Source organism: Aquarana catesbeiana, linkage group LG09 (genome assembly GCF_042186555.1).
Source record: "Aquarana catesbeiana isolate 2022-GZ linkage group LG09, ASM4218655v1, whole genome shotgun sequence".
In the NCBI taxonomy this organism is placed as follows: domain Eukaryota; kingdom Metazoa; phylum Chordata; class Amphibia; order Anura; family Ranidae; genus Aquarana; species Aquarana catesbeiana.
Genome location: NC_133332.1, coordinates 227,194,645 through 227,327,807, shown reverse-complemented (window position 1 = coordinate 227,327,807; position 133,163 = coordinate 227,194,645). Strand labels below are relative to the sequence as shown.

General features: G+C 43.7%; 2 protein-coding genes and 1 long non-coding RNA gene across 3 annotated transcripts; 1 reads left to right on the top strand and 2 right to left on the bottom strand.

Moving 5' to 3' along the window:
• Positions 1-18,286: 18,286 nt before the first annotated feature.
• Positions 18,287-20,242, bottom strand: LOC141107286 (traB domain-containing protein-like). Its single transcript, XM_073597979.1, is given in 1 exon segment — positions 18,287-20,242. A coding segment is annotated over 1 exon segment (1,086 nt). The 5' UTR covers positions 20,214-20,242; the 3' UTR covers positions 18,287-19,127.
• Positions 20,243-41,331: 21,089 nt separating this feature from the next.
• LOC141108349 (properdin-like) lies at positions 41,332-111,634 on the bottom strand. The gene is made up of 10 exons (XM_073599885.1): positions 111,424-111,634; positions 89,234-89,384; positions 85,962-86,116; positions 81,107-81,277; positions 80,096-80,293; positions 72,795-72,968; positions 67,875-68,066; positions 54,439-54,553; positions 50,347-50,486; positions 41,332-41,676 (listed from the first exon to the last, which is right to left on the bottom strand). The coding sequence occupies exons 1-9, from the start codon at positions 111,488-111,490 to the stop codon at positions 50,348-50,350; spliced, it is 1,362 nt and encodes a 453-aa protein (XP_073455986.1). The 5' UTR covers positions 111,491-111,634; the 3' UTR covers positions 41,332-41,676; position 50,347.
• On the top strand, positions 62,327-63,776 carry LOC141108350 (uncharacterized). Its single transcript, XR_012236054.1, has 3 exons — positions 62,327-62,482; positions 63,388-63,469; positions 63,590-63,776. It is a non-coding gene; the product is annotated as an uncharacterized lncRNA (long non-coding RNA).
• Positions 111,635-133,163: the final 21,529 nt, after the last annotated feature.

Here is a 133,163-nt window from a genome sequence, read left to right as displayed (position 1 = left end):
TTTGAACAGGAGTCCGGTGGTTTGACAAGGACGTGCGACAGCTGATGAGAAAGGCTGTTCCACAAGGGTCCTATCTCTTATGCCGCGTACACACGGTCGGACTTTTCGTCTACAAAAGTCCGACAGCCTGTCCGACAGACTTCCGGCGGACTTTCGGCGGACTTGCAGCAGACTTTCTAACGAACGGACTTGCCTACACACGACCACACAAAAGTCCGACGGATTCGTACGTGATTTTTTTTTTTTTTTTTTTTTTTTTATTTCCACTTCAGCGAAAATTTTCCGAGAGACATTATTTCAACTTTATGTGTCAAACTTTATCTCTTCTCCTTTTTCACATCATTGTGGATTGTTTCCGTCACATCTTTATTATTTTTCCCTTCTAGGATATTCTTAAATATTTTTAAAAACCGGCGACAAACCGCCTTCTATAATTATAAACCCTATTATTATCTTATTCTCTCTCAGTTCCTCTTATTTCCCCCCACCCCCCCTCCCCCTCCCCTGTGTCTGGTCCGTTCCTTTATGTTATTTATTTATCCACTTGGCTCTGCACCTGTTCTTTCTTTTATCCTATCTAAATAAATATCCGAGACTTTGTAGTTTTTCCAACTTTCCCATCTACTATTATCCCCTTTCTCTCCTCCTTCCATTTTGTAGTGATAATCTATTTCCTTTAGCCAGTTTCTAATGTCTGGTTTTCCACTTTTTAGCCAATTCTTGGGAATTAAGGCCTTGGCCGCATTCAGGAGGTTAGGTATTATTGATTTTCTATATTGTTTCTTAGGTTTATTGTAGATATGGAAGAGGCATGTCCAAATATTTTGTTCTATTTCTTCTCCAGTTATTTCCTTTATGTTGTTTAACACTTCCTTCCAGTACTCCATTATTATTGGGCATTCCCACCATATGTGTATGATCGTTGCTATTTGGCCACATTTTCTCCAACACAAGGAGGTTCTATCTTGATGGAATCTGTGTATTCTTACTGGGGTCATATACCATCTTGATACTAGTTTATAATTCATTTCTATGGTCTTCATGTCCCAAGCCTTATTATATCCCATTTCTATCATTTTTTCCACTTTTTGGTTATCTATTTTTAAATTCATTTCTTTTTCCCATTGATTTATATATTCTGGTCTTTCTTGTGCTTCCAAATCTGTCAGTATACTATAAATTTTTGATGTTCCGTTTTTTAATGGTGTTTCATTGCTACATAGCTTTTCCAGTGCAGTTAATTTTGTTTCATCTCTCAGTGGGTGTGGTATTGTGCTTACTAGGTGCCTTATTTGAATATAATTCCATTCATTCATCTTCCATCCATTCCTTTCCTCTATTTCTACTCGTGTTCTTATTTTGCCATTTCTAGTGATATCTTTCAGTCGTGGGTTACCTATTCCTTGGATTTCAAATATTTCCCTCCCAGGGGTGAAGAGATTCGATCCTGTGAGTGCTAATAGTGGTGAATTATATTTCCATTCATTCTTTAAGTGAATGGTGTCCCAAATTTTAAATACATTTTTTGTTATTTCGTGCGTGTCGGTGTCCAATATTCTATATTTCCGTGGAATCCAAATATTCTTATGTAGTGTGGCTCCACTTATTGTGTTTTCCATTTCCACCCATTTTTTTTCATTTTTCTCATTTGTCCACTCTAACATTCGTGTTAAAACTATGGCTTTATAGTACCTACTTATATCTGGGACGGCAAGACCCCCATGCTCCTTTTTCCTTGTGATCAGCGTGTATTTAATTCTTGGTTTTTTATTAAGCCATATGTATTTTAGCATGATTGTTTTAATTATTTTAAAAAAACTCTGCGGGATTTTTACTGGTAACATCTGTAATCTGTAATTTATTTTAGGTAATATCGTCATCTTAAACATATTTATTCTTCCAATCCATGAAAGTGGCTGTATTCTTAACTTTTTCATTTCTTCTTTGACCTCATTGATCAGTGGAATAAAGTTTGCCTGATAAATTTTTTCGACTCTAGGAGTTATTTTAATTCCAAGGTAATTGAGTTCTTTTACCCAAGTGAATGGGAATTCTTTTTGTAAAAACTGAACTTCCTTTTCCTCTAGACCTATGTTTAATATTTCCGTTTTTATTGGATTAATTTTGAAGTTTGACAGTTCTCCGTATTTTTTAATTTCTTTCAGTATGTTTGGGAGTGACACTCTTGGGTTGGATACGTACATCAAGATGTCGTCCGCGTAGGCAGCGATCTTATGCTCTTTTCCTCCTAGTTTCGCTCCTTCTACCTCTTTGTTATTGCGGAGTGTTGCTAATAGTGGTTCTAAGGCCAATACATATAATAGTGGAGACAGTGGACAGCCTTGCCGTGTTCCATTCTGCATCTTAATTTTTGGAGAGAGTCTACCGTTTACTTTTACGACTGCTGTCGGGCCATTATACAAATTTGTTATCCACTTCATCATTTTTGTCCCAATACCCAAGTGCCGCAATGTATCCATCATGAAACCCCAGTCTACCCTGTCAAATGCTTTTTCTGCATCCAATGACAGGAATAGAACTGGGGTCTCATTCTGCACCTTCTTGTGCAACATCAATAATGATTTTAGGCTGTTGTCCCGCCCCTCTCTCCCCGGGACAAAACCAGTTTGGTCCGGGTTGATCCACAGTGGGATTAGTTTTTTTATCCTAGTGGCCAGGATCTTGGAGTACAGCTTCGTATCAGCGTTCAATAGGGCTATTGGCCTGTAGCTTGAGCAGTTAACTTTGTCTTTCCCTTCTTTTGGTAGTATTGTAATATGAGCTAATAACGATTCACTTCTTATTTCTTCATCTTCCCCTAAGGAATTCATATATTCTAATAGTTTTGGAGTCAGCTGTTCTTCAAATTTTTTATAGTATTTGACCGTAAACCCGTCTGGTCCTGGGCTTTTTCCTACGGGAGTTTCCTTTAATGCCAGTTTTACCTCTTCATGCGTAATATTTTTTTCCAATTCTTCTAGTTGGTCTATTTTTAGTTTTGGTAAGTTTGCTTTTTTTAAATATTCTTGTATCTTCTTTGTTCTTGTATTCGCTTCTTTCCAACTTTCCTGTCCTTTTATTGCATAAAGGGAGCTGAAGTATTTTTGAAATGTTATCGTTATATCTGTGGTTTTATTTACCACTTCTCCTTTTTCATTTTTGATCTTCTCAATGTAATTCAAAGACTTCTTTTTTTTTACCAGATTTGCTAGGTATTTTCCTGGTTTATTACCCCATTTATATTTTTCTTGTACTACTCTGTTGTAGTCCTTCCTTTCTTCTTGTTCCATCCAGTCTTTTAATTGCTCTCTCTTTTGAGATAGTAGGCCGAAGATTTTGTTGTTTACTTGATTTTTGTGTTTTCGTTCCAATTCATAAATTTCTTTAATTATTTGTTGCATGTTTGTTTTCCTTTCCTGTTTTTTTCTTGCCCCTATAGCTATTAACTTGCCCCTAATAACAGATTTATGCGCCTCCCATATTGTTGCTTTCGATACTTCTGGTGTATCGTTTTCTTCAAAATATCTTTTAATTTCTTCTATGATGCTTATTTCGGTCTCACTGTCTTCTAATAAAGTTTCGTTGATTCTCCATGGACCCCTTTCAAGGACTTCTCCTTTTATTTTCATTCTCAAGATTACTGGGCTGTGATCTGAGGCGGTTATTATGCCTATTTTTGTTTCTTCTATTTCTTCCAAGTTTCTATGTTCGACCATGATGTAATCCAATCTGGAGTAAATTTTGTGTACTGTTGAGTAGAATGTGTAGTCCTTTGTGCTGGGGTGCTGAATTCTCCAAGGGTCTATTAGTTGCTGTTCATATAATGTTCTTTTTAATTTCTTTAGTTGATTTACCTCTTTGTCCCTTACTCTTGAGGTACTGTCCATTTTATTATCCATGCTGAAGTTGAAGTCTCCAGCTAGTATTAATTTTCCTTGCTTGAATTCCATTAGTATTTTAATTATATCTATCAAATATTTTTTAGGGTTCTTATTAGGACAGTAGACATTGGCCAATGTATATTTTACCCCATGTATAGTTCCTGTAATAAAAAGATATCGACCCTCCGGGTCTATTTTCCTTTGATCTATTAGAAAACGTACATTTTTCCCTATACCGATGGCTACTCCTTTGGCCCTTCTTATTGGCGAGTCTCCTTGATACCATGTTGGTATGTTTCTTGAATAAATTTTGGCACTTGAGTTTTGGGTTATATGCGTCTCCTGTAGGAAAATTATTTCTGCTTTACTTTTTTCTAGTTCTCGGAGGATGATGTTTCTCTTCCCTGGGGAATTTAGTCCTCGGACATTGTAAGAGATTATTTTTATGCTGTTTACGTTTTCCATTCTTGTGCCTTTTCTTCCCCGCCCGTCCTCCGGCCCTCCCCCCCACGCGGTCCCCCTAGGAGACCGGATGGAGGGGACACCCAGCGGACGCACGGGGTCTCCTCATCTCTTGTCTCAGAATAGGTGTGCCTATGTAACCACTCATGTGACTCAGACCTCTCCCTCCCCACCCTCCCTCCCCCTCCCCTCCCTCCTCCCACCCTCCCCCTCCCTTTTTTCTGATATGGGTTTTTTACCCCCATATTCTCTAGAGCTGAGAGCATTTTACTTTGTTTTGTGGGGCACGCTCTGCCCCCTCTGCTCTATTTATTGTGAGGCGGAGCTCTGTAAGACACCCTATTACCCCCCTGCCTAAGCACTAATAGGGCGACCCCCTGTCCACTCCGTGAGTCCCTGTCTCCCTCTCCCTGCGTTTTTGTTGTGTTTTACCAATCCTTTCACTTTCCTTTTTTTTCCCATCCCATCAACCCCAGCCCCCCCCCCCTTTCCACTCTAAGGCCCCTTGCACCGTTGTGTGGTATTTTCTCAGATATTAATTTCCTCGAGAGTCCACATCTTGATGTCTGATCCTTGAATTTACTTGCCACTGTAGGTCATCTCTTGCCGTTATTCGCTCCTGACTATTTGCGTATTTTTCCAGTTCTGGGGAGGGGATTTCTAGTTTGTTGCAAAAGTCCGGAATCTCCTCCACATGTCTTAGCCTCGCACTTATTCCGTTTTTCCTTGCTATTAGACATGCTGGAAAACCCCAGTTGTATTGAATTTCTTGCTCCCGGAGGATTTCTAATAATGGCTTTAGTATCCGTCGTCTTTTCAACGTTTCTTGAGATAAGTCTTGAAATATTTGTAATTTACCTCCCGCAAACTCTATTTGTGTTTTCCTCTTTAGGTTTATCCAGATCTGTTTTTTTTCTTCCCATTTTTCAAAGCGTACGATTACATCTCTAGGTGTTTCCCTTGCAAACCTTTGAGGTTTTTTTACTCGAAAGACACTTTCTATTCCTATTGTGTTAGTTGTTTCCTTTCCCAAGATTTGGTTGAAGAGATTGTTCATTTTTTCTATTAGATTTTCTGCTTGTTCTGTTTCCGGTAACCCACGTATTCTCAAGTTTTTCTTTTTATCTCTATTTTCTTGCTCTTCTATTTTATATGATTGTTCCTGTTGTTCCCGTTTTAATTTCTTTATTTCATCTTCTAGTTCCTTTATGTTTTTTTGATGTAGGTCTACTTTGATCTCTACTTCTTCCACTCTGTTTAACATATATCCCATATCTTTATGGAGTGTTGACATCTCTGCTTTTAGGGAATTCTCTAGTGCCGCAAACATTTTTTCCATATCCTGTTTTGTTGGCAACTGTGGCCCTTGTTGTCCTTCCTCCTTTCCTCTGTCTTCCTCTCCCATTTCTGGCTCCATTCTGGGTTCTGAGAGGTGGCTGGTTTCTGTTTGTACTTTATACTGGCCTTTTTTATCCTTGTTGTCCTTCTCTTTTGTATCTATTTGTCTGCCCTTTGAACCCACTTGTTTCTCTCCTTCTCCGATTCCTTGCTGTATATACCTGTTCATAGGGCCTGGACTTGGGCCTAGGCTGGTCCTAGGTGATTTCGGTATTGCTCCCGCACTTCTTGTTGTTTTCCCCTTCATGTTTGTTTCTATGGCTGGATTTATAAGATCTTCAAAGCTGCCTTCCAGAATACCCCTTGATTGGGATCTCTTAATGATGAAAAAATCTCCCAGCCTTTTTAAATTGACTTATTTTTACTAATATTTCTTTTATTCCGTTCTCATACCCGGCATCCTCCCCACAATCCAATAATAGAAATAAATTAATGAGATATGAGTGGTCCCCGTTTTCCAGAAGTTATGTTACTACCTTAAGTACATTAAGCATTCCTTAGTGCTGTTCAATTGTTTAAGCGTTCTTAAGCTGGAAAAAAAAAAAAAAAAAAAAAAAAAAAAAAAAAAAAAAAAGGCTCAAAAACGCTCAAAAACGCTATTGCAAAAATGCTGAAAAAAAGCTGGAAAAAGTTAAAAAAAAAAAAAAAAAGTCACTGCAAAGACACCGGCGTCTTCACAGCGCTTTTCCAGCAGCCCGTGTGCATGGGGGCCCAGGTGCTCAGCAAAATAATTCAAATGTTTTAGCGATATAATGCAATCTAATTCAAGTATTCAGCAAGATGGTTTATATATTCAGCAGTATAGTTCCAGTATAAGCTTATATGTTCCACATTTTGTTACTATGGAATTTCTTCTTATTCTATAGTTTGTACTATCAAGCCTATAATTAGTACCCTTTGCAAAAAAAAAAAAAAAAAAAAATTCACAAGAAAGGGAGATACTGCAGCAGCAGCAGCAGCAGCAGCAGGCAGGTGGGGGCTGGGAGACAACTCTTCCGTTGGCTTGTCTTTCTTTCACCTTCTCCTTCTCTTCTCCCCTGTTCCCCCCCCTGTTTTTATTGTTTTTCTTAGCTCACTTGATTCTACTTTTTCAGCTCTTTCGCCTTTTCCCCTGCTTGTTCACTTCAAGACAATTGCAATAGAAGAGCCAAAAGAGGAGGAAAAAACAAAAACAAAAAAAAAAACGCTCAAAGACGCTATTGCAAAAACGCTGAAAAAAAAAAAAAAAGTCACTGCAAAGACACTAGCGTTTTCACAACGTTCTCCCAACAGCCCATGTGCATGAGGGCCCAGGTGCTCATAAAAATAATTCAAATGTTTTAGCGGTATAATGCAATCTAATTCAAGTATTCAGCAAGATGATTTATATATTCAGCAGTATAGTTCCAGTATGAGCTTATATGTTCCACATTTTGTTACTATGAAATTTCTTCTTATTCTATAGTTTATACTATCGAGCCTATAGTTAATACCATTTGCAAAAAACAAAAATAAAAAAAGACCAAAAAAAAAAAAAAAAAAAAAAAAAAAAAAAAAAAAAAAAAAAAGGATCACAAGAAAGGGAGCTACTGCAGCAGCAGCAGCAAGCAGGTGGGGGCTGGGAGACAACTCTTCCGTTGGCTTGTCTCTCATTCACCTTCTCCTTCTCCCCTGTTCCCCCCCCTGTTTTTATTGTTTTTCTTAGCTCACTTGATTCTACTTTTTCAGCTCTTTCGCCTTCATTTACTTTCGCTTTTTATTCCATTTTATTTCGTTTTATTTCAATATGTTCTTTCCCTTTCCCTTTCTTTTGCTCTATTACTTTTCCTTTGCCTTTTCACTTCAAGACAATTGCAATAGAAAAAAAGCCAAAAAAAAAAAAAAATACGGTACTTATCTTTTAGTTGTTGTTGAAGTTGGGACAAAAAGGGACGCTCACTACAGCTTGTTGCAGTCAGACGCAGGTACAAACTTCCTCTGGCTTACTCCACAAGACAGCTCAGTGAGTGATGAGCAGGGGGGGCGGGGAGGGAAGCTACCTACACCTTCTCATCAGGCCGATCATTCCTCTCAGCTGCAGGGAGAGGGTTCTCAGGATCCTCACGCCGTGCACAGAGCCATTACCAGGCTCCTCCCTCCACGGATTCGTACGTGATGACGTACACCGGACTAAAATAAGGAAGTTCATAGCCAGTAGCCAATAGCTGCCCTAGCATGGGTTTTTGTCCGTCGGACTAGCACACAGACGAGCGGATTTCGGGTCCGTCGTAGTTACGACGTAAAGATTTGAAGCATGTTTCAAATCTAAAGTCTGTCGGATTTGAGGCTGAAAAAGTCTGCTGAAAGTCCGGAGAAGCCCACACACGAACGGATTACCAGCCAGCTTTAGTCCGTCGGCGTCCGTTGGACTTTTGTAGACGAAAAGTCCGACCGTGTGTACGCGGCATTAGACTTAAAATACGAGTATGATGAAGATTGCACATATGTTCTCTTGGAATGGCGGGAGAGTATTTCAGCTGAGTTTCAGAGGAGTGTTGTAAGTCTGGCAGAAGGCCTTGATGGTCAAATGATCCCGTTGCAGTCAACAGGTGATCTTGAGGAAGTTGCAATTCTTCTCAGGCAGTGTTCCCACCCCAAGCCGGGAGGAAGAAATTGACAGTTGGATGGATCAAGCCATGCAGGCATTAGAGGATTGGAATGTGTCCGAAGCAGTGAAGAGACAAGGGATCAGTGAAAGCCTCCGGTGTCCAGCAGTTGATGTTATTTGAAGTCTAAAGAGGGGAAAACCAGACTGTGTGGCTATGGACTACATTGAGGCTTTGTGTGCAGTCTACTGAAGAGTGGAGAAACTACCAGACTTAATATATAAATTTGAACATACTCATCAGTGTCGAGGAGAGAGGTTGCTGGACTATGTTGTCCAAGTGGATCGAATCCTGCATAAAATTATCCTGAAAAAGGGGAATGATCCTCAGGAAGCGGACAAAGCCAGACTGGAAAGAATCCTGCAAGGGGCTAGGCCCAACCATCCAATTGTGCTTCGACTGCTAGTGAAAGGAACACAAGAGGCTCCAATTTACCCAGAGTTGATGAAATTGGTTAGAGAAGAAGAAGCTTTGTTGGATGAGAAAAATCAAGAGTCACCGGTTGTGACGAAGACCCCTCAGAAGGCAGAGAAAGTTGCAGCTCAGTCAGCGCAAGTGGATATCAGTGTGCCGAAAAGTGATGAGGAGTCAGAGTGGGGGGGTGCCATAAGTGTCCTGTGGCACAATCTACACCCAAAGTTACGCCAGTTAATTCACCAGACACTGGGGCCCAAGCTCAAGAGCAGGTGCAACAAGTTTTGATGCATATTATGGAGGCTCAAACCAAAGCACAGGCAGAAAGGACCAGTATCCGGAAGTGTTTCAAGTGTGGGGAACCAGGACACTTCAAGGCGCAGTGCCCGCAGAAGGAAGGAAATGCTGAACTGCTGGCAGAACTCATGAAAGTGTTACAAAATTTGTTCCTAGATCAGAAGGCAGGAAACTTTCAGGGGTCTCAGTGAAGGAACCAGCTTGAAACCCCGACAAGAATCAGAGCTCCAAGATTGGAAAGAGGAGGAAGGCCAAGAAGAGACCCCAGAAGAAAGGCCTGGCGTCGTCATTCTTGCTACCTTTGCAGTCAAGTAACCCATCACTGGGATCAGGGACCGGGCACAGAGGGCCAATATCTTATCACTACCTAGGGCCACCGTTAGGACCTCTCAGAGTACACAAAAGAGAGATTGCAGACCCAACCCTACTAGAAACAACCTAGAGAGCTTCCCAGAGAGATTAGTGGGGCCATCCCCAATTGTGTCTGTACAAGTGGAGGGTATTTAGACCAGGGCCTTGCTGGACACTGGGGCTCAAGTCACGCTCTTATATTGAGACTTTTATTGACAAGTACCACTCTCCAGCCACCCCCTCTGTGTACTATGGATAAATACATGCATTGCATTAATCTATCCACAGCCGCTGTAGCCACCCCCTATTCGGGCATCCGCCCCCTTTTCGGGCGCCAGGCACCTGAATTACAGTGGTGGGAGGGTTTTTTAAATCACCTGATTAGAGCCATAGGCTCTAATAGGCTTCATAAAAGATGCACTGCGAGCACAAATCATTGCGCTCGCAGTGCACCCAGGTATGTTAGCAAAGCAAATGGATATTTGCTTTGCTAACACAGAACCGCCTCTCAGCCAATCAGGAGGCGCTGGTGCATCTGATTAGCTGAAGGCAGAGGTGATCCCATTGGCCACCTAGCAAAACAGGAAGAAGACACATACGGGGGACACAGCATCCATCGCCGCGCTACACGCCCCACAGCTCACCGCTTGACCCACTGCCTGACCCACCATCACGATGGGGTAAGTACTGGGTAGTAGACAGCATGCAGGTGGGGGGGCACAGTGGCTTCATATTATGGGCACAAAGGCTGCAATTGATGGAGCAGAGTTGGCTGCATTTGCGGGGCAGAGTGGCTGCATATTATGGGCACAAAGGCTGCAATTGATGGAGCACAGTTGGCTGCATTTGCGAGGCAGAGTGGCTGCATTTGATGAGCACAGAGGCTCCATATGATGGGCACAGAGGCTGCATATGATGGGCACAATTTGCGGGGCAGAGTGGCTGCATATTATGGGCACAAAGGCTGCAATTGATGGAGCACAGTTGGCTGCATTTGCGAGGCAGAGTGGCTGCATTTGATGAGCACAGAGGCTCCATATGATGGGCACAGAGGCTGCATATGATGGGCACAATTTGCTGCATTTGCTGGGCACAGAGCCTGCATATGATGGGCACAGTAGGCTGCATTTGCTGGGCAAAGAGTCTGCATATGATGGGCACAGTTGGCTGCATTTGCTGGGCATAGAGTCTGCATATGATGGGCACAGTTGGCTGCATATGATGGGCACAGTTGGCTGCATATGATGGGCATGGTTGGCTGCATATTATGGGCACAGTTGGCTACATATGATGGGCACAGGTGGCTGCATATGATGGGCAGAGTGGGTGCATATGATGGTCACAGTTGGCTGCATATGATGGGCACAGTGGTTGCATATGATGGGCAGAGTGGCTGCTTATGATGGGCAGAGTGGCTGCATTTGCTGGGCACAGTTGGCTGCATATGATGGCCACAGCTGGCTGCATTTGATGGCACAGTGGCTGCATATGATGGGCATAGCTGCTGCATATGATGGGTACAATGTTTATATTTGATGGCACAGTGGCTGCATATGATGGGCACAGTGGCTGCATATGATGGGCACAGTGAGGCTGCAATTGATTAATTTTGTTTCAGTATTTTTCAGAATTTTTCAGTTCATTTGAAAATTTAAACACCAGCCACCACTCATTTACTCTCAGTTAGAGCTTTGTAGTGAGTTTTACTCATCCGAGAAGGTAACTGTAATGCCCTGTACACACGGTCGGACTTTCCGACGGAGTATGTGCGATCAGAGCTTGTTGTCGGAAATTCTGACCGTGTGTGGGCTCCATCTGACTTTTTCCATCGAAATTTCGGACACACAAAGTTTGAGAGCAGGCTATAAAATTTTCCGACAACAAAATCCGATCCTTTAAATTCCGATCGCGTGTAGACAAACCCGACGGATAAAGTGCCACGCATGCTCAGAATAAATTAAGAGACGAAAGCTTTTGGCTATTGCCCTGTTTATAGTCCCGACATACGTGTTTTACGTCACCGCGTTCAGAACGATCGGATTTTCCGACAACTTTGTGTGACCGTGTGTATGCAAGACAAGTTTGAGCCAACATTGCAAAAAACCGTTGCAAAAAAACAATGTATTTTGTTGTCGGAATGTCCGATCAATGTCCGATCGTGTGTCCAGGGCATTATAGTTATAAACCTGTTTTGGGGGAAATAAAACAAGGAAGATGCATTTTTCTCTGTGTAGGAAAAATCGATAAATTAATCTAGTCTTTAGAAATGTAACGCTTCGGCTTACCAGACTGAATTTTCCACATTTTGAAGTGAACTTTTTGACCTGGTTCATAATTCTATTTCTAAACTCAGGAATAAAGCTAATGCTTTGTTGAGTTTTTACTTCTACTTCATTTCCTTTTTTGTTAGGTTTACCTTTGTTCTTTTTATTTTATTGATGTTCTATATATTTCTGTTCAAGTGTGTAACCCTCTCAGAGAAGAAATGGTTGGGGATATCTGAGAACAATATTTGAAATACATCTTGTGATCTTAATAAAAGTATTGCTTGTGTTCTCTAGAAGATATATTGCATTTCTTCCATATTTCGATGTATATTTTTTATTAGATTTATATGTCCTGTGATATATTTGTAATTTGTTCTAAATAAAAGAAAACAATGTAACAAAAAAGGTCATATTAAAAATACTATAATTATTAATAAACACAGTAGAATAATGGTACTAGTAAACAATCAAAACATATACCCAAACATGACGATATTAGCTTTTTATAGTTGCAGGAATTTTTGTGGGGTTTTTATGGGGGTTTTAAAGCAGATGTATCAATAAAAATGAATATGCTATTAGACGTGAATTCATCTTAATAAGCCTCATAGCATAAACAATAAGTACTCATGCAGATGACGTATACAAACAAAGAATATAAACCAATTAATACCAACCATTGACTGATCCACCCTCAGCACTGGGTGGCAATAGCCCAATCAGAAAGGCAAAAATAAATGAGGGGTGGGAAGTTGATATTCCAGCTGCAGGAAAATTATGTTACAAAAGAGAGATATAAAAGAGAATATAATTTTCAGGAAAAAAATATTTTCCCAGAGGATGAAAGATGGGACCTTATGGACTACAGCAACTTTCTTTTTTTCCTATTCCCCCTCCCCCCCTAAAGGCAAACAGACTGTTCACTTTGCAAGGGGATTATCCCCAGAACTTAGTGAATGAGGTGAAGCTCTGCTGACTTTCATCATCCAATCACGTACAAGGAAAAATACTGTTTTTTTTTTTTCCTTGCATTTGTTTGGGTATTTTTTGTCTAGCAGCCTCCTAGCACAGGTGGCTAGGCAAATTGAACTTTGGCTCATTTTGCAATCAGGGGAGCAGTGATTGTTTGGTCTGGCCTGTTTAGGGTCTCACAGGCAGGGAGGTTGATTGCTTCCCCCTGCCTCTGGAATATGCTTCAAGAGCTTAGGGTGGGAGATTAAAATTGACCCACCTGAATATTTATTGAGTTATGGCCAATCCCTGGAGGGGAAGTGTTCAGAAGGGGGTTGAAGTGTAGATGAATAGTCTGAAACATTGCAGAGCGGGGTTCCTTCTGCTGAGGAGGGTCCCAGAGGTGCAGTGGTAGCTGCTGCAAGGCAGCCCATGGACTGGGCAAGCTGCTCTAGGAAGCCTTTAGAGGCGCCAGGATCAAGGGCTCAAATAGACTTTACTCAGAGCCGAACAGAGAACCATAGCACAGTCTAGTGAGGTACCATCTTGCTCACTAGGTTGTGGCCAGAGGTGTCTGGAAAGAGGCAGCTGTTCTGGGGACTTGTGAGTGGTGACCTTAAGTTGATCCCTGAGATTGTGTTCTGAACGCTGCACTGTGTACCGACAGCTACGCAGTTGTGCAGACTAACCAGACACCCAAAAGTTTGCCCCATGGTCTTCAGCTGTGGGGTCTTGGACTGTTCCCAGTAGCTACCACTGATACTACTATTGCTACTACTAGAAGAGGCTGTCCTCTAACTATTACCTACTACTGAATATTTTGAAGTATGCCATGCCCCCACCCCCTCTCCTGTTAAAAGTTCCTTCAAGCAATAAACCTTAAAAAGACATCCCGTAGACTGTTTATTGGAGTTAGTGTGACTGGACTATTGCTTGCGTGGACAGGCAGTTTCTGCACTTAGCGGGGAGGAACCAGTTAATTCAGCAACCCTTGCGGGGGTAGCTCTACATTTACAAAGTGAATTTTCACCACATTCACTAAGCTATGGGAAATTTTCCTTGCTAAGTGAACAGCATATTTGCTTTCAGTAGATCAACTCCCATGTGTGTGTATGCGGGAGGGAGAGGAGAAGAAGCCAGCTTTCGGCTGCTGCAGAGAGAGCTATACAGGGGATCCGGTCAAGTAAGAGATGCAGCTGCAAGGACACAATAGGATACTTTAGGATGGAGAGTAATGGAAAGGTCCAGTAAATATGTCACATTTACCAGCCTCTTCCCTTCCTGAATGAACACAATGAGTGATCGGTGCTGATCACTCATTGAGTTCATTCATAACTGAAGCACAGTAAACTGTGTTTAATTGAGGGGGGAGGGGGGCTGTCAGTTTGGCTGTATGGGGCCCCTTTGTTTCTAACAGCAGCCCTATGCTTAACATTTCCTGCCCGGGGCCCCATACAGGAGGATCGGTGGTACCCCCTTATCTATGGCCCTGGTTAAGCACATAGAGAGATGTCACCACCCCAAGCCTCACTAAAATCCTTTGCATCTGGAACACCAGGTGCTAACCAAAGGGAGCCCAACCAAGCTCCACAAACTCAGCAGGACAGCCATAAGGGAGGGGTGGACCTAGGCGAGGCTGCAATGTGTTTGTCTGGTTTGAATAAAATTGGATGTAATCTGACTTCGTCATTTGCAACTTCCTGTTTTTTGTGTTAACGTGCATGGTTAATATTTATTTTTATTTATTTCAGGTACTTATATAGCGCCGTCAATTTACGCAGCGCTTTACATATACATTATACATTCACATCAGTCCCTACACCCTCAAGGAGCTTACAATCTAAGGTCCCTAACTCACATTCATACATACTAGGGACAATTTAGACAGGATCCAATTAACCTACCAGCATGTCTTTGGAATGTGGGAGGAAACCGGAGTACCCGGAGGAAACCCACGCAGACACAGGGAGAACATGCAAACTCCAGGCAGGTAGTGTCGTGGTCAGGATTCGAACCAGCGACCCTTCTTACTGCTAGGTGAGAGTGCTACCCACTACACCACTGTGCCGCCCAAATACACCACGACAATGTGGATGCAGCCTTAAAGCTAATCTCCAGGCTAAACCCATTGTTTAAATACAAGAGCCATGTGTATTCTTGAGTCTTGGTGTACTTTGCGTATTTCTTCCACATTTGGGTATCAATGCAGCATGAAACAACCCTGTGCAGGAACTTCCTGTAATAAAGACCGGCCACTGCTGTTCTCTTTCTTGGTGTAAGGTGACTGGTCTTGTATCCGCCCCCTCTGAAATTTTCTGCAGGCATCCTGTAGTGGGAGGACTTGCAGGGTCCTATCCTTATGGTGCTAGTTTATATAGTTGTGATATATACTGTACATGCCAGTGTGTACAATCCCAATGAAAGCAATGGGTTGCATTCAGACCAGTAAATAAAAATCACCAAAATGCTTTAAAATGGGGTGTTATTGGCACCTGTGTGCAAGAGCCCTTAGGGCTGGTTCACACCTGAATCACACAGGAACATGATTCCTATGTGACTCAGTGTGGTGGGATTTTCAGCCCATTCATTTGGATTGGCTAAAATAGTACTGGATCACACAAAAAGTCATGCATGCGCTACTTTTCACAAACGCATTGCATCAAACTGCATGGTACTGCAGTGCCATGCGATCCGGGGCAAGCAAACGCACTGCATTTGCGTTCTGCTTTTGCGTTCTGCATTTTAAGGTGTCATTAAGAATATATTGCCACCTGCAGCAGATCGCACACCAGTGTATTGTGAATGCGGTGCAGTAGACGAGCATGGAACGCACTTCTCCCACACAGGGTTCTGTTGTGAACTGGCTTTTAAAGTTCATAACAGAGGCACTCTAATCAGCTGTAGTTGGATTTTCAGCAGATTCAACTAATGCTGGCCATACATGGTTAAAAAATTGCTTGGAAAAAGTGTTTGATACGCACGATCGTTTGACTTTTGGAATATAAGTGGGCTAATTTTGAATATTGAAATGCAACGTTTTATGGCAAAAAAAACATCATGTTGGATTCTTCGAGCCTAAACGATTGATTTTCTAAACATTAGTAGTGGAAGCGATTAAAAGTTTAAAAAAATCGACAGAGCATACACGCATTAAAATGTAACCCCAAATTGTGTAATCGATCGAAGAAAAATGTACCGTTTATGTTGTTATCGATCCATGATATGTCAATAATTAGGCAACATATATGGATACAATGACAGTGCTATCACAGGCACGTTTGACTTTCTAACCGTGTATGGCCAGCATTATACTGTGCTCTCTTCCAGCAGAGACCTGTCAGTCTTCCAGCCTTATAATGTAAACACAGAGCACCTGCTCCCCCCTTCTAGCACCTGTGTTAAAGTGGAACTCCGAAAAAAAAGTTTTTTTTTTTTTTCTGTTCGGAACCCTCCTGTAGAAAAAAAAAATCCCAATTACTTCCCTACCTTCTCCACTGTCTAGCACTGTCCGCGATTTCTTCCTCAGTCCAGCGTCGGATGTCCTCTTCAGGGCAAAATTAAATTTTATTATGTATATGTTTACTGTGAGCCCAACTTGTTGTTTGGACGTCTCCGAGGGGGCATGCCATTACATGCTAGATACACAGTACTAAAGGTCTGAGAGGCACTCACATGTCAGTACGTGAGCGCTGAAGGGTGCCCCCGTGGCTGCTGGAAGGAGAAGAGGAGACTCTTGTGACATCATCAGACAGGTTTGAGGACTGTAGCGAAAAAGGTATGCAATATTTTTTAGAAAATTGGAGGAGGGGACTGAGGGATTTATAACAATTCTGAAGTTCCACTTTAACACTTTAGAAAGCTGGGAGACTGCCAACTCACTTCTACCTGCTGATAAAAGGACCAGATCCTGACCACAGCACCTCTGTTATGACTTTTGAGAATGAACTGCTCCACAGAGTTTGCAGATACAAAGGTCAATCAGGGATTATTTTAAAGCTAAAGTTTAGTCAAAAAAATTTTTTTTCGCTATAGCCAACTTAATTGACCTGTAATGAAGTATTCCCCACATTGTAAAGGCTGCTGTTTCATATATATATATCTTCTCTGTAGAGTGCCCAGTCCCCTTCCTGACTCTGAACTTCCAATACAGTGGGAAGTAATAGCTTGGGGTCTTCCGGCTGAGCTGCATTCAAGACATTCCAGTTGAGAACCCTACCTCTTCCTCTAATCTCTGATAGGGGAAAAGAACACTGACATTCCATGTAAACATACCACCCAACTTTTTGAAGAAATAGAATACTGGATAGCCGCACTCCAAAAAAGTTCACCTTTATTAAAAAATGGATATCAAAGCATCACAGGGCAAGCCGTCCTCGCCAGGAGAAGGCAGTGATTATTGCTAGCGGCTTTAGCAGCCACTAGCAATAATTGCAGGTAAAACCCAGCATGCTGGTTGTACACAAGTTGATCGAGTGATCAGCCTACACATACATGGTTCGAATCTTGGCCGGTTCAGCAGGAACCACCCAAGATGCGAACCGGTATGTGTATGGCTTGCCTTAAACTTTTTTTTTTTTTTTTTTTTTCCTTTTCTTCCTTTCCCTTTCCAGGATAATGGCATTTTAATGGGATTTATTCTTGCACACACTTTCAGCAAAGTCCACATATGTTAAATTCTACTGTTACTCTTGGGAAGGGATCCAAGCAAGTATAGAGGGTAACTCTGCTATGCTATTGACATTCAGAGCATTTACAATTTCTATGAACTACAGGTTGGCTTCATTTACAAAGTTAGGTTAGGAACCTTGTGCAAAAGTTTGAAGAACCCAAATCAAGAATAAAAAATTAGATTGTAAAATAAAAAAAAAAAAAAAAAAAATGAACACACCAAAGTACCTATATCATTCAGCAAATGGGCTTACTCAAGCAGCCACCAAAAAGAATACAATAACCCACTGCTATCATGCATGTACCTCTATTTAAAAGAGGTAATCATAGACTTAAAAAAAGATAAGATATGCAGTTGAAAAAACTAAAAGTAAATAAAACGTATTAATGTGCTATAGTAGTGCTGCTCTGTGTTTGTGCGTTGTAGATAGATTTTGCCTAACTTCAATTCTACCATAGACTGTCTATTAAAAAAAAAAAGTGATTTGGTAGTGCATGTGTCCTACTGATTTAGCTAAAGTGTAAGTTTTAAAGGACATCTATATTAAAGCAAAAAGAGCAATCAAATGTACATCAGACCTGTTTTTATCCAAACCGGTGCTCCTCTACAAGAGTAAGTGTGCCTTCATGTTAAACTATCAACTACTCAAAAATAATTTAGTTTAAGCTGTATGTGTCCACTAATAGAGACATACTTGTGTTCAAATAAAGTATTAATAGCAGGACAGAAGAGCCTTATTTCCTCTAAACCAATAAGGTGGTGCAAAATATTCATCATACAAAGTTGTGTGTGCTGGGTAAAGTACAGAAGGCAAAAGAAAATACATGGAAAAAAAAATAATCTAAAAACAAGGGTGTTACAGCAAATGGGTTAGGAAGGTGAATGTGACAAAGTGATAAGCTGTGATTTCATATACAAACCAAAAACATAATGCACATTGAAATGCCAGGATTCTATAACAGTGAGAACTACTGTTTATTTATTATACGTCTTCTTTTTAGTTTGTGTACATCAGATGGCAGCTACTGCAGGTTCTGAAGAAACCATACTCTGCCTGTGACAATAGGGGTTTCCAATGAACACAGGCTATTCCAGTAGAGTGGATAATGTAACTATAGAAGCCATTGTAAAATATTGTGGGGAAGGAGATGCCTCAATGTAAATCATTCACTAAAGGTAACCCATGACAAAATGTGTAACTCGTGACAAAACCTAAGTTTTTAATAGGGTTGGAAAGGGTTTGGACCTCTCTCCTGCCCCTTTTTTTTTTTTTTTAAATTGTGTGTGCCTGTTGGAGAGATTTCACCTCACCTTTCTATCTTGATGGCCAACATCAGTAGGGCAGGAAGTGAAGGACGTGTGATAAATAATGACCGCATCTAACCCTTCCCTACTTTATCTAAAACTTAAGAATGCCTGGCGTTACCATTTAACAAAAGCCACAGTACTTGAAATGGACTATATGTATGAGAAATACCTGGATGCATGATTTGACTGCTGGCTGTTTATTCAGTCTGTACACCTTGTGTTGCCTGTATCCAGGTTTAAGAATGAACATTTATCAAAGTGTCTAAGAGAAATGTCTGTTGCCTACACCGACCAATCTGATTACTCCAGTTCAGCTTAGAAAATTCTATTAGGGACACACTTCTTCAGACACTTGGATAAATGAGATTTAGAAAAGTCAGCAGTTTACAAGAGCCACTTCAAACAGGTATTTCACAGACAGGTTCTAGACAGCCACATGTGACCAGTAATGAATAAAGTTATAGTTAACAAATAGCTCTGTAGTATATAAATAAGATGGTTCAATTTACAAATCCCACATTCTCATTTGGTTCAGTCTTTGAAGGCAATACTCTGTGGCTGGCACTGAAAGGATAAATCGGATAGTTCTTCTACTTACACAAAAACCACCATAACTTACTAGTCCAAAAAATGTTACTTTTGCAGCTAAAGTAATAATTCTACTCAGTTTTGAAGGAGGAGGCACACTCATGATTTCTTGAATATTTACATCAGTACTCCAGTTCTTCTCTATACCAGGTACATGACCCATCCCAACCACTTCAACAACAATAGTTGGTATGCTTTTTTGAGGCTCATTCTCAGAGGCACGAGGTAGTTCTGTTTTTTTAGCTGCTTGCTTCAGCATGTAGGTTAGATAAATATCTCTCTCCGAGACTATGGTGCGATGGAGGTCAGGAAATTCACCAATCATTTCTGCCATCATCTGTTCTAATAAATCCTTCTGCTTACATTTCTTCACATCATCTTCACTTATTGGGTCAGACAAGGAGCACAGGCCCCAGGCAAGCTTCACCTTTTGCCAGAATGAAAGTGCAGCAATCGCTCTCTTGAATGTTACAGGAATAGGTCTATCTCCAAGGTGAAATTTGCAAAAAGGCACTTTGCTGGCCTCTTTGAAGGCCTCTCTGAACTCACCACCTGGGGCCATTCCCAGTTGTTCTGTGATGTGTGCAGACACTTTTAATAAGAGAATTTGCATGAGACCGGACATAACTCCATTCTGTTTAATAGCTTGGTGAAGCTTCTCAAAATTAATTTCTTTGGCTTCTTTCAATCATGTCTCTTCATCCATCTTCAGCATAGATACTCTATATTGGCACAGCTCAACCACAACCACATCAGGCTGTAATTCCTGAATGGTCTTTACCACATCTTGCTTGCTGCTGTCACTAAAGTGAGCAGTGCCTACAATGTACACTTTACTTCCATCCTCTGTGCCAAGTTCTGTCACAGTTTCTGGAAGTGATGGACATTTCTGTCTTTTCTTCATTTTCATCTCCCACAGAATCCTAAAAGCATCAGCATCCGAGATGTGTGGGGATTCAGAAGAATCAGCCAGTCCATCCTCTGATGCACCAGATTCTGCCATTGGTTGTGTACCAACCTCCTGTGGTCAGCCTTCCTGCATTATAGAATTAGTTCCAGGAGAAAAAACTGTACGTAGAGGCACAGGGGGGATGGTGTCTTGCCGAGAAAGTTCCCTCGGCGGATAAGTTCTCCCCCCTGTACTGCGCTGGCGCAGCGCCTGCGAAGTACGGACTACTGTCAGCCGCCGGAGATAGCCGAAGCTCAAGCGCTTCAATCAGCTGTACATGGCGCCTGCGCCCTAGGTCCAGGTTCCTTCCCCAACATCCAAGTAGACCTAGAGGGGGAATCTAAAAGAGCCGAGCGAAGCGAGGCCGTGCCCTAAGGGTGGCGGGCAAAGCGAGCAGGCGCCGTGTACAGCTGATTTTCAGCTATTCCGCTTCGGCTATTTCCGCCGGATCCTACTGCGCAGGCGCAGCGCCTGCGCAGTAGAGGGGGGAACTTAGCCGCCGAGCGGAACTTTCTCGGCAGAACAACAGGAAGATTTGGGACTGCCAGCTACCCTCTTCCGCTATGAGTGTGGGCGAGCTGGGAGCAGGCACTCAGCTGAAACTAGAGCACGGTACAACATGCTGCACTAGTCATCTGTCCGAAGGGAAGCCAGCAGCTCTCTGGGCCTTGCCTTAAACTTTTGTTTTTTAAGATTTTCTAAATGTTTGCAAGGTCAGAGACAAGAAAAGATTCTCTACACCAGATAACTGGCTGTGATACACAGTTTATGACCCTCTGTAAGGAAATCCAACAAGCAGATAAACCTTTTCAAGCAATACCAATTTTTTTAACTTTCGGATATTCTATTTGTGGCTTGTTACATGTATGACATAAAATGTAATACAATTCATACTACATTAACGGCTCTTCCCTTAGAAGGAAGTGAGAAAATTATATTCCCCCGTATTTAGAGATTTTCGTAGATCCACTATATATACAGTATATAGTGGATTTAGAAGTTGTGTAAATATTAAGTTAGGTACTTGTGCATTTTGTACTATAACACACTGCTGCCATCTAGTGTTTATAATACAGAATGCAACACAGAGGTCCGTTCTGCAAGAAAGTTCTCCATTAAAAAAGACCGCTACAAATACAGAACCACAGCTATCAACAGTCTGGGGAGCCCAAGAGAGAAACTTCAGGTATCAAAATTACAGGGCAAAAGATACAGCTTTATACATTCAATAATCCTATATGTAAATACAGATTGGCAGAGGATGTAATTCTATGCATGCTCTTCAGGTGCACAAAGGGAAAACTACAAAACATAAATGTTTAAGAGTTGAGAGTTTATTTAGAAACAGCTGTAATGCTCAAAGAACAAAATCCCATGACTGTTTTAAAGTTGCAACATTAAAAACAAATATCTGAGCATGTGCCATGGAGACATCACTACTGTATGGTTATATTAGTGTTTGAAAACAATGCAATGATTTCCATGATGAACATAATACAAAACATGCAATTAAAGTCTTAAGCCAAGACTGGAAATAATAGGGAATGGTTAAAAACCCTTTCTTTTTTTTTTTACATTTTTGTCCTACTGAGATTTTCCTACCCTGCTAACAAAACAGAAAATATAAGGAGATTTCTGCAAAGTGAAGGAAATGTCTTATGTCATAACACCTGAAGACATCAGATGAAGGCTGACGAAATGGCGTTATTTCCGGTCAGCTGGAACGCAGGTGGAGCTCTAACTGGAGATTCCTATACAATACGTGCTGATCCTTGTCTTCTTTGCTGTAAGTGCAATACAACCTTATTTTTAACCCTTTGCTGACCAGCGCACAAAAATATACATTGGCACAACTGGGCAAATGGGCGTACAGGTATGTCCCCTTTAAATCTCGGCATTGTGGGCGCGCGCGCGCCCGCCATGTACTCCGTCAGTGTGCCCGTGGGACCCGTGGACTCAATGTTTGCCAGGGGCCCGCGATCGTGTCACGGAGCCGCAGAAGATGTAAACAAGGCATTTCCCTGTTCTGCCTAGTGACATGACAGAGAGCTACTGCTCCCTGTCATCAGGAGCAGTGATCTCTGTCATGTTCTAGTGAGATAATCCCCCCTACAGTTAAAATCACTCCCTAGGACACATTTAAGCCCTTGATCGCCCCCTAGTGTTTAACCCCTTCCCAGCCAGTGTCATTTACACAGTAATCAGTGCATTTTTATGGCACTGATCGCTGTATAAATGACAATGGTCCCAAAATAGTATCAAAAGTGTCTGATGTGTCCACCATAATTTTGCAGTCATGATAAAAATCGCAGATCGCTGCCATTACTAATAAAAAAAATAAATAAATAAAAATGCCATAAATCTATCCCCTATTTTGTAGACTCTATAACTTGCGCAAACCAATCAATAAATGCTTATTGCGATTTTTTTTACCAAAAATATGTAGAAGAATACATATTGGCCTTTTTTATATATTTTTTGAGGATATTTATTATAGTAAAAAGTAAAAAATATTGCTTTTTCAAAATTGTCGCTCTTTTTTTGTTTATAGCGCAAAAAATAAAAACCGCAGAGGTGATCAAATACCACCAAAAGAAAGCTCTATTTGTGGGAAAAAAATGTTTGGGTGCAACATCGCATGACCACGCAATTGTCAGTTAAAGCAACGCAGTTTTGTATCGCAAAAAGTGCTCTGGTCAGGAAGGGGGTAAATCCTTCTGGGGCTGAATTGGTTAAATAAATGATTTGAATTACTGCACCATGAGAGTGTTCCTTCCTCTCCCTCTCTATATGACAAAACTGGAGCTTTGAATATGCTATCTATATAAATATTAAATGGATGACAGCTGTGGTTTGGATTCATTCCTGTGACCTCATGTATGACATCTTGGATTTTCCCATATGCCTAATTTGAGTCTGGTGAGTCCAATGTGTGCATGCATGCGGGTGGAGAGGATCCTTTTCGATACTTACTGAGGACGTTGTTCGCGTGTGGGATTTATACATGGACTTAGATACAATTTATCTCATAATAGTTAAAAAGGTACATTTACTTACATAAGTTCATACATAATAACATCAATAGCAAAAGCAGAAGAAAGGGGGACTGAGGGGTTTGGCTGTAATTGAGCAAGTATGCTTCTAAAAGAGAGACAGCTAATGCCGCGTACACATGACCGGACTTTCTGGCAGACGGTCTTCCCAACTGACTTCCGGCGGACTTACGACGGACTTTCCGAATGAACGGACTTGCCTACACAGGATCGGACTTTCTGGCAGACTAGGTCCCCGGTCTTCCCGACTGACTTTTGACGGAGTTACGGCGGACTTCCGAATGAACGGACTCGCCCACACATGGACTAAAGTCATTTTGAATGTGTAGAGGTATGACAGGACTAGAAAAGGAAGTCAATCTCGCCGCTTTAATCGGCGAGATTAATACCTTGTGATCCCCGTCGCGGTGCATACCAGGCCCTCAGGTCTGGTATGGATTTTAAGGGGAACCCCCTACGCCAAAAAAAACAGTGTGGGGGTCCCCCCAAAATCCATACCAGACCCTTATCCGAGCACGCAGCCCGGCCAGTCAGGAAAGGGGGTGGGGACGAGCGAGCGCCCCCCCCCTCCTGAACCGTACCAGGCTGCATGCCCTCAACATGGGGGGGTGGGTGCTTTGGGGAAGGGGGGCACCCTGCGGCCCCCCCACCCCAAAGCACCTTGTCCCCATGTTAATGAGGACAAGGGCCTCTTCCCGACAACCCTGGCCGTTGGTTGTTGGGGTCTGCGGGCGGGGGGCTTATCAGAATCCTGGAGCCCCCTTTAATAAGGGGACCCCCAGATCCTGGCCCCAACGCCCTATGTGAATGAGTACGGGGTACATCGTACCCCTACCCATTCACCTGGGGAAAAAAGTGTCAATAAAAAACACACTACACAGGTTTTTAAAGTAGTTTATTAGACAGCTCCAGGGGTCTTCTTCCGTCTTCGGGGGGTCTCTTCTGACTTCTCTGCTCTCTCCGGCTTCTTCTTCCAGTGTCCGGTTCTTCTCCCGCTCTCCGGCCTCTTCTCCACTCTCCAGTTCTTCTCCCGTTCTCTGGTTCTTCTGCCGGGCTCCTCTGCTATCTTCTGCTCTTTTGCCGCTCTCTTGCTAGCGGTGGCCCGGTCTTCTCCGCAGTCTTCTTCCCTCTTCTCTTCTTCCGATGTTGACACATACTTTAAAAACCTGTGTAGTGTGTTTTTTATTGACACTTTTTTCCCCAGGTGAATGGGTAGGGGTACTATGTACCCCATACTCATTCACATAGGGCAGGGGGACCGGGATCTGGGGGCCCCCTTATTAAAGGGGGCTCCTGGATTCCGATAAGCCCCCCCGCCCGCAGACCCCGACAACCAATGGCCAGGGTTGTCGGGAAGAGGCCCCTGTCCTCATCAACATGGGGACAAGGTGCTTTGGGGTGGGGGGGGCCGCAGGGCGCCCCCCTTCCCCAAAGCACCCACCCCCCCCATGTTGAGGGCATGCAGCCTGGTACGGTTCGGGGGGGGGCACTCACTCATCCCCACCCCCTTTCCTGATCGGCCGGGCTGTGTGCTCGGATAAGGGTCTGGTATGGATTCTGGGGGGGACCCCCATGCTGTTTAAAAACGGCATGGGGGTTCCCCTTAAAATCCATACCAGACGACATTGTCGCCTCTTTCTCGTGCTCGCTGCAATAGGAAAATGTGTTTTTCCTATTGCAGCGAGCGTGAGATTATACCCTGTCGCCGAGAACCAGCGCAATAGGATCGCGCTGGAAAAATTCTCGCGGGCAGGTGCTGTTGCTGCCCTTGCGTCGTATTTGGTCCGTCGGACCAGCATACAGAGGAACGGGCTTCCTGATAGGAACTGGGTCCGGCGGAGTTCCGGCGGAAAGATTTGAAACATGTTTCAAATCTAAAGTCCGGCGGATTTTCGACCGAAAAGGTAGGTTGGAAGTCAGAAGAAGCCCACACATGGTCGGATTGTCCGACGGATTCGGTCCGTCGGACCAGTCCGTTTGAAAAGTCTGCTCGTGTGTACAGGGCATTAGAGTCATGTAGGTCTACTGTCCTCCATAAATGAGACATCTAGGAGTCAAAGGATTGGTTTACCAAATATTGAAATTTGGCTTGCCAATATCAACAACCTATAACAAAAGACTCACTTTTGTAAAGTTAAATGCACATATAAACACCTGTGTGCATTTCAACTCTCATTCAGAGGGAAGGAAACAGTCCAAGAACTTGTTTTTACTGTTTTTTTGGGGAAAACAACTTGGATAGGGTATGAGATTTATGGGATGCCTAATTTGACTTGAAGAACAATGATGAGGACAACTTTATTCTCTATGTAATCCAGAAAAATTAACACTTGACTGTATTCCCTCCAGAGCAGCAACAGTCTCTATGACCTTGGCAAAGAAATCCCCTTTATGGGAGCTCTGTGTCCCAAAATTAGAATTTTAGCGAAATCTCCACTTGCTGGAGCTCTATATCCCTTTTTCTTGAAAATACCAGCTCACCTGGCTGCTTAGTGAAATGTCCCAGGACAGGGGATTGGATCACAGCTTGTTAGCACAGTCCCAAAAAAGCTTGCTAATACATCCAGCGACTTTAACCCTTTTTGGCCCTGGGGATGTAGAGGTGCTAACACCCTGGAAATTCTGCTGCCTCAGAAAAGACGACTGTTCAGGCCTCCTGCTGTACAGGTCCTTCTTTGCAAGCCAGGGTGTCTTCCAGCTGAGATCATGGTATAGTAGAGACCCGACAAAGTGATAAGGGCCACAAGTACTAAGATGTTGGCGGAATTCAGTCCCTTAAGACATATAGAAACCTAAAAAGAATTTTGCCCATGGGACTTAAATGAGAACCGAAAACCCATTTAATAAATTTTCCTGAAATTCACAAAATCCGAAAATCTGATAATTCAAAGATTTGGAAATTCGGAAATTGGAAAATTCGAAAGAGCGAAAATCCGAAAATAAGAACGAAAATCCGAAAATTAGAAAACCCGAAAACTAGAAAATCTTTAATAATAACTAACTAACTAATAATAACTATTACTAACTATTAAGTTATAGGTATTGGAATTTCCTTTCAAATTTGGCTGAAAGTAAGGAATACGAATTTATCTGAAGTTACGAATTATCCGAAAGAACGAATGCCGCATCTAAACAAATGTAACGTAATTAATCAATAATAAATAATAATAATAAAAACTTTTTATTATTATTATTTATTATTATCAATTCGTTACGTTCCATTCTTTTAGATGCAGCATTCGTTATTTTGGATAACTCATAACTTCGAATAAATTCGTATTCATTACGTTCACTAACAGCCAAATTTGAAAGGATATTCCAATAACTAAAATTTAATAGTTAGTTATTATTAGTTAGTTCGTTATTATTTCAGAGTTTTGAATTTCGTATTAATGAATTTTTGGATTTTCTTTCTTATTTTCGAATTTCTGAATTTCCAAATTTTCGGCTTTTCTCATTTTTGGATTTAGGAATTTTAAAAATTGCAGAATTTTCGAATTTCTGAATCTTCAAATTTCCGAATTTATTCGAAATAACAAATTTGGATCATAAAGAATGACCCAAATAATGGAAAAAAGAAAAGAATGAAGCCAAAACAAACTAATCCTCAGGTATGCAGATCAGGACCTCCTGGCCTCCTCCCACTAGCTTCTAGAAACTTCTCTAAGCTTCCAGAACTAGGGGGAGGTGCCAGAGTCCTGCCCTGTAGAGGCCTCCAGCTGACCTACAGCATACCATAAGTCCCGACGTCTCTGCAAATAAAGGCTAAGTCCCGGAGCAGAACCCAGTAACGGAACAAGTTCTGGCACATGTTACATAGTTACATAGTTGGTGAGGTTGAAAAAAGACACAAGTCCATCAAGTCCAACCTATGTGTGTGATTGTATATCAGTATTACATTGTATATCCCTTTATGATGCGGTCGTTTAGGTGCTTATCTAATAGTTTCTTGAAACTATCAATGCCCCCCGCTGAGACCACCGCCTGTGGAAGGGAATTCCACATCCTTGCCGCTTTTACAGTAAAGAACCCTCTACGTAGTTTAAGGTTAAACCTCTTTTCTTCTAATTTTAGTGAGTGGCCACGAGTCTTGTTAAACTCCCTTCTGCGAAAAGTTTTATCCCTATTGTGGGGTCACCAGTATGGTATTTGTATATTGAAATCATATCCTCTTATCATTTTATCTCTGGAGTTGATCCCCTTTTTAATGCATGTCAATATTCTGTTTGCTTTGTTAGCAGCAGCCTGGCATTACATGCCATTGCTGAGCCTATCATCTACTAGGACCCCCAGGTCTTTTTCCATCCTAGATTCCCCCAGAGGTTCTCCCCCAGTGTATAGATTGCATTCATATTTTTGCCACCCAAATGCATTATTTTACATTTTTCTACATTGAACCTCATTTGCCATGTAGTTACCCACCCCATTAATTTGTTCAGGTCTTTTTGCAAGGTTTCCACATCCTGCGGAGAAGTTATTGCCCTGCTTAGCTTAGTATCGCCCGCAAATACAAAGATTGAACTGTTTACCCCATCCTGCAGGTCGTTTATGAACAAATTAAATAGGATTGGTCCCAGCACAGTACCCTGGGGGACCCCACTACCCACCCCTGACCATTCCGAGTACTCCCCATTTATCACCACCCTCTGAAGTCGCCCTTGTAGCCAGTTTTCAGTCCATGATGTACTCACCCCCTATGATCCATGCCAATGGACCTTATTTTGTACAGTAAATGTTTATGGGGAACTGTGCCAAATGCTTTTGCAAAATCCAGATACACCACGTCTATGGGCCTTCCTTTATCTAAATGGCAACTCACCTCCTCATAGAAGGTTAATAGATTGGTTTGGCAAGAATGATTCTTCATGAATCCATGCTGATTACTGCTAATGATACCGTTCTCATTACTAAAATCTCGTATATAGTCCCTTATCATCCCCTCCAAGAGCTTGCATACTATTAATGTTAGGCTAACTGGTCTGTAATTCCCAGGGGTGTATTTTGGGCCCTTTTTAAATATTTTAAATTGGTGCTACATTGACTTTTCTCCAATCAGCTGATTCCATTCCAGTCAGTGAATCCAGGGACTAGCTCAGCAGGAGTGCACAAGCCGCCTGCACCAGTAAAATCTGCTCGCAGCTTGTGCTGTATGTCTGGGGTCCCGCATGGCAGCACATCTCTATTAGCACCATCTCTCACGGCCACTTGCCTCTTGCACACTGCAGAGCGGCTGAACCCGCCTCCTCCTTCTCCAGGTCTGTGATGTCTTCCTGTACCCAGACAGGTGGAGGAGGAAGGAGGAGGGACAGGGCTCTGCATATGCCACGCTGATCTGAGGTCTGTGATAATCATTCTGCTTGTACTGATAGGCTGCACTGGTGGCCATTGATCAAGAGTCACTGATGAGGCTGTACTGATATGCGGAATTGATGGGCAATGATATGTGGCACTAATGGGCACTGATAGCTGGCATTGATGAGGAGGCACTGATTGGGGGCACTGATTGGGAGCACTGATGGGCATTGATGAGGCGGCACTGGTAGGCACTGATAAAGAGGCACTGATGAGGCTGCGCTGATATGTGGCATTAATGTGCACAAACAAGGTCCATAAAGACATGGATTAGTGAGTTTGGGGTGGAGGAACTTGACTGGCCTGCACAGAGTCCTGACCTCAACCTGATAGAACACCTTTGGGATGAATTAGAGCGGAGGCTGCAAGCCAGGCCTTCTCGTCCACATCAGTCCCTGACCTCATAAATGCGCTTCTGGGAGAATGGTCAAACATTCCCATAGACACACTCCTAAACCTTGTGGACAGCCTTCCCAGAAGAGTTGAAGCTGTTATAGCTGTAAAGGGTGGGCCAAATCAGTATTGAACCCTACGGACTAAGACTGGGATGCCGTTAAAGTTCATGTGTGTGTAAAGGCAGGTGTCACAATACTTTTGGTAGTATATATATATATATATATATATATATATATATATATATATATATATATATATATATATATATATATACACTGTATATAAACCAACCAAACAAGGACCTACCTAGACAAACTGTATGTTCAGTTAGCTAGGCCTACACGTTACTAAGTGTAGCGCTACCCCTGTAAGGGCTGCTGGTGAATGTGGTCATCTCTCACCTAGCACAGCCAGGCACACTAATTTTTAGTCACTCAGAGACAAGAAGCAGCCCTTGGAGCTTTGTTTGTTTTGGTTTATTAAGGGAATTGAACTTGGATGGAGAAGGGTGCATATGGGATGCTCATTTGATTAATAAAACTCTGTAGGGGCTTGAAATATATACACTCCAGTATATTCATTCTCTCCTCTTCTACTTCCAGCACACACTTGCATGCAGACTATCACTCCCAGTACCAGCTAGCACAGGTTTCAGACTCAGCACAATCTCAGCTGGGTCTGGCTGAATGCCCCTTGCAGGCATGAACCGTGGGCCCTTATGGTGTAGAAAAAATGGAAGTCTTGGTGCTAGCTGTCCTATATGTGGCTACTGCTCCCAGTACCACCTCTTCATGCACTGCCAGCTCTCCTGGCTGCAGCTGCACCTTTTCACTGCCAATGCCACCACAGTCCTCCTGGCTCTGCACCCATCCCAGACTGCTCCATCCCAGTCCTCTTAGGCGTGCCTCCCAGTCCCCCGACTGTGTGTCACTCACAAGCCCTCCTGGCTGTTCCTGTTCCTCCTGGAGACTTGCCTGGCAGTGTTCTCCCGCTGTCCTCTCCTTGCTCCAAGTGCCTCCTGGACAGGACACCTCCATGAGTTTTAAGAAGGTCCCGTCCACACCGAGCCCAGGCCCAAAGTCACTTCTCCCTAGACTGGGGAGCTACCTCAAAGGCCACGACAGCCTAACCCTCCATCTCCAGTTCCACCCAAACTCTCTTTCCCAGCTGGGCTGACCCAGAATATTTGAGGGGGCCTTCTCCCTGCCAACCCAAGTTGGGGATTGGTCAGGGCCCTCAGAATACTCCAGGCAGCTCCAACTTACTTCCCCTCCCATTTTTCTAGAAGGTTCCAGTACATTCTAGAAATAGGGAGGAGGTCTCAGTGATGCTGCCTATGAGTCATCCAGCTCTACCTGGATATCTGCCTAACCCAGAAAAACACAGACAGGCTTGGGCTGCAAGCCAAGTCTGCACAAATTTACCTACTCTAAACCAGTTTTTCTCAACCTTTTTTTCAGTCAAGGTACTCTTTACAAATTATGGACAATCTCGAGGCACCTTTTAAAAATTATGGACAGCCTCAAGACACCCCATTCTAAAATGTAAAAACTAGTCTTATAGTTTTAGATAATGTAACAAGATCCACACAAGTGGGACACCCAACGTTAAAGGTGAATTATTCGTCCAAGGCAAATACACTTTCGCAAACTGGTTCTGACTGGTATTCCAACATTTTTCTTCTCCATCACTCAGTTAATGTGACCCCAAAGCTGATGGAGAAGGGCAGGGATGGGTCAAACAAGGATGCTATGCAGGGGACTGACATCCTCCATATCAACTGATGGTGCCATTGGTCGTTAGGATGCCGGCAGCTAGAAGGTTGTAATGGTTCACAATAAAAACCTGTAGCTTTGTGTAACTAAAAGGCAGCCTTCATCCATACGTCAGCTTATATAAAAATTTTGGGCAATTTTTAGGCATTTTGCCAAGGCACCCCTGAATAAAACTCAAGGCACCCTGGTTGAAAAAGGCTGCTCTAAACACACACAAAAAAACATTCTACACTTCTATCACTAGAGAGTGCTACATAAGCTTTTGATAGATCAGACTTCAATGTGTGGCCAGCGTAATATCTCTTCTACATAGATTTATAAAAGAAATATAAGATTTCTTAAAGGTTGTTAGCCCTGAGTAAAAAGATGAAGTAGGAATGTGCTCTTTTAAAAACTCATGTTAAAAATCTCTCTCTCTTTCTAATATTTGATAATGTTTATGTTCTTCATTGGTCTCCCCTTATTGTGCTATGAAGTTGATATAGTGTGCTCCTATATATTACAATTTGCTACCATATTAAAGTGGAACTAAACCCATGGATTTAACTGTTTCCCAAACGACAAGGCATGCTGTGATTGAGAACTGTTACAGTTGCTTGTGCTCCCTGTCAGTCACGCCATTAAATGGCTGGTGTCATAACTGATTACAACAGCGACCGCAGATCAAACGCAGATGACAGCTTCCTTGGCTGTAAAGGATAGGAGGGCTTAGTTCCGCTTTAAGGCTTAGCTGAAATGCAATAATGCTGCAATATGTTTTAAATAGCTTTAAACTTTTGTCAGTACAGTAAATACAAAGAAACTCTGTCATCTTAAAAAAACAAAAACTGTTCCTATTCAGAATGAAGCCACCAACAAAATCATCATTCAACACAGATACAGGTATGTTAGACACCCAGTTCCCTGATGACTACTGTGGTGACATCCATCAACCCCTATAGGATACAGTATTGACAATGGAGCCTTCAAACAGTACAACAGCACATGGCAAGGGCACAGGCATTCAACACAGAACTCAGTATCAGAAGTAAGTATTACCAGTCTTTTTTTGAAGGTTATTTTGTATTTTGTTTTTAGACAGATAGAGCTTAGAGCTTTCTTTTGGTGGTAGTTAATCACCACTGGGTTTTTTTTATTTTTTTCTAAAAAAAAAATGACCTAAAAAAAAAAAAAAAAAAAAAAACCCTTGCTTTTCGGTTCTGTTTTACAATTTTGCAAATAAGTAATTTTTCTTCTTCACTGATGTGCCCCGATGAGGCTGCACTGATTGGCACTGATAGGCTGCATTGCTGGGCATTGATGAGGCTGCATTGATGGGCATTGATGAGTCTGCACTGATGAGGCTGCCTTGATGGGCACAGATGAGGCTGGACTGATGAGGTGGCACTGATGGCCACTGATAAGCTGCACTGGTGAGGCTGCACTGATAAGGTGGCACTGATGGGCACTAATAAGGCTACACTAATAGGGCTGCACTGAGAATCAGGGAACTGATGATCAGTACCCTGATTATCAGTGTAAATGTCTTCTGTAACTGGAAAGCCGGTTATCGGCTTTCCTGTTCTCAGGCACTGACAGACTCACTATTCCTCCAAGTGACACCAATGATGGGGTACTATTCCTCCCACTGACACCAATGATGGGGCACTATTCCTCCCACTGACACCAATGATAAGGCATTATTCCTATCATGAATACCGTTATTGTGCACAATTACTCCTCCTACTGACCACCCTTTAAGTCTGAAGGACAGTAAACTGGCCCTTTGTTTAAAAAGTTTGGAGACCCCTGCTATAGCAGATTGTTGGCTGGGTGGGAAGGTGTGAAGAATGCTTGTTAGGTTTTCTAATCATTAGTGGGGGTCAAACTGACATTCATTTTTGACTGCAGTGATGAGCAAATTCGAAGAAGCAGGATGGAAATATATACTCGAACGAACAAATTTCTATTAGTGAATGTGGTTTTCATTCAGGAAATGATGTTCATTCCAAAGATGATTGTTTGTAGCAAATTACATTTTGAATGATATTAATCAAATCAACAAATGTTCCAAATTTAGGACTGATGTTTGCGCTAATATTCGTAAGAACGTTTGTTGAAAAATCTACTATGGCCAGCCTAACTTGTACTAGAGCTGTGCCAGATGTGCAGAATGTATCGAATTTTTTTTACAATGATTCCAAAAACACTCTACTGAGAAAATACCAAATCAAATCTTTATTTGAAGGACCCAAGTGCGGCACGCGTACATAAAGCAGGTATATGCTGACATGGATTTTACATTCATGGCATAAAACAAGTAAAAATTCGCGCTGAACTGAAAAAAGCAAGCGGCCAGCAAAGTTCGTAGATAACAAACAAAAAGTCACATGCATAAAAATTATTGCGGCGCTGAAAAGTTCAAAAATGAAATTGAAGAGTGGGAGGAATCCAATCACCAAATATATTGTGCAGATGTAGAAAGATTCACTCGTCACCACGTGGTAATGTAGTCTGCTTACCAGAAGGTGTTAAGGATTAGGCATAGATGATAAATTCTCAATAGCATCCAGCAAATCCAGCCCACTGGAACCCCTCATCAGACCACAACATCCGTGGGATTTCCTTCACATATAAACATCTCCCAATGGTCACTTCAGAATTAGGCATTCAGGCATGTAGTCATCATATATCCGAGAAAAGAAAATGAAGGACCCATAGTGAAGCCCGTAATGATAGATAAAAAAACTTTTATTATAGTAACTTACAGTTGAAGCTTAAAACAGCATGCATCAATGATAGGAACAAACGGCTGCAGCAATCAGCGTACGGATGTCAACCTGCCTGACATGTTTCATCGTAACAGATGTCTTCAGAGGCATGGCTACAGCTACAACCGCACGCTATATATATGGTATGGTTAGTGGGTGGATCAGAGGGGATATAATCAAACTCATCACTAACAGCTGGGTAGGATGTGTGTCTTGTGCAGAGTGCCCTGGTGCTAACAGGATAAACCTGGTTAGCAACTGATGACAGCACACGGCCAATCAGAAAAAACAGAGGATAGGAAGAAAAAGAGGATGGCAACAGATGACTCAGTGCCACCTCATTGGTTAACCTATCTCTCAGTGAACAGAAAAAATTGAAAAATGCCAGATAAGCATGAACAGGTGACGAGGAAGAGCGCCGGCTGTGCGGTCCGGCTCAGGGACATGAAAAAGGCTAAAAATGTATTTTTGATTGATCAGACAAAAACCTGATATCATATAACTCAATATACACAATAAAAAATGGAAGAGAATTAACACCCGCACAGATAAGCTATGGGATTAACGCCTGTCATGCAGTATAGATCAAAGGCATAGAATAAAACGCTAGACTTTGTATAACAAATCAGTGCCTGCATGGGATAAAAACACTAACCTATGTATAACAAACCAGCGACTCACATGCAACTAAGCAATAGACATTGTGAATGCGATTAATCGCACACACTTCAATAAACATACATGCATGCAATATACATCAATATATGTGTTAAAATCAATACAGATGATTGTAAACATCATTTAAAAATATTGTTTTTAAAAAATATTGTTTTAAAAAACTGACCTAGACCCAAGATTTGCAAATAAAGGAGAAAAAACAAAAAATAAATAGAATGAATAAAAGAGTGTATTGATGCTAACTGTTATTAATGAAGCTATTAACATCCCACTCTACGTTTAACCCATATGGCGTATAGCATTTGAGGGTGTGTATCCATCGCGTTTCCAACCTCGAGATTTCTCTCTTGGTGTAACTACCTCTCCAATGGGGTGTGAAACGATCAATGGCGGTAATCAGAGTCCCTACTGGATTTCTGTTATGACATTCTAAATAGTGACGTGAGACCGTGTGCTTAGGAAAACCTTTCTTTATGTTTTTTATATGTTCCTTTATTCGCACATTCATGGCTCTCATAGTGCGGCCTACATACTGTAGACCGCATGGACAAGTCAATAAGTACACAACATTTTTTGAGGTGCAGGTGATGAAAGTATCTATATCATAGACCTTTGTGGTGGAGTTAGATTTAAATTGACAAGTTTTCCTATTTTTATCGCCATTTATGCGACACACTTTACATTTGCGACATGGGAAAAAACCTTTTGAGTTCTGAAAAAAGGAGACCCTATTGGGGGCATCAAGAACATTAGGGGCAACCTGCAGCCTTAGGGGGGGTACTCCCCTATAGATAACTTGTGGGCGTTCAGGTAAGGATGGGCCCAACACTTTATCGTTTTTTAACACGGCCCAATGTTTTCTAAGAATTTTCTTTATATCATAATGTTGTCGAGAGTAGGTGGTCACTAAAGAAAACTCATGAATATTATTATTCTTAGTGGTTCTATCTGTGCCCTTTATCATATTGGCCCTATCCAAGCCAGCAACCTCATTTATGGTTTTGTCCAAGTCTGCACCAGAGTACCCCTTCTCCACAAATTTGGTTTTTAAGTCAGAGGCCTGCATCAAAAAGTCATGTTTAAAGGTACAATTACGCCTTAGGCGAATAAACTGGCTTTTAGGAACCGCTTTTAACCAGGAGGGATGGTGACAACTCCCCTGACTAATATAGCCATTACGATCTGTCTCCTTGAAAAAAGTGGTGGTTGTAAATTTATTGTCACAGATCCGTATATTCAAATCCAAAAAATGGATAGCAACCTTGCTCATTTCAAATTGCAGAGAGATACCAAGGGTGTTCTGATTCAGCTCCTGCATGTAATTGGTCAATGATGTTTCATCTCCATCCCATAGGAGGAGGATGTCGTCTATATACCTGCCCCAGTACACCAATTCTGGCCGTCTGTCAGCATAGACGACATCCTCCTCCCACTTGGCCATGAACAGATTAGCCATACTGGGCGCAAATTTTGCGCCCATGGCTACACCTCTGGTTTGGAGGTAGCAAGAACCCCCAAACCAGAAGTAGTTATGCATCATGGCAAACCTTAGCAGGAGTAAGATGAACTCCCTCTGTGGGGGGGCCAGTTGGTCATCTCTACCAAGGAAGGTCTCAACTGCATGCATACCATCTGAGTGGGATATGATGGTATACAAAGAGGACACATCGGCAGTAGCCATGATGTAACCCTCCTTCCACACCAAGGTATCCAGTATCTGTAAGACCTGGGAAGAGTCCCTCAAAAAAGAAGGGGTCTGGGATACCAGGGGTTGTAAAAATCCATCTATATATTTCCCAATACGGGAAGTGACTGAATCTAGCCCGCTGATAATGGGCCTCCCAGGTGGGTTAACTAAACTTTTGTGAATTTTTGGTAAGAAGTAAATTACCGGAATCCTGGGAGCCATAGGGACCAAAAAGGCTTTTTCTTTTTTGTTAATCAGTTGTTCGTTAAACCCCTTTTCAATAAGTTTCTGCAATTCCCTTTTATATCTGACAGTAGGATCATGAGGAAGGGGAAAGTATGTGTCAGTATCCGAAAGAATTCTCCTCATCTCTGAGATGTAGGCAACCTTGTCCAAGACAACTATCCCTCCACCCTTATCAGCAGGGCGAACGATTATGTCGTCCCGATCTTTAAGGGTTTTCAACCCGTCCTGAAATTTCTGATTGTTTGGATCCCTCCGAATTTTCAATTTTTCCAGATCATTCAAGACTAGATCTTTAAAAACTGAAATGGATGGTGGCACAAAACCCGGCGGGTTGAATAACGAGGCATTCGCAAGGGCAGAATATCTAATTCCATTAGTAGTATGTTCGGATCTAGCAATGGGTTGAGACAGGAAGTGTCTTTTAATGCTCATCTTCCTGATATATTTCTGTACATCAATAAAAGCATTGAATTTACTCAATGGTTTATCAGGTGCATATTTAAGCCCATGATTTAGTACAAATTTTTCATTTTCACTTAAAGTGGCCTTGCTGAGATTAAAAATCCCGATATTGTTTACATTCTCCTTCTTTTTCGTTCTGTGCCTCCTCCCCCCTCTGGACCCTCTTTTGGTTCGCCGTCCCTCTTGTTCTTTTGGGAACCCTTCGGAAAAAAAGGGGTGGAAGGTGGACCCAGGGGGGGTGGAGGACCTCTAGGTGGATATTGAGAATTTCTAGGCGGATAATAACCAGGAGAATCCCAATTAGAGCGTTCCCTGGTGTGATAACCAGCCCTGGGAGTGTGCTGTGATGGATGATCCACAATAATTCGATTGTCATATCCATCATAGTGGTCAGTGTATTCCCTATTAAGGGGTTCATAATAATTGTTAGTAGGAAAATTAGCAGAATTATTCCTAGGTGGATGGCTATACTGAACGTGACCTTCCCTCCCATCATGGGTCCTAGTCCGCGGCTGCCTTGGTTTAGGTCCTTTTCTAGGACCCACCTTCTTCCAGCCATTCCCGGGCTTACTCCCCCGAGAATTGCCAGCATGATGGGAAGGAATCACAGGCATAGAAGTGGATTCAACGTGTGGTCTATTCAGAGACTCATTATTTCCATTAGCCATAGCAGCTCTTCTAATTTGCCATTTAAAAACCTGATTGGTTCTGTAATCCTCCTGATCTCTGGAATACTTTTTCTTTTTCTTAAATTTCTGATCAATATCCTCTTTTTCCAAAGTTTTTTTAAGGTTGTCAGACTTATTTCTATATTCATCTAGTTCCTTATAGGGTATTAATTTGGTTTTAACCTCACTGATCTCTTCGTCTAATTTATTAAGTTTTCTCCTTTTTCTCCCTATTAGAAAGCGTAAGAGATCCAATCCAACATCGTTGAAATATTTATACCACCCAGGGATATCAGTGTCATCTTCATGGGGTGAAACCTCAAACCTGAGGCTTCTAGGAACCATTTGATCATCCAAATATTTTTCTAGAAAGGCAACATCCCAGTTACCATGTATTTCAGCAACCATGAGGTTCTTTAAACGCATAAAAAGACCTCCCAAGTCATTATTCTGTTGATCAGCAGCATCATTAAAAACATCTTTAAGATCAATGCATCTAGAGCTACGAAACTCGAAGATATCCATAATAGTCACCTTAATAAATTACATTAAATATGTAATGCAATAGAAGAACAGCAGCAAATAAATATATCAAAAACAATAATGGCATAAAACAAGTAAAAATTCGCGCTGAACTGAAAAAAGCAAGCGGCCAGCAAAGTTCGTAGATAACAAACAAAAAGTCACATGCATAAAAATTATTGCGGCGCTGAAAAACCCGCCGGGTTTTGTGCCACCATCCATTTCAGTTTTTAAAGATCTAGTCTTGAATGATCTGGAAAAATTGAAAATTCGGAGGGATCCAAACAATCAGAAATTTCAGGACGGGTTGAAAACCCTTAAAGATCGGGACGACATAATCGTTCGCCCTGCTGATAAGGGTGGAGGGATAGTTGTCTTGGACAAGGTTGCCTACATCTCAGAGATGAGGAGAATTCTTTCGGATACTGACACATACTTTCCCCTTCCTCATGATCCTACTGTCAGATATAAAAGGGAATTGCAGAAACTTATTGAAAAGGGGTTTAACGAACAACTGATTAACAAAAAAGAAAAAGCCTTTTTGGTCCCTATGGCTCCCAGGATTCCGGTAATTTACTTCTTACCAAAAATTCACAAAAGTTTAGTTAACCCACCTGGGAGGCCCATTATCAGCGGGCTAGATTCAGTCACTTCCCGTATTGGGAAATATATAGATGGATTTTTACAACCCCTGGTATCCCAGACCCCTTCTTTTTTGAGGGACTCTTCCCAGGTCTTACAGATACTGGATACCTTGGTGTGGAAGGAGGGTTACATCATGGCTACTGCCGATGTGTCCTCTTTGTATACCATCATATCCCACTCAGATGGTATGCATGCAGTTGAGACCTTCCTTGGTAGAGATGACCAACTGGCCCCCCCACAGAGGGAGTTCATCTTACTCCTGCTAAGGTTTGCCATGATGCATAACTACTTCTGGTTTGGGGGTTCTTGCTACCTCCAAACCAGAGGTGTAGCCATGGGCGCAAAATTTGCGCCCAGTATGGCTAATCTGTTCATGGCCAAGTGGGAGGAGGATGTCGTCTATGCTGACAGACGGCCAGAATTGGTGTACTGGGGCAGGTATATAGACGACATCCTCCTCCTATGGGATGGAGATGAAACATCATTGACCAATTACATGCAGGAGCTGAATCAGAACACCCTTGGTATCTCTCTGCAATTTGAAATGAGCAAGGTTGCTATCCATTTTTTGGATTTGAATATACGGATCTGTGACAATAAATTTACAACCACCACTTTTTTCAAGGAGACAGATCGTAATGGCTATATTAGTCAGGGGAGTTGTCACCATCCCTCCTGGTTAAAAGCGGTTCCTAAAAGCCAGTTTATTCGCCTAAGGCGTAATTGTACCTTTAAACATGACTTTTTGATGCAGGCCTCTGACTTAAAAACCAAATTTGTGGAGAAGGGGTACTCTGGTGCAGACTTGGACAAAACCATAAATGAGGTTGCTGGCTTGGATAGGGCCAATATGATAAAGGGCACAGATAGAACCACTAAGAATAATAATATTCATGAGTTTTCTTTAGTGACCACCTACTCTCGACAACATTATGATATAAAGAAAATTCTTAGAAAACATTGGGCCGTGTTAAAAAACGATAAAGTGTTGGGCCCATCCTTACCTGAACGCCCACAAGTTATCTATAGGGGAGTACCCCCCCTAAGGCTGCAGGTTGCCCCTAATGTTCTTGATGCCCCCAATAGGGTCTCCTTTTTTCAGAACTCAAAAGGTTTTTTCCCATGTCGCAAATGTAAAGTGTGTCGCATAAATGGCGATAAAAATAGGAAAACTTGTCAATTTAAATCTAACTCCACCACAAAGGTCTATGATATAGATACTTTCATCACCTGCACCTCAAAAAATGTTGTGTACTTATTGACTTGTCCATGCGGTCTACAGTATGTAGGCCGCACTATGAGAGCCATGAATGTGCGAATAAAGGAACATATAAAAAACATAAAGAAAGGTTTTCCTAAGCACACGGTCTCACGTCACTATTTAGAATGTCATAACAGAAATCCAGTAGGGACTCTGATTACCGCCATTGATCGTTTCACACCCCATTGGAGAGGTAGTTACACCAAGAGAGAAATCTCGAGGTTGGAAACGCGATGGATACACACCCTCAAATGCTATACGCCATATGGGTTAAACGTAGAGTGGGATGTTAATAGCTTCATTAATAACAGTTAGCATCAATACACTCTTTTATTCATTCTATTTATTTTTTGTTTTTTCTCCTTTATTTGCAAATCTTGGGTCTAGGTCAGTTTTTTAAAACAATATTTTTTAAAAACAATATTTTTAAATGATGTTTACAATCATCTGTATTGATTTTAACACATATATTGATGTATATTGCATGCATGTATGTTTATTGAAGTGTGTGCGATTAATCGCATTCACAATGTCTATTGCTTAGTTGCATGTGAGTCGCTGGTTTGTTATACATAGGTTAGTGTTTTTATCCCATGCAGGCACTGATTTGTTATACAAAGTCTAGCGTTTTATTCTATGCCTTTGATCTATACTGCATGACAGGCGTTAATCCCATAGCTTATCTGTGCGGGTGTTAATTCTCTTCCATTTTTTATTGTGTATATTGAGTTATATGATATCAGGTTTTTGTCTGATCAATCAAAAATACATTTTTAGCCTTTTTCATGTCCCTGAGCCGGACCGCACAGCCGGCGCTCTTCCTCGTCACCTGTTCATGCTTATCTGGCATTTTTCAATTTTTTCTGTTCACTGAGAGATAGGTTAACCAATGAGGTGGCACTGAGTCATCTGTTGCCATCCTCTTTTTCTTCCTATCCTCTGTTTTTTCTGATTGGCCGTGTGCTGTCATCAGTTGCTAACCAGGTTTATCCTGTTAGCACCAGGGCACTCTGCACAAGACACACATCCTACCCAGCTGTTAGTGATGAGTTTGATTATATCCCCTCTGATCCACCCACTAACCATACCATATATATAGCGTGCGGTTGTAGCTGTAGCCATGCCTCTGAAGACATCTGTTACGATGAAACATGTCAGGCAGGTTGACATCCGTACGCTGATTGCTGCAGCCGTTTGTTCCTATCATTGATGCATGCTGTTTTAAGCTTCAACTGTAAGTTACTATAATAAAAGTTTTTTTATCTATCATTACGGGCTTCACTATGGGTCCTTCATTTTCTTTTCTCGGATATATGATGACTACATGCCTGAATGCCTAATTCTGAAGTGACCATTGGGAGATGTTTATATGTGAAGGAAATCCCACGGATGTTGTGGTCTGATGAGGGGTTCCAGTGGGCTGGATTTGCTGGATGCTATTGAGAATTTATCATCTATGCCTAATCCTTAACACCTTCTGGTAAGCAGACTACATTACCACGTGGTGACGAGTGAATCTTTCTACATCTGCACAATATATTTGGTGATTGGATTCCTCCCACTCTTCAATTTCATTTTTGAACTTTTCAGCGCCGCAATAATTTTTATGCATGTGGATTTTACATTCGTCTTCATAAGACTGACTAACAGACTTAGTGAGAACAACAGACACAGCCATTTAATTGTGTTACAAAATGTACTTTGCTTTTATAGTTACCTTTATTTCATTCATACACAACAGTGCTGATTGAGTTTTGAGATTGCTCAGGATGGAACTTAGACAAACAGATATAGTTTAGATGTACAGAGCTTGGATGGATCAAGGTGGGGAAAATGATTCCCTAAAGTTGCATGGTATAATATTTCATGTCGTAGCATATCTTTTGTGCTTCACATGAAAAACTCTCTAAGACTGCTACTGGTACATAATATTCTGTCACGTGTCACCATAGTATAAAACTATAGGAACTCGGTTGGGGAAAGTAACCATAAAAAAAGTCAACTAGTACGGGTCTCCAACATCTATAACAAACAAGAAAACATAATAATTGTTAAAATATTAAAGGAAGACTATTATTCACATAATAAATTGACACTTTCTGCAGTGTAAATTCCCTAGCAAGTTCAGAGGCACATTGCAAGTTAATACAGTATTCAACCCAAAAGCAAACATTTATTATATTGCAGTTTACCAAACCTTAGATGTAATGGCTGCAATAGTTTCCTTTTTTTTAGGCTTTCTTTCTTCTATTTTCATCTGGTGAACCAGCTAGCAAGTCTGTTGTTTTTCAAAAGCACAAGCTCTCCAGCAGAATGTATCAGTTTACATGGATGAGACAGACCACTTACTACCAGTAGCAGCTGGTGGTTTTTTGTTTGGGAGGGGGTGGAAAACAATCGAACCCCCCCCGCGCTGTCTGCCGGTTGGTCCACCGACACTTATCCCATCCAGGCGGCGGGCATCCGAGGAGCAGTGGCAGGGATTGGGCATCCGAAGAGTGGCAGGGATCGGGCATCCAGGCATCGGCCAGCGGCTCTTCTCCTCCTTGCTTTCGCTGTGCATCTCCCCCCTCCTCCTAGGCATCCAATAGGATCGCCTGTCCTTTCAGCCAATCGGGTGATGGGTATCAGACCCGCTTCCTGATTAGCCGGGAGGAGGATCAGTGTTGCAACAGCGAATATTCATTCGCTGTTGCAACACACCTGGGTGGGCTCTGGTCGCACTCTCTGCTTCCCGAGCCCACCCTACTTTGAAGCCTATTAGAGCTTCTGGCTCTAATCAGGTGCTTAAAAAAAAACCTGGCCGCTTTAATTCATGCTTTCAGTGCCCTGAAAGGGGCCTGGATGCATGAATAGGGGGTGGCCATGGATAGATTCATACTAGATGTAGCACCCTGTAGTTTGGGCAGGGAGCTCCTCACAAATTTACTTGCCAGGAGTAGTTATCCTGGTTGATTGATAGTGATCTATTGATTTCTCCCTAAGTTTGGCCTTTTTGCACTTTTCTCTTCTACCACTAGGTGGCCGGGTACTTGGTGGTACTAGATATGAGAAGGGCAACCCAAGGTCAGGTTATGGGTATACGGGGTATCTCAGCCAATGGGCAGGGGTTTTCTTGAATCCCTTGGCCTGCTGGGAGCACCTATATATTTGTGTGGAGTCAGGTGATCAATGTTCTGTGCCACCTGGATGGGTGTCTGGGTGGACATGTGTCGTACCCCCGGGCTTTTAGGCCGGTGATTGGGCCCATTCCGGAGGCATTTGGCTGCTAGGCTGTGTGAGGGAATATCCAAAAGTAAAGAGAGCAGTGCAGGGTTGAGATTGCGGCTTGCAGTTCAACCAGAAGTGACGGTTCTGCCGGCCGGATGAACCTGTCAGTGGTCGGAGGTAGAAGGGAAGCTGTCGACAGAAAAAGACCAACCACCTTTACCAGGGACCACAGTGAGTAACTGAAGAATGTACTGGAACCACATTCTCATCGAAAGGGCACGGTGGAGAATCAGGAAACTTCAGGCGGTGATCAAGTCGGGGACCCAACCCCTGGAGGAGACGCTTGCAGAGCAGCCTTTTGAGTCAAGCCAGGGACCTCGCCGGTTAGCAGGGGTGAAGCTTGAGAAGTATCTGAAGTGCCAAGTCAGGGACCCAGCAGGGAAGCGTGGGTGATGCTTGAGGGGATACCACCGCAAACCTTGGAGGAGCTCAAGGGATTCAGAGTCAGTGAATCAGAGGGTCTAGTGGAAGACCGGGAGCTCAGTGTTGAAGAACTACAAGGAGCAGTTGTAGTGGAGCTGAAAGAACTATTACTTTTGAGTTAGGAACTGTTAAAGACTGTTACCATGGGAGACAGCATTCCTGCACATGCAGAAGTGGCACCTTGCTGGGGCCTTTCCCTGCACGGCTGTCCCCCTGTTGAAGACTCGGAGTCTGTCAATTGAATCTGCAAGTACTTGGGGGTGTCCTGGCCCTAAACCTTCTTTCCCCCAAAAATACAAAAAGGACTGTCAAAAGAAATAAAACCTCTTTTACATCCAAGAAGTGTCTGGCGCCCAATGACTTTCACCATCTTTGCACCCACTATGCCTCACAAACCACTACATATTGAACGATGTTAGCTATCTTTGGCCTTGGAGGTCCTTGTTAGACTGGACAAGGCCAGAGACCTTGCTACATATGCATGAATCTATCCATTGCACATAGGCCGTGGCCTAGAGAGAGGGGGCAGCACCCAGGCACCCCTAATGGACGGGCCACCCCTGCTTAATACTGGCAGGGGTGATTAAAATGATCACCTTTTATTTATTCGCGCAAAACCTTTATCTCAAAAGGAAAAACCCTTCCCCCCAGACTGACAATGCTGCTGTCTACTGTTCCTCCTATCTCATTCCTCCAGTTGTGTCTCACTAATACAGGAGGTGTGTTACTGGCCAGATCACCAGGTGGAAACAGAGGGGGAAAAAAAGCCAAAGAAAAGAAATCAAATGCAGCCACCATATCTACGGATATAATCATTTTTTGGTTTTGGGTTTAATACTGTTTTCATTAAAAAAAAAAGGTAAAACACTGCAAGTAAGCATGTAAAATACAGGCTTACAAATAACGGAAAATTGTATACTCACCTTTCCGTAATTTTCCTTTCCTGTCGTATCTTCATGGCAGCATACACTTTGGGTTGTGACTCCGCCCCCACAACCTGATAGGACTACATAGCTATAAGTTGTAGAGATGGCCCCTGCCCAGTATTCTCCGTATATATATATCTCACCTTAGACGGGTGGGAGATTGTATGCTGCCATGAAGATACGACAGGAAAGGAAAATTACGGAAAGGTGAGTATACAATTTTCCGTTTTCCTGTCGCATCATGGCAGCATACACTTTGGGGAGTAACTCGCAAAGACTGGGTGGGAATTCAAACTAAGTTTATTAATCAAATAATAGAGGAATTGGCCTGGATAACGGATCTTCCGAAATCCACCGTGGATAAGCAGGCGGAATCCACCTTGTAATGAGACATGAAGGTGTTCCTGGAGGACCAGGTAGCCGCTCTGCAAATCGTCTCCGCCGAGACTCTACAATATGCCGCCCAGGAGGTTGCCACTGCCCTGGTGGAGTGTGCCCTTAAGCCCTCAGGTACTTGATGGTTACTCAGTAAGTAAGATCTCTTGATGGTCTTTACTAGCCATGAAGCAATGGTGCGTGAGGATGCCGCTTGACCTCTCCTGAAACCATGTGGGATAATTAGGAGGTTTTCCGACTTTCTGATGGATTTTGTTGCTGAGAGGTATTCTATAACGGTACCCTTAACATCTAGTGGATGAGGGTCTCCCTGATCCGTGCTGAGTGCTGGAAGATTAATCTCCTGGTTAAAATGGAAGGATGAGGACACCTTGGGGATGAATCGATCCGAAGGCCTTAGGACTAGCCTGTCTGGAAGAACAACCAAGTATGGTTCGCTAACCATTAGAGCTTGCATTTCTGACACTCGCTTCGCCGATGTTATGGCTATTAAAAATGAAACCTTCAGCGTTAGATCCCAGAGGGATATGCTCTGCATTGGAAAAAAGGGTTCCTTGGATAATGACTCTAGAACAATTGAGAGATCCCAGACCGGGAATGACGGTTTTCTGGGGGGCCTCAGCTTTAGACAGGCCCTCTGAAACTGAACCACCAGAGGCTCTTGCGCCCATTTAACTCCTGTCAAGGCGGACAGGGCCGATACCTGGACCTTCAGGGTGCTTGACCTAAGGCCTTTCTCTAGGCCTGATTGAAGGAACTCCAAGATGTGAGACACCGACGGGGAGGACGAGTCCCAACCTTGCTGGTGGGAGAAGGAGACAAATTTTTCCCAAACTCTTCTGTACGTGATGTTGGTAGTAGGCTTTCTGGCCTGGAGTAAGGTATCCACCACCTTCTGGGAACAGCCCTGCTCTAGGTACCTAGCCCTTTCAGTCTCCAGGCCATCAAGTGTAGCTTCCCCGGGTTCGGGTGAAGAAGATGTCCCTGGGAGAGTAGGTCTGTCGTCAATGGGAGAGGCAGAGGCTCTGCCGTGTTCAGCTGCATGAGGGTAGTAAACCATGGCCTCCTCGGCCAGAAAGGGATCACTGCTACCACCAATGCTGTTGACTTCTTGAGCCTCAGGAGGAATCTCGCTATGAGAGGCGTCGGGGGGAAAATGTACCCCAGGTGAAAGTTCCAGGGGTGTTGGAGGCGGTCCGTCCCCTCTGCCGAAGGAAACGGTGTCCTTGATAGGAATCTCTGACACTTTGTGTTCTCCGGAGTTGCTGCTAGGTCTATCTCTGGAGGACCCCAGGTTCGGGATATGAGAGCATAGGCTTGTGGACTCAGAGACCATTCGTTGTTGGAGTGGAAATTTCTGCTTAGTGAGTCGGCTAAGGTGTTCTGGACTCCCGGGACATAAACCGCCCTTAGGTCCAGTAGATTCAGCTGCGCCCATTCCAGAACAGGACGGACCTGCTGTAACATGGACCTGCTTCTGGTGCCCCCCTGCCTGTTGATGTAGGCAACGGCCACCTTGTTGTCCATCCTCAGGAGGACGTGCTTCCTCCTCAAGTGAGAACTGAAGGTCAGGAGAGCCTGGAACGCTGCTCTCATCTCCAGAACGTTCGACACTGTATCCTGTGCCCTGAAAGGCCAACGACCCTGAGCCGCAAGGTCCTGATAGTGGGCTCCCCATCCCTGTAGACTGGCATCTGAGGTCACGGTTTCTTGATAGGGAGTGACTATATGCCTGCATCTTCTCAAGTTGTGAGGACGTACCCACCACATCAACGATTGCTTTACCTCCTGAGAGATGAGGATTGGTTGGGACATTGATGTGCCCTTCCACTGACGTAGGAAGGAGATCTGAGGAGGCCTGGAATTCCATTGCGCCCATTGGACCATTGGAATGGTGGAAGCTAGGGAGCCCAGGATACTGAGACAGGTCCTGGCCGGGAGCATTGTAGCGGAGATTGCCCTTTTCACCTTTTGAATTAGAGGAGGGATTTTTTCCCCCGGAAGTTCCACCGTATTCTCCCTTGTGTCCAATTCGGCCCCCAGAAAGACCATTCTCTGTGTGGGATGGATGTTGCTCTTCTTCCAATTTATCAGCCACCCTAGGGACTGTAATGTGGAGACCAGGATTTCCCTGTGAAGGACAAGAGAGTCCTGGCTGTCTGAGAGAAGTAGGATGTCGTCCAGGTAATGGTGGACCCTCAGCCCGTTTTCTCTCAGGTGGGCTATTACAGGTAATAGGACTTTTGTAAACGTCCTGGGTGCGGTAGAGATCCCGAACGGAAGGCTTCGGAATTGGAAGTGCCGATGATTTAGGGTAAACCGGAGAAATTTTTGGAACTCGGAATGGATAGGGATATGCAAATACGCGTCCTGGAGGTCGATTGACAGCATCCAATCTCCCAAGTTTATTGCTTGGAGGATTGATTGAAGGCTTTCTTTCCATCTTGAATGTTTCTAACCGTATCGACCGGTTGAGGTTTTTTAGGTCCAAGACTGGATGAAGGTCCCCTGATTTCTTTTTCACTAAGAAAAGTGGGGAGTAGAACCCTTTGCCTCTTTGGGATGGCGGAACCTCCACTATTGCTTGTTTCTGGAGCAACTCTTGGATATACTGGACTAGGGATAGTCTTTTCTCTTGAGAAGGAGGAAGTCTGGTTGAGCAAAATTGGTCTCTTGGAGGACGACCTCTGAATGCCCACCTGTGACCGAAATGAATGGTGGACACCGTCCATGGGTCTTTTATCATTCCCGCCCAGACCAACTTGAACTTTGTGAGTCTGGCCCCCACTACCGCTGGTTGGGCGGGCGAACCTTCAAAAGGACTTCTGGTCATTGGAGGCAGGGGTCTTGGGTTTCTGGAACTTAAGGAAGGACGTCTGGGGGTTCTTCCAGCTCCTTCTGTATTCCTTCCCGGGTCTATAGGATTTCGCATCCCTATATCTTTCCGGAAGGTTACGTTTAAAGGGAGGTGGCCTTTGTTGTTTCGGCCATTCTGTCCGATGGTATGAGACCCGACTTCCCGCCTGTTACTTTAGAGATTGCGGTATCCAGCTTTGCTCCAAAGAGGTTCACCCCATCATACGGAATCCTGCACCAGTTTGACTTCGAGGCGGGGTCAGCCGACCAAGGTTTAAGCCATAGCGCCCTTCTGGCCATTACAGAGGCTAACATAGACCTTGAGGTGGATCTGATAGTATCTACGGAAGCCTCCGCCACGAAATCTCCCGCAAGGCTAAGTTCTTGTAAGGCCTTAGTGATCTGTTCTTGATCTGCGCCCTCAGTGACGAGCCTCGCTGTAGCTGAGGACCAGCTGGAGATAGCTTTCCCAACCGCCGCTAATGCCACCGCTGGCCTGCAGGCGCCTCCTGTGAACAGGTAAGCTCTCTTAAGGTCTGTATCCACCTTCCTGTCAAGCACGTCTCTAAACGTTACTGCATCTTCAATGGGGAGCGTCACGTGCCTGGCTAGACGCATCAAAGATGCATCCACTACTGGAGGAGAAAGTAAAGGAGATACTTTGGGTTCCTTGAGAGGGTACAGTTTGGTAAGTCTGTTGGACAGACTGAACTTCTTTTCCGGATTCTGCCACTCCTCCTTAATGAGCTCCTCTAACTCGTCGATGAATGGGAAAGCCTCCGGAACCTTCTTGAGGTTTGGGAAATATTTTCTCTGTTTAGGCTGTGTCTCCTCAAGCTCCTCCCAGTTAATAGCTTCCTTAACCGATCTGATGAACGGTTCTATGAGCGCAAAATCAAAGCCAGCTGAAGCTTCCGGCTCTTCATCATCCGACGGTAGTTCTTGCTCTCTTGATGCACTGGGAATGGTGGGTGAGGTGCTATAGGCCGTAAACTCCACATCAGGAGTTGAGACCTGGGGAGTAGAGACTCCAGTGGGTTCTATGGAATCCGGCTCTTTCTCCCTGGTGGCTTCATCTATGCACTTGCGGCAGGCTAGTTTGTCTGGGAGGGCCGTGGCCCCACATACCCAGCAAGCGTTCCCGGCTGGGCGGGAAGGGTGCGTAGAGGATTGGTGTCCTCGTGCAGGGGATCTTCTGCGGTAGGAACGGCTATGCCTTGAGTGGGATCGACTCCGTCTGCGACTCCCCTTGCGGCCTGAGCGGCTTCTTCCGCGTGAGCGGCTGCGTCTATGGCCGGAGCGGCTTCTCCTGTGCGAAGATTCTCTTCGTCTTGATTTAGATGATCTTGCGGACCTGACAGGGCTGACCAATTAGGTAGCATTAGTACGGTCCTGCTCTCTTTTTCAATCTTCTCTACTTACCGCTGGAATCCCCCCCCCTTACCTATTAGGCTGGTGGTGATCTGCTGGGGCAGCGGCCTCCATAGGAGAGGAAGGTGAATACCTGAGAAAGGTATAGGAAGGTAAGAACATGCAACCAGGTCCCACAAAACAGTGCATAAGTATTAGACACTTACCCAGAGAGAGAGGGAGCTTTAGGAATGCAGAAGTTCAAAACACAGCAGTCAGAAGTCTTCCAGGAAGCAAGGAGAGCTCAGAAATGACAAACAGGGCTTTTAAATTTGCCGCCATGGCCGCCGAGGTCACGACCCGCTCGCGCATGCGCAGTAGCGGCGCGAGGCGCCCGGCGCCATCTTGGAAACTGGCAAAATCGAAAGGACGCCCTGACGGCGCGCACCGCGCATGCGCGGAAGCGCCGAGACGCCCGGGAAGCCTGTAGGGAGGCACAGAGGGACCACAGAGCCCAGCAAAGAGGGAGAAAGACACAAAGTGAAAAAAGGAGGCATGGCGACCGCTGCACAACAACTAAGCCTGTTTAAGGCTTATACTAGACCGCAACATACCCCCGAGATCACCAGAGCGGGGCTCCTTCCATCTAGCTCGTTTAGAGGCTGTACAGGTAAGGACTTCCACCCAGGAGAGGCTAGAACCTGGCTGGGGCGAATTCGGTAAGGGGGTGCTTCTGATATGTTCAGTCCTTCAGGTGAGGAAAAATAAGAGAATACTGGGCAGGGGCCATCTCTACAACTTATAGCTATGTAGTCCTATCAGGTTGTGGGGGCGGAGTCTCAACCCAAAGTGTATGCTGCCATGATGCGACAGGAAAAAGGGTTATGTGGGACTCGAAAGGGCCCTAAAGCTGGCCATGCACTGATAGTTTATACGAATTTGAATGTGCCTATTGTAGTTGTGTAATACCCGAACAGCAGCTGCATCTGATTGGATGCAGCTACCTTTTGGCTGACAATTTTCCTCTCTGCGCTTTTAAACGTCTTGCAGTAAATGGCACTGACAGCCTCATGCCTTCGGGCACACAGGGCAACCCCACTGGGTGATGTTTATACAGTGTATGGCCAGTTTTAGTCTCCCCAGTGGTGATATACTGTAGATAGCTGAGATTTGTTCTAACCCTTGTCCACTACATCAAAAACTTAAAAAAAAAAACACAAAACAAAAAGTTCTGTTTTTTAATTATTACAATTTTTAGGCTTACCTATGAAAGATTTACATTTACTCCATTATTTGGCTTTACTGTTAATGAACTTAAAACGGCTCATGGAAAAAAAGTCCTTTCTAGGCAGATGCATCTGAGAACATCTCTTAAAGTAATCTCTGTGGTTATTGGAGCTTGGCAGAACCATTACTGAGGCTGCAGGATTAAGTCCTGTGGTATGTCAATGGTGAACTGATCGTTTCTCACCTTATCTGCACGGCAGGGTGTTTCTACACTCTTCTGTCTCCTCCACCCGATTTGTTTGTCCGTTAATCGCGTCACATTTAAACCTGGGTGTTCCCCAGAAAAAGACTTCTACAAATTTTGTGGCTCCTTCCACCAGCGTCCTAATGTGAGGAAGAAAGGACGGACAGCCGGATTAAAGAAAAAGCTATTTGTTTCAAAGCGGTAGCATAATATGACATCACAGCCTTTCGAAATTAAAAAACTGTATTTCTTCATGTACGCTATATTACCAAAAGTATTGGGACGCCTGCCTTTACACGCACATGAACTTTAATGGCATCCCAGTCTTAGTCCGTAGGGTTCAATATTGAGTTGGCGCACCCTTTGCAGCTATAACAGCTTCAACTCCTACGGGAGGGCTGTCCACAAGGTTTAGGAGTGTGTCTATGGGAATGTTTGACCATTGTTCTAGAAGTCTAGAAGTCAGGCACTGATGTGGACAAGAAGGCCTGGCTGGCAGTCTCCGCTCTAATTCATCACAAAGGTGTTCTGTCCGGTTAAGGTCAGGACTTTGTGCAGGCCAGTCAAGTTCCTCCACCCCAAACTCACTCATCCATGTATTTATGGACTTTGCTTTGTGCACTGGTGTGCAGTCATGTTGGAACAGGAAGGGGCCATCCCCAAACTGTTCCCACAAAGTTGGGAGCATGAAATTGTCCAAAATGTCTTGGTATACTGACACCTTATAAGTTCCCTTCACTAGAACTAAGGGGCCAAGCCCAACCCCTGAAGAACAACCCCACATCATAATCCCCCCTCCACCAAATTAACTTTGTGGGAACAGTTTGGGGATGGCCCCTTCCTGTTCCAACATGACTGCACACCAGTGCACAAAGCAAAGTCCATAAAGACATGGATGAGCGAGTTTGGGGTGGAGGTACTTGACTGGTCTGCACAGAGTCCTGACCTCAACTCGATAGAACACATTTGGGATGAATTAGTGCGGAGACTGCAAGCCAGGCCTTCTCTCCAACATCAGTGCCTGACCTCACAAATGCACTTCTGGAAGAATGGTCAAACATTCCCATAGACACACTCCTAAACCTTGTGGAGATGAAACTGTTATAGCTGCAAAGAGTGGCCCAACTCAGTATTGAACCCTACAGACTTAAGACTAAGATGCTATTAAAGTTCATGTGCGTGTAAAGGCAGACCCAATGCTTTTGGTAATATAGTGTATATAATTCAGAAAAAAAGATACAACCATTTTATGGCGTCCATGCCTCTCACAATCAGCACAAGAACAAGTTATATTTGTATCTGCTGCTCTATGTGTGTTACATTGTAAAAACATCTGGCCTGTGAAATCTTCTGAGATATGGCATCACTGGTGCTTCCAAGTTAAAGGATTTGCGAACTGTAAATCCTTAAAAAAAAAACTATTCCTTCCTGGCGTTATCTCATTTATATACATTGATGACTTAAAGGAAGCTAAGTCCATGGGCCACAATTTAACGCAGCCTAAACATGGAGGAACCCTTGAAAACCCCTGCTGATAATTACTATATTCACATCTCACTGCCCCTTAGTGCGATGATCATTGGGAAGAATTCCCCCCCCCTTACAGATGACTAAAAAGATCAATGGTGTCAGTGGGAACTTATCTGAGAGGCAGAAGTTGCTCATTGCCCAAGGAACCCCTAGTGACCTCTGGAGGACCCTAGTTGAATAAGGCTGGTTTAAAGTATACTAAAGTCAAAGCACAAAAATGACTTATATGCTTCACGTTTTAACTCTCAATGCATCCTATTTTTTAAAAATTCTGTGTACATTTAATCCCCATTAATACCTTGAAATGATACATTTTTTGGAAGCATTCATTTCCTTTATGCCTGTGTCTACAATTCATTCCTCTCTCAGTATATCCCTTTGTAACCACCCATTCAGTTGCACTGAGAATGGAGAGTGTAAGTGATGTTGAGTAATGAGCCTGAGTGAAAGAGCACATCCCTGGAAACCCTTTAGACAAGCATGTTTCTTGCTGCTGGCCACTGGTTGATGCAGAATTTAGCTGTGCTTTGCTGATCAGTGGTTTGATAACTGTTACAAAAGCAGGTCTGAGAATGTAATCAAGCAACTGATGGGCAGAATTCATAGCTAAAGTCTATACTATTCAGTAGTTAGGTCCCTCCCTGCAACATGAATGTCTAAAAGGTGAGCGTGATGCGTTCTTTCACTTTTTCTATCAGCAGGAAGCTGTTGTATAACTCCTGCTGGTCGTTATGAAAAGCAGGAAATACTAACAAAGCAGCAGCAGCTACAGAGATGGACTGAGCATATGCACACATTTTCAAAGTAATAATAAAATATTTCAACTAAGCTAATACAGCATTTTGAGTCAGTGATTAAGCCTCCGTATAAATACTTAATGTAAGGAATGTTACTTTAATACTCCTTTAAGAAATGGTGCTCTAGTGAAAGCAGAAAACATCTCATAATTTCTGATCCTTGAACTACCTTGTTAAAGTAAACATGTTCCTTGCCCATGCAGTGAAAAGCAGATATTCAATAAACTCCGCCCCCTCTCTCCTGCCTATACTCAGTTTGCCTTTGCTCCCCTTCTACTCTGGGAGAGAAAAATTCCCTGTACTTTTAAAATATGGGCTGCATACAAATTCCCCTTAAAATGGCTGTAACCCTTAGATATACCCAGTGAAGGGACTATACTCAGGTGATAAATAAATCCTCCTACATAAGATGTATTTGTCTATCTCCTGTCTTCTCTTCTCTACATCCATTCAAAGTGCTGAATTTATAAGCTTGTCTGAGAGTTCAGAAAAAAGAGGGCGGAGAGCTGAAGTTACACTCTGCAGACCTCAGCAAGGTGAGCTCTGAGAGCTGATTGGAGGGAAGAGACACGCCCCCCTTCACACAGCACACATGAACAGAGCTGAGGCTGTCAATCTTCTGGAGGTCCCTTTTTCTTTTGGTGTCATAAAAAGATGTCAGAAGTGATTTCTGCTGATAGCAGAGGAACAAAGCAGCAGACAAAAATGACACTAAGGGGTTGATTTAAAAAAGGCAAATAGGCTGTGTGCTTTGCAAAGTGCAGTTGCCCTCTGCAAGCACAGTTGCTCCAGAGCTTAGTAAATTAGGTAAAGCTTCACTTTGCAAAGAACACCCAATCATGTGCAAGGAAAATGAAAAATAAAAACAGCATTTTTGCTTACACATAATTGGATAATGGAAGTCATCAGCGCTCTCCCTCATTTACTCAGCTCTGGATCAACTGCACTTTACAAAGTGCACAGTCTATTTGCCTTTAGTAAATCAACTTCTTATGCCCTGTACACCCGGCGGACATTGATCGGACATTCCGACAACAAAATCCATGGATTTTTTCCGACGGATGTTGGCTCAAACTTGTCTTGCATACACACGGTCACACAAAGTTGTCGGAAAATGCGATCATTCCGAACGCGGTGACGTAAAACACGTACATCGGGACTATAAACGGGGCAGTAGCCAATTGCTTTCGTCTCTTTATTTATTCTGAGCATGCGTGGCACTTTGTGCGTCGGATTTGTGTACACATGATCGGAAATTCCGACAACGGATTTTGTTGTCGGAAAATTTTATAGCTTGCTCTCAAACTTTGTGTGTTGGAAATTCCTATGGAAAATGTGTGATGGAGCCTACACACGGTCGGAATTTCCGACAACAAGGTCCTATCACACATTTTCCATCGGAAAATCCTATTGTGTGTACGGGGCATTAAAGGCAGCTAAAAAGATATTTTGTGTCATGTTGCTGGCTTTGCTAAGTGATGCTGAACCTTGAACTCTGTAGGTACCATCAAAAAGGCGGTTCATCAGCCACAGCTCAAGGAACCCCTAGCAACCTCTGGAGGAACCCCAGGGTTCCACAGAACCCTGGTTGAGAATGGTTGTCCTACAACTACTAAGAGGCTATGCTCTCCTCAGGATTTCATTTTCAACTTCAATTGGAATGTACCTTTAAATCAGTAATGACACTTTTTAAGGCGGAATAGTAGCATTATCACACAGATAGCACAGGACTGCGACACGGTTGGATGCTGGAGGAATGACTTACGGGTAATCTGGATGGTTTGGCAAACACTCTCTGGATCTTTTTCTCTCAGATTGTCCACACGGGGAGGAACACAATCCCCACTCGCTCCATTCCGCCCAGGTACCTGGGTTTTTGTCTACAAACATTGCAAAGCATAAGCATTTTGAACTCCTAAAAAAATATACCATACACATTTCTTGAACAAGCAATTTTAAGCAATAAGCCAAAATCATTTTGTAAACTGATAACGCTAAGCATTCATTGCTGCAACTGTTCTCAAATCAGAAGTGATTTTTAAAGTATGCCATGCGGCCACAAGGAACTCATACTGCAGAGGATGTTTCTAATTACATTTCCAGCTCTGTGCAGACTTTTGGGAAAACTGGTGTGTAGGCAGGTTAGGGTATTCACTGCATGGCACTGTGTTGATGCTACGGAGGAAGAGGAGTTTGATAGGGGAATTGTCCCCTTATGGACTCCATTAGTCCTCTCTGGGGAAGCAGGTATCTGATTGGATGCCATCTTAACGTTTGAGCCTTTAAAAAAGGGGGATCCCTCGTCATTTAGGAGTTTTCCTAAATGGGTGGAAGGTTAGGGAAAGGAACCTGCCGGTTAGGGACATCATAAAGCGTAGGGGAAAGTTTCTGGTGAGTGGGGCCAGTGTAAGGGATGCTGTCTGGTGCTATAAAACTTTCTGTGGATTCCCTTTCAGTGGATTAGTGCAGTCTGGTTGAACTGCATACCGCCACCCCTCCAGCAGAAGTCCTCCTCCTGTAATGTTACAATGTTGCACAGGACTACAAGCTGAGCTGAACTGTCCTATTCTACAGTGGGCCAAACATTTATATACTGTGATTGTTTCAATGCCAAATAATGACTTAAGTTTCTTTGTGAAAGCTGATGTGTAATCCATCCCGAGCGGGTAGTTTATACAGGTCCCTCCTACAAGCTGGTGCAATGCACAGCCCCTTGTAGAGTATTCCTCCATCCCCGGTATGGACCTTTGGTTATGGGACAGGAGAAAGTATCAATGGACTACAAATGTGGTGATGTCATTGAGAACCACAGTTCTCTTTGTGAATGGATGAGGGGGCTGTGCAGGTAAAGCACAAATTAAAAAAAAAAAAGTGACAGGATGCTGCAGGGTGAATAACCCATGGATTCTGTAAAATGGGGCAGTTTTGGGGTGGAGGGCTTTGGCCTGTGACCATGTTTCATGTTAGACCCTAAATAGGAGTCTAACATGAAACATGGTCAGAAAGGTGGACTTAGCTTTTAAAGATGAGGACTGAAGTATGAAACATCATTAGGTAATCACATTTAATTCCAAACTAGCTTTTGTAGAAATTAGTCGTAAAGTTTTCTTTTAAAGAAAAGGGGTCTACTGTAGGTAAAGACAAAGAAACAAAAAGTACTAGTGGGACTTTATGGGCAACAATGAAAACACAGAGAGATAGATTGAATCATTTTTTTTTTACAAAAGTGAATATATAATACAGGTGTATACATCACCAATAAAAACATTGGTGTGTAAACATATGAAGAATGACTGTTGTCGGATCCTTGAAAATGGTCCTATGAGCCCAACACGTTTAGGGACAGGATCATGACTTAAGGTTTGCTGAGAGACTAATGCCCCATACACACGATCAGACTTTCCGCCAACAAAACCGTGGATTTTTCTTTGAAGGTTGTTGGCTCAAACTTGTCTTGCATACACACGGTCACACAAATGTTGGCCAACAATTACGAACGTAGTGACGTAGTAGACGTACCAGGTGGTTTTTCAGCTCTTTAGCACCACCTTTTGGGCTCCTTCTGCTAATTTCGTGTTAGTAGAAGTTTGGTGAGTGTTGATTTGTGCTTTTCTTTTTGCGTTTTTCATTTCATGCTTTTCAGTTCGTTTCTGAACGGCCGTTCGTCAACCAGACATGTTGCGGAACCGGAGGAGATAATGTGTTCTTTATTATTGGCCTTGGAGTTATTGCTTTGACATTATTTTTTTGGTTGAATAATGATTTGATTTGGTATATTTTCTATATTTTTGGATGCATAGAATGCACTTTTTGGTTAAGTTAGCAGACGGCATGTCTAATTTTTTTTTTTTTTTATGCACAAATAAAATAAAAAAAAGCATAATATTATTCTTGATATCACTAGAAAAAAAAAGCCTTTGAAAATTCGTTTGCAATAACTCCATCAGTATCACCAGCAAAGCAGCTTCATTATTATCCCATTAACCACTAGCCGCCCGCCCACTGCCATATGACGGCGGGACGAGGCAGCTCTTGTTCTGGGCCACCGTTATATGACGTGATCTCCTTCCCGAGCCACTAGGGGGCGCACGCGCGTGCCCGCTGCGTCACTGGGGACCCGATGCGCATGCCTGGCGGCCGCGATGTCCTCCGGGCACCCGCGATTGCCCAGTAACTGAGCAGGACCGTGGATCTATGTATGTAAACACACAGATCTACGTCCTGTCAGAGGAGAGGAGACTGATGGTGTGTCTCTTGTACATAGGAACACCGATTGGTCACCTCATCCAGTCATTCCCCTCCCCCCACACTTAGAATCACTCCCAGGACACACATTTAACCCCTCGATCACCCCTAGTGTTAACCCCTTCCCTGCCAGTCACATTTACACAGTAATCAATGCTTTTTCATAGCACGGATCGCTGTATAAATGTGAATGGTCCCAAAAATGTGTCAAAAGTGTCCGATATGTCCGCCGCAATATCGCAGTCATGATAAAAATCGCAGATAGTCGCCATTACTAGTAAAAAAAAAAATAATAAAAATGCTATAAATCAATCCCCTATTTTGTAGACGCTATAACTTTTGCGCAAACCAATCAATATACGCTTATTGCGATTTTTTTTTTACCAAAAATATGCAGAAGAATACGTATTGGCCTAAACTGAGAAAAAATTAGTTTAAAAAAAAAAATGGGATATATATAGCAAAAAGTAAAAAATATTGTGTTTTTTCAAACATGTCCCTCTTCTTTTGTTTATAGCGCAAGCAATAAAAACCGCAGAGGTGATCAAATACCACCAAAAGAAAGCTCTATTTGTGGGGAAAAAATGATACAAATTTCATTTGGGTACAGCGTTGCATGTCCGCGCAATTGTCATTCAAAGTGTGACAGTGCTGAAAGCTGAAAAATGGCTTGGGCAGGAAGGGGGTGTTCGTGCCTGTGGTTAAAGAAAAAGAGAATTGTGCGCTGCATTTGGAGATTTCATTATTTGCCACGTCACAAATGTTAATTCTCCATTACAAACGCTAGTTTACAAGACCAGCCGCTTCTGCTTCCGAGCATGCGTGTTTGTACTTTGGACTTGTGTACACACGATCAGAAAGTCCGACAACACACATTTGTTGGCAGAAAATTTGAGAACACGCTAGCCAACATTTGTTGGCGGAAAGTCCGACAACAATTGTCTGATGAAGCTTAAATATGGTCGGACTTTCCGCCAACAAGCTCACATCCAACATTTCCCGTCGGAAAGTCCGATTGTGTGTACGCGGCATTACAGTACCTTCCTTCTCCTTTTCTTGTTCTTTCATACCTATAGACCATTTCACCCCTTGAGGCTGAGCTTTACGACACCACTCCCATCGTGACTGTAGGTTGTTGGGGATACTTGTGTGGAATCTATGGGGCCCTACTGTCCACCTCCCCTCTGTCTCTTCCGGGGTACAGGACTCCTCCCCATACAGCACGACGTTTTTTGCTGCTAGACCACAGCTGATTCTTTTGCGGACTGTTTTATTGGTATTTTATACATGTTTGCTGCCTTTGCTATGATGTAATATGCAAAATATGTGTCTTTCTCCCCGCCGCATGTTATGACTAATATGATTGCTCTCTTGTAGAACATAACACCTCTTTGTGATTCTTATGTATTAATGCCCCTGATGAAGGGACGTATCCTGTTCCCTGAAATGCGTTGGGCTCATAGGACCATTTTCAAGGACTCGACAACAGTCATTCTTCATATGTTTACACACTTATGTTTTTATTGGTGATGTATACACCTGCTTTATATTTACACTTTTATAATAAAATTTGATTCAATCTATCCTTCTGTGTTTTTATCGTTGCCCCTATAAGTCCCACTAGTACCAAGGGGGTACTTGTTGTTTTTTTGTCCATATACCAGGGATGGTAACAATACATGGCTTATTCAGGTAGGTAAAAAGTTTGACTAGAATGACCGTTACACTGACATTAAAGAGGAACTGCAGTCTGCTCACATTATTTGTAAAAAAAAAACATCTTTGCCATTCTGAAGCTTCCGTCCAACCACTTTGCATATTATTTTACTTATACTGTGATTTTGTACTTGCCAAATATGCTGCAGAAATCTCCCTCCACTAAGTCTGGCTGCAACCATTTTAACTGTGGGCAGCTGAAGCTGCTGCCTGTTCGCTTCCTGGATTTACACAGACACACAGAGGCACACCTCCAGCTCTGCAGCTCTCATTGGCCCTCTTATGACTCACCCCCTCCCTTCCTGGCAAACTCACATGAGAGAAAGAGCTGTGCATGATGTCATAGGCCTAGGCTAATGACCAGACAAGAAACGGGAAGTGGGCTGTATAAGGTATTTACTGGCAGAAAAAAAATGTTTTACTATCCAAAGTTAAAACAACAAGGGCAGAAGATTTAATAGATGGAAAGATGAAAAAATGACTGAAGGTCCCATTTAAGCATAGCTCCCAACTGTCCCTGATTTGGAACAGTGTCCCTCTGTCCCTCTTTCCTCCTCATTTGTCCTTCATTTTGGTCAGATCTATATAGTTGTATATAAAATGCACTTTTTATCTTTCAAAAAGTCTTTCCCAGTGCTAAACCTTTCATCTAATTTCCTAAATTGCTGCATTTGTAAATTTCAAAAGCCAATATAAAAGAAATAGTAGTGGTTAAAAAAAAAAAAAACACTTGTAGGATACTTTAAAGTGGTGTTCCACCCTAAAAAAAAAAAAAAAAAAAGGAGGAATGTGCCTAAAAAAAAATAAAAAAAAACATTTGGAATTTTATTTTTTTTTAACTTACCTCTAAATGCCTGTTGCTAGGGGGTCCCTCGTAGTCTGCCTCTTTCAGTGCCTGGGCTGGTGACATCACTTCCCCTTGGCACAGGAAGGGCTCAGCTCTGCTCCCTCCCTCCTGTCAATCATCTGGGACCCATTACAGGTCCCAGGTGACTGAGCGGCCAATCGCGGCGTGCGGAGCCGCTCGCGTATGCACAGTGGGTACCCAGCTGTGAAGCCACAGCCCGGCGCCCACAGTTGCAATGCCGGCGCCACCGAATGGAGGGAGAGACGAGCGGGGCTTCGATCCCCCGCATCGCTGGACCCTGGGACAGGTAAGTGTCCAATTAAAAGTCAGCAGCTGCAGTAATTGTAGCTGCTGACTTTTAATTTTTTTTTTTTTAAATGGGAACTCCTCTTTAACAAATCATTTTTTTTCTTTAATTCTCCTTTAAGGGGGCGTGGCAAGGGGTGTGTCCTTTGCCTACATACTTTTGCTAATAGGTGTCACTCGTTCCCATCTCAAAAAGCTGGGAGATATGCATTAAACATATCTTATTCTTCAAATATAATCCATACACATCCACTACTTGTAATCTCTTTTCCATTAAATAGTTTGAGGCTGGATTCACACATGTGCGATTTGGATGTGGTTTTCACCGCATTCAATTCGCATGACATGCGAGTGTGCCCGTCTCTCAATGATGCTGGTTCACACACGTCTGGGACGGCCGCGGCGCGGATTGCAAAAGGGTCCTGTGCAAATTCAGGCAAAAATTCAGACCTGAATCACACCCGAACCGGTGAACAGGAACGATCTGCACCCCAGGCACGAAACCGCGGCTGCACAGATGTGAACATGGCCTTACTGTGTTTTTTTGCCTCCTCTGTGAGTTTAAACCTCACCAAGGTGAGTTCAAAGCAAACCTCTCCTTTTCCCCGCTCACTTCTATTTGTTTGGAATGAACAGTGAACATTGGTTGGGGTCATGTGCAATACTCTATGGACACTAAAAATCCCATAATTCACATAGTCCCTCTCAGGAGCAAGCAAGAGACTGTGGTTATGTTCCTGGGACTATGGAGAACGAATGTAGAACGATTGTAGAATATTAAATTGAACAGGGACTTGGATTACACCAACAAAGAAGGAATTTGTAGATTTGGAGGAGGCTGAGAACATTAGAAAGTATATTTTAAAATTCAGAATAAACACTTGAATAGGATTTTCTTAGAACTAGGGTTTAGAGTCACTTTCATTTGAAGAAATTCTAGTTAATCCAACGACTTTTTAAATTATGTTTAGCTGGCAGTGATAGGGGCTTTAAAGGCATTGTCCCTTTAAAAAAAAAAAAAAAAAAAAGAAAAAAAATTCTGGTTGTGAAATCAATCCACATAATGTAATTCAACAGTAAGGGGTCTATGTATAAATGTTTGCTGAATGAATGTGATACACATCCATGGAGCTCCAACAAAACTTGCCTTAGTCTGTATAACTATTTCCCACAATCACAAGTGCCATCTAGTGGTCACAATGCAGTATTTGGTTTTAAATATCGCAATCAGGATAATAAAGGTATTTTGGTCGCTAGATGACACTTACGATCATACAAGATAGTTATATAACACAGAATACGGCAAGTTCGTTGGAGCTGAGCGGATGTGTGTTAAATTTGTTCAGTGAACTTTTTATACATAGACTCCTAAATCTTAATGGTTTAAAAAAAAAAAAATAATAATTTTATATGTACTGTACTTTGGGACAGGCATGGGTGCACATCATATTCGGGTTCTGTTTCCTATTTAATAGTGAGGCACAATGATTATGTATTACTGTTCCTCTCTCAGTGCAAGTCCACCAATCATGTCTATAGTAGATACAATAAAGTGTACCTGTACCTTCACAAAGTGCATAACATATAATTACAATACATATAAAAATTATCCTGATTATTATACAATATAACAGTCCACACAAAACATGGGAACACAAAAATCTCACGGGTAGACATGAACAGAATTAAGAATTATGGCAGGGGGATCTCAGTGGTGGAGCATCCAAGACAAATAAAAAGCTAGGGACTGACTCAGCCCACCATACTCCACTTATATCCAAAATATCACCTTTGGCTGGACGGACCTTTTAACCCCTTGATCTCCTGAAGGTTTTACCCCCTTCATGACCCGGGCATTTTTTGTTATTCAGCACTGCGCTACTTTAACTGACAATTGTGCGGTCATGCAACACTATATGCAGAAGGAAAAGGGGGAGGTGAAGATGTGAGGGCAGTTGCCAAGGCTGACCAGCCCACATGGACACCCAAAGAAAATTGAATGGACTTTCTCGGTACTGATACAATGACAATATTGATTTAGTAAAATATACATTTTATTTTTATTCTATACTAGTATACAAATAACATTTGGTTAAAAAATATAACACAATATACACCACACATTAACTGACTAATAACAGGTTCCCCCGTAAATTTCTGTCAAGGTGGGGTATAGATATTCCTCTACCAGTTTCGCAGAATGACCACGAATCAGATTGTGATCTTCCTGGTTTTCAATCATTCCAGGACTCTATAGCTATTAATGAAATTTTTTTTTGGTTTTCACCCTTTCATGTCATATACTGTTAATTCTATGTAATTTGTAATGCTATAATTGCTGTTTTGTTGCTTGTACAGAGGACTTGCTCCCCCTGGTGGCGATCATCCCATTTTATGATTCCCTTGGTGGACTTGTGTTTATCCTGGCAGGGGGCGTTTTCAGCCACCCTAGCGTGCCCTGATTCGCCTGGGCCCTTTGGCCCTTAGGCTTCATCGGGACACACATGCGCAGTAGCACAGAACTGTGCACCTGCGCAGTGCGGATAAACTGATCCCGTGACGTCAGACGCTGCCTTCGGCGGCGTGCACTGACGTCTACAGGGTTGGGGAGCTCTTATAGCGGTCCTTAGGGACCGTTGTGTGAGCAGCAGCGTCTCTCCATGCGGGGCTGATGCATGGACGGAGGGCTTTCTAGGTAAGGTATCCTCTGTGTATACGTATACACTCTATTTAGTGTCCTGTGGTCCACCCTTGTCCTCCTAATATTGTTTATCCCCTCCCCTCCTCATACCTGATCATCCTTACATCCAGCTGTGTTTGTTTTCGTTTTCGTTTTTCTTTTCGCCTACCCTTTTCTCAAAGAATACATGTACTTACCAGTTACTTGTGCTCGTCAAATTTCAGTGGCTCTTGTATACTTGAATAGCCATTCAGAAAGACATACCTCTAGATCTAAGTCCCTCCGCTCTGCATTACATCCAGCCCCAGCCATTTTCTTTATAACATATGTTAGCCTGCTGAGTATACTAAATAAATATTAGTCACTGTGTGTGGTATTGCCCTCACTTCTTGGTTTTCACCTCTTGGGTTCTTTCCCCCCCCCCCATCCCTCTTTTCCCTCCCCTCTTTTTTCCCCACCCTCCCCCTTTTCCTTCCTCCCCTTCCCCTCCCCCCTCTGTTCTTTCAGTTTTTCTCCCTCTCTTCTTCCTCCTTCTTTCCCCCAACTCCCTCCTTTTACCCCCCACCGCCCGTTTCCTGGCCCCCTTTCCTCCCCACTCCCCCCCCCTCACCCATCCTCCCTCCCCCCTGTCCTCTTTCCCCCCCCCCCCTTCCCCTCCCCTCCCCTCCTCTCCCTCCCCCTTTTCCCTCCCTGCCTTTCCCTGCCTCTTTCCCTTCCTCCCTTTCCTCCCCCTCTCCCCGCTCTTCCCCCCCTTCTCTCCCACCCCCCCTCTTCTTCCCCCTCTCTTTTTTTCCCCCTCCCCTCACCCCCTTTCCCTCATTCCCCATGCACAATGGCTCTCTTACCACCACACCTCACCATTTCCTAATATTCATATGTTTACCATTCATATTTACCCTATTCATTATTACCTCAACTAGAGACGGTCCTCTTCACACCCCCTTGACCGCTGTGGGGGCAATTTGTGGGATCCTGCCGCCAGCCGTCTTTTGGTCCATCCGGGTGAGCAGCCCATCTTTTGCATTAATGTCCATTGTATTTAGTTTGCCTTGTAATAATTGTTTATTCTATTATTGTTTATTCTACTTTTTTGTATGGTTTTAATATATTGTTCTTTCATAGACTCTTTATCCTCCTGAAGAAGTGGTCATTCCGCGAAAGAGGAATATCTATACCCCACCTTGACAGAAATTTATGGGGGAACCCGTTATTAGTCAGTTAATGTGTAGTGTATATTGTGTTATATTTTTTAACCAAATGTTATTTATATACTAGTATAGAATATAAATAAAATGTATATTTTACTAAATCAATATTGTCATTGTATCAGTACCGAGAAAGTCCATTCAATTTTCTTTGGGTGTCCATGTGGGCTGGTCAGCTTTGGCAACTGTCCTCACATCTTCACCTCCCCTTTTCCATATATCAATTTGGATGCTGGTACTTTTTTATGGTATATTAATTGAATGATATGTGAGGCCATTCTCAACGTTTGACCAACACTATATACAAATGAAATTTATAGAATTTTTTTTTTTTTCACACAAACAGAGTTTTCTTTTGGTGGTACTTGATCACCACTGGGTATTTAATTTTTTATTATATAAATGAAAAAATACAGAACATTTTCTGAAAAAAACAAAACACAAAATGTTAGTCGAAAATATACAATATATTTGGTAAAAAACAAACTGCCTTCTTGGGGACACTATACTATTGGGGACACTAATATAGTTCTGATCTTGATCAAGATACTGATCAATACAGACATTATACTAGTATTAGCGGTGATCAGGGACTTATAGTGACTGTGATAGTGGGCGGGCAATCTGGCACTAACTGACACTGGCTGGGAGGGACACTAACTGACTAACTAACACTGATGTCGCTAGTGACACCAATACAGTGATCAGTGATAATACTGTACACTGTCACTGTACTAATGACACTGGCTGAATGTTTGTGTGTCAACAGTGAATGAATATTCACTATTCTCACACTAATCCTCCACTAATCAGGAAGCAAGTTACGAGACCCGTTTTCCGATTGGCCAAAACACCAGGCGATCCTATTGGACGCCTAGGAGGAGGGAAGAGGAGGAGAGCATAGAGATTGGTCGGAGGAGAAGACCCGCCGACCCAGCAGCTGCCACTGAATTGGCTTTTCATTTCTTCATTTCCCCGTGGAGGCTGGTTGGACCGACTTGTCTCCCGGGGGGGGGGTTTGTGGCGGTTGGTGCCTCCCCCGAATTATCTAGCACCAGCCGCCACTGATACTGAAGTATAATTACGAGCATGTCATAAGTGTCAAAAGCTTTAATTGACAATTACATTAACTTTATGCAAAGAGTCAATATTTGCAGTGTTTACCCTTCTTTTTCAAGACCTCTGCCATTCGCCCTGGGTTGCTGTCATCAACTTCTGGGCCAAATCCTGACTAATGGCAGTCGATTTTTGCATAATCACTGCTTGGAGTTTGTCAGAATTGGTGGGGGGATTTTTTTTTGTTCACTTGCCACTTGAGGATTGACCACAAGTTCTCAATGGGATTAAGGTTTGGGGAGTTTCCTTGCCATGGACCCAAAATTTTGATGTTTTGTTCCCCAAGCCACTTACAGTTGTATGCAAAAGTTTAGGAACCCCTGACAATTTCCATAATTGTCATTTATAAATATTTGGGTGTTTGGATCAGCAATTTCATTTTGATCTATCAAATAACTGAAGGACACAGTAATATTTCAGTAGTGAAATGAGGTTTATTGGATTAACAGAAAATGCGCAATATGCATCAAAACGAAATTAGACAGGTGCATAAATTTGGGCACCCCAACAGAAAAATCAGATCAATATTTAGTAGAGCCTCCTTTAGCAGAAATAAAAGCCTCTAGACCTTTCCTATAGCCTGTAATGAGTGTCTGGATTCTGGATGAATGTATTTTGGACCATTCCTCCTTACAAAACATCTCCTGTTCAGTTAGGTTTGATGGTTGCCGAGCATGGACAGCCGGCTTCAAATCACCCCACAGATGTTCACCGATATTCAGGTCTGGGGACTGGGATGGCCATTCCAGAACATTGTACCTGTTCCTCTGCATAAATGGCCAAGTAGATTTTGAGCAGTGTTTTGGGTCGTTGTCTTGTTGAAATATCCAGCCCCGTAACGTAACTTCAACTTTGTGACTGATTCCTCAACATTTTTTCTCAAGAATCTGCTGATATTGAGTGGAATCCATGTGACCCTCAACTTTAACCAGATTCCCAGTACTGGCACTGGCCACACAGCCCCACAGCATGATGGAACCTCCACCAAATTTTACTGTGGGTAGCAAGTGTTTTTCTTGGAATGCTGTGTTCTTTTGCTACCATGCATAACGCCCCTTGTTATGACCAAATAACTTAATCTTTGTTTCATCAGTCCACAGCACCTTATTCCAAAATGAAGCTGGTTTGTCCAAATATGCGTTTGCATTCCTCAAGCGACTCCGTTTGTGGCATGTGTGCAGAAAAGGTTTCTTTCGCATCACTGTCCCATACAGCTTCTCCCTGTGCAAAGTGTGCTGAATTGTTGAAGGATACACAGTGAAACCATCTGCAGTAAGTTGATGTTGTAGGTCTTTGGAGGTGGTCCGTAGGCTGTTTTTGACAGTTCTCACCATCCTTCGCCTTTGCCTCTCCAATATTTTACGTGGCCTGCCATTTCTGGCCTTAACAAGAACTGTGCCTGTGGTCTTCCATTTCCTCACTATGTTCCTCACAGTGGACACTGACAGCTTATATCTCTGCGATAACTTTTTGTAGCCTTCCCCTAAACCATAATGTAGAACAATCTTTGTTTTCAGGTCATCTGAGAGTTGTTTTGAGGCCCCCATGTTGCCACTCTTTAGAGGAGAGTCAAAGAGAACAACAACTTGCAATTGGCCACCTTAAATACCTTTTCTCATGATTGGATGCACCTGTCTATGAAGTTCAAGGCTTAATGAGCTCACCAAACCAATTGTGTGTTCCAATTAATCGATGCTAAGTAGTTATAGGTATTCAAAATGACAAGGGTGCCCAAATTTATGCACCTGTCTAATTTTGTTTTGCTGCATATTTTCTGTTAATCCAATAAATCTAATTTCACTACTGAAACATTACTGTGTCCTTCAGTTATTTGATAGATCAAAATGAAATTGCTGATCCAAACACCCAAATATTTATAAATGACAATCAAGGAAATTGTCAGGGGTTCCTAAACTTTTGCATACAACTGTAGTTATCGCTTTTGTCTTATAGCAAGGTACTCCGTCATGCTGGAAAAGGCATTGTTCCTCACCAAAGTGTTCTTGGATGGTTGGGAGAAGTTGCTCTCGGAGGATGTTTTTGTACCATTCTTTATTCATGGTTGAGCCCACTCCCTTGGCTGAGAAGCAACCCCACACATGAATGATCTCAGGATGCTTTACTGTTGGTATGAAACAGGACTCATGGTAGTGCTCACCCTTTCTTCTCCAAACAAGGTTTTTTCTGGATGCCCTGAACAATTGGAAAGTGGATTCATCAGAGAAAATGACTTTACCCCAGTCCTCAGCAGTCCAATCCCTGTATCTTTTGCAGAATACCTGTCTGTCCCTGATGATTTTCCTGGCGAGAAGTGGCTTCTTTGCTGCCCTTCCTGACACCAGGCCATCCTCCAAAAGTATTCTCACTGTGCATGCAGATACACTCACACCTGTCTGCTGCCATTCCTGAGCAAGCTCTGCACCAGTGGCGCCCCCATCCCACAGCTGAATCGACTGTAGGAGATGGTCTTGGCGCTTGCTGGACCTTCTTGGGCACCCTGAAGCCTTCTTCACAAATGCAGTAGAAACATTTTTAACGGGATTTAGTTTGTTTTCATGGCAAAGAGGGACCTTGCAATTAATTGCAATTCATCTGATCACTCTTCGTATCATTCTGGAGTATTACCATCATAAAAACTGAAGCAGCAGACTTTGTAAAAATACATTTTTCTGTCATTCTCAAAACTTTTGGCCACGGCTGTATATGTGCTGCTTGCACTCACACAGAATCTGGCCTGCTTCTCTCCCCGAATGAAAAGTGCTCAGGGAGGAAGAAACTTGCCAGATCCTGTGTGTTCTGTTTACAAAAACACAGAGGTCTGTGCTGTGATTGGCCACACAGCTGATCAGCAGGTATACAGCCAAAATCATTGGCTGTAACCTGTTGACAGATTCATACTGTGGCCAAACACAGTACAAATCAGCAGGGGGTGCATCAGCGCGCCCCAAAACCAAGAAATAAGCTGCGATGTACCCATATGTTGCTTAGCCTGGAGCTGCCGTCCACCTGTAGCAAAGTTGTTTAGCAGAGCAATATACAAAACATACAGCCTGTAGGCCCAAAGAAAATAAAATCAGTTAACTTACAGAAACAACCGTCTACGTTGTAGCAACTTCGGCTTTCTCTGGCTTCACCTTCACACCACTTTCCTTCAAACCTTGCACCAACACATTGGCGTTTCCTGTGCTGCAGTGCTACTCTTTGTTTACATTTAACCACATCTGTTGAAAGACGTTTGCATTCTGACCATTCCTCCCAACTGGTCCATGTCCCATCAACTGCAAGGAAGGAAAAAGAGATTCTGTTTATTGGTGTTGGGAGAGCATGCATCAATAAAAAGAACCATGATACAGAGGGTTTCACAGAACAGCTTATAAGGAAACGTACATTGCTACAGAAAATAACTTTTTTTTAAGATGTTGAAAGGACTGGAAACTAAGCACTGCAGAGGAAAGGATGCTTCTTTATTCCAACTGGCTGTCAGGACAGCTACTTGTGCTATACCAAAGTCTGCTTTATTCATCGAGAACTGTGCTATGTGCTGTCGTGGCAACCTGGCGAGTCGCAGTGTTCCTGCAAGGTAATTTTTGATCATTTTTGACAACAGGGCCAATTCTTGCTTTCATCAAGAGTACCTCAATAGTGTTACAGTTTGAAGGCGCCATCGACACCCAAAGACCAATTTTTACACACCTCTTTGACAGGCGCATATCATTACAATTTTTGACAGCAAGGCCAATTCTTGCTTTCATCAAGAGTACCTCTATAAGGTTACGGTGTGAAGGCACCACCAACACCCACAGACCAATTTTTCCGCACCTGTTACTTCTATCCAAAGTCTGTTGAAGAGACACCAGAATTTATCCAAAAAATCTCTAATCTTGTTCCCAGTGCACTACATTGTGGCCTCATCATACAGACTGTCTCCATAAGCTGTTGCGTACAAAATAAAGAAAGCTTGCAGGGAAAATTTCATTTTTTTGGCTTTATAAATGCAATTATTGCTGCAGCAGCAAGGAAGGAATTTTTCATTTTTATGCTTTCACTTTAAGCATCAATAAATCACTGCTCATTTAAAAATGACGTTTTTTACAAACTTTTTTTTCATTGATACATGTCCCCCAGGGCAATACCCAGACCCCTATACCCATATGCTCAATTACTTGCATATAAGCCTTCAAAATAGGCACTTTTGATTTTTCACGTTTGGGTCCCATAGACTTCAATGGGGTTCGTTATTCAGTTCTGAACTATCACAATGTTCGAAAGTTCTGGTGCGAACCGAACAGGGGGTTGTTCAACCCATCCCTAGACTCTTATGGTGGAGGTGCACTTGGGTGACCAGAACGTGCATTTGTCTCATTCGCTTCAGTTGAATATTCACCAAGAAATTCACCATTTATAAAAATATGATCTGTCTTCACTTTATGGACACTTGTTTCTTCATTATCTACATTTAGCAATGATTCCTATTTTTACATTTACTGCAAACAGTCCTGTTGTGTTGTTGCCAGCAGCTTGCATTCACATATTGTACATGTCTACCTGCGCAATAATTTTTTTTATGCTTCCATGGAGAATATGTGCCTATTGTGTCCTGTATGCAGAAAAACCACGGCAGCGGTCGGAGCCTGGCTGAAATGTGGGCACTGTGAAGAGCCCTTAACAAGTCTGATGCCCAGCGATCTGCCACCAGTTACTTATGCTGTGGACCTGTCATCAAGACTTCGTGTGGAGTGGAGAGAGGAATCACGGTCAGCCAGAGGAAGTCAAGGGGTGAGTGGTCTGCACACCTGCAGTCGGTTAGGCGTCTGCCACTACTCCTGTGGAACAGGCCAGAGACTAGAGTAGCAGCGGTTCAGAGTTTGGGGAAGGAAGAGCCACGGCAAGAGGTGAGAGATGCCAACCCAGCTCAAGTCATCCCAACAGAGAAGCCAGCTGCTGAAGCCCACCCTGTCAGCCCCACCTGGAAGGAGCCAACTGTCGAGCACCATGGGTCTTCAGATGAGCCAGAGGGGAATGGCAGTGGTGGTAAAATTGATTTAGGGTCTCCCAGACTGGAGGCTGATTTTGGGCCCTTAGAAGTGGAGGCTGAGTGGCCCCCATATAGTGAGTCAGAGGAAGAGTGGACGTGGGTGGACGCTCAGGAGGGTGAAGATCTGCCAGTAGGGATACCCCGGGGGAGAACAGGGTGAGAGGACCGTTACCCCTGAAGAAGCAGAATGGGCAGCGGAGGTGAATCTACAGCAGCACTCATCATCCTGCACAGATGAACAGCTACCAACTCCACTAAACCAACCCCTTTGTGCCTCTACCTCATCCCCGGTTTAGGCAGAGCCAACTTTCACCAGGGGCAGGTTACAGGCACAGGACACAGCCTACAAGATGTGGATCACCTAGTCCCCACAGGCCTGTGTTTTTCCCAGAAAAGGAAAGCCCAGAGAGATGCAAAGAACGACTGCTCTGGAGTGAGGACTGGACTTTCCTTATGTCCCAAAAGATGTCATGGACATTGTGTAGGTCTCCCGCGCCAACTTGGAAGAGGAGCTGGTTTGGGACTACTTGCATGTTCCTAAACCCCAGAGGGGACAGAACCTCACAACCAAGATTCTTGGGCCCAGTTCCAGGATATCCGAAGGGAGTGAAGCCTAGAAAGGGCCATCTACAGGGACCAAGTAATTTTCGTTAAAACCAGATGGCCCGGCAGAAGCTACTCCATTGCCAAGAGGGGTCCCAGTGGAGAAGTCATCAGACTGCCTAATCCAGACATGATTCCAGCCTGAAGAAAAGCAGCTGATGCATTTGGGGGAACTCCCCCTCCTTGTTGAATGGACTAGGCCGGACCATACCACCTACCCTTTTCAGATGTGTGATCCATGGAGAAGACTTGGTAGTAAGGCCTAAAGTACTGCTTAAGGAGACTGATGCTACAGAATGTACAGTTAGTTAGTTGGTTAGTGTGAGGATTGTGTTTTTCCTCTGTTTTCCTCTGTTTCTACAGCAATCATCATGGACGCTGTCTTCCTGCTTAAGAACTGGATGTTGGGACTTTTGTATGTCCCTGCTGAGAGGGCTTCCCTTGAGGTGGAGGTGATCCGGTGTACATGTACATATGTTGGTACTAATAACCTTTGCTGGCTACAGGGGCCTGTAGTCAGGATGTACATATACTATGTGTATGGTTTTTTTAAAATTTTTTATATATTCTTTTTTTGATACCATGTATTTATTTGTGCATAGCCCCTTTCCAAGTTAGTTCTCTTTTCCCCATCCCCTATTTTTCTTTTGGGATAACCTTGCCCCTGGGCGCAGGAGTAATTTTTGTGATGTTTTCCCAGCCAATCCGGACATGGATGATTTTTAGAGGGAGGTGAGTGTAGCACCCTCCAGTGTGCTACTAGTGGTAGTAAAGGGCAAATTATAGTCTGTCTCAGGGCTAAACCTGTGCCATGGAATCTGGGTTAGTGTTCATTACAGTTCAGGGCTGAATAACTCAACCAGGCAGCTATCTGGTGCCTCACCCCGGTTCTAGGCAGAAGCTAGGAGGGTTGCATACTTAGGGGCCCTTAGCCAATCCCTAGGCCTGGCAGGGAACTAAGGAGCTCTTAATTAGACATGAGCCATGCCAGGGGTGCCGAGTGAGTCTGTCGGTGGCCCTTGAGGGGCCCCTGACGGGAGGAATTTTACCTCAGGCCAGAGATCAGGTGGCTGGCCTGGAAGGATCCTACCACAGGAGGCAGTTGGAAGGAAACTTTCCAGGGGGGCAGTGGAGAGAGCAAAGAGAGACAGAGTAGGTAGATCAGCATGGTGCAGGGACAGACAAGAGGAGAGACTGCCACATGTAGCAGGTCTCTCTTGAAGACAGTGGTGTGTCTTCATCCAACCTTGCCCTGGGAGATCTTCAGTGTGTCAGTCGGTAGACTGGGAAAAAGAAGCAACCAGGTGGACTGGCGAAATGGCAGCCAGGTGGGCTTGCATTTCTGCAGGGAGTAGAGCTGAAACCAGTGTCTACATGAAAGCAGAAGGTGTTGTAGGAAGCAGTTCACTCTGTGCTACTTTTTCAAGGGAGTTCCTATCCTGTAATGCCGCGTACACACAAGTGGACTTTCCGGGAGAAAAGGTCCGACGGAATAATTCCGTCGGACATTCCGATTGTGTGTGGGCTTCATCGGACTTTTTCTTTCTAAAATTCTGATGGACCTAGAAATAGAACATGTTTCAAATCTTTCCGACGAAATCAGTTCCTATCGATAAAACCGCTCGTCTGTATGCTATTCTGACGGACTAAAAACGACGCAAGGGCAGCTATTGGCTACTGGCTATTGAACTTCCTTTTTCTAGTCCCGTCGTACGTCATCGCATTCTAAACGATCGGACTTTGGTGTGATCGTGTGTAGGCAAGTCCGTTTCAGCGGAACTCCGTCGGAAAAACCGTCGGAGTCTATTCTGATGGAAAGTCTGCTCATGTGTACGCAGCATAAGGGGCTGTTGCTGAGCTAACAAAAGACTGTTGGCTCCTAAAGGAGTGAACCCAATGAAGCTGTACAAAGGATCGAGATTTGTGCAGGAGGAAGAAGTGGAAGCTGTAAATAGGGGGGACGTTGTCCCTGGTTTTGTTTGTCATTGTCAAATTGGGTATCCCATAATCCCTAACCCCATCCAAGTTATTATAACCTAAATAAAACAACAAAAACAAGCTCAAGGACTGTTTTTTTGTGTCTGAATGCAAGAAGGAAATGCTATGTGACTGGCTGTGCAGCAGTGGGAAACCCTGACAATTGCAACTCCTACAAGGGTAGTGCCACATGTCCATAGTTGTGGAGTAACCCACTCAATTCCCTAACCCCATCCAAGTTACTCAAAAATAAAAACACCAGAAAGAAAACCCCTGAACTGAAAAATGACTGACCATGTGTCTGGCTGCGGTGTTACTGTTGGGAAAAGGAACCCTGGGCATCTTTCTAGCAGCTCCTACACGTATGTCCCACAGACATCTCTTTACTTACTTGGACATGGTTCTTGTGTATTACACATAGTATTTCTGGTAGGAGATCCAGTGCAATATCTTCCTCCATGTTTAGGTGCTGGATTATCGCAAGATCTCTTCTGCCCCACCTTTCCTACGCCACAGGTGACTGAGCACTCTGAGTCCTTCTGCCACGCTCCCCATTGTCCATCCACTGTGGAAACAATACACAGATCAGGATGATGGCAGGGGGGAAACAGCTAAATGGGAATACACACTAATAGACAGCAATAGTTCTATTCATAAGAAGACAATGACAAGGTTTAAGCAAAAGGAAAAATGTATTTTGCAGATAGATCCTGACAATTTATAAAGACTTTCTGCTTTCTAATGGAAAATTTTGATGATAATTTCCCTTTCCCTAAATTTAGCCTTATTCATTAATTTAATTAAAACTTACAGAATTAATTTTCCTCAAGATGACAACAGAATTTTATTGGTGCTTTTGCCATGTTTTGCAGTTTTATATTACTATTCTAACTATAGGCTAACTCCACCTTTCAGACCATATTTCATGTTAGACCCATATTTAGGGTGTAGCATAAAACATGGTCAGAGTCAGGGCCGGATTTCCCACAAGGCCACCGAGGCCAGGCCTCGGGGCGGCAGTGGTACAGGGGCGGCGCCGCTCCTGCAAAGAATTCTTGGCCGCCCCCCACATTAACATAGCAGCATGTGATGCAGCGCACCCGGGTGCCAGAGAGGTGGGGGCGCTGAAGCACTAGAGTGCTCCTCTCCCTCCTCCTCCTCTCTGTGTCCAGACTGAGGCGGCTTCCTCCGCAGGTCACCGCCGCCGCTGCTGTTTTTTTCGAGGCTCAAGCCTGTCCCCCCTCCCTCCTCCTGTCAAAGGAGAGCAGCCGCTGGAGATCGGAGCGGCTGGTCTCTGTGCGGGGGGGGGGGGGGGGGGGCGTGTTCTCCTGTGTCTCTCACTCCCGCCCAAGCCTGTCTCCATTTGTACACTTATGGGGGGGTGTCCTGGGGGGTCTGTACTAGTGAAGGGGGGGTTTGTCCTGGGATGTCTGCACTAATGGAGGGGGGGGGGTTGTCCTGGGGGTCTGTACTAGTGAAGGGGGGGTTTGTCCTGGGATGTCTGCACTAATGGAGGGGGGTTTGTCTTGGGATGTCTGTACTAATGAAGGGGAGGGGGGTTGCCCGGGGGGGTTTGTACTAATGAAGGGGGGGGTTTGCCCTGGGGGTCTGTACTAATGGAGGGGGGTTTGTCCTGGGGGGGTCTGTACTAATGAAGGGAGGGGTGGTTTGTCCTGGGGGGGTCTGTGCTAATGGAGGGGGTTGACCTGGGGGGGGGTTGTACTAATGGAGAGGGGGTTGTCCTGGGGGGGTTGTACTAATGGAGGGGGAGTTGTCCGGGGGGGGTTTGTACTAATGGAGGGGGGGTTGACCTGGGGGGTTTGTACTAATGGAGGGGGGGTTGTCCTGGGGGGGTATGTACTAATGGAGGGGGGTTGTCCTGGGGGGGTTTGTACTAATGGAGGGGGGTTGTCCTGGGGGGGTTTTACTAATAGAGGGGCGTTTGTCCTGGGGGGGTCTGTACTAATGAAGGGAGGGGGGTTTGTCCTGGGGGGTCTTTACTAATGAAGGGAGGGGGGTTTGTCCTGGGGGGGTCTGTACTAATGAAGGGAGGGGGGTTTGTCCTGGGGGGGTCTGTACTAATGAAGGGAGGGGGGTTTGTCCTGGGGGGGGTCTGTACTAATGAAGGGAGGGGGGTTTGTCCTGGGGGGATCTGTACTAATGAAGGGGGGGTTTGTCCTGGGGGGATCTGTACTAATTAAGGGAGGGGGGTTTGTCCTGGTGGGGGTCTGTACTAATGGATGGGGGTTTGTCCTGGGGGGTCTGTACTAATGGAGGGGGGTGGTTTGTCCTGGGAGGGTCTACACCCAGGAAAGTACACCCAGGGCTCCAGAGGGAGAGGACACTGCTGAGGGAAAACCATTAGAGAGAGAACCCCGCTGCCCTGCGCCACCAGAGGGAAAGCCACACAGCCTGGTGCCATCCCTGGCGGAGAAAGGAATGGAGTCATTGCAGGAATACAGATCTGGGTGCTACCCAGCGGAGTCGCCACGGGCAATTCAGAGTGAGCTGACTCCTGATCAGAGGAACCATTGCTGTATCGCTGGGTCAGGTGAGAGGGCCGATCGGCCATTATCTACTAATGTCCATAGGAACTGCAGTCTCTGACCGTCTCCTGTATCATGTCTGCAGTCTCTGACCATCTCCTGTACTATGATTGCAGTCTCTGATCATCTCCTGTATTATGTCTGCAGTCTCTGATCATCTCCTGTACTATGTCCGCAGTCTCTGATCATCTCCTGTATCATGTCTGCAGTCTCTGACCGTCTCCTGTATCATGTCTGCAGTCTCTGACCATCTCTTGTATCATGTCTGCAGTCTTTGACCATATTATGTCTGGGGGCTCTTTCTGGTGGTGTGTGTGTGTGTGTGTGTGTGTGTGTGTGTGTGTGGGGGGGGGGGGGGCGGCATTGAAGGGCCCGGCCTTGGGGCGGCAAAGGGAGTAAATCCGGGCCTGGTCAGAGTGCAAAGTCCCCCACCCCAAACTGACACCCACACTTACAGAATTACAGGGTCCTTATTTCCAATGGCTCCTGTCAGATTTGAAGTCAACAAACTGTGTTTGGCTCTGCCCATACAGCCGAATTATTCATTCACAAGGAGGTGTGAATGAAAAAACAAGTCTCATAGGCCACTGCACCAGAGGGACCAGGGTTCCTATTGGAGTCCATTATTGAAGTGTATCAATACTTTCCCAGCTATTTAACTGAAGGTCTGTATCTCTGTATGGACAGGCCCGGATTTACTCCCTTTGCCGCCCCAAGGCCAGGTCCTTCAATGCCGCCCCCCCCCCCCCACACACACACACACCACCATTCTCGTCATTTATCGATGACTGCTACAATAGATCTATTAAAAACATATCTCCACACACGAGAACACTAAAAATAACTGGCTTTAATTGTACAGACTAAAAATACTTCAGGGTAACGATTTTTCGCGGGCAATGGCTGGTGTTAGTGCCTCAATCATCCCCGGCACCATGGTTGTTATGGTGTCAGGATGATTGAAACACATTATTTCTATCATTACATTGTAATGTAAAATGAAATAGTTCAACTCACCATAATGCAGAGTCATTGGGAGCCCTGAGCGTGTCACTTGCCCCCATCGCTTGTCACTTGACACTATGCCTGCCACCAGATGGAGATGTCACTTGCCATGCTGCCACCACATGGGGATGTCACTTGCCACACTGCCTGGCTGCCACCAGATGGAGATGTCACTTGCCACTCTGCCTGCCACCAGATGGGGATGTCACTTGCCACACTGCCTGGCTGCCACCAGATGGAGATGTCACTTGCCACACTGCCTGGCTGCCACCAGATGGGGATGTCACTTGCCACGCTGCCACCAGATTGAGATGTCACTTGCCACACTGCCTGGCTGCCACCAGATGGGGATGTCACTTGCCACGCTGCCACCAGATGGAGATGTCACTTGCCACGCTGCCACCAGATGGAGATGTCACTTGCCACGCTGCCACCAGATGGAGATGTCACTTGCCACACTGCCTGGCTGCCACCAGATGGACATGTCACTTGCCATACTGCCACCACATGGGGATGTCACTTGCCACACTGCCTGGCTGCCACCAGATGGAGATGTCACTTGTCACTCTGCCTGCCACCAGATGGGGATGTCACTTGCCACACTGCCTGGCTGCCACCAGATGGAGATGTCACTTGCCACACTGCCTGGCTGCCACCAGATGGGGATGTCACTTGCCACGCTGCCACCAGATGGAGATGTCACTTGCCACGCTGCCACCAGATGGAGATATCACTTGCCACGCTGCCACCAGATGGAGATGTCACTTGCCACACTGCCTGGCTGCCACCAGATGGGGATGTCACTTGCCATGCTGCCACCAGATGGGGATGTCACTTGCCACGCTGCCACCAGATGGGGATGTCACTTGCCACGCTGCCACCAGATGGAGACGTCACTTGCCACGCTGCCACCAGATGGAGACGTCACTTGCCACGCTGCCACCAGATGGAGATGTCACTTGCCACGCTGCCACCAGATGGGGATGTCACTTGCCACGCTGCCACCAGATGGGGATGTCACTTGCCACGCTGCCACCAGATGGGGATGTCACTTGCCACGCTGCCACCAGATGGGGATGTCACTTGCCACGCTGCCTGTCTGCCACCAGATGAAGGAGGGCGGAACAGCGGTGCTGGCAATGAGAGATGTCATCTCTCTCCCCCCGCTGCCGCACCGCTGACATTACTTCATAATCTTTTCAAAAATGGCGCCGGGCGGCGCAATCATGCTACTGCGCATGCGCCACCCGGCCGAGCGCATACGAGCTTTCCCGAGCCCGGCCGCTTCAGAACTGCGCATGCGCAGTAGTGGGCGGCTCGCGGCCATCTTTTCTAAGGGCACCGGTGTCCTTAATCAACTTTAACGAGCAGCCCGAAAGGGGGGAGGGTGGCCGCGAAGTCGCCACAGGAGCGGCGCCGCCCCTGCACCACTGCCGCCCCGTGGCCTGGCCTCGGTGGCCTTGTGGCAAATCCGGCCCTGTGTATGGACCAGGGGTTGGAGGAAGAGTCTGCAAGAGCCAGAGCATTGCAAACTTGGCTCACTGATCGCGATTGCAATACTTTTTAGGTAAAAATGTAATAAATAAAAAAATGCACATTTTTGCTTTTTGCAAAATAGGTGCATTTATTACTTTTTTGCAAAAGGTGGCATTCTTTCTTGAACCTCAGGGTAAAACAAATCTTAATGCCCAAGCCCAATTTTGCAACTTTGACATGTGTTAGTAAAACCGTACATATCATCGCATATCATTTTTTCAATCCAGGTGGATTATACCTTGTTTTTTTCAGGACAAATTGGGCTTTCATTTGGTGGTAAATGGTAATGGATATCTGCTTATTTTTTTAATTATCAAAGGAAAACTGGCCAAAAATAGTAAAAAAAATATTTTTTAAGTTTAGCTGTATATTTCTTGCTATTACTATAAATATACCACCAAAGAACAACCTAAAATAAATTCTCCTGCTCCTGACAATCGCGTAGTGATACTACATATGTGTATGTTATTTGTTGTTTGTACCCGTAGTACAGCCCAGAAACAATAGTGCGCTTTTTGCTCTTTTTATTTTATCCTACCTAAAACACACGGATACTGACACTGATAAAATATCCTGTCCAAAAAAAACTGATCCTGACCATTGGCCCTGACCTTTGATCTTGACCTTTGACCCTGACCCAAACTCTAACCGTGGCACTGACCTAGATCAAACCTTGATTCATGAAATTTGACCTGAGCACATATATCTATAGTGTTTTCTTATCTCTCTTCAGAGCACTAAGTCGTGTGTACAGACATAGCAAACTCACCCGTTGTACACACGACCAATGTTTACAAATGGGAGGAGGTGTACCTTACATTGGTCGTGTTTACAACGGGTGAGTTTGCTATGTCTGTACTGTGGGATATCTAGTTATAATTATTATGCTATCTTCTGACTTACTTAGCATTATCTGTCATAGATCTCTACTCTTTGATGGGATTATCTGACCCCTCAGCAGCCACATTGCAATCTATCAGCATTTCTTTTAGCTGTGAGCCTGTGTTTTATAGTATATTGTAAGTACTGGATGTATACCCAATTTATTTACTTTATGCATTAAAGTATAATTATATACTATACATCATTTTTATTCTTAATATCATGTTATGCACGTCCCCATAGTTATCTGATTTGCCTTTATTGTCTGTGTGGTTGCCTTGTGGGCTACCCACCTCATAGGGGGATGAGTGAAATGGAAGACCGTATCAATTGTTATACCTTGTCAAATGTTTGTATTTATTATATGTTTCTTATGTTGTATTTCTCTTTTTTTCAAACTTATATTATTATTCAAATGCTCCTGAAGAAGTGCAAGGCGCGTAACATGTAGAGCAAGATATTACTTCACTGCAATATAACCGTACTCTTGGACTCACCGTTACTATACAGCAAATTTGTTTGTTGTCAGATTCCATGTAGCTACAAGTTGGTTAAATTTAGCTATATATTCTCTTCATTGGTTCATTTTATCAGTGTGGTTTTATATATGCTTTGTTAATTTTTTTCTAAATAAATTTATATTTTTGTAACTTTTGTGTTGTTGTGCCTAAAAACTCCAAGCTCTCTTTATCCCATTTTTTCCAATCTAAATGGGACGTGGCACCTTATATCTATGTAGTGTCCACAGTACCACTCTGTGTTGATACTATAACCATTTTCTCAATAGGTGTAAGGCCAGCATAATACCGGAGTTGGCAATAGGCCCGGACTGGGACAAAAGACAGGCCCGGGCATTCCAGACCGAGCAGCCAATTCCTCCAGGGACCAGGTTAAGGGGGGCACCCCCCAAAACTCAAACCCCACCAACTTCCGCCCCCCAAAATATTCTCCACCCCCAACAGACAGACCCACCCACTTACTGTCCTTCCTGCACCTCAGCTACTGCCCCCTCTCACCACTGACAGACCCCTACCCCAACCAGCGCACCCCCCCACTCACAGACCTTCACCACCCAACTACTGACCCCCATCCCCCACTGAAAGACCCCCACCCCCCCCCCCCCCAAATACCACCACTTCCCTCCACTGAAAGGCTCCCAACCCCCCTCACCCAATCTTCATGCTACAGCCACTGTGAAATAATTTTTCCCAGTCTATCCCCACTGTTAATAATTATGACTCGTAACTGTGTCCCTGCTCAGCTGTCAAGGTGGCCGAGCTTGTGTCGTGCCTGTGTTCCTCCCAACCATTTAGCATGTAAGGAGTTAACTTCAGTTACCTCTTTGAGTGTAGCTTGGCCCTCGGCTTGTTTTGACTGAATGCATGCATGGTTGCTGCAGAGGATACAAGTCTACACTAGGAGAGGAGACACAGGTATGGCCCCACAGCGGGAGGTGAGCTGCGACCATGGCCCGGGTCAGCCTTGTGCAGACCATGGCCAACGCCCACCTCCCACTGCATGGCACGGTAACCAACAGGCCACTTCTGCCAGGACTTGTGGCTAGGTGGCTCCCGCCCACTAGGCATGTGCCCGGTGTGCCCTATAGCCAGTCCGGACCATGTTGTCAATATTGGGGCTATACACGCCTCCACACCATCATCTCGAGGACATAAGAGCTCTGCAAAAAATATGACTGTTGCAACCCTAAGAGTTAGTTGCTCACCTGGACAAAAGGGAAGGCCAGTGCAATCTTTGGAGTCACGATTACTCCCTGGGCATGGATTTCCTGGGGGGCTGCTTGAAGGGCTCGGGTTGTCACACTGTCGGAATCGGGACTGAGCTGGGAATATTCCAGAACCTTCTACAATGCAACTAGAGGAGCACAAGCCCCAGCCTCCCCAGGCACCCCATTGTCCATGAGCTGGAGGGAGAAAAAAAAATTAATAAAAGATCTAAAAGCCATTATTACTCTTTATTGTCATGTGATTTAAATTCAAATTTGGCAAAGTAAAACACAGCCTTTCTTTACTAATTGAAGTACAACAGGTCTGAACCTGGACAAGTCTTAACTGTTGTCCCTATCCAGTGAGGATATCTAACTCCACCATCTCTGGTACCTTAACTCTTGTGAGCACAGCTGCCTAGTTCCTCTGTGTAAATTGTACACTCCATATATTTCTACGGAGAATCCCAAGGGGGGGTGTGAAGAAGCTCTTGTATGGTTCACAGATGGCAATAATGATGCAGAATGGCATCCAACTATTTTTTAGGCATGATGGCAAGGCAACTAACATATTGAGCAGGTCAGCATTGAAACCTGAAAGTCACCTCTGCCACTTTGATATATCTAGTTCCTAGGGAGGTGACAGGTGCTATTTTCTAAAATACTAGCCTACCATTTTTTTTGGTATTATTTGGAGACCATAATGGGCAAATTTCTCTATCCATTCACAACAAGATGTCACAGACACACAGTTGGAAGAAAAGTATTTTTTTCAATATTATTTTGAACCCACAGAAAGAAACACAACTCCATAATTTGCATATATAAAAGAGATGGGAGGAACTGCCAATTCTCCTGGGGTTATTTGACCAGTTCCTAAGAGATACACAAGACCATAAAATGAAAACAATAGTTTTGGATGGAGCTGAACTTTACGTTGATATTAGTGCTCATATCAAAGCTATAAAAAGTGTATACAGCAAAGTGTATTAAAAGATTGGGGTCACCTACTTGGGCATATTTGAAAGGTGTCACATTTTTCAACCTCTTCATTAGCACCGCGACATGACCCTCCGCACGATGGAGAAGGACTATTGCATTGCCGGGTGCGTTTCCTCTGTCCACGTTCACAGGTCACAGAGCATTCAGACCATGCACTCCATTGTGACCAGCCTCCATCTTCTGTTAATTAACAATATTCCATAATACAAAAACGTCAATAAAACTTGGAAGTGACCCTAAACTGAGTAGTGACATACTGAAAGCACAATTTAAATATGTTTTGTTTTATTTGATAAGGGGTGTCAGTGTGATGCCATAAATCAGTACACATGCAATTTGTTTCCCTAGAGTTAACGCGTCTAAACACAGAATGAACAAGTAGCAGGTAATCTTTTGCTTTTTCTGTATCATTTTATCCATCGACTGCCTCTCTCTTCTCTCCATTTCCCAGGAATCTGTTATTTGGTATTGTACAGATAATAGGCTGCGCTGCTAATAAATGAATGTGATCATGATGAATACAACCACCTTAGTGACAATTGAACGTAAGCAAAGTATTACTTGACAATTAAACGTGAACAAAATAGTAAAAAATATACAGTAACTGAAAAACATAAATCGCATGCAGAAATGGTGAATAAAAAATTCAGTGATCAAAACAATTGAATCAAGTCCATATAATCAAAAAATAAAAAAATAAAAGTCCTTGTGGGTGCAGAAATTAATGGATAGAGGGAGAAAGACACCCTTTCTTCAAGTGATGTAAAACGTGCAAGAAAAAAACTGTCTCCGTAAGGAGCGTGGTGTTATAGGGAGTTCCTCCACCTCAAGTAGGTAAGCCCCTTACCAGATCCAAAGATCTCCTGTCAAAGAGATCATACACGCATGTGGCTGTGTCCCCCAGCCACTGGGTCTCTGTCAGTACGTGTGTCACAAGCCACCTCTCCGGGAAATCAGCCTTATGATGATGTTTCCGCTCCCAATCCGTGAATAAATATAAAGAAAAATGCTCCATAGCGTAATACAGTTAAAAGCTACTTTATTAAATAAAAGAAAAGCACTTACAAAATGTACAGTAAATGTTCGCCTCTAAAATCACTAATGCGCCGGCCGGCTTCAGCTGCTGCCCGTTCCTTCCGGGTTCAGCGTGGTGTGGTGGTGACGTCAGCACGCCGCTCCTCCCTACGCCGTTTCGACAAAACAGATTTGTCGAAACGGCGTAGGGAGGAGCGGCGTGCTGACGTCACCACCACACCACGCTGAACCCGGAAGGAACGGGCAGCAGCTGAAGCCGGCCGGCGCATTAGTGATTTTAGAGGCGAACATTTACTGTACATTTTGTAAGTGCTTTTCTTTTATTTAATAAAGTAGCTTTTAACTGTATTACGCTATGGAGCATTTTTCTTTATATTTATTCATGGATTGGGAGCGGAAACATCATCATTAGGCTGATTTCCCGGAGAGGTGGCTTATGACACACGTACTGACAGAGACCCAGTGGCTGGGGGACACAGCCACATGCGTGTATGATCTCTTTGACAGGAGATCTTTGGATCTGGTAAGGGGCTTACCTACTTGAGGTGGAGGAACTCCCTATAACACCACGCTCCTTACGGAGACAGTTTTTTTCTTGCACGTTTTACATCACTTGAAGAAAGGGTGTCTTTCTCCCTCTATCCATTAATTTCTGCACCCACAAGGACTTTTATTTTTTTATTTTTTGATTATATGGACTTGATTCAATTGTTTTGATCACTGAATTTTTTATTCACCATTTCTGCATGCGATTTATGTTTTTCAGTTACTGTATATTTTTTACTATTTTGTTCACGTTTAATTGTCAAGTAATACTTTGCTTACGTTCAATTGTCACTAAGGTGGTTGTATTCATCATGATCACGTTCATTTATTAGCAGCACAGCCTATTATCTGTACAGTTAGTAAGGTGGGGGTTGTCTCGCATTTAAGGTTGCAGCAGCATTTTATGGTTATTTTTTATTTCTTGTTCCTTTTTTTTGCTTTGTTTTTTCTCTGAACATATGTGTGGAATATTTTCACTTAAGGGATAGCACAGTATTTTTCTTTATGGTTTTACTGTTATTTGGTATTGCCTGCAGCAAAGTTAACAACATGTGAGCCCCGTGTATAGCGTTTAGGGCTAAATAGATAGTGTAAAAGAAAGCACACATCTCTTGCCATTACTTCAAAGTGAACCTGTTGCCAGTCTATGCAATTTAAAGTATTTACATAGTCTAAACAATGAACTTTACAATTAGACTTATTAACCCCTGTAGCTGTATGCATTATAGATAAACTCATCTTCAAAATTCACAACAGAGGCACTGAAAAAACAGCCTATTTAAACCTAATTAACGTTTGTGGCAGCCCTTGCCACTCCTCTATAAACTGATTTATGGTGGATCATATGGCGGCTGACAAGCGCCTGGGAAGCTCCTCAGTGACCATTTTAACCCTTAAAAGCCAGCACTATTACACGTGTTTGCAAAGAGGTTGTTGTTTGGGCTCATTTGCTTGAATGAGTTGCATTTGGCAGTGGTACAGCCCACTGAAAATGCCAGGGCATGTGTGCAACCTGATCCAGCTGCTCTTGCAGCTTAAGGGAGGGGGTTGGTAAAACCGTGGCTCAACCAACTATTTTTATCGTACCCCCACCCCTGACTGCAAGTGTAAATAAGCCCTTTACGTTATACTGTACCAAAATCTTGACAGCCTGTCAACTTTCTAATATAAATAAAAAGTGAGTAGATAACAAACTGGCGGTTCACACTAGAACAAGGTGCGGGAAACCCACGTTCTGTGCACGTTTCCCACGCCGCATTCAAAACTCACTACACTTGCGATCTGCAGCAGGTGTCAGTTCAATGCTAACGACACCCAAAACACAGGTCGCAATCGCAGTGTGTTTGCCTGCACCAGAGCGCATGGTACAGAAGTACCATGTGATCCGGTTGCTGTTGCTGTGCACTACTTTTGCTGTGGTCCAAAGGGATTTCAGTCCATTCAATTGAATGGGCTGAAATCACACTGCACCCGGATCACATGTGAATCGCACTGTCCCTTAAAACAACTTTTTGAACCTATCTTGTGGTCTTTGAGACTGAATGACTTCACAGTACAAGCAGCTAGTGAGGTCAGGGATGACTTGTTTTAAAGTTCTTGTACTGCTTGTTAGATATACCCTATATTACCGAAAGTATTGTGACACCTGCCTTTACACACACATTAATTTAATGGCATCTCAGTCTCAGTCCATAGGGGTGAGTATTGAGTTGGCCCACCCTTTGCAGCTATAACAGCTTCAACGCTTCTGGGAAGGCTGTCCGCAAGGTTTAGGAGGATGTCTATGGGAATGTTTTACCATACTTCCAGAAGCGCATTTGGGAGGTCAGGCACTGATGTGGACGAGAAGGCCTGGCTTCATCCCAAGGGTGTTCTATTGGGTTAAGGTCAGGACTCTGTGCAGGTCAGTCGAATTCCTCTATCTTAAACTCGCTCATCCATGTCTTTATGGACCTTGCTTTGTGCACTGGTGCGCAGTCACGTTGGAACAGGACGGGGACATCCCCAAACTGTTCCCACAAAGTTGGGAGCATGAAATTGTCCAAAATGTCTTGGTATGCTGATGCCTTAAGAGTTCCCTTCACTGGAACTAAGGGGCCAAGCCCAACCCCTGAAAAACAACCACACACCATAATCCCCCCTCCACCAAAGTATTTGGACAAATGCACAAAAGCAAGGTCTATAAAGACATGGATGAGTGAGTTTTGGGATGGAGGAACTTGACTGGCCTGCACCTCAACCCGATAGAACACCTTTGGGATGTATTAGAGCGGAGACTGCGAGCCAGGCCTTCTCGTGCCTGACCTCACAAATGGGCTTCTAAAAGAATGGTCTAACATTCCCATAGACACACTCCTAAACCTTGTGGACAGCCTTCCCAGAAAAGTTGAAGCTGTTATAGTTGCAAAGTGTGGGCCAACCCAATATTGGACCCTACGGACTTATACCCCGTACACACGGTCAGATTTTCCGACGGAAAATGTGTGATAGGACCTTGTTGTCGGAAATTCCGACCCTGTGTAGGCTCCATCACACATTTTCCATCGGATTTTCCGACAAACAGTTTGAGAGCAGACTATAACATTTTCTGACAACAAAATACGTTGTTGGAATTTCCGATCGTGTGTACACAAATTTGACGCACAAAGTGCCACGCATACTCAGAATAAATAAAGAGATGAAAGCTATTGGCTACTGCCCCGTTTATAGTCCCGACGTACGTGTTTTACGTCACCGCGTTCAGAACGATCGGATTTTCTGACAACTTTGTGTGACCGTGTGTATGCAAGACAAGTTTGAGCCAACATCCGTCGGAAAAAATCCATGGATTTTGTTGTCGGAATGTCCGATCAATGTCCGACCGTGTGTACGGGGCATAAGACTGGGATGCCATTAAAGTTCATGTGCGCGTAAAGGCAGGTGTCCCAATACTTTTGGTAATATAGTGTATGTTCATACTTTAATGTCTATGGTCTGGCAGCAGGCGCACTCTTTCCATTGTCCTGAGAGAGCTTACACTTTGCCTAAACAGCCCATTCAAAGGTCAACCAATGTTTTTCATTATTGAAATTTTATTATAATGTTTTGGAAAAGTTAATATGAAAACATTTTACATAGGCTGTCTCCATATCTGTCTTTTATACATGGAGGCTATACAGAAAGCAGGAAGGGAGGCCACTTCTGCAGGATAGGTATTTCATTATTTATATCGCATAATCAGAAATATACAATAAACTAATATGCACTTATTTTGCCCCAGCCGTCAATATTTGCTCATACTCACGAGGACAGCAATCTTTCAGTGAGCAGGATCGGACCTCCAATGTGTTCCCATCACAGTTGCCCTGACCTATGCAGACCCTCTCTCTTCTCTGAACTCCTATTAGACACGACACAGTACACGGGCTCCATTCACCCCACTGGGACCACTCTGCTGAACTGGAATAGACGGTCATATTATAAACATGGCGCCAATGCAATGTGGATAAACAGAAGGCTGAGAGCAATCATTCAAAATCTGATTGGTCATTATGTGCTACCCAGACACAGGTGAGGGGTGGAGCAGTGCGGATGACAGCAGACAGCCTGCCACACAGGGCCAAAGAAGAAATAGAGCCAGAGGTAAGAGGATGGGACCATGCAGATGGAAGCAGACAACCTGCCGTACAGGGCCAAGAAAGAGAAAGAGCCAGGGGTAAGAGGATGGGACAGAGTAGATGGAAGCACACAACCTGCCGTACAGGGCCAAGAAAGAGTAAGAGCCAGGGGTAAGAGGATGGGACAGTGCAGATAGAAGCACACAATCTGCCGTACAGAGACAAGGAAGAGAAAGATCCAGGGGTAAGAGGATGGGACAGTGTAGATGGAAGCACACAACCTGCCGTATAGGGCCAAAGAAGAGATAGAGCCAGAGGAAAGAGGATGGGACAGTGCAGATGGAAGCACACAAACTGCTGTACAGGGCCAAGAAAGAGAAAGAGCCAGGGCTAAGAGGATGGGGCAGTGTAGATGGTAGCACACAACCTGCTGTACAGGGCCAAGGAAGAGAAAGAGCTAAGGGTAAGAGGATGGGACAGTGTAGATGGAAGCACACAACCTGCCGTACAGGGCCAAAGAAGAGATAAAGCCAGGGGAAAGAGGATGGGACGGTGCAGATGGAAGCACACAACCTGCCATACAGGGCCAAGATAGAGAAAGAGCCAGGGGTAAGAGGAAGGGACAGTGTAGATGGAAGCACACAACCTGCCGTACAGGGCCAAAGAAGAGAAAGAGCAAGAGGTAAGAGGATGGGACAGTGTAGATGGAAGCACACAACCTGCCGTACAGGGCCAAGAAAGAGAAAGAGCCAGGGGTAAGAGGATGGGACAGTGTAGATGGAAGCACACAACCTGCCGTACAGGGCCAAGAAAGAGAAAGAGCCAGGAGTAATGCCGCGTACACACGGTCGGACTTTTCGTCTACAAAAGTCCGACAGCCTGTCCGACAGACTTCCGGCGGACTTTCGGCGGACTTGCAGCAGACTTTCTAACGAACGGACTTGCCTACACACGACCACACAAAAGTCCGACGGATTCGTACGTGATGACGTACACCGGACTAAAATAAGGAAGTTCATAGCCAGTAGCCAATAGCTGCCCTAGCATGGGTTTTTGTCCGTCGGACTAGCACACAGACGAGCGGATTTCGGGGTCCGTCGTAGTTACGACGTAAAGATTTGAAGCATGTTTCAAATCTAAAGTCCGTCGGATTTGAGGCTGAAAAAGTCTGCTGAAAGTCTGGAGAAGCCCACACACGATCGGATTACCAGCCAGCTTTAGTCCGTCGGCGTCCGTTGGACTTTTGTAGACGAAAAGTCCGACCGTGTGTACGCGGCATAAGAGGATGGGACAGTGTAGATGGAAGAACACAACCTGCTGTACAGGGCCAAAGAAGAGATAGAGCCAGGGGTAAGAGGATGGGACAGTGCAGATGGAAGCACACAACCTGCCGTACAGGGCCAAGATAGAGAAAGAGCCAGGGGTAAGAGGGTGGGACAGTGCAGATGGAAGCACACAACCTGCCGTACAGGGCCAAAGAAGAGAAAGAGCCAGAGGTAAGGGGGTGGGACAGTGTAGATGGAAGCACACAACCTGCCGTACAGAACCAAGGAGGAAACAAAGTAACAGGTGAGGGCTGGAACATCGCATATGGAAGCACACAATTTGCTACACAGAGCCAGAGGTAATAGCATGGAACAGTGCAGATGGAAGCACACAACCAGCCGCAAAGCGCCAAGGAAGGGATGGAGCCAAAGGTGAGGAATTTAAAAAGGAAGAGTGCAGATGTAAGCAAACTGTTGTACAGAGCTAAGAGGAGATAGAACCTAAGGTAAGGGGACAGGACAGTAGACATGTGCACTGCCAAAAGATTTGTTTGTTTTTGTTTTAATTAGTTTTTTCTTTTTTTCATTTTTCGTGTCATTCTCTATGATCAAAATTCGTTATTTCGAGTAACTTTGTGAATTCGTAAATTTGAAAAATCGTAAATTTGAAAATTCGTAAATTCAAAATCTGAAAATTCTGACATTTGGAAATTCGAAAATCCAAAAATTCAGAAATTTGAAACTTTGAAAATCTGAAACTTTGAAAATCCGAAAATTCAAAAATCCGAAATAATAACTAACTAACTAACTAACTAATAATAACTAACTATTAAATTATAGGTATTGGAATTCCCTTTCAAATTTGGCTGTTGATGAACGTAACGAATACGTACTTATCCGAAGTTACGAATTATCCAAAATAACGAATGGCGTATCCAAACGAATGGAACATGGAAAGTTTATATTATTATTATTAATTCATTACGTTCCATTAGTTTAGATGCGGCATTCGTTATTTTGGATAATTCGTAACCTTGGATATATTTGTTTTTATTACGTTCACTAACAGCCAAATTTGAAAGGAAAATTCCAATACCTATGATTTAATAGTTAGTAATAGTTATTATTAGTTAGTTATTTCAGATTTTTTTTTTTTTTAATTTTTGGGATTTATCATTTTTTAATTTTCGTTCTTATTTTCCGATTTTCGTTTTTTAGAATTGTAGGATTTTTGTATTTTCGAATTTTCAAATTTTTGGATTTTCAAATCTTCGAATTTCCAAATTTTCGAATTTCCAAATTTTCGAATTTTCAAATTTTCAAATTTTCGAATTTTGGAAAATTTAGTTAAATGGGTTTTCATTCATTTGAATATTTCCGAATTTGTCGAATTTCGTCGAAAAACAAACTCGGGACTAGACTAATTGCACATGTCTACAGGACAGGCAGTGCGGATAGAAGCACACAACCTGCCGTACAGAACTAAGGAGGAGATAGAGCCATAGGTGAGTGGTGGCACAATCCTGATGGCAGCACACAACGGCAATGTTTTAGGAGGGGGAGACGCAGCCATAGTGGAGGGACACAGGAATAATGATACCACCAGAGCTGGTGTGCAATTTTAAGGAAGAAAATAAGCAACAACGTGGATGCAACTTAGTTGTCAGACAACTTTTTTATTTCACCCCACTTACCGGCAGGCTTGACATTCAGACTGAGAATCCCGCTTAAAGGCATATTTTATATTCAGACAGCAATCCAGTTCAGGCACGCCTTCTCCAAGATAATCTTCGCATTCACCCGTCACGCCGTTAACCTCAGCATAACAATGAACATCGTCAGCCCCTATTAAATAGAAAAACACGTATCTTATTCAATAGTACAATAATACATCATTATTTACAATGTGCTATAACATAAAGCATAAAATCACTGTGGTTGTTAATCCCACTATATTCACAGCATCCTCTCTGTTTAATAATGTAATCTGCCCATGTCTGTGTTTTATAAAAAAATGTGTTTTATAAAAAAAATAATGTAGTTATATATCTGATTTCAGAGCGCCGCTCAGCGCTCATGTGACCGGTCAGCTTTCTCCTCTCTCGGCCTGACAGCTGCAGTGGGCGGGGCCGAGATTCCCCTGCTGACGTCAGTCAGGAGGGAGGAAGGGAGAAGGAGAGAGCTGGTCGGTCACGTGAGCACAAAGCGGCGCTCTGAAATCAGCTATATAGCTGCATTATTTTTTTTATAAAACAGACACTGGGCCAGATTACATTATTAAACAGAGAGAATGGTGTGAAAAAGTATCTGTAATTTCAGCAGCAGGAGGGGAGGGGGTGGGCATGGACACGGAGTTGACAGGCAGGGAGGGAGGGGGGTAGGGAGAGGACAGAGGAGGGCAGGAGACACAGTGGATGATGGAGGCATGTAAACTGACCACGGTGTCAGGGCTCAGCAGTCATGATAAACCGTGGTCAGTTTACAGGGGGGAGGGCAGAACCAGACAGGATGAACCAGGTATTTCAGGTGTTACAGGGTACCAAATTACACAGCAGAAGCACTGTGCTGTATAACATGCTTTAAAGGAACAGGATCCATTTTTTTTTTTTTTTAGGGTAACAAACAATTTTAATCCACTTACTGTTGACTGGCTCACTGCCTCTGCCAGAAGTCCACTCCAAGCATCAACTACTCTTTCAGTAAAATACTTAAGGTAAGTTGTGAACTTTCCTCCTGCTAGTTGATGCATTCCTGGGCATTTTTGATGTGTTCTGGTGCATTTTTTCCACTCTTTTTTTTTTTTTCATTTAAATTCAGGTCATGTGCAGTCCAGTGCGTTTTTAATGCGAAAAATAGAGCATGTTCTACTTTTGTTGACTGCACATGAATGCATTTACGCTGGGGTGAATTGGGGCCATTGGAATACATGAAAAACACTGTGCATGCATTTTTGATGCACATTAAAAATGCACTAGACTGCATCTGGTGTGAACCACCCCTTACTGTGGAGCTGTAACAGCCGGCGCAATCTTGCCTCCATCCACTAGAGGGCACCCCAGGGAAACATTACAGGCAAAACCTCGCTTCTTCGGATGACGAGGCCCGGGTACCATACCATCTTGGGAGTCAAAATATCGGCCGAGATATGGATCCGGTCAGCATAGCCCTTTAAGCCCCCACAGGGACCAAACTGGAGCTTTCTTCACAGCACATGTTTTATGTGACCAACCACCTTAGACACTGGTGAAAAAACTGAGGTCCTCCCCATATGGGAGGGGTCATATAGGGGAGAAATTCTCCTTAATTGGGGTTAACCAGTGTCCAATCACCGATGGTGCCTATCTAACCCACTATGTAATGAATACTCTGTGTCCCGTGATGTATGATCAAGAAAAGGGAATTAAGATCTTGTTACTCTTGCTGGGGAGTGGGGATTCCTCTAGTAATAAAGATCTATATTAAGGAATCGGGACTTTCTTTCTTCCGCTGGTAATACCTCTATTGATAACTATATAGGGGAATCAGGACCTTTTAGGGTAGACAGGTGACAGTTCATCCATGTTCCCCTCCTCTTTGGATGCCAAGTATGGGTTGCATAGGGTGGGTTCTTCTGGGCTACACTAGGCACATTGGATGGGGTCACTGCCTTACACATAGGGTGCCTTTACTTGTGCCATACTCACCAATGCCCTGGGACAGGGTGGAGGTTGCTTCATGTTAGTGTATACCAGCCATGCACCAAGCATGCAAGCAAGCGCATGCAAGTGTAGGCAGGTGGTACCTCCTCCATGTTCTCCTCCTCTTTGGGCCGTGAAGTAAGGGTCACATGAGAGGCCTACCCCAGGGTGGTTCTTCTGGGCTAGGCTAGGTTGCTTTTCTTGCAAATGGGGTACCTTTACCGTGTACATTTGAGCATATGACTGTAGTTTAGTTAACTCACCTGTCCTGTGTCGATGGATACTGTCATAGCTGCATTTGGGGGGAAATACGCAGGGCCAATGCCCTCTCCACCTGTCCCGCATATCCCTACCAATATATATCCCCCACAATATACAATAAGGAGATGCGTAACTCCAGACAGGGCCATCTTTAATATTGATTGGACCCATGGTAAACATTTTCTTCGGCACCCCATTCTGAGGCATACAAAAAAAATAGTAGTTAGACTCAAAATCAGTTTACTGCAGCAGATCATGCAGTGATTGCAATTGGTCGCCAGAGGTCACAGCCTACCGCTCACTGACTGGTTGCTAGAGGTTACAACACATCATTTCTGCTTGTTGATTGGTTGATAGAGGTTACAGCACATCATTACCGCTAACTGATTGGTTGCTAGAGATTACAGCAAATCACTATTGTTCACTAATTGGTTGCTAGAGGTTACAGCACATCATTACTGCTCACTGAGCAATGGAGCAATCCCAAATAATTAAGCAAGTAAAGCAGCACATCAATACACATACTAACGGAGACTATCAGAGACTGCCGACATACTAAAGGAGATGGTCAGAGGCTGCAGACAGATTACAGGAAACGGTCAGAGACTGCAGATATACTACAGGAGACGGTCAGAGACTGTGGACATGCTACAGGAGATGGTGGACATACTACAGGAACTGCGGTCATACTACAGGAGACTGCAAACATGCTACAGGAGACGGTGGACATACTACAGGAGACAGCGGACATACTACAGAAGATGGTCAGAGATCTTTCAGAGGAGCACAGCTTTGCATTTGTACAACAGTTCAGGGTTTAGTATAGCATTTAGGCAGTCTACGGTGGAAGGACATACATGGCCAGCCGGGCTCATCATACACTTTTAGAGGTCCGGGGGTGGGGCTCCCACTCAAATCTCCTTCTCTCCTTCTACAGTCACTCCTTCCCTAATACACAGACTACATAGGGCGGGGTCAGAGCATCAGTGGAGCTCCTGGCCCCACCTCTCCCTGCTGGCTGGGGAATACAGAGGTCCGGTGTTCTGTCGATATGTGCCCGCCGTCGAAAAGTGCATGCGCAGAATGAAAGGGCACTCCAGCTGATTTCCTGATCAGCTGGAGTGACGTCACCACAGCGCATGTGCACATCATAGGATGGGAGATACCATTTTCGATGGGAGATACTATTTCACGGACACAATTTAATGCTATGCAAACAGAGGGGCACCGTATTTGTCATATTGTGCCTCGCTGTTGGGCCGCCGGTTTACAGCGAGGCACAATCTGACATCTACCGTGTCCCTCCACTCTTTGCATAGCTTTCAATTGTGCCGTGAAATGGTATCTCCCGTTGAAAAAACCCTCCTACGATGTGTGCATGCGCTATAGTGATGTTACTCCAGCTGATCAGCAAATCAGGCACTTTTCGACGGAGGGCACAAATTGATAGAACACCGGGGGCAGGGCTCTCAGCTCCTACTACGGCCGCCCCATCCCTAGTACACAGGCTGCATAGGGGGGGTCAGAGCATCAGTGGAGCTCCTGGCCCCAGCCCCTCTCTGCTGGCTAATACAGCTCTGCTTCCCATGTCCCCGGTGTGCTCTGCGGTGCCATCATCGGGGCCCCAATTTGGAAACAGGGCAGCTGCTTTGGGCCCCCAACAAAAACAAGGCCGGGGCAGTTGCCCCGTTTGCCCCACGTTAAAAATGGCCCTTCCTCCAGATCACTGTGTAAGCTTTATTTTAAACACTTCCTTATACAACAAGAAGAAGATTTTGCAATAGTTTGACATGAAGCTTACTTGCCAACCTTACGTAATGCAGGCTTTGTTCACCCTTGCAGGTTGTTATGCAAAACCGTTAAGTCCAACTGCCCTTTCTAAAGGGTTACCGTTTTGGATGGAAGATGACAGATTGTATTAGGCAGCGATTTCTTATAGATATGGAGGACACTGCATGTAAATTCTCAGCCCCTCTCACTTGCCATGGCTACTAGAGGTGTGTCAGAGACTACTCTAATGTAATGAATCTTTCTGATAGAATTATTTCCAACAATGAACTGTCTTTGTTGTCCAAGCAGGGACTGAAGTTTTGTCCCCAGAGACACTTCAACGTGTTTGACACGGTTCTGGATGTGAACAGATTTGTTGGGAATTTAACTATTAACATACACTATTGCTCTGCAAATGCTATAGATGCCTCTGTACAATCAAGGGTCTGCACCCATGAATAATGTGACAGTGGGTGATGATTTTTCATCCAGGGAACATTGTGCCATTTGGGAGCTAGAAGATCTGGCATAGGAGACTGCTCCATTTAATACTCATAGCGCTGATGATGGTGCCATGAAGTCTGTTCCGTTTAAATCCGCATCAGATTTTTATCCTTCAAATTCTCGTACCTCTGAGAAGGCAAAATTTCAAAAAGCCATTGAACGAGACTTACCGGCCCTAGCACATCAGTCAATGGGGGGTGATACAATGTGCCATGATAATTTAACAAGTGATGAGAGGTTATCTCTCAAACCGGTAATGGAAGCTAAAACTATTGTTATCTGTAATTCAGATAAGGGGGGCCTCATTGTGATCATGAAAGAATACCTATACAGAAATGAGGCCACCTGTCAATTATCTGATCAGATGGCATATATAAAGTTAAAGGGGGATCCAACTAGAGAGTACAGGATGGTGATCACCAACCTAGTAGAGAGTGGGATTAAATTAAGTGTATTTAATCAGAAAAAAGCCAAATCATAAAAGGTAAGTAAGAAAAAAAAAATTATCCAAAATCGAGTGGTGGAGGTGTTGTCTTTCCTTTAAGACAAAATTGTAAAAGTGGGTGGAACGCCACTTTAATGAGTGCCTGGGCCAGTGGCTTGACAGGCATCTGCAGCCACTGATTGATCAACTTCCTGGTTACCTTAAGGATACAAACCATTTCCTTAACATCATGAATGATTTCACGTGGGAAGATGGTTTTTCCTGGGTTACCAATAATGTGACCAGCCTGTACTCCTCTATCCCTCATAGCGTTGCGTGAGTAGCAGTTTTGGTCTATTTGGATACCCTTACTAGTCTATCAATTCAACACAGACTGTATATCACGGAAGTCTAGGATTATCTATTGTTCCACAATTATTTTGTGTTTGATGGTGAGTTCTACCTCTAGAGATGTGGGGCCGCGATGGGCACCAAAATTTGCCCTCCCTAGCCAACCTTTACATGGATTTGCAGGAGCAATCCTACATCCTTGGTGGGGAGAACCCCTTTAGGTCATCCATCCGGCTCTACTTGAGGTTCATTGATGACCTACTGTTTGTGGTGGAGAACGGTGTGGAGTGCCTGCTGGCAATTCTAGAGCACTTTGTCGGGGCTGGGCACAGCCCTTCCTTTTCTGAGCTGGCCGCTCAGCTGTCGGCTAATAGCCAGCTCCTACTGTATCTCTCCACAAGTACTCAGCTGTTGATGATATCCTGCTCGTTAGTCCTGCCTACTTAAGCCGTCCAGTCCAGAGGATCTCTGCCTTCGCCTTGGTCAACATCACAGAGACTATCTCCTGCATTCCTGTTAAAGACTTGCTTGGCTGACATCCCTTCTGGCTCCAGATCCTGCTTGCTGTTTTACTACGCTCATCTCCGGCTCCCTGATGTTTGGCTTGTCTGACTATCCGTTCCGGTTCCTGAACTCTGGCTATGTTTTGACTACGTTTGTTCTATTTACTTTTATTATTAAACAAGTGTGATTTAACTGTACTTCTCTCTCGGTCTGATTTCATGGTTTCTGACACACTTTAACTGTAATGATAGAAACCTTTCCTTCACTGGATATGCAAATGACAAAGAGGCGTGTTACCTGGATGTTCACCTAATTGGAGGTGATGGGAGGGTCACCCCTATCGGGTCAAGGTAGACGCGTTTCACACAATTGCCTATCTATTACCTATCGGGTAATTCCCTCCTATTTGCCCAATCAGGTCACCCGATGCACACCATCAGGGGTATCCCCGTTGGCCAATTCCTGCGAGTTAGACGCATCTGTAGTGATGATGATTGTTTTGAACAGGATGCGATGTCTTTATACAGGAGATTCTTGGATCGGGGATACCCCAGATGGATGTTGGACAGGGCTCTCTCCATAGACAAATGGAAGAGCAGAGGGGAAATTTTAGGAAAAGATACCCCTATAGGAATAAACAACAAAATAAACGTACCCTCTCTATGCCATAAAGTAATGAGTTTAATGAAATGAAGAGAATTTTCAAAAGACACCTGCCCATCCTACATTCAGATGAAACAAGCGCAGATATTTTTCGGAATGGACTGTGGTTTAACGTAGAGCCCCCATGCTGGGTTGCTATTTATTCCACAGTTTCTTTTATAAGGAACCCTTCAAATCATTCATCCGGTTACATTTCAAGGGGAACTATAAGTGCTGGGCAAGGGAGGGCTCATGTTGTAACCACATTGATGGAGGAAACAAGTTTTGCTCTACCACAAACCTGAAGGAATTTGAAATTCTCTCTTTCTTCATTTGTAACACCGGGTATGTAGTATATCTTATTACTTGTACCCTGTGTAGAGTCCAATATGTGGGTAGGACAACAAGGCGTCTCCGTGATCGCTTCCAGAAATATTTGTATACTATAGAAAAACACTTATCCACAAATGTGGCAAAACACTTCAACACATTCCATGGGGGGGGCAGCTTTACGGGTTTAGGTCATTGATAAGATCAGGGTCCCCAAAAGGGGATGGGATGCTTTTCGGTTGTGGGAGGGAAGTGTTTTGGATTTTCCATCTCCGACTCGTATTCTCCTGGGACTCAATTTTGAGTGGGATGTGAGTCATTTCTATGAATGAGTCTGAACAACACTTCCCTCCATCACCTGAAGAGCTCCAACTGGTTGTTTTTCTTTTTTGCTCTTCTCTGCTTTATTTTTTCGTTTTTTTTATCCATTGGTCCCCTGGATCAGTATTTGTTTCCAACCACATCTCTCTTACTTTGGTCCTACATCCCTGTCCTGCATGCAATGGGTGGGTACAGGTAACTGGTACTTTCACAATTTTATAGGGTTGTTGGGATTTCAGCATACTTTCCCCAACTTTTACCACCCATCTTTGTATGTGATATTTTTTGACCACATGCCCAGGATGGGTATAGGTAACTGATATATTATGGGATGATGGGACTCTAGTATATTTTCCCCAATTTTTACCTCCCGCTGATGGATGTGACACTTCTGGCCATGTGTGATTTTATACATGTCAAGGGTTGCCGCATGGCTTAATATGTTATCACATGCAATATTAATAGGGTTGATGGGATTTTAGTATAGTTTCCCCAACTTTTACCGCCCATTTGCAGATGTGAGATTTTTGTCCACATATGGTTTCATACATGTTCAAGTTGCACGTAGGTAACTGGTACATTTACCACCTTATATGGCAGGGATCCTCAAACTACGGCCCTCCAGCTGTTGCAGAACTACACTTCCTATGAGGCATTGTAAAACTCTGACATTCACAGACATGACTAGACATGATGGGAATTGTAGTTCCTGAACAACTGGAGGGCCGTAGTTTGAAGACCCCTGTTATAGGGTCTCTGGGGGTTTTAGTATATTTTCCCCAACTTTTACCACCCACCTACGGACGTTATACTTCTGGCCATGTGTGATTGTATACATGTCTAAGGTTGCCACATGGCTTAATATATCATCATGTAAAACTTTTATAGGGTTGATGAAATTTCAATATATTTTCCCCAATTTTCACTGCCCATCTGCAGATGTAAGATCTTTGACCACATATGGTTTCATACATGTCCAGGGTGGACACAGGTAACTGTTATATTTACCACCCTATAGGGTTGATGGAATTTTAGTAGATTTTCCCCAACTTTTACAGCCCACCTGTGGATGTGATATTTTTGGCCTTGTGTGACTTTACATATATTCAGAGTTGTCACTTGGTAAAATATGCTTCCACATGCAACATTTAGTGTGTATCTGTAGTCATATATTCTGAACTAATAATTCTAGTTTGTCAGTGTTTACCTGATGTCTTTTTTAGTTGAAAACATGTGATATTTATCATCCTGCATGTATTCATTTATTATGATTTGTTTCTTTTCTTCTGTTGATTCTTTCATTTTGTTTGAATATTTCACTTGGTGAATATTTGTTTTTATGTGTTTATACTTGTATGTTTTGATTTAATCATTGATCAAGGTTGTCACCTGCCTCTGATTTACGTTCCCCTAGCACCTGTACAGGGGATAAATCTACAGTATCTCACAGAAGTGAGTACACCCCTCACATTTTTGTAAAGATTTTATCATAGGTTTTCATGTGACAACACTGAAGAAATGACACTTTGCTACAATGTAAAGTAGTGAGTGTACAGCTTGTATAACAGTGTAAATTTGATGTCCCCTCAAAATAACTCAACACACAGCCAATAATGTCTAAACGGCTGGAAACAAAAGTGAGTGCACCACTAAGTGAAAATGTCCAAATTGGGCCCAATTATCCATTTTCCCTCCCCTGTGTCATGTGACTCATTAGTGTTACAAGGCCTCAGGTGTGTTAAATTTGGTGTTATCGCTCTCACTCTCTCATACTGGTCACTGGAAGTTCAACATGGCACCTCATGGCAAAGAACTCTCTGAGGACCTGAAAAAATAAATTGTTGCTCTACATAAAGATGGCCTAGTCTATAAGGAGATTGCCAAGACCCTGAAAATGAGCTGCAGCACGGTGGCCAAGACCGTACAGCAGGACGGGTTCCACTCAGAACAGGCCTCACCATGGTCGACCAAAGAAGTTAAGTGCACGTGCTCAGCGTCATATCCAGAGGTTGTTTTTGGGAAATAGATGTATGAGTACTGCCAGCATTGCTGCAGAGGTTGAAGGGGTGGGGGGTCAGCCTGTCAGTGCTCAGACCATATGCCGCGCACTGCATCAAATTGGTCTGCATAGCTGTCGCCCCAGAAGGAAGTCTCTTCTAAAGATGATGCACAAGAAAGCCTGCAAACAGTTTGCTGAAGACAAGCAGACTAAGGACATGGATTACTGGAACCATGTCCTGTGGTCTGATGAGACCAAGATAAACTTATTTGGTTCAGATGGTGTCAAGTGTGTGTGGCGGCAACCAGGTGAGGAGTACAAAGACAAGCGTGTCTTGCCTACAGTCAAGCATGGTGGTGGGAGGGTCATGGTCTGGGGCTGCATAAGTGCTGCCAACAATGGGGAGCTACAGTTCATTGAGGGAACCATGAATGCCAGCATGTACTGTGACATACTGAAGCAGAGCATGATCCCCTCCCTTCGGAGACTGAGTCGCAGGGCAGTATTCCAACATGATAACGACCCCAAACACACCTCCAAGACGACCACTGCTTTGCTAAAGAAACTGAGGGTAAAGGTGATGGACTGGCCAAGCATGTCTCTAGACCTAAACCCTATGGAGCATCTGTGGGGCATCCTCAAACGGAAGGTGGAAGAGCGCAAGGTCCTTACCATCCACCAGCTCCATGATGTCATCATGGAGGAGTGGAAGAGGACTCCAGTGGCAACCAGTGAAGGACTCCATGCCCAAGAGGGTTAAGGCAGTGCTTGAAAATAATGGTGGCAACACAAAATATTGACACTTTGGGCCCAATTTGGACATTTTCACTTAGGGGTGTACTCACTTTTGTTGCCAGCTGTTTAGACATTAATGGCTGTGTGTTGAGTTTTCACTACTTTACATTGTAGCAAAGTGTCATTTCTTCAGTGTTGTCACGTGAAAAGATAGAATAAGATATTTACAAAAATGTGAGGGGTGTACCCACTTTTGTGAGATACCGTATATAAGAAGTATCAGTTAGGCATGTCTTTGTAATGATTACACACATTTCTGTTGTGTGAAACGCGTCTACCTTGACCACTGCTGGTGTCCTCTGGTGTCATTTTGGATATTTTCATATTCCAATAAACTTTACTTGGAGCCCACGTGAGGTGCAGCCATTTCTTATTTTGACATATCTCTGCTACCTTACTACCAGTAACGGTATGGGGTCCCACCATGCACCTTGCACGGACTACATGCGTGTACTTCACTTCACTTAACTCTTCCGTACCTGTGCATAGGTTGAGCTTCCTTAGATAGCTAGTAAGACAATATACAATAAGGAAACACATAACTCCAGATCACTGTGCAAACTTTATTTTAAACACTTCCTTATACAATGAGAAGATTTTGCAATAATTTGGCATTGAAGCTTGCTTGCCAACCTTACATAAAGCAGGCTTTGTTCACCCTTGCAGGTTGTTATGAAAAACCGTTAAGTCCAAATGCCCTTTCTAAAGGGTTACCATTGTATTAGGCAGCAATTTCTTATAGATATGGAGCACGTAAATTCTCAAGCCCTCTCACTTGTCATGGCTACTAGAGGTGTGTCAGAGAGATAATAAAGCAGGAAAAGTATGATTCCTTTGTGTGGCTTCAGAATGGCCAACCATACTGGACTGGGCAACAATCATTTAAAAGTCCAAACTTAACCACTTGCCGACCAGCCTCGGCACTTATAATCTGGCAGATCGGCTCTCCTGCGCAAACCGATGTACCCGTATGTCGGTTTGTTCGAGTGAGATTGCGGGCACGTGCACATACACAGAGGCAGGTCAGAGATCTGCCATTGTAAACAAGGCGGATCCCCATTCTGACAGGGGACATCTCAGAGATCTGCCGTTCCCAGTGATCAGGAACATCGATCTCTGTCATGTCCAAGGCAGCCCATCCCCCCTACAGTTAGAACACGCTGAGGAAACACATTTAACCCCTTTATCGCCCTCTACTGTTAACCCCTTCCCTATCAGTGTCATTTATATATTGATCAATACATTTTTATAGCACCGATCAATATAATAATGTCACTGGTCCCCAAAAAGTGTAATTTGGGGTCAGATTTGTCCGCCGCAATGTCGCAGTCCCACTAAAAATCGCAGATCGCCGCCATTACCAGTAAAAACAATAAAAAAAATTTGAAGTCCCTAAATTTATTCCATAGTTTGTAGACACGATAACTTTTGCACAGAGGAACCAATATACGTATATTGCATTTTTAAAATTTTTTTTACCACAAATATGTAGATGAATACATATTGGCCTAAACTGATGAATACTGTTATATATATATATATATATATATATATATATATATATATATATATATATATATATATAATATATATATATATTTTTTTTTTTTTTTTTTGAGGGATATGTATTATAGCAGAAAGTAAAAAAAAAATGTTTTTTTTTCCAAAAGAAAGCTCTAATTGTGGGGGAAAAAAGGACATGAATTTTGTTTGGATAAAACGTTGCACGACCACACAATTGTCAGTTAAATTGATGCAGCGCTGTAACGCAAAAGGCCTGGTCATTAAAGGGCAACTCCGTCTGGGGCTGAGGTGGTTAAAGCTGAACTTTAGGTTTCTTGTGACTTTAAAGTGGTTGTAAACCCATTACAACCACTTTAACCTACAGGTAAGCCTAGATTAAGGCTTACCTGTAGGTGCAAGAAATATCTCCCAAACAGGTTTAGGAGATATTTGCAGAAATAGCGGCACCGATGTCTACGGCGCATGGCGCACTGAGCGTGTCGTTTCTAACGGCGATCAGGCCGTTAGTGGCGGCACCAGTGCGCATGCGTGGGAGTGACGTCATCATGGCTCCGGCCAGTCACAGCGCCGGAGCCACGATACCCGGAAGTCACTCCGGGATAGATGGTGGCATCGGAGGAGGCGAACGAGGGCCGATGCGGGGGATTCGATCTCAGGTAAGTAATTCATAATGAGCTAGTATGCTATGTATACTAGCTCAATATGCCTTTGTCTTGCAGGGTGTATTTTTTTTTTTTTTTTTCAGAGGCTTTACTTCCTCTTTAAATAGTTTGTTTAGCTACTTACAGTAAATAGTGTTATGTTCCTGCAGCGGTATAGGGACTTTGTATGAACATTCTCAATACAATTGATGACATGACAAATGTCGTTCAAAAGTACTTTAGAATTTTGTTGCTTTTAACATTCAAATTTGAAATGAATGTCATTTGCCAAACGAAAACACATACACTGTTATAAATTTGTTAATTCAAGAAAAGATTTCCATCCTACTACTTGGATATTTCTTGTCACTACAGCCAAAAACAAATGTCAATTTGACCCCCCCGCTAACAATTAGAATATCGAAGAAACATTCTTAAAACAAAATGTAATTCTACTAGTGCATGGCCAGCTACAGCCAAAACATTTTTTTGCAACTTTGTTCATCATAGGATAAGGATAAAACCCATATTAAGTTTTTACATTTGATAGATTTACTCCTACTTCTTCTAGGATAGGGTAGGAAGTGGTTGCAAATCTCTCTAGTGGGGACACATACTACAAAACAGTGGCGCTTGGTTGGTTGGTGGCACCCTCCCACCCCGGCACTTACCCCATCGGTTGCAGGCGGACGGGCCGCGGGCAGCGGGCGGGTTGAGGGCTCCTATGGGTGGCGTGTAGTGGGCTCCTATGGGTGGCGGTTCCTGTGTCCTCTCTGCATCACAGCGGCTTCAGCCCTGCGGCTCCTCCCTCCTCCTCCTAGGCGTCCAATAGGATTTCCTGTCCTTTCAGCCAATCGGGTGACCGGTGTCAAAACCAGCTTTCTGATTGGCCAGGAGGAGGATCAGTGTTACAACAGCGAATATTGATTCGCTGTTGTAACACAGCTGGGTGGGCTTGGAGTGCACTCTCTGCGACCTGAGCCCACCCTATATTGAAGCCTATTAGAGCCTCATGCTCTAATTTGTTCTTCAAAAAAACAGCCCCTCCGCAATAGAATCCATGCGGTGGTATCCTGAAAGGGGCTGGATGCATGGATAGGGGAGGCGGCGATGGAAAGGTGGGACCTGCAAAACACACTTCTGTAAACTCTAGCGGCCTGGCTGTCTCTGGCTTCAACTACTACTTTGAGACACGGACCTGGCACAAGCATGTAGAAATCAGAGTTAGGTCAAAACTCCTGACCCGTTAAAGGCCAGTAACTGGTAAAGTATGGTAAAGCCTTTAAACCAGTATTAGAGCCAGGTAAGTTATATTTTCGGATAGAGAGGACAGAATTGGCAACCTTTTTTTCTACTTTGAAATAAAATTAGAGGGGTATCATGAAGGAAGTGAAGGAAAAATACGTTGCAGATTCGGCACAAACTGTTTGTGGCCTGCAGTCACGATCGCCACCAGCCATGCACGAGCGCCAGCACAGGGATTTGTGTGTGTAAACACACAAATCCCTGTGCTGTCAGAGGAGAGAAGATATGTAGTTTGTTCCTAGTAAGTAGGAACAGCGATATGTCTCCTCTCCTACTCCCCATACAGTTAGAACACACTGGGGGGGACATACATTTAACCCCTTGATCGCCCTCTAGTGTTAACCCCTTCCCTACCTGTATCATTTACACAGTAATCCGTGCATTTTTATAGCACTAATCGCTGTATAAATGTCAATGGTCCCAAAAATGTGTCAAAAGTGTCCGATCTGTCCGTCGCAATGGTCGCAATACCGCTAAAAATAGCAGATCACCGCCATTACTAGTTAAAAAAAAAAAAATGACATAAAAATGCCATAAATCTTTCCCACAACTTGTAGATGCTATAACTTTTGCACAAACCAATCAATATATGCTTATTGCGATTTGTTTTACCAAAAGTATGTAGAAGAATATATATTGGCCTAAGCTGATGAAGAAATTTGGTTTTTAAAAACATTTTTGGGGATATTTATTATAGCAAAATGTAAAAAAAAATGTTTTTTTTTTTGTCAAAAATTGTCGCTCTTTTTTTGTGTATAGTGCAAAAAATAAAAACCGCAGAGGTGATCAAATAGCACCAAAAGACAGCTCTATTTGTGGGAAAAAAGGACGCAAAAATCGCTTGGGTACAGCAATGCACGACCGCGCAATTACCAGTTAAAGCGACGCAGTGCCAAATTTTAAAAAGTGCTCTGCTCAGGAAGGGGGTAAAACCTTCCGGGGCTGAAGTGGTTAAAGCTAACCTGTGTTCTGATCATTAAGGGTAAAAAAAAAACTGGTTTGCTTCATTCCACCTTCCCCCTTGCCAACCATCCCCAGTAGCACATTCTCCCTTCCTGCCATCGCCATGCTATTCAGCACTGGAATCTAAAGGAAGTTCCTGGTACTTCTGTGTATGGAGGGGAATGTGCTCCACTCTGTGTGAGAATCAGCGCTGTCAGAGGGGAGTTCATAGCTCTGTACATATGGAGCGTGCACAGTACCAATGCTCTGTATGCTAGGTGCAATTTTAAAAAGACTTTGTCACATTGTCCACTGTGGGTTGTCAGTAAGAATCTTCACCGCCCCCAAACCCACTAATAGCTTCATAATTCTCCCCCATAGAGTGTTCCTTTGTCAAAGGTGGGAGTCTAACAATCAGTAATCTCCATGTCAATTGGCATCAGAGCTTACACAAGGAATCATCTTCTTTCTCCTTACTGGTCGACTGTGTGACCCCCTTAGGCCTGGGTACTGCTTCACATACTTGGATGCACTGGGTATTTACCAAAGGCATCAATGGAGCAACAGAAAGGTGGGGAAGCATGTGGAAGGTAAGTATAAATAAGTGAGTATCACTTAGAGGTTGGCCCTAAATGGGCAGAGAGTTAGATTCTTTTTTTATTCTGTATGTATGAACACTATAATGTATGGACATAATTTCGCTTCTCAAATCCACTGGCCGTGGACACTGCACAGTACATGACCAGTGTAATCCCCATGTCCCCAACCTTCTTAGACTGCCCAAGCACTCATACTCCACCAACCCCCTCTTACCATTCTAAATTAATGAGACCATACCTGAATTTGGAGTATAACTGGCCATAGCAGCCTTTTATTAACAAAATATTAATCACTCAAAACTTTTAAACATAACATCTGTAACGACAACTTTTCATCCTCAGTGTGTTGGTCTTTGACGGCACCCCGAACTTCACACTTCTTCCACCACTAAACTGCGGGACCTTTTTCCATGATAGGCCTCCAGCCATACCACCAGCTCGAAGACAACCCCCTTCCTGCATTGCAACCATTACCGTATTCCAGCTAACCGTTCTACTGGAATACACCAGAGGGGCACATACTACCGATGAGCCCCCCTCAGTCTTTCTCAAACCGTTCCAACCCCTTCCTGTTACCCTTTCTAGTTACACATTTGTTAACCCTTTGTTGTCTCCCCTTGCACACTGTCATGCCCGGCCCTGCACTACTTTCTTCTTTTCTTTCCATTCCGGGCCTTACTATTTATATTGTACTGTATGTCCAGTGTTATTATTAGTACCGGTATTGTATCTGGAGACTGCACAGTATCATTTCTTTTGTACTGTATGTTAGATAATAATATCAGTACTGGTATAATAATTATAAGGAGACTGCACAATATAATGTCTCCTGTGCTGTGTGTTTGATGATATTATTAGTATTGGACTGTGTTATATCTGTATGTGGACTGTCCGGTAAGTTTTCCCTTGTACTGTATTTGTAATTATTACTACTGGTGTAATAGCTATATGCAGACTGCATAGCTCCCAACTATCCCTGATCTCAAGGGACTGTCCCTGATTGGGAACAAAGTCCCTCTGTCCCTCTTTCCTCCTCATTTGTCCTTCATTTTGGTCTGATCTATAAAGTTGTATAAAAAATACACTATTTATCTTTCAAAAAAGTGTTTTCAGTGCTAAACCTTTCATCCAGTTTCTAAATTTCTGCATTTGTAAATTACAAAAGGCAGTATTTAGAAATAATAATGGTAAAAAAAGAACTTGTGGGTTTAAAGAGGAACTGCAGTCTGCTCACATAATTTGTAATAAAAATATCTTTGCCATTCTGAAGCTTCCTTCTAACCATTTTGCATATTATTTTATATATACTGTGATTCTGTACTTGTCAAATATGCTGCAGCAATCTATCTCCAGTAAGTCTGGCTGCTGCCATTTTAACCGTGGGCAGCTTACTATCCAAAGTTAAAACAACAAGGCCAGAAGATTTAATGGATGGAAAGTTGAAAAAATATTTTGTATGTATAATTCTCCTTTAAGGGGGCGTGGCAGGGGGTGTGTCCTATGCCTACATACCTTTGCTAATAGGTGTCCTTCATTCCCATCTTAAAAAGTTGGGAGGTATGCGACTGCACATCATTTTTCTTGTACTGTATGTTTGGTGTAATTATTAGCACTGTAAGAGGGGGGAGGTTGGGACTTTAAATGAGGCTTGCATAGTGGGACCAATCAAGTTCGCATAAGTCAAAACATATGTATGTTTTATTGAGACCAATGATCGACATGGCATAAAATAACAGTGTTGCATACATAGATAGTAGAAAAATGGTCAATCACAATATAATAATAACACACATGACAACAGGGCATAAACAAGTAAATAGTACATCCTAATCCTTGACTGACCAGGGTACACTAAGCAATGAAAATAATTATAAATGAAGAAAAAAGGGATAAGACCATCTAAAATCGATCGATATGTGTGTAGGATGCATCGTGGTGGGCTCTACGCGTTTCGTGGACTCCTATCCACTCATCAGGAGCCAGGTGCATCCACGTTCTATGGAAAAATGTGAATAACCCATATGGTCTAGTATACCCTTGTATGGAAGGGCGGAAAATTAAGTATAAAAAGAGTGGCCATGCCAAGTTCGCCGTGATGCCCTTCCCTCTATTCCGCACCAGCGTGACGCTAGGGGGAAACCATTTGGCATGATGTGGTCGCATTTCATCACCTGTTTCACTATTCTTCCAACTCTGACCCAGTATAGGGTCTGTACTTCTAGATCCCTGTTCGTCTTCCATCTGGCTTTCTATCCCTTTTGGATCCATCAAGGTAAACCTATGGTACTTACCCCACTATCAGGGTCATGGCCCTGTTTACTTTAAGACCTTTTTATTGACCTATATTGTTACAGACACATAACAGTTTTACTTTATATACCCCAGAAGTCCTTTATACATGTGGGTGATGGTTTGCGCTCCCCTGATTTCCGGCTGTTTTCCCTCCTCAGCTCCCGGGCCGGGCTCAATTGATGGGACCCCTCGCACTGTTCCAGCTGTGGTTTTATGTGAGTAAAACTTGGCATTGCCACTCTTTTTATACTTAATTTTCCACCCTTCCATACAAGGGTATACTAACCAGACCATATGGGTTATTCACATTTTTCCATAGAACGTGGATGCACCTGGCTCCTGACAAGTGGGTAGGAGTCCACGAAATGCGTAGAGCCCACCACGATGCATCCTACACACATCGATCGATTTTAGATGGTCTTATCCCTTTTTTCTTCATTTATAATTATTTTCATTGTTTAGTGTATCCTGGTCAGTGGAGGATTGGGATGTACTTGTTTATGCCCTGTTGTCATGTGTGTTACTATTATATTGTGATTGACCATTTTTCTACTATCTATGTATGCAACATCCATTTAAAGACCCAGGTTCGTCCTTTCCCCCACTTTTTTGCTAACTATTAGCACTGTGCAATGTATTTACATGAACACTGCAAAATAGCACTTCTCATATTGGAAACTGTTGTCACTCGCTAAGTGCATGGTTCAACTTACTATGTCTGCTCAACATCCTTTTTCACTATGCATAATGAAGTGAGCTTTTATGTTTTTTTGTGCATTAGACTTCATGACCTTTGCACAATTTAACCACGTCATGCTAAGTTTTTGCCATAAAGTGCACCATTTCTAGTTACCAGCAATTGAGTCAAAATACTGTTAAATAATGTATTATCTGTATGATAATGCTTATACAGTAGGTGTAAGAAACCTTTTTACAATTTTTTTCTAGTTGTCTCTTTCAGAAAGAAATGAATAAGCTGCCGTAGGGACAAGTGTCACAAGAAACCCTTATTTTGCTCAGATCAGAGTCCAGGGATATAGCGTGATTGCGACATGAATTGGGAAAACTGGTTTTGTGACAAAAGTTTACATTGGCTAAGTTCCTAATCAGTAGATTACAAGTATGTGTAAGACAACACAACAAGTCCTGAGCTGTGCCATTTATTTATAATATAGTATTCACTTTAAATGCTACTAAATAGTAGGTGTTTTTACAATGACTAATGCATTAACATGATTTTAAACCCTAGTTTTCTTTTTATTAAAATGACAAACATGTTATACTTACCTGCTCTGTGCAGAGAGCAGCCCAAATCCTCTTCTTCTGGGGTCCCCCACCGGTGCTCCAGGCTCCTCCTCTTTAATGGGGGCCCCCCATTGAAAGCCACTTTCCCTGGGGGCACCCGTGCGTGCTCGCTCCCGAGTCCTGCTGCTGCTGCGCCCCCACTCCCGTGTTAAAGGATTTGATTGACAGCAGCAACCAATTGCTCCTGCTGCAATCAATCTGTCCAATGAGGAGAGAGACAGCAGCAGGAGCCACTGCGCTTGTGCACATCGCTGGATCTGATTGGGCTCAGGTAAGAAAAAAAGGGGGGAAAGCTTCGAGGGTGCTGCAGCATAGTAGGATTTTCACCTTAATGCATAGAATGCATTAAGGTTAAAAACTTTAAGACTTTACAACCACTTTAAAATAAAAACGCACCAGTACCTTTTATCCCCAAACATTTATCTGTATGTGCATGTTCACTGCCACCGCGTTCTCCTGATATGCATTGCTTATCTGATTTTCTTAGTTCTAGAGCCGGGTATTGATGCACTGAAACAATTGGCTCCTGCTGTCCTTAGCCAAATTGCTGGGAGGAAAGAGCAGAGGCATATGCTTTCCCAGCCAGGAGTGGGTATCTCATTAGTAGCCGGGTAGGAGATATCTGTAAACAATAGGGGAGTACCTGCAGCTTGGGGGAAAAAAAGATCCCCCCCCCCAAAAAAAAAGAAATAAAAAGTGAAAGTGATTGTAAATGATCATCTTGTAAAACAACCTATTCAGTTTTAAATAGAAATGAAAGGCAATACATTTTTGTATAGATATAAAAAAAAAAAAAACACATTATAAATGCCTTTCTTCACTTTTTTTTTATAAGTGATCACATTCCCTCTGTTCTGAGCTGCATAGGAGCTGGGGGGAGGAGAAGCAGCAGTACACTGAGCTTCCCAGTAGCAGGTTGTGCAGGAGGGGTGTGTCAGGACAAGTCTGATCATTGGTGGAGAGCGGGCTGAGTTCCCAGCATGTTGTAGCTAGAGAACTGACCACAATATGCTCTCCTGCTTAGTGTTTTTAATAGGAAAGCAGAGGGACTGATAGGAACCCCAGGGATTTCACATAAAGGAAGCAATACAAAGAGAACAGGATACTTTCTCATACAAGTACATGGTACAGCAGGCACATATCAGGAATGTAAAGTGTTGGGGTAACAAACGCTTTAAGGTTAATTATCACTAACATAACATAGCAGTCTCACTTTTTATTAGTTTAGAGCAGTCAAAATATAAATGATATTTTCTAATTGTCTGCCACTTTCCACTGAACTATATTTGTCTCATAAAAACTCTCTTCCATTACTAACTGCAAGGAGCGAAGTCAATTACGTGGTAATCCTGTCACGATCCAGATTTCAGTAGGACATTACTCCCACTTTTTTGAGATGGGCAAGAAAGACACATTTCAGGAAAAAGTATTTAGACGAAGGACACACTGCTTCAACCCTCTCCATCTCATGAAGAATTATTTAAAAAAATTATTGATAACTCCCCTTTTTCACCATTTCTTTTCCTTTATACTGACTTTTCAAAATTTATATTAATGAAATGATAATGCAATAATAAATACCAGAGTAATCATTTAGGGTTGAATGTTGTGAATTGTCCAGTATGGGGCTGTCAAATGCCCCTTTCTGATGTTTTTGTAAAATAAGGTGGTCCCATGTGTTCACAGACCACCTACCTGCAATCTTCAAATTAATGATGAGTGGATTGTGCCTAAATGAGGATTTGACCTGGAATGGGCAGTCCCTAGAATCAGCGTAAAAGTGGCAACCTCAGCCTGGACTCCAACCAGGCCACACCCCCAACATGTTTCGCTCCACCCCTCTGAGATTAGTCATGGGGATCACCCCCTGGAGTCTGTGACAGGGTGTAGCAAATCAAGGAGAGGCATGAATGTCTACAGTGAGTCTGGATGCAGCAGGTGATCTAGAGATTGTCTGGATACCACTGAGTGTTGGAGAGCCTCACAACAAAATCTGGGCAGAATGATGCTTTGCAAATCAGGCAGAGGAACACATAGAATCAAGATGGTGTGGATTTCTCAACCCCACCCATGCAGCTTAGTAGGGTGTGTGGGGTTCTCATGCAAAGGTCATCACCTTCCACTTACCCCGCATTCAACCCAGGCTCCTACTACTACTCTCTGGTGTCCCCATTTCCTTTCTCAGAGCATATCCCCTGGTTTGTGACACCTCCCAGAGCTCTGGCGCATCTCGCATACTTTACATGCCCTCTCTTTGTCTGCTCAAGCCTCTCTATATGACACTTCATGAAACATGACCTTACACACCAGACACACATTCTGCTCTGGGAAGCTGGGATTTCCACAGTCAAATAATGATCAGTCAGCTACAGATTAGATTAACTGGAAGACATCTGCAGGGAAACTTTAGATAAAACATTCATCAGAAAATTCTTGGTACATCCAATGGCCTTATGAATGTTGTTTGAAAATGCTTCAAAATTTTGTTTGCCTTTAACATTCATTTTTGGAGTGAATGGACTTTCCCAAATGAAAACCACATACATTGACATACACATACATAGAATGCATGAAGGTAAAAAAACCTTGTGCCTTTACAACCACTTTAAAACCAGTTGCTTCTTCATTGGCTTGGGTTGTTGCCCTTTATACATTGTGGCTGCCTTGGTATATTATATTTTGCACACTACAGTTGCCTTATTACATAAAGGGGTTGATTTACTAAAACTGGAGAGTGCAAAATTAGGTGCAGTCCAGCATAGAAACCAATCAGCTACACGTTTTTTTTCTGTCAAATCTTAATTAAATAAGCTGAAGTTAAAAGCTGATTGACTGCCATGTACAGCTGCACCAGATTTTGGATTTTCTAGTTTTAGTAAATCAACCCCACTGTGTTACTGAGACAAAAAAAAAAACTTTATTGGTCAGTATTGTAACATATAGTTCAAGGATTTTAGAAATGTATGCAGCTGTATCTACTGTAATACGTGGTCACTTCCCACAAACTGAACGCTGATAATCAGTGATAAGTGACATGTTGTAATAACACAAATACTTCTGGGAATATCAGTGAGCCAATCACATGAGCAGGACATTATATTTCTTGGGGAGTTTTGTATACCAGCAGTGTGGACTACCCCTTCCCCATACAAGTAAACCAGTTGCTACTGCGCTTATAAAATTGTGGTTGGCCATAGGTCACATCTCAACAAAAAAAAAATTTTGGTGCCAAGAATCTAAAAAGCTTTCCTGCATGTTTACTGCTCTCTAATACACCAGCTTAATTATTATATGCTGATTCATACAGGCATGAGTTATGATTTCAGTAATGATTCTAAAAGCAGTTAGAGGTCTTTTTGGAATTGTTTTGCACATTTATAAATCTTGGTGTTTTATTGGGTTTCCAGCTCTTAGTTTTTGTAAAGAACAGGTTCACTTTCAATGTACTGTATTTTTAGAAGCCACTTAAGTACAACTTTTAAATGCAACCAGAATGCACCTACAACCCGACCAAAATTGCTGTATGTGAGCTTATAATAGTTAAGCAAATATTGCATGGAAAGCTAAATTGCAGAGTGGTTCAATGCAAGTGGCTGGATTGGAGAAGAAAAAAAATGCATGTTTTAATGCTTTCCAGAAATAGTGTATATCAGCCCTAATTAAATTCTCTAACAGAGACAAAATGCAATATTACTTACATGTAGTCGCATGAAGGTTGGCCAGTATCCATGCTGTGACCAGTAGAAACAATGACGGTGGTGCCATTGAGTGTGATTTTTTCTTTTAGCACCCTATAATAAGAGGGCACAAAATTTGGTAAGGCGTCCTCCTATATGTCTGCAGGACTCCTCTCTGTTTGTCACCAGTTGAAATACTTTGTCATTCCCCACACAGTTCCACTCTCTTATCCCCTGCAGACCCTCCCACTGGAGAAAAAAGGGAAGGAGGGTATTTTTTTTGCAATGAAGCAACACAGGGAAGTGTTTGACAAACATCAGAGCATTATGAAACCTAAATTCTTCTGGAAACACTAGTTAAATGACTGACTTCTATGAAACTGTAAACATGCAAGTTAATAGGAATCAGAGAAAAGTCAAAAATCCCCGTGTCTGTACTTGTTCCAGGTCAATGACTCAAAGTGTATAAGACAAAGCATCTTAGGAAGCTTGGCAACTAACATTTTCAGGAGAGGTCAGCATTGCCAGCCTACAAAATGTCCTTGTGCTTTGTTTTTATTGAAAAGTAATGAGGTAGAGGAGTATGATACATATGGATAGCATAGTAACATTTGCATAAAAATATAATCGAAATGTCTTGACCCTTAGGAAAATAGGGGGTAAATGAAACAGTAACATTTAAAAACTCTCTCTGAAGAAAAGCAAGGCATGCTTTGGGTGTCCAGTAATGGATGATGAAGGCAGTGAGACCTTAGGCTTAGGCCAAATTGTGTACATATGATAAAGGAGATATTGACCAGAGTGATACTCCAAATTTTAGCGCACTTTGGCCCATTTAAAGAGAATCTCGGTAAAGCTTATGGAAATTAGTTGGGAGTTTTGAATATACTATATTCTGGCTATTACAGACGCTTACTGGATATTGCCCATAAGGCAGCCTGTAGGCAGGTTGAAAATGTGTACAGTTTAGCTATTCTGCAGCCGGCCCAGGCCCAGATCAATTCCCGGGGCTTTTGGTCCTAGCCAGACAGCTAGGGTCTGGAGAGTGGAGACACGGGTAACAGTGGGTCCAAGGGCCTCATATGTGAGCAAAAACACTAGGGATGCTAAAGAAACCTTGGAATTGCGGGAGGATATCCAAGCCTTGGACAATGCCTTAATGGGCTCTCACCTCACAGAGATATGCCTGGGCCATTACATTTTGCTAGTTAAGATAAGGAACAGGACATTGTTCATATTAAACTGTTATGCTGCATCTCTCCAGTAAATTAAATTTTAACTGTTATGAACCTGGTCTGAAGTTATTTAAGGGGTGCACGTTGGTACTGGCGTATCTTAAGAACTTGGGTCTGTAAAGCACAATGGGGTATAAAATACCACCACTACAATAGAAGTTAACTCGACAAGACAAGGAAGAGGAGTGAAGTTGCTTTGAGTAACCAAGTACAAGTTCAAGACAGAAAGCAGTTGTTAAGCATGGTACCTCGTAAGGTGACAGGACCTCCGATAGTAAGGGGGTCGATATTCCAATAGCAACTGGATCCAAACCTGCGTTACGGAGATCTATGGCCTGGTCACGAGGTATGGGCAGCGAAGTGAGAACACGCATTAGGTCAGTGCTAGGTGATCAGCGGGACCCCATTCTGTTAATGGGAGTGAGGTAATAGAGGTACGGTAGACTGGTGGAGTGGGCGCAGGCTCAACACATCCCTCCTAATGCAAACATACAAGTACAGTGTGTAGTGACATGGGACAAGTCGCTTTTGGAGGTACTCTGCACTTTATTACTGCACACAGTGAAGGCTCGTCTTCACATGACTGCAGTCTCCACCTGGTCCTGGAGATTGATGCGTGAGCTCCGCATGAGAGGCAGATGAACCCTCCCACAAGCCTACATCATTTTCATGACAGGTTGCCTTTGTGAGCAGCAACCTGCATCATCAACATGCAAGAAAGATTTCAGTTTATGGGTATGTCAAACACCTCCTCATCAGCAGAAATTGTTGGGTCACGGTGTCTTCTTAGCTTGAAGTTTGCTGATCATTAATCTTTGATGCTGCTCTTTGGGTGTTGGATTGATAGCACCGTGCTCTGATACATTCTGTGCAAGCTATGTATACTACCCAGAGGTCTGGACCCAATTAGCTACACTCAGGAGGATGGGAGTTAAATTATAGTTAGGCTTAGGGTCACTTATATCTGGATTCTGGTCAGATGAAAATTACATCTGGGTGCCTCAACTTATCCCCTCATGTAAATTTAGGATCTGCTAAAGTTGGTCATGTACAGGTGCCGATGGCTGTCAGAAAACCTGAACGGTGCTGGTGCAGGTGCTGTTTAACCAACAATTTTCCACCTGTCTGCTTTAATTTTTTCAGTCAAAGGATGTCAGGGGTAGTGGTGCTGACACTGATGGAATTATAGATAGTTCATTAGGAATTGGCTGAAATTACCTCAGTGTCTGCTCTGTGGTCCAAAAGGTTTAGTCCACACTGGTCCTGGTATTGACAGCAGATTCTCCTCTCCGATCGTATCAGCTCCTCTCCCACCCACATCTCTACGTACAATGCAGGACAAGCCACAACTGTTTCTTTGTGCATTAGAGTGAATTTAAAAATGATAGTAACACACTTACCTTCCTATGATGACAATACCTACTCGCCCTTCTGTGTCATCACAACAGCAACAAGAGAGGATTATGAAACTACACCCCTCTCTTAATTTCCATAATTTAGAGGGGTTTGGCTCTGTAGTTATAAGAGATAGCTGAGAACAATGCAACTTATAACAATCTGCACTACACTAACAGGGCACAGGAAGCTATCATCTCACAAAATTTCTGGCAAAATCAAAAAGTTTTTTTTTTTTACTTATCAAACATAATGTATATAACAATACACTTTCTATTACATACGCTTTAATGTGTGTATTTATTTATAAAAAAATATGCATAGAAAAAGGCACCAATGATTAGTCCCAGAATGATGTGTGTTCCAAATGGAAAGATTTTCAGAATTTGGGCCAGGATCTTCAGCAGTTAGGGTGCACTGTTACTTTTTCAGTGGTCTTACCTGTCTATATTGCACAAAAAGGGAAAGTCCTTTGTATAGCTGAGTTTAAGGTTTGGTTAAAAGATTGGTGCAAAGTTGAAGGTTTTGGTTATGTTAGTCATAATGCTAGCAGGTAGTCTGATATTGCTGTACAAAAGAGATGGTCTGCATCCCTCACAAAAAGGCACCAAGCTTCTTAGTATGGAACTTGGGAGTTTTTTGAACATGCATTTAAACTGAAAAAGAGGGGCAGAAATGTAATTGATGAGGAGCATTTCTGTCCCCAGCAAATTAAAACAAAAGTGAGGGTTTGTGTTGCTAAGGACTTGGCTGATGAGGTAGTTTATTCAGTTAAAATGTCTGATGCTAACAATACAGCAGTAGATTGTGCAGGTTTGTCATGTCATTGGAACTAATGCTCTTAGTTTAGGCAACAAGCTTTGTGAGCTGATAGATCTTATGTCTGGGGACAACTTGGATTTTGTTACCTTTACAGAGACATATGTAGCACCCTCTAGGTAGGTAGGTAGGTGCTAGAGATAGGATTTTGTAAGATAGGTACATTTAGGCAGACCGGCTGGCAGCCAGGCCTGTTTGTTTTGATCTGATTTTGGCTGGGAGTGGCTCAGGGTAGCAGCTGGTGACTCACAGACAGCATCACTGAGACCTCCCTCCCTCTTTTTTACAGAGTTTGCTAGAAAGTTCTGGAAAGAGAGGAGGAGAGGAAAGGTGAAGTTGCAAATTGAAATTGATTTTCAGATTGGACAACATTCCATTTGTATCAAACTCCTGAAGGTGATTCAGGAGAGAAATCGAGGGGTTATTTAGAGAGAAGAGCAAGTCATCTGCGTAAGTTGAGACTTTGTGTTGGATTCAATTAATGGTCAGTCCCGTAATGTCCAGGTTTAAACGCATTTTACATAAGAATGGTTCAAGAGATAATGCAAAAAGAAGGGGTGATAGGGGGCATCCCTGTCTCGTCCCGTTAGTAATAGTGAAGGGGTCGGAAAGAACTCCATTAGCTTCAACCTGAGCAGATGTGTCAGCATATATTTTGCCGATCCACTTAACAATGGTCTCTCCAAAGCCTACGTGACGCAAGACCGAGAACATGAAATTCCAGTTGACACAGTCGTATGCTTTTTTGGCATCCGTGACTACGAAAACACATGGAGTGTGAGTCGTATTGGCCACATGGCTCAAATTAAGGACTTTAACCGTGTTATCAGGAGCTTCTTGAGTGGGAATAAATCCTACCTGGTCCAAATGAATTAAATGATGCAAGTGACATTGGAGGTGGGACACCAAAATTTTGGTAAATAACTTGAGATCTAGGTTCAATAACGAGGTGGGCTTATAAATGCCACAGGAGGCAGGATCCGTCTTTAGGAATGATGGAAACATGTGCTCTCAAAGTCTCTCTAGGAAGTGCTGCTTCCGATCCGAGTGCGTTAAATAGTCTTACCAAGTACGGGCCAACGGTGGGAAGGAACTGTTTGTAATATTGTAGTGTGAAGCCGTCAGGGCCTAGGGCTTTATCTGGCTGTGTAATGGGTGCTTCCAGTTCTTCTCTCAGTTCTGCAGATATGTGTTGCACTTGGGACGAGGTAAGATAATTTTCCAATTGTGTTTTTGAAGGGGGTGGTATCAATAGATTATATAGAGCGGAATAAAAGTCTCTAAACTCCTGTGCGACCTGTTTAGGCAGGACAGCTTTCTTGCCATTTGATTTTTGATTATTTGGCCAGCATCCGACCATATTTATTGCCCGATTCGTAACATAACTTATGACACATTTGTAGAGCAGCTTTAGCTTTATAAGTTGACCACTTGTTTCTGAAGATTTAAAAGATCTCATTCTAGCGTCAGGGTCGGAGTGGCTTTATGTTGGGAATTTAGAAATTGAATCTCCGTCAGGGCTGAACTGGGACAAAAATTTGGCCCTGGACTTCATCCAGACCGTCCCACTGTACTCCAAACACCTGGTGTTGGCGCTTCAATCTTCTCGGCACCATGGTTCATATGGTGTCAGGATGATTGAAGCGCATTATTTCTATTATTACATTGTAATATAACATGAAATAGTTCAACTCACCATAATGCAGAATCAGTGGGAGCCTTGAGTGTGTCACCTGCCACCTCACTTGCCACATCGCCTGCCACCAGATGCAGTGTGTCACTTGCCACGGCACTTGTCAGCAGAGGCAGCTTGTCACTTGCCACGTCGCCTGCCACCAGATGCTGCATGTCATTTGCCACGTTACCTGCCACCAGATGCAGAATGTCACTTGCCACATCACTTGTCAGCAGAGGCAGCTTGTCATTTGCCACGTCGCCTGCCACCAGATGCTGCATGTCACTTGCCACGTTGCCTGCCACCAGGTGCCGCATGTCACTTGCCACCATCGCCTGCCACCAGATGCAGCGTGTCACTTACCACATCGCCTGCCACCAGATGCCGCATGTCACTTGCCACGTTACCTGCCACCAGATGAAAAACGTCACTTGCCACGTCACTTGTCAGCAGAGGCAGCTTGTCACTTGCCACGTCGCCTGCCGCCAGATGCCGCATATCACTTGCACCTGCCACCAGGTGCTGCATGTCACTTGCCACCATCGCCTGCCACCAGATGCAGCGTGTCACTTGCCAGGTTGCCTGCCACCAGATGCAGCGTGTCACTTGCCACGTCGCCTGCCACCAGATGCAGCGTGTCACTTGCCACATCACCTGCCACCAGATGCCACATGTCACTTGCCACGTTACCTGCCACCAGATGCAAAACGTCACTTGCCACGTCACTTGTCAGCAGAGGCAGCTTGTCACTTGCCACGTCGCCTGCCACCAGATGCCGCATATCACTTGCCCCGTCGCCTGTATCCTGCCAAGTCACTTGTCACCAGATGCAGTGCTACTACAGGACTTGATGGGCACCTCCAACCCAGCTCTGTAACCCCCCCCAACACACAACGTGACAGGGGAGGAGAGAGAGATACACAGCGCCAAATGTAGCATTAAAACAACTTGTATTCCACTTAAAGAATGTTACTGACAAAGTTAGTAGGGTGAAAGGCATTGAGACACTGATACTAGAGTCCAGGCTTATCATCGATCTGAATTAGGAGCCGCCACCGGGAACTGAATGGGCCAGTAGATGCAGAGCATCGGTGTGTACTACTTCCTGGTAGCGGTGGAACGCATGATGGGGCGGACGTGATGTCATCATCCGGAAATGATGCAAGATGTGGGAGATGATGCATCCTTCAGGCCATCATTCCTCCGCCACCAGGAAGTAATAGTACACACCGATGTGCTCTGCATCTACTGGCCCGATCGGTTCCCGGTTGCGGCTCCTAATTCAAATTGATGACAAGCCTGGACTTTTTCACAGTGTTTCAATGCCTTTCACCCTACTTTGTCAGTAACGTTCTTTAAGTGGAATAAAAGTTGTTTTAATGCTACATTTGGCTCTGTGTATCTCTCTCTCCTCCCCTGTCTCTGAAACTGGCCCACTGAGCCATCGGCCCACCGGGAATCTCCAGGTAGTCCCGATGGCCAGTCCATGCCTGATCTCCGTCAGAAGGGACCAGAGTTTCTCCTCTCATGCCGGGTCCTGTTCTATTTATTCTATACTTAAGAGATATAACTAAAGATTTGACGGGTAAGTTTTTTTGCTAATGACACAAAGGCGTGCAATAGGGTTGATATCCCTGGAGGTGTCTGTGACATGGAATATGATTTGACATCGCTGGAAGATTGGTCAAAGCAGTGGAAACTGCAGTTCAACATTTCTAAATGTAAAATAATGAACCTATGGAAAAAGAATCCCTTGATAGAGTACAATATTTGGCGGCACGGTGTTGTCCAGAACTACGGAGGAAAACTAGTACTTATTTCAGATGACTTAAAAATGAGGAAACGGTGTGTCCAAGATGGCAACCTGAGAGGAAGCAGGACCCAGAGCTCTGCTGGCTACACAGCACTTATCCTCACTCCTGACTGATTTTTCGCTATAAAAACTACCCTGACTTGCTCCGGATGTCCTATAGAACACGGCACAGGGGAAAAAAGCTTTGTCTTCTGCTGTGTGCAGAGGATACAGCCTTGTGAGCGTCTCCCCACATGGCAGTCTCCCCTAAGCATACAAGCAACATGGCGTCGCAAACGGAGATGGAGGAGCAGACGGCTGGGGCGCGGCTTGGTTTCCAGGAGGTAATGGTGGCGATTGCAGCCTGCCAGGCAATCCTGACCAATAAAATAGAAGCCATGCAGCTGGATGTTGGTCTCATCCGACAAGATCTGGACAAACTCCGCTCAAGGGTGTCCGAGGTGAACGCCCACCGGATCCTCCCTGTACCGGGACCACCTGGATCTACCCCCGCACTCTGATTTTCCGGATGCTTAATTTTAGGGATCGGGACAAGATCCTTAGGGTGGCTCGCAGGGCGGCCTCCGTTAATGGCCAGCTACCCATCCATCTCCAGTTACTCTGTTCTTTTCTCCTAATTTTAACCGCAGAACCTGATGTTAGGGTTCACCCTCCTAGTTGCACAATGCCGGAGCTAAAACCAAATGCTCTATGCTCTGGTAGGTCTTGAGTATAATCTGGAGCCCCTCTCTTTTTATTTTTTCTCTCGGATCACGGTGGCTGCAATGTTTTGGTCTTTTGACTGCACCCTACATATGAAATCGGGGTCAGATCGGCAACGGCCTCTATGGATACCTGCTGCCGGTTAGTTTTACTATTGTCACGTGGTCATGTTAACCAAACCTTGCCACTGGGTCCAATCATCGCACATGGATATGGGGCACTACAAGGCAGAACTCTGTAGAGAAATGGCAGCTATTACTAAACACCCACTGCTGCCTAGGATCTTGCCACACTTTTTCCATCACCCATGTTCACATGATGCTGTGACCCCTTATCAGGGCTTTTTTTCTCAGAGAAAAGGTGCAGGAACTCCCCCTTTCCAAGTCACCCCTTGTCTTCGCCCCCACCCACCTCCGAGCACTGCATTTCGGTTCCACTCCCTACCCACATCCCAGGACCACTCCTTTAGAGAATACAGAAGCATGTAAAATTTGTTGTACTAAGTAAGTTGTATGGAACTTGTTAATGTTAACAAGAAAAGCAGTAAAATAGATCCCCCCCAGCAACAACAGACCCCTTGCAGCAACAACATATCTCCCCACAGCCAACATCAATAGACCCCCCCAGCATCATCAGCAATAGATCCCCCAATGGAGGGATCCATTGGATCACCCAATGGATCACCTACAACCAAATACCCTACTCAGCAAAAATAGACCCCTGGTAGCAAGAACAGATCTACCCACAGCCAGCATCAATACACCCTCCAGCAGTTAGCAACAATAGACCCCTCCCAGTAGCAATAGATCCCCTATCAGCAACAACAGGCTTTCCCAGCAACAATAGATCCCCCTGCAAAAATAGATCCCCTCCAGTGACAATAGATCCCCCAGCAGCCAGCATCAACAGACCCTGCACCACACCCCAGCACCCCTTGTCATTACATGTATTCAGTGCTGGAGGTGCCGGAACTGCGTTCCCCCACATTCCCGCTGAAAAACAGCGCTGCCCCTTGTGTCCAATGTGTCTTTGGAGGATGTCTAAGGGACTCCTGTTTCCTGGCTTGCAGCCTACCGAGGACAGCCAAATCTCTAAAATTTGGGGAGCTAGGTTGGAGCTACACAGATTTAAACTTGTTGCCAGGAGCCTGGTATTTTCTCAGGTTATGACTCAATTGCTATCGCTCTGGCTACTGGGGACTTGCTTCTATGGAACAAGACTGGGTTTTTGTGTTAGTTCTTGGAACCACAGCCGTGAGCAGCCTCTGCAGCAGGTCACACTTTTCTGAGTTACAAGTGACTGTTGTAAGTTTCAAAGGTTTGATATGTAACTAAGCTATGTACCCCTGGGATCACCCAGGAGAACAAATATGCAATCTCAACCAGCATCTCTGTTGCCCTGTTAGGTAACACCTCTTGCTCTGAGCTCACACCCTCTCTAAAATACTGTTATTGTTGGGGGTTGGGGGATTTGATGCATCACCAGTCTCTGCTGGGGATGTGGGGAGGGAGGGGATGTGTTCTGCCATAGCAGATACAGTGGGGCAAAAAAGTATTTAGTCAGCCACCAATTGTGCAAGTTCTCCCACTAATTTATTTGCAAATTATGGTGGAAAATAAGTATTTGGTCACCTACAAACAAGCAAGATTTCTGGCTCTCACAGACCTGTATCTTCTTCTTTAAGAGGCTCCTCTGTCCTCCACTCATTACCTGTATTATTGGCACCTGTTTGAACTTGTTATCAGTATAACAGACACCTGTCCACAGCCTCAAACAGTCATACTCCAAACTCCACTTTTTTTTTTTTTTTTAAGCCAGTGGAGTGCAAAACACACCCAAAAACTTCCACCTGGTGCCAAAAAAAGTGCACACATAAAGAGTGACACACAAAAACATGCAACGGGTGTTACACTGATCCTCCACTAGGCTTCAGATGGGGACTGGGGTACTTCACATGGGGCCATCTGGCCGAAACCAGACAGACCCCCGTTCTCTGGAAGGTCTGCCGAAACAGACCCATCTAAGTACTAGGTGGGACTCCCCCAAAGGGAGACCCCATGAGGGAGGGCGAACCAAGCCAGAAGGCCTATCTCCACCCCCTCCCAAGACTTTCAGAGTAGGCCCGAGGACCCACACCCTACTCATCACACTGTGAGAACGTGCAACATTAACCAAAAAAAAGACAAAAATAGTGACAAACACAGTAATCAATAAAAATAAAGTGGGGAGAAGGAAGTGAGAGAGAGTGAAAAGTGACCATTGTGTAACAATGGCCAGCCCTCTGGCCAGGAATAAAAATTTCCCCTGGTCCTAGCCAAAAGGCTCAGCCCTAGAGGCAGGTGCGAAAAAGGTGTGTTGTGGTGAAGTGACCATGGTGCCATAAATCAAGTGCCTGAACACTGTGACTGTACGGCACCCCTGAACTGCCACTTCAGGGGCACATTCACCACTGGCTTTTCATGCAACCCTGACCACCAGCCCAGACCACAGCAGCCCCCACCCCAGCCAGGAAGGCCTGAAGTTCTGGAAGCTTGGTGAGGGCCCTTTACCATCAGGCCCCACCGTCGCTCCCATCCCTGCTACCTAATTACATTCAGGAAATACTAACCGCTCCCCTGGTGGGAAAGGGGAGCCAGTGTTCTCTCCCGAAAAACTGACCGGAGCTAGAGCTACCCCAATCTAGGCCAGAAGGCCAGGGACCTGACCCTCTGGCCAGATCCAATAGTTCTCCATCCCCATCAGAAGGCTTCCCTTTTGGCTACAAACCGCTCCAGGTTACCTTTACACCAGCAGGTTTTGCATAGCCTTCGCCATCCCTGATACCACCTCGCCGTAGATCAGGGACAGAAGCAAGTGCCACCTCCTGGCAACTGATAAGAACAGTCACACTCCAAACTCCACTATTTTTTTTTTTTTTTATTGAAAGCCTATGGCGTGCATAACACACCCAAAAAACTTCACCCGGTGCCAAAAAAATGTGCACACACATAAAGAGTGAACACAAAAAAGTGCAACAGGTACACAGACGTGCCAATTCCCGTGACCCCTGGGGCGTTAGGCTCCAGACGGGGACAAAGGTACTTTACAATGGTCTATCTGGCTGAAACCAGACAGACCCCATTCTCTGGAGGACCTGCCGAAACAGAACCCACCCAAGTACTAGGTGAGGCTCCCCCGAAGGGAGACCCCATGAGAAATGGGCGAACTAAGCCAAAAGGCCATGTCCACCCCTTCCCAAGACTTTCAGGGCTGGCCCGAGGACCCGCATCCCTACTCATCACACAGTGTACAAACATAAAAAGACAAAACGTGACAAACATAGGCATCAATTAAATAAAATGAATAAAAAGAAAGAAAGTGGGGAAGGGATAGTGAAGAGGAGAGTGAAAAAGGTGGCCATTGTGTAAAACAATGACCCCCCCCCCTTGTCCTCCACCTCTCTCCCTTTGTCTTTTTCTTTTCCCCCTCCCATTTCCCCCCTTTTTTACCTTGCTTACACTTATCTTTTTCCCACGACATTATGACGCTTGATCAATGTGGTATGACACCCTAACTAAGGTCGAGATCGTCTAGTGTCACCTCCTCCATCTGATTCAATCCCTATACTTGTGTTAGGATCAGTGACAATCTGGGCTCTATACTCCCAGAAGTCCATATATCTATATAGTATATAGAATCTTTTATTATGTATGTTTTTTTCCTATCTTGCAATGTTAATGTTTTGCTGTAACAGAGACCCGCTGCTTCCATCCTCTCATCGGTTACCAGGCTCTGCGGATATCCCTGTCCCTTCTCCCCCCCAGCGGACATGTGTTTACCCTGGCAGGATGGTTCCCATCCCTGCTTGCATTGTATCTGCCTAAACCCTCCGGTCCATAGGCTGAATCGGCGCGCTTGCGCAGTAGCACGTAATCGTGCACCTGCGCAGTGCAGGTGAACAGACCCTGTGACGTCAGATGCCACCTACGGGAGCTTTATCTGATGCCGGCAGGTTTGGGGAGCTCATACAGTGGTCTATTCCGGACCACTGTGTGAGCACTAACGGACTCTGCTCCCTGGCTGTCACGGTGCATTTCATTCCTAAAGGTAGGTGTGCTTTGAGAGCAGTTCAGGAGGTGTTTTTCCCTTTCCCACATCCCCTGCTGCCCTCCGGTCTCGTTCCCTTCCCTTTCCCTCCCCCACCCTCTCTGGCCCCTACCTTTGGTGTATTGACTTGAACTACAATTATTGTACCTTACAGATTACAGTACCTCTCTGGGATTTCATATATCAAGTGTCAGCGGTTTTGCTGTATCCCCAGACATTAAGTGGCAATTGTTTGAACCTGGTAGTCATCCCCAATCGATAGTTATTGCCATACACCGTATTCTGATACCATCAGTTCATGCAATTTTGGTGGCCAACTTAAGAACTTGGTGAGTTACCCTTTCAAAAATTACATACCAATTTATATACTTATTTATGGATAGGATGTTTTGTAGTTACCCTTGTGGCACCCCCCCCCCTGTTTTCCTGGTCCCTCCCCATCCTCTATTCCTCCCTCCCCCCCATTCCCTTCCCCCCCTCCTCCCTCCCTTATTTCCCCACTCCTCCCCTTTCCCTCCCTTCTTACCCCCCCTCCCACCCCTTCCCCCCCTTTCTTCCCTCCCTCTCTTTACGGCCCTCCCTTCCCTTTCCCTCCTTTCCTGTTTCCCCATTCCCTCCCCCCTTTATCCTTGCCCTCCCCCTCTCCCCTTTTTCCCTCCCCTGGGAAAAAGCTGGTCTTCTCCTCTTATACTATTGAATGTAATATTTTGTTTTAAACCTGTTGGCAGCATTGTTTACATCATTGTAAATAAATCAATTGTTTTTTAGACCACTCCTCCTGAAGAAGCGGTTCTTTACCACAAAACCGGTTGAGGAACCCTTTGTATACCCCTCTCCAACAGTAAACCTCACGGGGGAACCCGTTAATAATTTGTTAATTGTGGTGTATACTAAATGTTGTTTTTATTACACACTGTTTGTATATTTATGTACTATATGCATTAAACTTTATATACTTTTTTATTCTTTTTTATTATCAATCAATTGTTATTAAATACCAAGTACCGAGATAGTCCAAAACCACTTTTTCAGGCATGGATGTGCGTAGGTCAGTAGCAGCAACTGCCCTCGCAACCCCACTCCCTCATTCTTCTCAATAATCAATGGCTAATATATCTATTATTTCTTGGAATGTTCGGGGTCTAAGTTCAGCCACCAAAAGGTCACTGGTTTTCAAATATCTACAGAATTATAATCCTCACATATGCGTCCTCCAAAAGACCCATTTGATAGGTACTAGGATCCTTGGTCTCCGGAGGGCATGGGCGGAAGCTCATTATCATTTCACATACTCTAATTACACCATGTAAGCATTTTGGTCTGCAGGTCCTTTCCACTCCATATAATGGATGTCTGGATGGACCCTGGGGGGTAGATATGTGATCATACATGCCTTGTTGTATACCAAGCAATTGGTCTTGGTGGGCCTATACCTTCCTCCCCCCCGCAGACGTACAACTTCTATATGACATCATGCAGATTGTGATGGGCTACAGCACTCAGGAAGTCTTTTTGTTTGGTGACTTTAACTTGGTGCCTTCGCAGGACCTGGACAGACTGCATGCAGTAGCCCGCCCTTCCTCAGACCTACAACTTTGGGCAGATACGTTTGCCCTCACAGATGTATGGCAACACTATCACCCACGGGATAGGAAATAACCTGTCATTCCACCTCCTATCGGGCCCTGTTCCATATAGATCTGGCTTATGCCTCCTCTGGGGCCCTATGTTGGACAAGAGAGGCAAAGCATTTACCCCGAGGAATCTCAGATCATGCCCCCTTCCATCTTGCCATTTCTCTAGCCAGGTCCCCTGGGTTGAGACTGTGGCGTCTGTCCAGGTTCTGGACCATATAGACCGGATCATATAGATCTGGATCATATAGACCCATTTCACTACTCAATGTGGATGTTAAAATATTGGCGAAGATACTGGCCACCCGCCTGTCTTCAGTAATACATAGTATTCTCTCATTGTACTTTTTCTTGTATTGTCTCACTGTTTATACTGCTGATTGGACACCGAATATGTAACATGTGGCATATCAAAGTTACTGTAATATACCATGTCTACTCCACAAGATGAATATTTTTTTTTTCTTTATATTGTACTGTAAACTTTCCTTCAATAAAGCACTCCTGATTGTTAAAAAAAAAAAAAAAAAATGAGGAAACAGTGGGGCCATGTAGTGGGAAACGTGAATAGAATTCTAGGATTTGTCACTAAAGGGATCACCAGCAGGTGGAAGGAGATCCTGATTCCCCTATATAGATCTTTAGGGAGACCTCATTTAAAATATCATGTCCAGTTCTGGAGACCTCGTTTACAAAAAATATTGATGAAATAGAACAAGCCCAGAGACGGGTAACAAAATTGGTGAAATGTCTGAGGGATAAAACATATCAGGAGAGACTGCAGGAAGTTAATATGTACAGTCTGGAGGAAACACTGTAAAGGGGAGACATGATTAAAAACTTTAAACACATCAAAGGAGTGAATAAGGTCTGGGAGGGCAGTATTATCAATATAAAGCCAATATCAAGAACTTGTGGACATGACCTCAGAGTAGCAGGAGGGAAATTCAAAATTGTTCAGTATTTGATGCTTTAATAGAATTTCAGCAGATGTAGTGAGAAAACAGTAAGAGGATTCAAACATTGGAACAAATGTGGATATATAGCAGGGCTCTCCAAACTTTTCGACCAAAGGGCCAGTTTACTGTCCTTCAGACTTTAGGGGGGGCCAGATTGTGGTCGGTGGGGGTAGAAAATGTCCCGAGCCCAGCATTAGTGTGAATAAACATCTCCTCGGGGATGGTAGTAAGTTGCATAGAGCCTGTGGTCAGAAGGAGGTGGAATAGTGCCTGATCATTGGTATTACTGGGAGGAACAGTACCCCTTCAGAAATAGTGCCCTATTGTTGGTGTCATTGGCAGGAGTTTTGCCCCATTGTTGGTGGCAGTGGAAGGAATATTGACCCAAGGCTAGCAAAGAGCCACATCTGGTCCTCGGGCCGCTGTTTGGAGACCACTGATCTATAGTATATTCAGACAAAAGGTAAAAAGAAAAAACATATAAATATTAAAAAAGAATGGGGCAGACTGGATGGACCACTTGGCTTTTTTTCTGCCATCACTCTTTTAGTTTGCCCAGTAAAAGTGAATGTACATTTGTTCTGTGTGAATAGTGCAAAAACAAATTTATTAGGCTTTTGTATGCTGCATTAATGTTTTAAATTGATTTCAAATAAAAAATACTTCTTTTTAGCAAATAGACTTCAATAAATATAATAACATTCTTTTTTTTTTTTGCCAATTCTCACAAGCACGTTCACTGCGTGAATATTTTTCACAAATACACCCCTAAGGAGTGGGGGGGGGGGAAGGTACTGTAGATATTTTTACTGTATAGCAGACTGCTCTTCTCTAAAATAAAAAACTGTTCTTAACAAACTTGTTTTTGCCCTCAGCCTTTAAAGTGATAAACAAGACACTACAGGATAATTGTAGGTTACTCTACTCAGCATAATTAACACATTCCTCATCTTAAGGGCACAAAACTCAACAGTAAATCTATTCAAAGTGCCTTAGGGGGGAACATTCTTTTTTTTTTCAAGTGTAACCTAAAGGGCTAGTAAACTTGCATTTTCATAAGGTGAAGTCAGCAACAGCAACCTACATACTGTATATAATTTATTACAGGTTGATTGGAAGCCACAAGCATCAATCCACATGCAAGGTTTCAGTGATTGAGCTTATTAAATTCCTCATTAATATAAATTATTGGGCCATACAGGGGCGTAACTAGAAATAGCAGGGCCCCATAGCAAAATGTTGTATGGGGCCCCCCTGCAAACAGCCCCCCCCACAGCTGCCCTAGTGTCAATGCAGCGTGACCTGTGCCCAATACAGCGTGACCTGTGCCCAATACAGCGTGACCTGTGCCCCATACAGCGTGACCTGTGCCCCATACAGCCTGGTCTGCCTGTGCCCCATACAGCCCCACCTATGCAGAGGAAGAGGCAAGCCACCCGGATCAGCAGAGAGCGGGATTGCCCGCTGTAATAGCTTTCATTTGAATTTCCTGTCTTCCCGGGGCTCATCGTCACATAGACCCATCTCTTGGCCCGACGCCTTTGATGACGTCACATGTCCCGCATTGGATCGGCGTTCTGTCTATCAAAGGCACCGGGCCAAAAGGTGGAGCTATGTGACGTGAGCCCCGGGAACACTGGAAGTTCTAATGAAAGCTCTTACATCAGGCAATTCAGCTCTCTGCTGATACGGACAGCTCACCTCTTCCTTTTCTCTCTCTTCCCCTGGCTGGGAGACTGTGCTGGCGGTGCTCTTATCCTCACTGGGCCCCACTCGGCTGCGGGCCCCATAGCGCCCGCATGGGTCGCTATGGTGGTAGTTACGCCCCTGGGGCCATATCTCGGATGGTGACTTCTTCTCTGAAAGTGTGCATCCTTGATGCTGCACTTTGGGTGCAGGAACTTCTCAGTGTTTGGTCAAAATAGTTAGTTGATTAACACATCAACATACAGTATTAGAGTAAAAATGTAAGATCCAATTAGAAACTACAATCTAAAATGCAAAATAACAGATAGATGTAACATTTTCAATGTCATATTTGGATGCCCTTTATTTACCTGTTTATACCTTTATATATACCTGAATAAAGAAACATTAGGACCAAACACTACCTGGAAAAAAGTTTTGCCTTTAGATTTTTTCCAAAGAGCACACGATTTCCCCTAGACCAGTGGTCTCCAAACTGTGGCCCAGGGGGCTGGATGTGGCCCTTTGCTTGCTTTTATCAGGCCCTTGGGACACTATTCCTCCTACTGACATGAGGAACTATTTCTTCTGCACCAACAATGGGGCACGATTCCTGCCACTGAATGGGGCACTATTCTTCCAACTGACACTAATAATGGGGCATTATTCTTTCCACTGACACCAATAATGGGGCACTCACAGGTGTGCGCAGCTTATTGCATTAGGGTATGCACCCCAAAGATCAAACACATATCTGTGTGTATATATTGTGTATGTATATATATACAGTGGGGACGGAAAGTATTCAGACCCCCTTAAATTTTTCACTCTTTGTTATATTGCAGCCATTTGCTAAAATCATTTAAGTTCATTTTTTTCCTCATTAATGTACACACAGCACCCCATATTGACAGAAAAACACAGAATTGTTGACATTTTTGCAGATTTATTAAAAAAGAAAAACTGAAATAAGGATTCAGACCCTTTGCTGTGACACTCATATATTTAACTCAGGTGCTGTCCATTTCTTCTGATCATCCTTGAGATGGTTCTACATCTTCATTTGAGTCCAGCTGTGTTTGATTATACTGATTGGACTTGATTAGGAAATCCACACACCTGTCTATATAAGACCTTACAGCTCACAGTGCATGTCAGAGCAAATGAGAATCATGAGGTCAAAGGAACTGCCTGAAGAGCTCAGAGACAGAATTGTGGCAAGGCACAGATCTGGCCAAGGTTACAAAAAAAATTTCTCCTGCACTTAAGGTTCCCAAGAGCACAGTAATAAAGAGAAAAACACATGTGGGAGAGACGCATGCGCTGCACACCCCGAAACAATAATAGTAAAAAATGGACAGTTTCCCCGGTGGGGCTTTAGACAGCAAAATCTTGATATTCAGAAATAATAAAAAAATGTATAACCAGTAAGTGCTTTTATTGAACCATGAACAATTGTAATGCTATAATTCAATTGGCATTACAACATAGAGCACTGGCCAAGTAGTACAATACATATTCCACAATATAAAGTCGACACATCTTTACACAAAATTATATACAGTCATACATTTCCGGGCTGTTGACGGTATAAATCCCCGACGTGTTTCAACCTGTGTACGGTCATCATCAGGGGGATAGTTGGTTCTATAAAATACATTGAATATCTTCAAAATTTAAGAACATGTCATCATAAATCTCATTGTAAGGTTAAAAGTGGTAGTATATTTACCGCTGAAAAGTAAAGGGAATAATCCTTTGGCCAGTAAAAGCCGTAAATGGATCCGGGGGGCCCCCATATTCGCCTCTGTCTCCCCAGAGCGCATGAGTCCAGCCCAAGGGGCTTACAAGGAGCCACATAGACGCCCTCCAGGGGAAGGAGAAGTCAGCACCTGCGACAAATACCCAATCAGTCAAAATGATTCTCAGCACATTGGCAAAAGTATGAAGTGTATGGGCTAACTGCAATCCTAGTGATCAATATATATTGATCTGGTGTCCTAAGGTTTCATGATTATAATTAATTATATAGAAAGTGGCACAACCATAAAAGAAATGGTTGTATAGTTATAGGGTTGTTTGAGTGGTGTGGTGTGTAAACACAGGTGAGTGGGAAGTGATATGTGGTACAAGGAATATGAAAAACCCTTTGAGTGATAAAGTAAAATTAAATGGATGGCCAGCACAATGCTGACTACAGTGCCATGTCCAGGTGAATGAAATGAGTGTGTAGTGTCAGCCAACACATGGTGGAATAAAAGTGAAAAACAAATCAAAAGGAGAGTGTGTGAATGAGTAAAACCAAATGAAACAATCAAAAACATGTGTGGAAGATCTAAACTGATTATAGGAATAGGAGTATGAGTGTAGTGTTGTAATATCAGAGTAGTAAGGGTATATGTATAGTATAATAATTTACCTTGTGCCACAGTGTGGCTGATGTAGTAGAGTTTGACTTGTATGAACCAAATTGCAATGGAGCAAAAAAGGTAAAAGGCTGGAGCCAAAAAAAAGGATTTGTGCAGTGCCATCCATTACGGTCTGCGTGGAGTCATAATAAGACTCACAGGCAGCCGATCATGGATATATGCCTAAAGTAGGCAATTAATTGAGTAGGCACAGGTGCTGATCTCCTCCCCCCCCAGAGTAAGCAGCCCACATGTGGCTCCCCCGGCATCCCTGTAGGCGGAAAAAAAAAAAAAAAAAAAAACCCCGGCAGCTGCCGTCAACTCCGCCGCAAACCGCGAGATGTCGCGGCGCCGTGCACACGCCAAAGTAACTCGCACATGCGCACCTCGCCGCGGCTCATCCGGAGGTGATCGAGGGATGCCGCCGGCAGAGTGAAGCTCACGTCGGCGGACGATGGATACAAACGTCCGTTTTTCTTTTGTTTTTTTTCCGCCTACAGGGATGCCGGGGGAGCCACATGTGGGCTGCTTACTCTGGGGGGGGAGGAGATCAGCACCTGTGCCTACTCAATTAATTGCCTACTTTAGGCATATATCCATGATCGGCTGCCTGTGAGTCTTATTATGACTCCACGCAGACCGTAATGGATGGCACTGCACAAATCCTTTTTTTTGGCTCCAGCCTTTTACCTTTTTTGCTCCATTGCAATTTGGTTCATACAAGTCAAACTCTACTACATCAGCCACACTGTGGCACAAGGTAAATTATTATACTATACATATACCCTTACTACTCTGATATTACAACACTACACTCATACTCCTATTCCTATAATCAGTTTAGATCTTCCACACATGTTTTTGATTGTTTCATTTGGTTTTACTCATTCACACACTCTCCTTTTGATTTGTTTTTCACTTTTATTCCACCATGTGTTGGCTGACACTACACACTCATTTCATTCACCTGGACATGGCACTGTAGTCAGCATTGTGCTGGCCATCCATTTAATTTTACTTTATCACTCAAAGGGTTTTTCATATTCCTTGTACCACATATCACTTCCCACTCACCTGTGTTTACACACCACACCACTCAAACAACCCTATAACTATACAACCATTTCTTTTATGGTTGTGCCACTTTCTATATAATTAATTATAATCATGAAACCTTAGGACACCAGATCAATATATATTGATCACTAGGATTGCAGTTAGCCCATACACTTCATACTTTTGCCAATAAGCTGAGAATCATTTTGACTGATTGGGTATTTGTCGCAGGTGCTGACTTCTCCTTCCCCTGGAGGGCGTCTATGTGGCTCCTTGTAAGCCCCTTGGGCTGGACTCATGCGCTCTGGGGAGACAGAGGCGAATATGGGGGCCCCCCGGATCCATTTACGGCTTTTACTGGCCAAAGGATTATTCCCTCTACTTTTCAGCGGTAAATATACTACCACTTTTAACCTTACAATGAGATTTATGATGACATGTTCTTAAATTTTGAAGATATTCAATGTATTTTATAGAACCAACTATCCCCCTGATGATGACCGTACACAGGTCGAAACGCGTCGGGGATTTATACCGTCAACAGCCCGGAAATGTATGACTGTATATAATTTTGTGTAAAGATGTGTCGACTTTATATTGTGGAATATGTATTGTACTACTTGGCCAGTGCTCTATGTTGTAATGCCAATTGAATTATAGCATTACAATTGTTCATGGTTCAATAAAAGCACTTACTGGTTATACATTTTTTTATTATTTCTGAATATCAAGATTTTGCTGTCTAAAGCCCCACCGGGGAAACTGTCCATTTTTTACCCAAGAGCACAGTGGCCTCCATAATCCTTAAATGGAAGACATTTAGGATGACCAGAACCCTTCCTAGAGCTGGCTGTCTGGCCAAACTGGGCTGTCGCAGGAGAAGAGCCTTGGTGAGAAAGGTAAAGAAGAACCCAAATATCACTGTGGCTGAGCTCCAGAGATGCAGTCGGGAGATGGGAGAAACTTGTAGAAAGTCAACCATCACTGCAGCCCTCCACCAGTCGGGGCTTTATGGCAGAGTGGCCCGACGGAAGCCTCTCCTCAGTGCAAGACACATGAAAGCCTGCATGGAGTTTGCTAAAAAACACCTGAAGGACTCCAAGATGGTGAGAAATAAGATTCTCTGGTCTGATGAGACCAAGATAGAACTTTTTGGCCTTAATTCTAAGCGGTATTTGTGGAGAAAACTGGGGACTGCTCATCACCTGTCCAATACAGTCCCAACAGTGAAGCATGGTGGTGGCAGCATCATGCTGTGGGGGTGTTTTTCAGCTGCAGGGACAGGACGACTGGTTGCAATCGAGGGAAAGATGAATGCGGCCAAGTACAGGGATATCCTGGACAAAAACCTTCACCAGAGTGCTCAGGACCTCAGTTTACCTTCCAACAAGACAATGACTCTAAGCACAGAGCTAAAATAAGGAAGGTGTGGCTTCACAACAACTCCATGACTGTTCTTGAATGGCCCAGGCAGAGCCCTGACTTAAACCCAATTGAGGATCTCTGGAGAGACCTAAAAATGGCTGTCCACCAACGTTTACCATCCAACCTGACAGAACTGGAGAGGATCTGCAAGGAGGAATGGCAGAGGATCCCCAAATCCAGGTGTGAAAAACTTGTTGCATCTTTCCCAAAAAGACTCATGGCTGTATTAGATCAAAAGGGTGCTTCTACTAAATACTGAGCAAAGGGTCTGAATACTTAGAACCATGTGATATTTCAGTTTTTCTTTTTTAATAAATCTACAAAAATGTCAACAATTCTGTGTTTTTCTAGCAATATTGGGTGCTGTGTGTACATTAATGAGGAAAAAATGAACTGAAATGATTTTAGCAAATGGCTGCAATATAACAAAGAGTGAAAAATTTAAGGGGGTCTGAATACTTTCCATCCCCACTGTATGTATATATATATATATTAAATATTATATATGACAGTAGGGTAATGAACAGTAGAGCAGAAGTTGGTGTCAGTAGAGCAGCGAACGTATCAGTAGGGCAGAGATTAGTGTTAGTAGTTTATTTTATTATTTTTTTATTATTACTACTTTTTTACAATAATTTTTTTTAATTTTTACATTTTTTTTGTTGCAAAAATGTATTATTTTTTTTTACAATCTTTTACGAGCCCATTAGGGGCTTTGGTGAAATATCAGGGGTCTAAACCGACCCCTGATGTATCACTTTTGAGACAGAGATTCCCCAATCCCTTTCTCTGCAGCCAAGCAGCAGGGGAAATCTGTGCAGCACAGGGTGATTAGGGTGTGCCCAGGCACACCTGGCACACCCTGTGC

Excerpts from the sequence above, each read along its gene's own strand:
- LOC141108349 (XM_073599885.1), bottom strand. The coding sequence starts at position 111,490 with ATGGCACCACCGTCATTGTTTCTACTGGTCACAGCATGGATACTGGCC. Across the intron at positions 72,969-80,095 it reads TGGCCTTCCCTTTTGTCCAG|TGGATGGACAATGGGGAGCG; the intron begins GTGAGCAACTAA and ends TTGTTTCCACAG. Across the intron at positions 68,067-72,794 it reads TACACAAGAACCATGTCCAA|TTGATGGGACATGGACCAGT; the intron begins GTAAGTAAAGAG and ends CCTTCCTTGCAG.